Here is a 142,802-nt window from a genome sequence, read left to right on the forward strand (position 1 = left end):
TTGAATATCAGTAAAATTGTACAAATAAAGAAATTACACTTAAAAATTAACGGCCAGATAAAACGGTAACTTAACTTTTATTAATTTATTTGTTTAAGGTTCCCCATGCTGTTAAGAGTCAGTTAAGGTAGAATCAAAGCTCTGACCCGGAAAAAAGGCAGAATCAAAGTGAGAAAAGATCCTCTCAGACGTTGTGCTCAGCGCCGTGGGTCATCAGACCGCACGTGATGTGGAAGTTCTTGCACCGTATTCCAAGTTCACAGCTTTTGTCTGCTTCATTTTCAACCCAAAAAAATAAAGTTCCCAGCTTTTTGCAGTTCTTTCCTAAATCCCATCCTTATCAATTCCCCCCGTCAAAATCAAATCAATGCTCGTATATTTAATTTAAGTTTTTTAAATCTATTTATAAATTATCCTATTAAATTTTTTGTTTGAATGCATTTTTTCCTCCTTTATTTAGAGTATAGAGTATATATTAAATAAAAATAAAGTTAAATAATTATTAATTTTTTTTAAATTTAATAGTTTAAAATTTTTCTTGATTGATATAAAAATATGCAAGTGTCTTATAAATATTGATAAAAACAAATAATTTGTTTATTTTAAATTCTTTGTGCTATCCCAGAAATCAAGAATGCACTTTTTTTTTAACGCATAACGCATACATAAAAGAATATTGATTTTTAGTTTCACCGAATTACATTTTTTTAAATATTTATGAAATTCTAAAAATGAGTTATCCTACTCCTATGAAATACTTCGTTACAAATGTTACTTGATACACTGAATTTGATTGAGTATTAAATAATAAAAATATAACGTTAAAAAAAACTAAACATATTAATTATTTTGCTAAAATTCAATAACTTAAAAATAATTAAATCAAAAATAAATATAAACTAAAGATTATATAAAAATACATCAACAATTCAATCCAACTTGACAAAATTTTCTAAAACTCTGTTTAACTAAACTCTAATTAATTCAAATTGATGAGATTACATTGATGTAATAATTTTTTTTTTCAATAACAATTTTTTTAAAAAAGCAATACTCAAACTCAAGACTTTTTTTTAAAGAAAAAGTAACTATAAAAGCACTTCAATTAATCATTTTTTAATATAATTATATTCTTTATAAAAAATTCAAACTCATAGCTTCATGTTAATCTCAATCTCACCCTTGAGACTCATTATTTTTTTAACCAAAAAAAAAAATTGAATTCACAACCGCACACCTTAAAAAAAAAAAAGATTTGAGGAAGACATTTGGCATTATTTATGTACAAAGCTAACAATAATCATTTTCCTTTGGCAAGACAATAATTAATGATTGGTTTGTTGGTTGATATAATTGATCCGTATTTGATTATTTTAATTATTATTAGAAATACTAATGCTAATAAATACGGTATTATTGGAACCGTAAAAAGAAATAAAAAGAGAGAAGAAAGGAAAGGTACACAGAAGGCGAAGAATGAAATTCTGGGCCTCGGGGATAGCAACATCCCGTGCTCCTCCATCACACCACAAAAACCACTCACTCCATTGCTACTTCCTCACCAGCTCTTCTTTCCTCCTTCTCCTTTTTCTTCCTCTTCTAATTTACTCTTCAATGGGCAATTGTGGCACCAGAGAGGAATCGGCTGTTGTCTCCAATGCTCAAGGTTCTTCCTCTTCTTTCTTCTTTTGTCTTATTCTGCTTCCAGATCTGGGGCTCTAGTTTTCCTTGTAGGATCATCTGTTAACTTTTTAATTCTGAATTGCTTTAGTTTCTAATTATATCGACTGTTTTGACCTAATCTATCAAATTCAGCATCCTCATTTTCGGGTTTGTGCTGTGTTTTTGCTTCTGAATTGAATGCTTATATGCATTGTAAATTGAACTCGTGCAATTAAGGTGAATTAACTTACATTTTGAATAATGTGTGAATTTGGCAGTTCAGCAGCTGCACATGTCGTCCTTGACTGCTAAAAATGCTGCCAACGACAAGAAGCACAATCGGTCTGTGTCAGATCTGAGCGACATTTCTACTCCGCGCCACAACTTCGAGGATGTCAGGAAGAATACACTACTCTATACTCATGTCATTGCTTTTACATTGTATGAGCTCGAGACTATCACTAAGAGTTTTCGTTCCGATTACATCCTCGGAGAAGGGGGGTTCGGCACTGTCTATAAAGGTTACATTGACGAGAATGTGAGAGTTGGACTCAAATCCCTTCCTGTTGCTGTCAAGGTTCTAAACAAGGAGGGTCTTCAGGGACATCGCGAGTGGCTTGTATGTTCCGATTCCTTGTTTTACTTATGTGTTTCTTCATTAACTCAATTTAATTTAATTCTTCGTTGTCTTGTTTATCCGCCGCAACCACAGACAGAAATCAATTTCCTGGGGCAGCTCAGGCATCCGAATTTGGTTAAGTTGATCGGATACTGCTGTGAGGACGACCACAGGCTACTTGTATACGAGTTCATGTTTCGAGGAAGTTTAGAGAATCATCTATTCCGAAGTATGCAACATATTTAACCCTTCTTCCACCATTTGCACCTCCTTTTATACTTGTTTCTTTCACTTTTCTGTTTCACAATGGCATAGTTCAATATTTCCCGTAGCGAGTGAAACGTACGAGAGAGGGGAAATGTTGGGTTGTGCTCCAAGCCCATATCTCTTGCGAATCAGTGGATCTTTGACATGTTTGGTGTCTTCCTCGTGGTTGTTTCTTGTTTTTGTTTCCCTTCTTTTCTGTTGCATGTTTATCATATGCCCGGTAAGAAGTTTCAGTTCTATTTACAGGCCGGGTAGTTTCTTCAGCTCAATACTAGTGTCCAGAGAAAAAGGCGAGACTGAAAATTGCCTGAATATAGCATGCTCTGAATCCTTTATAAACAGTGGCTTCGTAGGCCATGCCAAAAAGGAATTTAACATATGTAAAGTTTCTAATTGATGGTTATTAGTGAGGCAGTTTAGTGTGCATATGTCCGTGTACCTCTAATCAGGATTTTTATGCTGCATAATATACATGCTTAGATTCCATGAATGAGATGAATTCATGTGGTAAATATTCCCTTTCTACGTTGAGAAAACTCTATCGGCAAATGAAAAACTCATTAGAATCTTTTGGATTCCTTTCAGATTATGTACCATTCACCGAAGAAAAATTGATGGGTTATACCTCTCAGATTAATTAAATTGGCATCTTATTCTACGTTGTGATTAATGATTACACGGATTTATTGTTATCGTGGCTCAAATCTTGAGTGATGAGAAATTGACAGCTTGAGAACTAGAACTGCTTTATTGATAGGGAGAGCATGTTAGAGTTGCGGATGCTTTATTGGAAGCATTACTGTTCTCTGTAACTGACATTAGTGTCTATACAATGCTTTCATCTGCCGAATTGTAGGCAATTCTATATGAGATGTATTCTGTGAGTCGCATATGATTCCCTTTGTTGATTGGTAATGTTGGCCTTTGCTCTGGGGCTCTTGGGATAGGATAAAAGTTTTATGTAAATTGAAGAATTTAATTGTTTTATCCTATTGTCTATTATGTAATAGTGAAATTTTACAAAATTATATTGAAATATTTTCTGTTTTGCTATGTTTGCCTTGTTTTGGTGCAAGACACTTGTTTCACTTCAAATATGTTGGGAAGGAAAAGCACAGGTCAACTTAATGAATATATGTCATGAAACTTTTTTTATGTTAACCATGGAAATGTTGATAGTCAGTACTGAAACTAGCGAAGTGGAGGTTCTGCTTAGATTCTTGTTGTATTTTGTTAACTCAAGTTGATATGACCTTTCCTGAGGTTTCCAGAGGCAACTGTTCCTTTATCATGGGCTACAAGAATGATGATTGCCCTTGGAGCTGCTAAGGGGCTTGCTTTTCTTCATAATGCTGAAAGGCCAGTAATCTATCGAGACTTCAAAACATCTAATATATTATTGGATTCCGTAAGTTTCTAGTATTTTAACCTTCATCTGGATATTTTTTAATGACTGCGGAAGAAGGGAATGATTATTCTATTCACTTGATGTTATCAATGACTTTACAGGATTATACTGCCAAGCTTTCTGATTTTGGACTAGCAAAAGCTGGACCACAAGGTGATGAAACCCATGTGTCCACCAGGGTTATGGGCACCTATGGATATGCTGCCCCCGAATATGTAATGACTGGTATGGCCTCCCACTCCCTTGGAAATGATTTTTGGTCCATAAACAGAGTAGTTGCAAGATAGAAAGGAAAATTATGCTTGAAATATTGGCTTCCCCTAAAAAATCATTTTCCTGTATATGTACAATGCCCCCCGGAGGGGGTTTACCTGTAAATTGTCATTAGACATAATTTCCAGAGTTAGCTGGGTTTATTTTAAAGAGGGCTGGGGTGGAAGACTCAATTTGGTGCTGTTCTCTAATCTCCTGGATAGGCTTGACGTAAGCATTATGCGTTATGCCTGATCCCATGTCATTTAGTATCAGGGCACAACTCAAACATATTTTTCTTGCATTCACCAGCAGGGGATATGAATGGCAAGGTGAGATTATTAAGGAAGTCCCAAAAGGTAATTTGGTTTATAAATGAAACGAGTGAGAGGAGGTTGGACGTCAAATTGTCAAATATCATTTGTTACTAAATCATAGTGAAACTTCATCTTCATTATCTTGGTCCATCATAGAATTGCCAATATCAATTATCAAATCTACCCTGCAATTTTGGCAGTTAACATGCCTAGAAACTTCCATAAAACGCTTTCCTCTTACCTTTTGGTGCTTTACCATCCTTATTTACCGTCCAAACTGTTTACAAGCTTGCATGTGCTCATGGTTCATGTTACATGCATTTTTAACTTTCATCGTGCATGGGCTCTTATGCATGCTTGTGTATGTTAGAGTGTCTACAAAGGCATGTCTAAACGCGCCCTATATGAAATTATCAGGTCACCTGACTGCAAGGAGTGATGTGTATAGCTTTGGAGTTGTTCTTTTGGAACTTTTAACCGGAAGGAAATCCGTTGACAAAACAAGACCGGGTAGGGAACAGAGCTTGGTGGATTGGGCTAGACCAAAGCTTAATGACAAGAGAAAGCTCCTGCAGATAATTGATCCTAGACTGGAAAACCAATACTCAGTGAAGGCAGCACAGAAAGCATGTAGCTTGGCTTACTACTGTTTGAGTCAAAATCCCAAAGCCAGGCCATTAATGAGTGATGTAGTCGAGACATTGGAACCTTTACAAAGTTGTAGTGATGGTGCTGAAGTCTCGTCATTAGGATCAACTGCTGGAGGTGGTGGTCCCTTTGCCATGAGTGGAATCTCCGACTATCGAATGCGCCAGAGGTTTTCAAACAATGTCGGCCCTGGTGCTAGTTGTTGGTCTCCCAACCCAAACTGCTCACCAGGTGCCCCTGCAGCATGCAGGGTCAGATGATAATCTCATCCAATGTAATTTCCTTCTGGTGTGCTTCTCAAATCTCAATTTTCTCCTGATCTCAAGAAGTAGTATAATTTGCTTGCTAGAATGGGGGGTCATGGGGGTATTTGCCGGATTGTACATGGTGTTATGGTTGACGAAAGCCCTTTGTGGATTGTTTTCTTTGTATCAATGGTTGGTCTCTGGGTCTAAGTGTGAATTAATTACGTGTGGAAGAGTAGTCTACTACTGTGTGTGTAGTTATAATCATCAACATCAAAACTAACATCACTGATTCCACACATCAGAGGCTCATCAGGTGGCTCTAACTCTGTGTGTAACCTCAGAATATTTTTATGACTCACCAGCTCATTCATACTGCAACTACTTTCTTTCCTGTGTAGTTCGTTTTTCCAGGAAACTGGGGAAGAGTGTCCCTTTGAGATGCTTGAAGATGTTGTTATGATTTTTCTTTTCTTGAAGCCTAAGAAGTTTGCTTGCGCCTCTTTTTTTTTTTATGTCTGATTGCTTTTTATGTATATTTTGCAAGGAAGGGCAATTGTAAAATGTCAACTATCGTTTATATAAAATAACATGTATTTTCTGAATTAAGGTGCACCTGCTGTTTGAATACTTGTCATTTTAATTTTCCCCCCATATTGTAGTGTAGAAAGCAAAGTACTCTTTTTCCCCCCTCTCTTCATACAACCATTTGACATCAAATATGATAGATTTAGATTTGAGTATGGTCTAATCTAAATCTGGGATGACTTTCTTAATGCGATATTTTTTGGCCATCCCTAAAATTTGAATAGTTAATCTTAACAACTAGTTAGGCTCAAGCACAGTTTCTCTCCCATAGTTATTTTTTTTATTTTGTTGGAAGTTTTGGTTCTTAATTAGTTATAATGGTCTGTTTAAGTTGATTTTAAATTTAAATGATTTATAATTATAATGTCAGTGTAATGTTTAGCATGTAAAAAAGGAAAATGTATTTTTATCCCATTTTCTTTTTCAAATTTATTTTTATTTTCTTTTCAAAAAACACTTTCTCACAATTAAAAAAAAAACCAGACTAGCCAGTTCCAGTTCAACTGAAAAACTGGTAAACAGGCATCTGGTCCGATCTGATTTGAATGATGGACAGGCTCCCAATCAGCTTGGAACAAATCAAGATGAACAGGAAAAGATCAGTGAAGTTGAAAAAACCATTGGGTGGGTTGTGGGGGGGCATTGGTTTTTCCCCCTCCGCTTCTTTCTCACTCTCACCATCTCACCGTTCACCCGTAGGAAAAGCCATGGACATTGCCAAGACAAGGGATAGAAGCAGAGAAAATCGCGGAAAGGAAGACTCATTTGGAAGTCTGTTGTGTACTGCTTTGAAGTTGTTATGCTCATAGAAGGGAAGGAGGAAGATAAGTAACAGTGTAGAATAGTTGTGCAAAGAGTAAAAATAATTAGTATTTCTAGTCCATGTTTGAGAAAGAAAGAGAAATGAGATCATGAGAGAGGGAAAAACCAATTTGATTGAGAAGGAGAAGGGACTGTGTGTTTGAAAAAGAAAGAGAGAGGAGACTATGAGAGAAGAGGAGCCAATTTGATTTAAAAAGAGAAGAGAGCATGCGCGTTTCAAGAATCAATATGCCACGTTCATTGTTCAAAAAGGATGGAGGAAGAAAAAGCTCACTTCGTGAATCGTGACGTGTCTTATAGAGAAGAAAATGGGTGATGGTAAAGAGAAGAAAGAGATAAAATAATATAGAAATAAAGATTTTATTGAGTCATGTGAGAAAAAAGAGGAAAAGAGAATTAGAAAAAATAAAAATAAGAGAAACATTTTACATAAATAAATATTTTGTAATATGAGTAGCCGTTCAAAAATAAATATTATAATTGTTACCGGTCTGATCTCAATCTAACCTTTATTTAACCTATTAATTTTTAAACTAATATTTCGACCGGTTTAGTGTCCGGTTTATTTTTTTTGTTTTTTCTTGCTTTTCCTACCAAACTTGCCAAGGCATAGTTGTTTGGTTAGCACAATACAATATATTAAAGAAAAGTGCCGTGGTGAATAGGCACGCTTAAGTGCCCCTGTTCCTAATAGAAAACGCTAGTTATGTACTCCATTTGTGCATATAACTATAAAGCGTTTGTGCTCATTCTCGCATATTAAAAAATATATTAAATTGATAAAATTTTTAATATTTGCTCTTATTTAAAAAGGTATTGAAAAAATATTGTATATTTTCTCTCATATTTTTTATTGTATTAAATAGAAGTAAAATTGAAAAAAAATCATTAATTAACTTACACATAACTTATACTTAAAAAAACAAAATTTTCACCTACGAGTGACTTATATATGAAAAGAGAGTGGTATACTTAAAATCTTTAAATTAATTAAATTAGATGCCAAAGACAAGCTATCCTAATGGCAGCACCATTCACCATGTCTGGATAAGAGTCTTGGCTGGAGTTGGTATTGTCCGCGTTTCAATTGTATAAACAAAATGAATTAATTAGATTAGGATAAGCATTTTTAAAAATTAATGATTTATCTTCCAATTTTTTTTATTATCAAATTTTTAGTGCTTTAAAATTTTAATTCTATTTGTCTTCATTTGATTGGAAGCAAGCGTATTAAGCATACAAGTCTCAGTACCTAAATTATTTGTTGTCCTGTTTCATTGTTGTGCTGCTGATTGGAATATTTTGTGGTTATTTCTATGATTTCATGTACTTTGAGATGATTTAAAAAAAAAAAAAAGGGGACAATGTGAGTTCTTTTGTTTAACTTAAATATAAGGAAATGTCGAGAAAAATAACTTTTTCAATTTTTTTTATAAGTTTAACTTTTAAATAACGCAATTGAACTTACAATTTGGAATGTTCATACGTTTAATTTTCATTTACTTATGGGACTTTAAATTTTAATCAAACGTGGACTTATCCAATTACAAATCAGGTCTAAATTAAAGATAAAAAATAATAAGTTTAATGATGAAAAATTGTCATGTACATTTTTATATCAAAAATTTGTTTTTTTTAATCATTAAAACTTATATTTATGCTCTCTTAATGCTTCTATTCTATATCTGGGGGCCTTTGAGCCTTCAAGGACAATGTTTATGTCTTCAAAATAATACGGATCATGTTATATTTTTTTCCCAACAAAGTCTAATCATTTTAATAAAATCACTTCCATGATTTCGTGTGTGCGTATGTACTCCTCCGCTCCTTAATATAGGATCTAATTGTTGAGTTGATTTTGATCCTAAATATAAGACCTATTTCTCATATTTATTAATTTTTCTTAAATCACCCCTATGGATCTCCCTTAACCATAATCAAGTAGAAAAAGGAGATAGGATATTAAGGAAGATGATTATGGTGTTTTAGGAAAAACATACCATATTTTTTATAATTAACTAATTAACCTAACTTTCTTCATCTAATCGAATTAGTTAAATAGGTCTTATATTAAAGACCGAGGCAATATATACCTTTTTTAGTGCCAAATTAGTTGATGCATCAATTCCAATTTAATAATATTTTGATCATTCCTATACTGTAAGTCTAATTCCACTTTCTTTTTCTTGTTCTTTCTTTTATGCTTTAAAATTGAAGGCCGTTTATCACATGCTCATAATGTTAAAACAGTATTCGTTCAAATTCTTTTTTGAATTTTGGTCCTTGAAATTTCAAAGTACTTATCTTATATTCATTTTTTAATACACCACAACCCTTGATTGATGCCTACACCCCGCCATACTCATATTATCTCTTTTTTTTTTTAATTTTTTTCTTTACTTGTCTTACATTAAGCATCGCCAATATTATATATTTTTTGATATAAGAGTTGTATAGTTAATTTGTAAATATTTAAAAATCAGATAAATTAGTTATTTAGAGTAAAACTGTATTGATTTTTTTAGAATGTCGTTTCTAATGATACTCTATGTATCCATCACTTGATGCTATTTTTTTTACTATATATAATCAACAGGGATATTATTAAAAATGATTATAAATTTAAGAGACGTGACAGATGAAAGTCTTGTATTTTGAGCCAAAGTAAACCCTTTACAATTCTTATGTTAAGAATTAGAGATAGTGTTATATTTTTTTTATCCATTTCAAGGTTTGTATAAATTGTAATCTCTTTGCTCCTAAATACAGGAGTTAGTTGGTATGCTTATTTTAATTTTAAATATAATATCTCATTTAATTTATTTTTAAATTTATAATTTTTTTAAATTATCTCTTTTGATAACACATGTTAAAGGAGATTTTATCAATGAGATAGTTTCAATAGAACTAATTGAAAGCAGCATATTAGAGAGACTCAGTAGCATATTAGAGAGACCAAGTCACATTTTCTATGAATAATTACTTTAAGTAAATTGTAAAATAGTTATTAAACTCCTACATTTAAAATGTGAAGGCTCCATAATACACAAAGACATCCCCCCCCCTTTTCATTGCCTGCTTGTGACGATAAATTCTCTTGCATCTTATTTTCATATAAAAAGTGACTTAAACACAAATACTAATACCTCTGCAGCATTTATTCACATATAAATAATTTTTCATCATGCCATCTTTAGGAGCAAAGTAACAAACTGATTAACGATATAAAACTATTCATATGAATTTTAAAATTAAAAATTGTACTTTTCAAATTTTAAGAAATAAAATAAATTATTTACACTTGATCTAAAAGTTAGAAAAAGGGGACAATTTAAAACCTTTTTTCTGAGGTCAAAGTGCAAAACTGGTCGGTAATGGATGATAATCAGTTAAGCATAAAAAATGTTTTTTTTTGGTGGAAATCGTACATCATATTTAGAATACATGTATACATATACATATTCACACATATATATATACACACACATAAAAAGATAATGACTTGTGAATTAATTAGAATAAAGAGGATGCTGTGGTGCGAGTGGATGATTGTGTGTAAGGCAGAGATATAATTTGAAAATGGAAGTTGGAAGAGAGACAAGAAGCTTTGGTACGTTGAAACAATCAGCAGAAAGCCAAATTGCTGAGTTACATGACAAACCGTAAAACCATATTATATATATAAAATAAATATTATTACCCGCTTTTTAATATAAAAGATACTTAATTAATTTGAATGAATTAAGAAAACTAGTTAAGTTAATTATTTGTAATAAATATAAGTTTTTTTTTTCAAGTACTTCTTTTAATCATAACTATCCCTAGATGAAAACTTCTTAACATGTACAATTAATATGGATACTTTAGGAAATGAATTACAAATTTAGAATATAAGGTGGATTTATGTCTTATATTTAGAATCTAATTCAATTTCCAAGAAGCTCTTATATTAAAAACCGGAGGTAGCATATAAGAATACAAATTCATATTATGGGAAGTGCATTCATTGAGAGAACTTTAACTTAAAATTTTTTAGCCCAATAGAGATTAGTTTCAGGTTCGAAGTGACTTGAAAATACTATGAATTACACCAAAAAATATTATATGAAAACAACATCAATGAATACATATATTTTATACAAATTAACATTCACATAAAATTGCACTAATGAGTTACAAAGAATGTCTAGTTTATTTCTCAAATTCCATGCAATGCATATGGAGTCTGCATTTCGTCAATACAATATAATACTCGAGTGATTATTATCATGCACTTTTAAAAAGAAACGAGTGATATCCTTATTATATATAAGCTACTAAGTGAGGTAGTATTAATTACATTTTTTTTTTGAAGATGGTCCCTACTCAAAATTTGATGTGATTTTCCCCTTTTTTCTTTTTTAATTTGTCAAATGTCATTCATGATTTAAAATATGGGTAAATTTAAAAATTTGCTTCATTATTAAACAAATTTAATAAATATTATATTGAGCATATTTTGATTTTCATGAGGTGGGTGGAGATGCCTCATCATAAAGAGCAGGAAGAATATCATTATCATGATTTGAAATTATAAGCGAGATTAAACTCACGACCCTCAACTTATGAGGAAGTATTCATACGTGATATCATTAGATTATAAGACAGAATAGAAATTCACTACAAGATCGAATAGAATAAGAAATCTTGTGGTTTATGATTAATGAGATCTATATATATATATAGAGAGAGAGAGAGAGGAGAGGGGGAGGAAGCATCTTTGAATTGAGGAAAAGAGACATTCACATTGAGGTAGTGGTTAAAGGGAATGAGAAGGGGACAAAGAAGAAAGAACAAGAAAGGGATGATGGTTTTGTACCAAAACTTGAGGCACAATGCCACTAATAAATCAAAACACTACTTGTTGCTATTTTCTTATTTCATGTCACGAGACAGATGTTTCCACTTTGAATACCCCATTTTCCATATCACGACAATAACACACACACGCATATATATATATATATATATATATATATATATAACCTACCTATATCTCACCCTCCACATGCAAATTTTATCACTATTTTATCACCACGCGTTAACTTCATTAAAAATAGTTATAAGTGTACTGAAGTTGAATTTTATGTGAATGCAAAAAAAATATTTTAAAAAAATTAATATTATTTAAGCCTGACAATACTCGAATTGATCAGAATTTATTGAGCATTAGATATTATTGCATCAAACACCTTGTTTAATGAGAATGGGATCTCTTCTATTTTGATCCAAACTGCTGCTATTGTGTTTTCTATGTATTTTGGCTACTTAAACATGCGAGCTTTAATTTGAGTTCATGTGAATATAGAAGACAGTTTTCAAAGAGTTATTTCTAGTTGGACCTAACAATCCTTGAATTAACTTAGTCATATAAATAATTATTTGTTTTTTAATCAAATAGATAAGATATCTTCTCCAACTACTTTTATTTTTAGTTGTCTTTAATTTTTCACAATTTCACATGACTTCGAAGTATAAAGAAAAACCAAATTTTAAGTGTCTTACGGTAGATGAGATCCATTCTAGTCATGCATTTTAAAGACAAAAAAGATACGTAAGAATTAATAATGTGATTCTATATGGAATTATGTATATTTTGTCATCACATCTCTCGACTTGTTTTTTTTTCTTCTTTAATACTTTTCTTTGAATACATTGTATAAAAAAAACTCAGGCTACTTTGTCTGCATTTATATTTCAAATCCATCGGATAAATAATTTGAAGAGAATTGAAAAAGAGAGAGAGAGAGAGAGAGGCAAGTGGGTTTTGAGTCTCCATTTTTGTCAATATATAAATTTTTTAAGTTAGGTAGTGCCAAATAATCTTTTGTCACATGAATATTAATAGAAGAAAATATATGTTCTTCTTTTGTTTGTATTTAGATTCTAAATCCACCAGATCAATTTGAAGACAACTTAAAATAAATAAATAAATAAATAAATAAACAAGAACAAGAGAAGAGATTGAATTGTTGGTCTCTCCTTTTATATATCCACTAAAATTAAAGATGATAACGTTTCACAAAACGTAAAAATATTATCAACTAGGGTGGGCTTAATTGTTTTTTTTTTTAAAAATAAAACAATATTACAATCACATGTAGTAGATCCAAATTTTTAGCCCAAAAACACACACACAAGTCTGTCTTTATGCATATATTATTTGATTTATGATATATCAGTTTTATTATATAGCATTTATCTCTACTTGTCTGTTATAATGTCAGTCAAAGAGTCAAAGATTAGACAAATATATACAAATTTTAAAATTGAGATATAGTGGGTCAATAATTCTTAAGAGATAATTAATTAACCCGTGTAGTTAGGAACAAAATTGACCGACCAAAATAGTCAATTGGAATATGTATTATTTTTAAAGAGATAAAAATATTTTCTATACATTAAATAGGCAGCAAGTTTGGTTCATTCCATGAGTCTGAGTTGTTTGTATGAATGGGGTCTTACAATTAGGATCGGAGATAGTATGTAATTATTGGTTGTGAATGGTGTAGGTTTTTATATATAATATTAAAATTTCATACTGATGATTTGTGCATAATCATGATGATCACAGTTAATGTAACATACGAACTTTTCAAATTCACCAAAATAATTATCCATAATGAAATTATTCAGAAAATTACAGACATAATTTGCATTAAATTAAAAAGCAGATTTGATATATGATGATTAAAATCATACCTCTCAGGGCCCTCTTAGAAAAACATTATTAAGAAATAAGGATTAATTGATTTTCTTACACATTATATTATCATTTCAATTATATATACAATTAATGTTAGAAAACAAAGAGACATTTGGCTCCCCTTGTCTAATTATGATGTTTTCACTTTTCTGGATAATGAGATTAGAGGAAAAGTAATTAATACTATCATTATTGTAGCCTTAATGACCTCATTATGTGAGCCTGAACCCCACAGTTAAAATAAATCAACTTTTGTTTGCATTAAGGAAACACAATAATAAGTAGAGATTGCTACTTGGCCCACAGGGGTTGGGATTGTCCTTCATTCAGGGTTAATTTGAGACAAGTTAGTACTTCTCTGATCATCTTAACATAGGACCTAATTGTGTGGTTGATGTTATTAGTCTTATATGTATAAGACTTATTTTATATGTTTATCAATTTTTGTTTTAAATTAACCATATTAATATTTCTTCAATAATAATCAAGTAAAAAAAGGATAAGAAGGAATTAAGGAAGGTATTTAAATGTTTTAGAAAAAAACATATCATATTAACTAATTTAATTAACATCCTTAAATTACTTAAATTAGTTAATCTTATATTAAGAATTGGAAGAGTATATTAAGAAGCATATGAGCTCTTATCACTTAAGAAGGTGATTTGAGTAGCTCTAATGTGCAGGATTAAGCATAACCAATGGTAGATTAAAAAATTATAACTATTAATCAAGGTGCAAGTATATTCTTTTAAGTTTTTTTTTAGAGGTTATGTTGTGCTAATTATCAATGTCATGTAGTGTTGAGATGTTAATCCTTCAAATTACAGAAGAGACGTTAGCTAAACTTTCTCCAGCAATCTTTTCCCAACGAGAGACTTGGGAGATTAATTGAAACCCATGACCTTCCTCTCCACATATGCACAAAGTATCTTGTCTATTTTATGTCTTTTCAATAATCTTTTGAAGTTGCTTAATTTAAGATGAGATAAAGTATAGGCAGAAGCAAAGGAGTTAAACCTCCTCTTTTTTTTTTTTTTGGCTGTGTATAGGTATCTTCTTATTAGAAACAATCTTACTTACGGTATTGTCGGCATTAAATGTGGGTACTTCTTCTAATAGGGATTCGAATTTTGATTTGTTATTGTGAAAGAAACTAGCTCATTCCGTTAATTAACCTCCTGCTGATTATGTAAAGAAAAAGTTTACTTTATGAGCATCTAACCAATAAAACTAAAACTGAATTAAAATGCAACAAATGAATTGATCCCTTGACATATGGCTCTTTTTCCTTACATCGGAAAAAATATATATATATATATAAATGATGGGGATGTAATTAAAAGAGAGACATTGTACTAATTACGAAGAGAAAAATAGTGAAAAGGAACAGCGCATAAACAGCAAAATCGATATTAGTGGCAGAAAGTAGGGACCCACTTGAGAATTTGATGTTTCCCACTATGTTCCATAATCCTCACACTCCTCTTTCGGCGTAATTAAACGCTTATAAGCTTTGATGATATCACAATCTATAATGCCAAAATTAAACAACAACTCTTTCATTTCTCAATAACCTGATCATCGGTCTTCTTCTTCTTCATCTTCTTCTTCTGCTAGAGCTGCCATGTCCAGAATTCATCCAAGCCATCATCAGCATCATCATCGTCAAGGGCATCAGGAGTCCATGTCCAAAGAGAAGACTCAGCCTTGTGTTCTCACCGTGTGGAAGAGATCCACCATGAGCTTCCAGGGTACCGATGGCTTCACCGTCTTCGATCACCATGGAAAGCTCGCTTTCCGAGTCGATGACTATTCCAGAAACAACTCCACCGCCATCCTCATGGACGGCGCCGGCAACGCCTTGCTCACCCTCAAGCCTCAGGTACCTTAATTATATACACATGTTTTCCCATGGCACAGATTCTATTATATATATATATATATATATGATTTATGAATGATGGAATGATCTTTTATGAATTTTATAATGAATACTGATATTGATGATCCCACACGTTTGTTCATGAAATCCAAGAGATGAGACATGCTGTGTATAGCTCTTGGAGGAAAACATGTGACAAGTTTAGGGAGTTTTGGCTCCTAATAAACTAGTCTTTTGGTATTGACATTTTCCTTTTGATGAATTTGTGTTCATAACAAAGATGCTTTCATTGAGAACTAGCTAACTTGAGAGAGCTACCTATGAAGGATTCTGACCGGCAGGAGGCTGAATGAAAGCTTGTATTATGGGATGGACAGCCTTTTTAGACTTGTGTATGTTGACAAGAGTTTCTCACAAAATCCAAGGAATAAGACAAATGCTGTTTATAATTTGTGAATATCATAGATGATTTTGACTTGATGATTATGTCTTGTAGTGCTGTATGCAGTGAATGGAAGGTAAATAAATATATGGGTATTTATGTGACAGATATTCAGCATGCAGTGGAATGCTTACAGAGGAGAAGGATATTGCAGTAGAAGAGATAATAAAAGCAGTAATAATAGTAAGAGTAGTGGGGCAAAGCCAAAAGCTTTATTCAGCATGAGATCAAGTGGGTCAATGGTGTTTAATGGAGGAGGGGATCAAAATCATGACGAAGCTCAGGTGTTCATGGGACCATCAGGCAGACAAGGTCAAGGATGTAAGGCTCATGATGACACACCAGATTTTAAGGTACAAGGATGTTTCAGAAGGAGAAACTGTGTCATCAGAAACAGCAGAGGACACATAGCTGCCAGGATTTCTAGGAAGAGAGTGAACAAGACGGTTCTTCTTGCTGATGATGTCTTCAACCTGGTGGTTCAACCTGGGTTTCAACCTGAACTCATGATGGCTTTTGTTGTTGTCTTGGATCGTATTCATTCTAAGCACTATTATACTCCCCTTTTGTGTTCCTAATTAACAATATACACACACATGTAAACCTTCATACAACCAAAGGGATGGATTATTAATTGCTTTGATCTTAATTCAGAATGATTTGGTTTCAGCCTGAACTCAAATTTAAACTGGGTTTCATTCTACTGTACTACCTGCTGCATATCTAAAAAACTTAACTGTTATTAATTAGGAACCTAAAACTTTGCATACATGCTCAAATTCTGTTATTCTATCGGATGTTCTGTAAATACTTCTGTAAGTGTTCTGTTAAGACTAGGAGTTGCCATAATTCTAATGGTTCCATGAATTCTAAAACCTGACTAACCCAAACTTTATTTCTCTCTGTTGAAAAAAACTTGCGATCTAGCTACATGCTCTTGTATGTTTTGAAGGGTTATGGTGTGTATGAGAGGTATCTGAAATAATCTCTGGAGAAACGAACCAAATACAAAAACCTTGGCATTAAAGCCAAGGAGAGAGAACAAGCCAGATATCATGGAGCAGAGCCAAAACCTAATAAGCAAGACAACTAGTGCGCTAAGTGAATTGAATCTTAGGATTTATAATATCAATATATCATATGAGGTTATGGGTAGAAAGATAAAAATTTCCAGGTTCTTGTTTTGCAAGATTCAAGATAGTATAGAATTTGGAATGGGTCTAAATTTACATATGTGCTTCATCAATCACGAGTTATATAATACTACCTCCGGTCCTTAATATAAGACCCCATTTGAATTTTTGTTTGGTCATAATTATAAGACCCCAATCCATTTTCTCTCTCATATTTATACATTTTTTTCCAAGATAGTCCTTTTAATAATGATAGTTCTAGCCAATACACTTAATTAGCAAGGATATTTTAGGAATGACAATACTTATTTATTACAAATAACTAACTTAACATACTTCCTTAATCTCCTCAAATAAGTCAACTGGGTCTTATAATTAGGACCGGAGGTAGTATTGGTTTAGAACATGGAATGGAAACAAAAGTCATAGCATAGGTAGGGATTAGCCCTTGGACTTTTTCACATACATAGTATAGGAATCTTCACAAGTTGTTTTTAGAAACTTCTTTAATTTTTGGACTAAGAACTCTAACTAACATACCTCTGACAATGAACAAGAAAGCTGTGAATGATGAGAACACAAATGTTTTATGACGGAATTAAAGGATCTTGAGGGAAAAAAAAAGGTGAGTTTTATTCAGAGTCCTGTATATAAGTAGAAATGAGACTCATTATTTTATTTGATCCATTTCTAATTTATCTCTCAAAAGTATCTCGGATGATTTAAATTTCATGATGAAATGAAAATCTTATAAATAAAATCAAATAATTCACACAAGGAAGCAAATGACTTTAATTATTATGTTGTGACATAATTAGTTTTACATAACGAATTTTCCACTTTGTTTCATTTGATTTGCATGTGAGGGCCTTGGTATCAGGCTTCCAAGCACAACAATCTAATTTTTGTCAATTTTAAGGATCTTCATACAGATTCTTTTTCACGGAAATGAAAATGGAGATTGGAAAATAGAAGAAGGGTATTTTGAACATTGTGTAAAACATTGTTGGAATGTCCAATATTTGGTATTTTATTAGGATGGAAAGCCCATGTATTCAAATGGATCCATAATAATTGTATGAAAAATAAGTATGGCTTGAGAATCCTGCATTCCATTATTTTCTGCACTGTAAACTTATTTTTTATGGTTATATAAAAAAATGTTTTATTTTTTAACCATTAATCCATTATTCACATTTCAGTCCATTTCTACCATTAACCTTGGTGCAAAGAAAGTTGAGGTCTCGCTGGCCCTAAAAAAGTTGGGGGAGAAAAGAGCTGAGGGTGCCAAAGTTTTTTTTTTAAAGGTTGCTAAATTAATAATTAAATATGCTTGATATACTATGCCTGGTGTTCTATACTCCCTCCGTTCCTTATTATAAGAGACATTTGATACTTATGGCATGTTTCTATATATAAGAGACATTTACAAGTTGTCTCTACTTTTTTGTGTTGATTTACTATTTTACCTATATTTATTATCTCCAACTCACACACTCTCTCCCTCCCATTTCTCTTTCTTTTAATAATTTAATTGTTCTCTCTCATGCTCTCTCTCCTTATTAATGAGGGCATTTTTGGAAAAAAATTATACTTTTATACATTAATTGTTCTCAACTAGTACTCCCTCCGTTCCTTATTATAAGAGACATTTGATGCTTATGGCATGTTCATATATATAAGAAACACTTACAAGTTGTCTCTACTTTTTTGTGTTGATTTACTATTTTACCCATATTTATTATCTCCAACTCACACTCTCCCTCCTTCCCACTTCTCTTTCTTTTAATAATTTAATTGTTCTCCCTCATGCTCTCTCTCCTTATTAATGAGGGCATTTTTGGAAAAAAATGATACTTTTTGCACATTAATTGTTCTTAACTAATTTTAACTATTTTTTTTATCAACGTACTTCGGTTATTTGTCTCTTATAATAAGGAACGGAGGGAGTAATATTTATCCCAGTTTGCGAACGCTCACATAACCACCTAATAAACACTTAAAATGTCAAATTAATGATTAAGATAATAATTTTAAATAGTTATATAATATTTGTATAATATGTAAATATTATAATTTCTAATTTTATTAAAAAATTATAAAAAAGACATTGTGCAAAATCAAAAAATCAATTAAATCAAATTGAATTTAGAATTTATCGTTTAACAAAATCTTTGAAACTTACTTCTTTTTTTTAATCTTAAATGTCATTTTAACCTAAAAATTTCCCTTTTTTAACAACATTTCGCTTGTCACACACACACTTACACACACACACACTCTCTCTCTCTGCATATATATATATATATATATATATGTATTTAAAAAGAGACATGAATAGAAATTCTCCTCAGAATAAAATCCACGATGCCATGTGTAAGGGTAGAAACAGGTCAGACTGCCTATCAGAAACCTTTAGCTTGGCCTGCTAAAAAACACACAAAAGCTCAAGCTTCTTTAAGAGTCTATTTTGCCTAACAGGTCAGGCTCAGACTCTATAAAAAGCCTATAAAACCTATCAGGTCTGCTAAAAATACACACAGGCTCATGTCTATTTGAGAGTCTATTTTGCCTAATAGGCCCGGCTTTATAAAAAGCCTATAAAACTTATTAGACAGTCTGAGCTTGTTATGAATTTACAATATTATGTATTTATGTTCAATTATACTAAAAATAAATCTTACCACTACACCAATGCATTATGTATTTATGTTCAATTATGCTAAAAATAAATCTTACCACTACACCAATGCATTTTTCTTATTACTTATAATGCACGATTTATAATTTTAAACCCAATTACTTAAGTTTGCCCCCCAAAAAAAAAAAATTGTTACTCTGACCTTACTCCTTGGGTTTTGTCCTTCGGTTCAATCTGGCCGCCACTTGCGCTCTCCAATCTCCATCTCCATCTCCATCTCCATCTCCAGTCTCCACTTTGTTCTCCATTCTCCAAGTCTCGTTGGTGCCGTTCACCATCTCCAGCTCCGACCTCGCACGGTCGGACCTCACAAGCCACAGTATAACCGTCGTTCACTCTCCAGCTCCGAGCTTGCACGGTCGGCCGTTCGCACATCATCCCAATCCCCGGATCTAACCTCTCATCCTCCTCAATCCTCATTTAGCCCGTGCGCCGTCAATAGGTAAGCTTTTTGTTACAAACTAAACTTTGATAACTAGAACACTACTTTCTCTCGTCCATCGTATTCAAATAACAAAAGCGGTCGACTGCTAATATGATTTCATTATTCATGACAGAAATCGCAGAAATTTGAATTCTGAATATGATTATATATATTCATTGCAGAAATCGCTGAAATCAGAAGTCACCGCCATGAATATATATATATATATACACACAAGGTCCCATATATATTTATATTCCTATACATATATGTATATATTCATGGCAAAAGTCGCAAAAATCTGAAGTCACCGCCATGAATATATATAAAATATATATGGAGAGCATCAGATTTTATCAAAATTTTAATCATACAACGCTGTGCTGTGCTTATGTTTTACAATTTTTCATTGTTCTTCTTCTTGTTCTTTTTGGCGTGCCTCGCGTTTATAGATTCTACAATCGCCTGTGTTGTGCCAATGGATCAAGATTTTATCATAATTTTCCTATAGCAAACTAGGAACTTTAGTGTCGTGGATATTTTTGGTAACTTTTGATTTATCAGATTTCTTACTCATTTTCCTAGAGGGTGGAAGCATTTTTTTAATCATTCAACTGTTATATGCTAAATTGCTAATATATGCTTTATGATTCATTTCTAGTCTATGATTCATCGCTAATATATTATAGATTTCATTTCTTCTTTTCAAGGTGTTCAAACAAGAAGAAATTATTCAAAATTTGATGATGTGCGGCAGATAGCTATACTTTTATTTGGTCAAAATTATTGTAATTGTAGTGAAACTTGTTCCGTTGCATTTGGTATTATCTTGTTAATTAATTAGATTGTATTAGATTGTGTTTTGTATTTTGGATAATTTTGGATTGGATTATTATAATTTTGAATTTGTTTATGCATATATGGCCTGTTTTCGGCCTGTTTAAAGGTTTAGGCCTATTTTATGTGGAAGCCTATTTTTGACCTATTTGAAGGTGTAGGCCTATTAGCTTGTTTATAGTTGTTTAAAAAAATACAGGCTTTTTAACAGGCTTTAGGCCAGGCTAGGCTTTTGTACAGGTCAGGCTTAGGTTGAAAAGAAAGCCTCTACCAGGTCACACGCCAGGCTCAGGCTAGTTTTTTACAAGACAAGCCTATCCTGTTAAGGGGAAAGCGTGGCCTGGCCTGTTTCCATCCCTTGTAATCTTGAATTGTTTTTGTAATTAAAATGAAAGGCGATTTAGAGCTTAGAGATGTAACTTCTTTTTTTTTGGGATATCAAATATACCTGTCCAATGCAGTCACAAAATTTATCCTGCAAGTGATTTTTGTGATAACAATGCTAACTTCAATTTTTTATCTGGCCCTTTTCGACTCTTTTTTTTTTTTTGGGTGGCCATTAACTCCATTTATTGAACTTTTATCAATATTTGTCTTTGCATTAATTCCTTGAGGTAAAAAGAATTCAAGCAGGGTTTTTTATTTGGATCACATTTTTGGGTTCTTGGTACTGAATGAATGAGTACATATGGGTGTATATTGAAAATTGAAGATTTTTCGCAGCGGTGGTATTGTTCAATCACTGAAAGAAGCAGCCTTTAATTCAAATTACAGTGTTAATTTCATTGGTTCTCATCCAAAGGCATCTGAACATTGGTTGGTTTAAATGAAAATGATGGATCATGGTTAAAAATATTCACCATGCTTCCAAATGAATTGGACAAGACATGTATTATTAAGTATGTGTACTTGGAAGTGGGAATTTTTACCCCACCCCTTTTATCATCTTGGGATGTTGTATAGGGTATTATGCTTGTGACTTTAACAATTTTGATTAATTAGATTATAAGTAAGAGACGTGATATTTTATGGGTTATTATTTCCAGCTATTTTCTGATGCTCCATGATGATACTCTCCTCTTCCCTATGAAAATATTTGGGTAGAATGTTGATATGATGTGAGCATCTGCACTTGTATGAATTATCATATATCTCATGACTTGTGGTTTACCATATGATCTTGTTGCTTCTCAAGTATTTGTTAAAGAAAGTGGTTTTGAAATTTGACAGGGGGTGAAGCAAATACTATGTTGGAAGAGAAACTTTCCCCTGCATTTTGATTCTGAGTCGCAATCTTAATTGAACGGAAACATGAGGTTTACTGTAATTTCCAGATTACTCCCTCGTCGCCACAATTTGCCCAGCACATGTGCACTTGGGAATTCTCGTGCATTCCAACCCGATTTTGTACCCAGAGATCCAAAAGCCAAACCAAAAAAGTACAAAATCCCTCAATTTTATGATCCATATGGCCCCAGACCTCCTCCCTCGGAGAAAGTTGTTCAGCTTGCAGAGCGAATAGCGGCATTGCCTGATGAAGAACGCCGTCAAATTATGCCTACTTTGGCAGAAAGACTAAGGCTTCCGAAGTTGCAGCCAATTTCAACTGAAGGCTTGGACTTGGCTCCACAAGGTGGTGCGGCTGGACCGAAGGCTGAGGAGAAAAAAGCAGAAAAAACAGCATTTGACGTCAAGTTGGAAAAGTTTGATGCTGCTGCAAAGATCAAGGTGATTAAGGAGGTCAGAACATTTACCAACCTGGGTTTGAAAGAGGCGAAAGATCTCGTTGAAAAAGTACCTGTTGTGCTCAAACAAGGGGTGACTAAAGAAGAGGCAAATGAGATGATAGAAAAGATTAAAGCTGCTGGAGGAGTAGCAGTTATGGAGTAGGATATTTTGAAGCAAAGAAAACTAAACTAAACGCTGTAGGTTGAGGCAAATGAATTACAATTTGATATTGTTTTGAGAATTTTGCTGTAGGTCAATCTTTTTAAATGGTTCTGTGATGAACTCAAAAATTATATCAGCCGGTTACCAGTTGTATTCTTATACTCCATGATTCTCCTCCGCATGACTATTCCATGGTAGTTGTTTGATCTTGTATTAGTTAATTTTTTTTACAAGTTTTATATGCTCATTTGATCTATCATAAGTCAAAACATGAGATAAGCCCTTGAGTATCATACTTGTTTGGACTACTAAACCTCTTTATCTTTTCCCCTGTAGGGAAAACAGGAAAAATATTTTGGAGGCAGGGGTTCGTTCATGCATGTCTGATTTTTTTGGTTCCCTGTATTTTCAGCAGGCTTGAGTTGAAATATTTGATTAATGCTAATTCATGTTCATTTCTGTTCATGGCTCTTATTCATTCTATCTCCTCAAGTATATAAGCTTGTTTCGCTGTTTTCCTTTTAGATGCCTTGCTAATATTTTATGAAGATATTCTTTATCGTTGATTTGTAGGGCAATTAGAGCACACGAAGCTTAAATATCAAGTTTTGCTCTCAATTTAATTTGCTATGCCGTTAATTCTTCTTAATTAGCTGCACAGCACCTAATTCACTCGCAACAACTATAACTTTTTGTAACTCCGTCTTTATACTTTTGATTTGTTTGTAATTTAGCCTCTAATCTTTTTATATTTAATAATTTAATCCTTACCATATATAATTTATTTTGACTCATTAAATAATTATCCTACATGTTAAAAAATTACTTTAACACCATTGAAAATTGCCAATATGTCTTCCAACTCAGCTCAGGCGTGAATAGAGAATAGAATCTAACTGGATTTCTTCACCGCCCAGCCCGAAGTTAAAAAGGCAACCCATGCGGGAGAATTTATATAGTAATTATAATTAATCTTGGGTCTGGAGAATTTCTCTGGCGGGATTTGAGCTTGAGATCATTTGTGTGAGATTGTATCCCAGCCCAATAGATTTTGTGGAAGCTACAGCGATTTTCTTTGCGTCCAAGGACTTTGCCGGCAATTTTCCATACCACACTTTCATCGCATCTGATCAAATTCAAAGCAGATACAAGAACAATCATGGGGCCTGGCACAATTAGCGTGAAGAAATCCGGCAAGACATAGGTGAAAAGAATAGGTGCATTGGAGTACACCCTCTAGCCATTGGCGTCAAGGCTCACATTTGTGACAACCACTATAAAGACATAGGCTTTCCGTGGGAGTGAAAAAAAGATAAGCAATGAACTTCACTTTGTTTCAGTCACCTCTACCATTACTAAACCCCTGCTGCCATTAAAAAAAAATGATAGAAAAATTTACTACCTTACCTCATTTTCTCTTATAAAGATTTTGCCTCTTTTCCTTCAATTTTTACTCTTCTATTTGTAGGCTATTGGTAGGCACCAAATTATCATTAATTATTATTTTTATTTTATTTTATTTTATTTATAATTATGACTCTAAAAGATATTTCAAATTGGGAGCCAATCATCTTACATGAGAGATTTTTTCTATTTCTTATTTTTCAATTTGTGAATTTTTGTTTAATGACTCCACATTCTATTTTCTAAACAGGAGCCAATCAACATTTAAACTCACTTTTTACTTTATTACCATTTATTACGGGGAGATTTTTTTTTCTTTTTTATTTACTACATGGTGGACCTTTCAAGCTTCGCCTCCAAGAGAGAATCAAGACTACTTTTTCTTTAATTATTATTTATTTATTTTATTTATTATTTCTTGTGGGCCGAACAAAATGGGGGTTCACCTTGTTCATTTCCAAATAACCTATAATTATCAATAAAAAAAATTAATGCACATGACTTTATTGGTTATCTCAATTTTGAATTAGATATAATTATAAGAGTTTATTACTATTAGTAAATTACTATTAAGATTATAAAGTGCATACAGTATTCTTAAATATTTTGTGATGCATACAAAATTCTAAAATATTTTTTTTTAGATGTGTCCAGTACCTTAAATTATATTTTAGTATATTTAGCACCTTAAAATTTTTTTTTTTAGTTGCATCCATTATCCTAAATTTTTTTTAATGAATCTAGCACCTTAAATTGCTTAGTGTAAAATTATACTAAAAAATATTTTAACATCCTATACGCATATAAAAAAGTATTTTGAAGTGCCCGATGCAATACATAATACTTTAAAATACTAGATCTACCTAAAAAACACTCCATGATGCTAGATATACTTTCACCCTGCAAATTATTGAAATTAAATCCACCGACCCCCATAGATTAACATACTCAATATAAAAATTTCTATGGAGTTTATACATGAGGTCACTGAACATCATCAAATAAAAAAATAATTATAAACTTAACAAAGATCATAAATATTAGATTAATTTTTTCCATGAAATATTAGATTAAAATAAAGCTTATGTTGACAACTAATAGATGCCGTAATCTTCTCTATACAAAATCACCAAAAAAAAAAAATCAAATGGGGGAAAACAGAATAAGAATGCATAGCGCCACCTTCCTATAATACAGTAGATGCCTTAATCTTCTCCATAAAAAATCACCAAAAAAAAAAAGGGACCCCTTAATAATTATAAATCATGATTAAATATTTTTATTTCTCTTTAATGGTTAAAATTTTTGAATTGATTTATAATTTTAGTTTGAAATTGATGAATATATTTTTTAAACTTAAACTTCACTCTTTCTTTACACTTATCTTAGCCTCTTATGTATTATTTAAATTTAAGATTTAAGAAATTTTAAAAACAATAACTTTTGAACCCATGATGAATTATTTATATTTGAATTCATTAGTTGAATATTTTAGATTTATTTTCCGCTATATATTCTATATTTTTTATTAAGAAGAAAGATTTTGAAATCTTTCACAGGCATGGGCATTTTGTTTGACGCTTTTTTAATTTTGACGATTATTAACCAAAAAAAAACTGTAAAATATTCTTGAAAAATTTGATGCGATCAGAGAATATTTGATTTGTTTTAATTTGAGGGTTCCGTTAAATATGAGTAAAAGTAACTATTAAATATTACTCTTCCTATCCTTAATATATAACTTAATTGTTGAGTTGATTTTTATTCTAAATATAAGACCTATTTCTTATTTTTATCAATTTTTTCTAAATTACCCTTATAGATACTTCCTTAACCATAATCAAATAGAAGAGGGAGGGATGATATTAAAGAAGATGATTATGGTGTTTTAAGAAAAACATGTTATATTTCTTATAATTAGCTAATTTACTTAACTTTTTTAATTTAATTAAATTAATTAAATAGATTTTATATTAAGGATCGGAGGAGTAATAATTATGTAGCATTGATTTTATCATTTAGTCGTTTAACGCCATCTTCGCCTCTACCTTCTTCCCTCTCCCCCCATGTTCTATAACCCAACTTCCCTCATTTTCCCTGCATATATAATTAATGAAATTAAAAAAGGTGTGGCACATATGTGTTTGACGTGCAAAAAATTAGAATTGATATTAGAGTCAATCACGCTTTAGGGAATTTTTGAGTCAATAGTCAATATATTAATAAATAAAAAAGTGAAAATTCTGAAAATTTACAAGATGAACCTATCAGAAATTCAGAGTAAAAATTGGATACTGATTTGTCATGATAGCAAACAGCTTAATTTGATATTTGGAAACAAAAATTAAATATAATCTGATTGGCTGTGATTTAAACATGTAAACACATGGTCATGATTTGGAAAATATAAAGGGCTAAGTTCCAATTAAACATAATCAGACTAGGCCTTATTTATTTGATTTTTTTTAATTAAAAGTGAATGTTTTTGGGAAAAAAATCAAGTTATTCAAATAAAGTAAAACGATACCAACATATTGGACTTTACATCAGTTTAAACCAAACAACACCCATAGGACCAAAGTAAATGAAAGAAAAAGTAGAAAATAAACCTAAGCCGGCAAGATGCATGATTAAATAGAAGGTGAATTTTACTTTTTATTTTTGGAGAATTGCAATCTGATCCTAAGGAAGAGATTTAATTACCCTATAATCCATTAACAATTGAGAAGCATGTAATAACAATTTCCTGTGTAGGAAATGATAACTGGTTTATACTGCTCAGTTATCACTAAAACTTTTAATAATTAAATTCTTTCCTTAAGATCTCATAGTAATTCTCTCTCTATTTTTTTTTGTTTTTTTGGGGTTATGGGAGGTCAATGATAGCATCAATGTAATAATAAGGTTGTCTGAAATAAGAAATTCACCAGTATAATATAGATCAGAACAAGCACAATGGAGGTAAAGTGTCTCATAAGTTCATAAGCAAAAAGAAATATCAGCCAAACGGTCTCATAAGTTCATAAGCAAAGAGAAATATCAGCCACAGTACTCTAGACAATCCCAGGAAATCATGGCAGCAACTGAAATCAAAGAGAGAAATTCGAAAAGCAAAGAGAAAGAGAGGGACCACAACATTCTCCAACACTGGTGACCCAAATGCGTTTGGCTGCTCTCACCCTCACTCAATTTCAATGGGGCACCTTGGTTCCTGTCGTGGTGCGTCATCTGCTAGCCTTTTGGGTTATGCGATGACTGTGTACAAACAACGAAGGAGATCGGTAATTTATTAGTGTGGGAGCTTGGGCACAGTAATATGCATTTAAATCATGCTGCTGGGAATTCCCAAGTGAAGAGGAGATTAAAAAGGAAAAGAAAAGAAAAGCAAAGGAAATATTGCGTAATTAATTTTTACTGTGAATTAGCATTGACATGACTCTAAGGCATGCCATGACTGTGTACAAAAAGCGAAGGAGATCAGTGATTTATTAGTGTGGGAGCTTGGGCACAGTAATATGCATTTAAATCATGCTGATGGGAATTCCGAAATGAAGAGGAGATTAAAAAAGAATAGAAAAGAAAAGAAAAAGCAATATCGTGTAATTAATTTTTACTGTGCATTCACATTGACATGACTCTAAATATTGAGCATGAACATTGTAGATGGTGGGTGTTTCAGAGGAGTACCCTTGGGTCCGCTATTTTCTCTTGCCTGCTGGAAGGCTTTTGAGTTTTGCCTCCTGGGACCTCGTCATGGGTGTTGCCTGGTTGTTGGCCAGAACTGTGTACAAACGGCAAAGGAGGTCGGTGATTTGTTAGTGTGAGAGCTTGGGCACAGTAATATGCATCTAAATCATATTGCTGGGAATTCCGAAATGAAGAGGAGATTAAAACAGAATAGAAAAGAGGGGGGGGGGGGAAGGCAATATTGTGCAATTAATTTCTACTGTGGATTAACGTTGACATGACTCTAAATATTGAGTATGAACACTGTAGATAATGGTGTTTCAGAGGAGTGCCTTTTCTTTCGCCTTTGTCGGAGTTCTGTTTCATTGATACGAGCGCCTGAGGAGGATTGCTGTAACAAAATGGAAACCATTAACATGAGTGAAAAATTTAATCAGCAAGATGAACATTAATATTGGATTTGATCTCCCACAGCCGTCAAGGACGAACGATCTTCTTCTTCTTCCATATTTTGCTGATTGTCTAAATCTAATATGTTTAAGAGGAGTACCTTTGGGTCCGCTATCTTCTTTTGCTCGCTTTTGCTTTTTCCAGCCACAATATCGGTTTCGACTGGATGTTCGCCAGAACTGTGTACAAACAGCGAAAAAGATCGGTGATTTATTTGTGTGGGAGCTTGGGCACAGTAATATAAATTTAAATCATGCTGGTGGGAATTCCAAAATGAAGAGGAGATTAAAAAAGAAAAGAAAAGGCAATATCTTGTAATTAATTTTTACTGCGCATTAGCATTGATATGACTTTAAGGCCCTGTTTGGCAAATATATGAAATCATGATGGGTTGGGTCAAAAATTTGTCAAACAGGAGAAAAATCAACAAACTATGGTTTTAGGTTCAAAACTATGGTTTCAGAAAAAGTGAATCTATTCTGTTTGTGACTCAAATTGGAGAGTATAATTATATCTATCAAGGTAGATTACAACGGTAATATGACTTTAACACCTCTCAATTATTTTTCTATAAACATATTTAATCTTATGTTTTATAAATGTATATACACATATTAATTATCTATTAATTACATTATTTTATATACTATTAATTATATTGGTAAAAAATATATAATAACAATTTTATTCCTTCAAATTAAAATATATTATAAAATCTATCTTTTATGTAATTATCATATTCACTTATACATTTTTTAGTAATTTGTACATATAAAAAATGCTTTTGATAACAACTATGTAAATACTTAATCACTTTTTTATAAAATCTATTTTTCACAAAATTTATTCTCTCAAAATTTATTTTTCAGAAGCTATTATCTAAATTATGGTTTGGTTTCATCCAAACACCTTCTAAATATTGAGCATGAACCTTATAGATGATGGTGTTTTAGAGGAGTACCTCTTGGTTTGCCTTTGTGGGAGGCTTGTTTCTAGGATACGATGGCCCGAAAATCGCTGCAACGAAATGGAAACCATTAACACGAGTGAAATATTTAATCAGCAAAATAAACATTGATATTGGATTGGATGTGCCACCGCTCCATTCTTATATCTTACTATAGAACAACTATTGCATACGTTCTGCAACAAAATGAAAACCATTAACATGAGTGAAAAATTTAATTAGCAAAATAAACATTGATATTGAATTTGATCTCCTACGCAGCTTGGGCAGGCCAGTCCTTCTTTTAAAGAATCCTGAGGGCTTAAGGATTCCTACAACAAAATGGAAACCATTAACATGAGAGTGAAATATTTAATTAGCAAAATAAACATTGGTATTAAATTTGATCTCCTACCATCATGTCGATCCGTGCTTCTTTTAAAGAACTATCATGGCTTGAGGGTTCCTACAACAACATGGAAACCATTAACATGAGAGTGGAATATTTAATCAGCAAAATAAACATTGATATTGGATTTGATGTCCCACCACCACCTTGGTCTGTTCTTCTTTTTCTGAAAAAATACGATCGCCTGAGGATTCCTATAACAAAATGAAAACCATTAACACGAGTAAAAAATTTAATTAGAAAAACAAACATTAAAATATTAATATTGGATTTGATCTCCCACCTCCACATTGGTACGTTCTTTATGATCGCCTGAGGATTGCTGCAACAAAATCGAAACCTTTAACATGAGTGAAAAATTTAATCAGCAAAATAAACATTGATATTGAATTTGATCTCCCACCTCCACATTGGTATGTCGTTTATGATCGCCCAAGGATTGCTGCAACAAAATGGAAACCATTAACACGAGAATGAAATATTCAATCAGCAAAATGAACATTGATATTGGATTTTGATCTCCCACAGCCGTCAAGGACGAACGATCTTCTTCTTCCTCCATATTTTGCTGATTGCCTAAATCTAATATGTCTCAGAGGAGTACCTTTGGTTCCGCCATCTTCACTTGCCCGATGGAATGCTCAAAGGTTTCGACTGAATATTTGCTAGAACTGTGTACAAACAGCGAAGGAGATCAGTGATTTATTTGTGTGGGAGCGTAGGCACAGTAATGTGCATTAAAACCATGCTGCTGGGAATTCCGAAATGAAGAGGAGATTAAAAAAGAATTAAAAAAGAAAAGAAAAGGCAATATTGCGTAATTAATTTTTACTGTGTGTTAACATTAACATGACTCTAAATGTTGAGCATGAACCTTGTAGATGGTAGTGTTCTAGAGAAGCGCGCCCTTCTAAATAGCTCTTGTCTGAGGTCTGTTTCAGGGATACGATCGCTCGATGATTGCTGCAACAAAATGGAACCATTAACACAAGAGTGAAAGATTTAATCAGCAAAATGAACATTAATAATAGATTTGATCTCCCGTAGCCGTCAAGGACGAACAATCTTCTTCTTCCTCCATATTTTGCGGATTGCCTGAATCTAATATGTTTAATATGCTTTCCCCGCAACTTGTCCGGTATTTTGGGGAAGATACATCTTTATGAAAGTGATAATAAATGTTAAGTTATTTAACCTGCTCTACGCCTCTTAAATGTGCATCGTTATTTGGATTGGTGGAATCATGCTGTCCTCCTCCTCTTTGTGTTGAGCGGAAAATATAAAAGGTGACCGAGCAGAGGACTATTGCAATCGGTGTGAGCAGCCGGTTGATTTTTGGAAATTGTGAGGCAAACAATGACAGGAAAAAAGAGGAGAAGCCAGTTTCGAATCCAAGCTCAGACTTCCTCGACACGGATAAGGACATCAAGGCAAATGAACCATACGAGATAATGCTAAACACATCTGCTTTTCCACTCCCAAGCATGTCAAGGATGGTGGAGGCTAAACATGTTAGACCAAACACCAGAGAGAGCACAGGAACTTGGAATCCTTCTTCAACTTTAATTTTCCGGGTTAGCCATATGAGCATACACACAATTAATCCGACAGACAGATAAATAACGAGACCGCCCATACCCAACTTTCCAAATGACTTTTTGTAGACGTCGCCGAGAGCAAAGCAAACCAGGCCATTTATGGCTGACACACTTGCCACAAAATCCCAAATCGTGCACTTAATTACACTATCTCTCTTGTCTCCATCCATGTATCAGCAACAGCCTGAGGTTATGGAGAAAAAATATGCAGGCCAAGCTCAGCTAAAACATAACAGAGAATCTAATATGGGAAAAAGATCAAATGTTTTTTATTCCACACGAAATGCAAGAACAGGGTGTAGCCAAGGTTGTACTAGGAGTTCTGCTACTGGCCAAAGAAAAAAAGGATCAAAGAAACGTACTGACCTCAACAAAATGCTCCCTTCCACAGTTCCCAGAATCGTGGCGACCACAAAAGGATCGTAACTCGTGATTAAGGTCTTCACAATTGGGATTGACGTGGAGAGGAACAGAGGAAGGAGGTAAAGGTCAACTTGTTGACTCTGAAAGCAGAAGGCCCAAAGTAGGGAATGTTAGGTGACATAAACGCATGTGAGGAATACTGACACAACATAAAATAAATTTCCGGTGACAAACTTTTACTGGGTGCTGCACAGTGACTCGGAGCACGCAAGAATTTCTCAAAAAGTAGTCCGTGGTCCCGCTTGACGCAGACATAGCCTGATCATTAATCAATAATAATTAACTTGATGCAACCGAAAGCAATGCAAGTGGGGGACTATATTACAAAACTGCATTGGCCAAAAGTTTTATACACAGTTGTCCAATTAACTGTATCATCTTTCAAAATTTCCTCATCTATAATATTCTTTCAGTCCTAAACATAAGATCTATTTTGTAGTGTAATTTAACTACAAAATGAGTTTTATATTTAGAACCGGAGAGAGTATTAATTTAATAATCTAACACCGAAAACAGGACATCAGAAAAAATAAAGCCAGGCATTCAAAACAGAGTTTATTGCAAAGTAATTAATATCCAAAGTATCAGACCCATGTCAAACTTACAATGCAAAATATTTAAAGTTCAAACTTGTCACAAAACAACCAAAAGAAATTACATATCCAACAAACCATACAGCTAACAGGGGGAAAAAAAAGATTCCACCCTTCGGTTCAACCTTCAACTAATTATGAAAACTTTCCACTGGACGCATCTCAGTCCCTCATCTTCACCTTCAAATGAAGAACCAGAAACTCACTCAAACTTTGTAATTTAGGAAGGAGGGCAAGCTGGCTCTCCAGTCACGGAAAGCTTCTTCATGTAACTGCTCACAAATTTACCATTACAGAATGTTCACAAACCCTATTATTTAGAGTCAAAATAAGGGGCGTTGTTTTAACTTGAATTTCAAAATCTCATTCTCGTGTTCTTTTCTTTGCAGGCATTATAAAGCTTATCTCTCTTTTTTGGTATTTATTAATCTCCACCTTGTCTTGTTCAGTCATTTTTCCCATGTGAAGCCGCTCAAGGGAGATTAAATAAAGAATGGGAGCTATAATAGCAACGTGGGCCCCAGTGAAATGAATTAAAGACAAGATCACACGCCCCAGATTTCTTTTCTTTTGTTTTTCGGCCTCATCCATATTCCGAACAAGGGAAAATGACACGCATATGTATGCATGGGCCCTGTGAATATAACACACACATACGTATGTATGGATTTAAAAGGGAAAATGACACTAAGGTTTTAAGGAATACAAAGTACTGTAAAAATGTCTCATGGAACTTACTAATCAAAAGTTCCAAAATGATTTAAATAAAACTTAGTGAAGCACTAAAAAAAAAAAAATGATTAGTGACAGAATTTAATAACGGAATTTTTATTTAACGATGAATTAGCGACAGAATTTGTTTTGTCACTAATTCTTTTGTCACTTATTACTGGTGCTAATTTTTGTCACAAATTTTATAATGTTTTATTCTTTTAAAAAAAATTTTAATATAATTTTAATTTTCAGTGACACTAATTTTGAATTTTAAATCATAAATTATTTTTCGTAAATATTCTTAAAATTTTTTTAATTAACATTGATAAGATATATAATTTAGTTATATATGTATTATATTACATTATATTATATTATCTATATGTGTTTTATATATTTAATGAAAACCATTTATAATTACAAATAAAATCTTGTTATTCATAAAATAGCTACCATAAGAAAATCTAATAAATTATTCTATATAAAAAATTAAATGATTTGAATAGATAATGATAAACAACATTCTTTTACTTAAATATGTATCTTATATAATTTATTTTCTTAAAATTTTTTATTTGTTTGTGCATTGAAGACCAAAATCAATTTGTATCATAGGTATTAATTATATCATGATTAAATTTTATTGTTTAATGATTGAAATTCAAAATTCACTTTAATATTAGTTTGATTTATAATCATAAATTGAGGTGTTCATATAAATTTATTTTTTAGTTTTAGATTTTTATTATATATTACGTCTTTCAATATATTGTATGAATGATAAAATTATTTTTTCTTATATTAGTTTGTACAAGAAAGTTATTAATATTTTCATTATATTTTTTAGTTATTATTAATAATCAAGAGAAATTAATTTTAATAAAATATAAACAAGTTTTCTAAAAAATTGCTTTCCTATTCTCAGTATGTATCTAATGATGATATGAATGATGATGATACCTTTACTAACACCAACTCCACAAATATATCAATTTATTTTACAATTAAAAATACATTTAAATCATTATATCCTTAATTACATAAATTGTTGTAAAATTATAATATAAAATAATGAAATTTCAAATTAGTAATGGATTAGCGATAGAGTTGCAACATAATAGAATTAGCGACGGAATTAGTTACGAAAACTTCTGTAACAAACAATTTAGCGATAGAATTTTTCTGTCACTGATTCCATCGCTAAATATTTACTTACAAATGTCTCGACAGATTAGCGACGGATAGAAATTTCACTGCTAATCCATCGCTAATATTAGCAGCGGAAAAATTCCGTCACTAATTTATCAAAAAATTCGCAAGTAAATTTGTTCCCAGATATTCAGTCTTACAACTTTATGAGATAGCATTTGAAATTGCTGTTGGTTCTGCTCCCTCATCTTCAGCTACTTATCAGAGCATGAATGTTCCTAAGAGGCACTTGCAAGAATTATTTGATATCAAAGGACTGATTTTGATGGTACACAAATATTTTGCTAAAGATAAGCTTCATGCATATTTTGAACGAATACCTAGGGAGCCAAGTGCAGAAAGTAAACAGGTAATAGAAACTATTGATCCAGACATCATTGTATTCACCTTTATAATTCTTGGAGACTTGTTTCCTGTTGCTTCATTGCATTTGATGAAGGAAGTTGGGGTTACCAGGAAAAACTATGCACCAGATTTTCACAACACTTCTTACATCCTATTTTGGAATTGCTAAAGTTTTTTATTCTTCTCAAGTTATGTTGTTATTTTCTGGGAATCATTTAGAGACCTTGAAGGCAGCAATTTAGTTATGCCTTTAGTTGTTCATGGCACTCAATCGTTTAGAGACCGCGAAGGCCACAATTTAGTTATACTTTTTTTGTTTTGGTGAAATTTTAGTTATACTTTTTATAGCACCTTAAACATATAATCCATATACGTAAGAAAATATTTCATAAATAGCCCTAAGTGTTTCTGATATCCAAATTATTTAAAAAAAAAAAAAGGTATTCAGCTCCAAACATAAATAACATCTCATAGTTCCAAAATAAATCTTTTTGAATAACTTAGTAAAATAAAATGCGAAAGTCTTATTGGCTTATTCCATTGCTGTCTTTCCTTGATTTGTACTAAATCCATCACATAAAAATATTAATGGAAAGGATAAGATCCAACGTCTTAGTCACAACTGAAATCTCTAACATATACAAACAAAATACACATATTTTATCAAAACTATATGTATATATTTATACACATCAAGTGTTTAAATTGTACCAAAATTTTATCATTAAATCAACAATAGAGCCAATCAATATTCATTTACAATATGCGTTTGACAACATTAAATGCATTATGCAACCACCTTTATATCACTATCCATTCTTATTTCGCTGATTGGAATCATAGGCTAACATATAGTTTAACAAAAACTTATCTGTTGAATTGGATTGTTTCAAGCTCATTAGTACTCGAGATATACCTGACTAAAGATATAGAGTTCAAGTCTGGACTATGGCTCCCGTCCTTAAAAGGAAAAAAAAAAAAAAGGGAGGTGTCACATGTTTCACAACTTCAATGGAATTTCGACTAAAGAAAAATATGAAAGAAGTGAGCTCTAACAAGTGTCATCCATCATGTATCGAGTGATGACATACTACATGTTAATTAAATCATACCAATCTCTTTCTTATCTCAACCCATCATAGAATGTATATGTCATGATAAATAATGTTATAACAAAATATATTAACAAATATACCATTATTCTTAATAAAAAATAATGAAAATCAACAGTGCAATTCAATATAATTCAATAATCATAACTATCGAGATATTTAATTATTGCAAATAGTATTTAATAGCATAAGTCATGGATGAAATAGAAATGTATATAAATTAAAGTTCTGTTTGTTTGAAAACTCAATATTTATCATACATAAACATATCTATACACACACATTTTATACTAAAATAATTATTTTATTAGAAAACTAACAACAATAACATTTGCAAATAATTAATATGCATATACAACCATTTCTAAGTTACCTATTATTTCTTAGATTACAGGTAATTATACAAAGTTACCCCAAAGCTTTCAAATGTGAGAGAGTCTAGAAAATCACACATAAATATCTATCAATATATAAATATATAACTTAAAAATATTCTATAGCCACTCTAAAATCGTACAACTACCCTATTCTTTTTCTCAACTCTATAAATGTTAAAACATGAGCCAGAAATATTAAGAATAGCGTTAGATCTAGGAACTTGTGCTTGCTGTTGTCAAATTTGGGTGCTTGTACTATCAGATGATGACGGAGCCACAGAGCAGCGGAGGGCAGAAGTGAAGGCAACCGAGAGCGGATGCTTCGGAGACAAAAGTGGACCTTATCCCTGTATAATATTACTTCTGATTCTAATGACAAAAGTTAGTTAATTAATTTAAAAAATTAAGAAAATAAGTTAAGTTAGTTATCTGTAATAAATAGGTATTGGCTTTCCTAAAATATCCTTACTAATCAAATGTATTGGCTAAAATTATTATTATTAGAAGAATTATTTTATTACAAAAACAAAGCTCATTACTGACAAAATTAGCGATGGAAAATTATTCCGTCGATAAAAATTCTGTCGCTATAGTTAGCAACAGATTAATGACAGAGTTTCTGTCCGTTGCTAAATTTCATCGCTAATCCATTGAAAAATCTATCAGTAAATATTTAGCGACGGAATTACCAGTGAAATTTTTTCCGTTAGAAATTTTTATTGCTAATTCCGTTGCTAAATTGTTTGTCACAGAAGTTTTTATCACTAATCTTGTCGCTAATTCTATTTCGTTGCAATTCCGTCACTAATTTTAAATTTCATTAATTTAGATTATAATCTTACAACAATCTATATAATAACATAATTAAAAATATAATGATTTAAATATATTTTTAATTGTAAAATAAATTGATATATTTGTGCTGTTAATGAAAGTATAATCATCATTCATGTTATCATTAGATACATACTGAGAATAGGAAGATAATTTCTTAGAAAAATTATTTGTATTTCGTTAAAATCAATTCCTCTTGATTATTAATAATAATTAAAAAAATATAATAAAAATATTAATAACTTTTTTATACAAATTGATATAAGAAAGAAATAATTTTATCATATGTACAATATATTGAAAGATATAATATATGGTAGAAATTCAAAACCAAAAAATGAATTTATATAAACACAATCTAATATTAAAGTGAATTTTGAATTTCAATCATTAAACAATAAAGTTTAATCATGATATAATTAATAACCATGATATAGATTGATTTTGGTCTTCAATGTAAAAAAAAAAAAAAGCATATATAAAGAATTTTAAAAAAATAAATTACATAGGATACATACACAAGTAGGAGAATAGTGTTTATCATAATCTATTCAAATCATTCAATTTTTTATATAGAATAATTTATTAGATTTTATTATAGTAGTTATTTTTTGAATAACAAGATTTTTTTTTACTAATTATAAATGGTTTTCATTAAATATATAAAACACATATAGATAATATAATATAATGTAATATAATACATATATAATTAAATTGCATATCTTATCAATATTAATTGAAAATAAATTTAAAAAATTATTTATACAAAAATTATTTATGATTTAAAATTCAAAATTAGTGTCATTGGAAATTAAAATTATATTAAAAATAAAACATCATAAAAGAAATAGTAAAATAAATATTTAAAAATTATTTTGCCATTAAAATAGTTATGATTAAAATTATGATATAGTTTATTTTTAGTTTTTAATAATATATATGTATATATAATTGTTTGTGTAAAAGAATATTATATATATTTATTTAATGTTGCATAGTAAGTCAACAAGTTCATTGCAACCTAACTGGTAAAGCCGCACAGGCGCACAGACGAGGTCCCAAGTTTGAGCCATGGAAAAGTCATTTTGATGATGAATTATGTGGTGATGACATGTGGCGTCATAAGGTGACATGTGAGATTGCAGCATACATGACAGGCATAGGTGAGGTGGTAGGGACATGTGGCAGTGGTCATCGGCGATGATGTGGTGACTAGTTGAGGTGCCACGTGACATTTAAAAATTTTTTTTAAAAAATCGGGTTAGAAATTTTGTCGCTAATTATTGACGGAAATTTTTCGTCGCTAATTCGATTTCGTTGCTAAATTCCGTCGATAATCCTATGTTTTTTTGTAATGCTTTGGGAAAAAATATATAAATATGAGAGATAAAATAGATTAGGATCTTATTGTTAGGACCAAAATAAAAGACGAGGTCTTATATTATTTTCTAAATTATATTTACAAAAATTCAGTAATCTCTGCACAATATATAAATAATATCCATTTTTTTTTGTTTGAGTATGATATGTAATCATTTTCTGATAACCCTCTGTCGAATCACGGTACAGGTGCGTCGCTTCGTTTGAATTTTCAATTGGATTTTAGTGCTTATGTGATTTTTCATCTGGTTAGATTCTTTTATTATAGTTTTCCTGAAGATATGAAATTTACCAGGTGGATGAGTGATGGAGGCTTCCAGATGGGATGCTTAGTTGCTAACAGGGGTTCTTAAATCTTCCCGGTGGGATGCTTCATTTATAGTTCCCAGGGAAATAATTTTCCTTTTCTAAAAGATCCATATTTTGAAGTGATGAGTTAACAATCTAAACGCGATCTTGGATTGTTAGGCAGGAAAAGTCATGGCTTGATTTTGTCCGAGGCGTGATTTTGATGGCGTAGCAGAAGTTACCGCATTCTTCATGCTATGTTTGTTAGCTGAATGAACTTTTACCGGTTGATTTTATCATATGATACATTTTAGTCTAATATCATTTGTCTCTTGCTCATAGCATTTTTGGACGATTGTGAAAGCCTTATTATATACTACCTCTGGTCCTTAATATAAAAGCTCGTTTAACTTTTATTTTGGTCCTAAAATCCACTTTGTGTTTCATATTTATTCGTTTTTTTCGAAGTAGTTATTGTAATAATAGTAGTTCTAGCCAATATACTTGATTAGTAATTTTATTTTAGAAAAAACAACATCTACTTATTACAACTAACTTAACTGGTTTTTTTAGTCTACTCAAATTAGTCAACTAGTTTTTATATTAAGGACCAGAGGTGGTATTTTCAAGTTCTTTCTGACCAAGAGTTTACTGATTAATGGAAGCTCTGCAATCAACTATCCCTTGGATTATTATTTTTCTGAATTGATGCATTATGTTTGCACTATATGTCTTATGTTCTTTTCAGAGTCTTTTGATTAAAGGCATATATATTGCTTTCATGGTTGAACGTGAATTATTTGGTTTGTTTTTAGACATCTTGGGTAATGGCATCTTCAGAGCAGTTAACCCCAGCTCAAAATCATCATGCAGCTCATATCCCATGTGTATTCTCCTGATGCTGCAGAATGCAGCGTATCTGAATATAGAAGGAAAATCAACTTGATATGCTACCTTTGGTCTTTAATATAAGAGCTAGTTGACTAATTTGAATGAATTAAGAAAACTAGTTAAGTTAGTTATTTGTAATAAATAAGTATTGTTTTTCCTAAAATATCCTTGCTAATCAATTGTATTGGTTAGAATTATCATTATTATAAAGACTACCTGAAAAAATTGAATAATTATGAGAGAAAAAGTGAATTAAGATTTTATATTTTGGACTAAAATAAAAATCAAATGAGATCTTATATTAAAGACCGGAGGTAGCATTACTCAAGTTGCGAAGCTAACTTGAGTCATATTTTTGTTGGTGTATGTATGATCAAGGAGCTTTATCATACGATAAATACAGAGGCGGCTAGAAAAATGACGCTTGCTCAATGAAGATTTCTTGCTCTTACAACTTGAAACTTTTTATATTTGTTTTCTTGAATTGAAATATGAAATGTTGAGGGGGGTTTTCCTTCGTGTTTCACTGGACTGCATGCAATTATATTTATTTTTCAACATATTTACTAAATATAGATGCTAGGAAAAAGTTTTCTTTAGCAATGAAAAAAGGAATATTTTTATTTTGTTACTTAAATTTCGAGAGGAAAAAAAACTAGTGAGATTGAAGTAAATATTGGTGAAGGTGGGAAGAGAATGAACAGTAGTAGTTGCTGGGCAAGGACACGTGGTTTTATAGGATATGTTAGTGATGATTGAGGAAGAAGTTGCTTTCTTCGTAAACTACCAATGATATAACTCGCTTTATACCTCATATAATGTATATATCTATTCGGAAAAAGAGTACAAATAGCTCTAGCAACATGAAAGTTTTCCATCTAATTCATTATATAATGATCTTAATGACGCGTTTTGGGTTAATTAAAGGTGAAAATGAAATTGAAGATAGGGATGCGTGTGAAGTGAACTCTAGCAACTCAAGTTTTCCATCTAAATCATAATGTTAATGATGCATAGGGTTGATTAAATTATGTGAACATGAAATTGAAGATAAAAATGAGTTTGGAATCAAAATAAGACATTCACAAGGGTCCGCTCCAAGTTAAAGATACATGTGAATGGAGCAATTATTAGATCAGTCTATTGGTCGTCCTGTGTCATTCTATATTGCCTTGAATGTGATGCAGATTGGAGGAATCTTTGACGGCTTGGGTGACCAGATTTTTTTTTCCTAGTAAAAAAGTATTTGGGTGAAAACCAAACCATAATTTTAAAAGTATTTTTATGATATATATAAACTAAATATGTGAAGAAGTTTGTCTCATTTTACGGAATAGTGTTTTTGAAAAGCACTTTTTCATATTACCAAATACCTCTAAATTAGTTATTTCAATGTGCCCATCGATTCAATTTTCTGTAGTGGTGTAGTGGTATTGATTGTTGATTTTTTGGGTTATGGGAATAGAGATTAATTTTGTTGCCAGGACACTAAGAAATTGTTTCGAATGGTAATTGAAGCATTTATGGATAATTTTTCAGTAAAAGGAGTTCCGGTTATGTGAATTTATATCCGACGCACAATAGACATAACTTCAGTTAATTTTCACAATAAACATAAAGATATTTGAGTAGATTTCACTACCCGCCTAACATCAAATGCCAAAAATTCTTTTATATATATAAAAGAATATCACATCACAAATTAACTTTTAAATTTTGTGACGAAGTTATATGAGAAAGCCGAATGATGATGGACTTTAGACTCCTCTGAGTTATGGAATCACCGCAAATTATTGGATGACCCATGCCTAACTCTCCACTAGAAGAACAAAGTTGAATCAAGAATTTCTTACAGTGGTTGTGGAAAATTGGAGAAGTACGCATTGAAATTCCAGAAATTCAGTTGGTTGAGCAAATAAAATAACCTCCATTGAAATTCCAGAAAATTTAGTTATAAAGGATAGTATAGACCCCTCTAAGCCGTTGTGAACTCCACATATCCAAATGACATATCCCTTATTATAAACTTCAAATAACTAATTTACAAATAACGAATATTAGTTAAAATTAGTTTAAAATAATAAATAGGTTAAAAATATACTTACGTTTCCAAATATATCTTTATAATAGATGAGAAAAAGGACGAAAGAGAATATATGGGTAAATGTTACAAGAGATTATGACAAAAAAGAGAGAATAAATAATTAACAGCAAAGTTTAAAAAAATACATTAAATATTAAAATAAACCCAAATTGAAGCTTATAGAATGGACTACATCTCTTCCTAAATTAGAAGCTTATAAATAAGATTGGAGGGAGTATTATTTAATAGAATCAGTCAATTGAATATTCAAATACTATCTTCTTTAGACTTGAAATGTCTCTAGATTTCACAATCTCTTCTCACTTATTCATCTAATCATTTTATTCATTAGTATGATAAATTCATTACTTCCAGAACTTACATCTAACTTAAAAGACAATCGAGAATGCATCACCTCCTGCATCGCACGGGTACGGCGTCTAGTTATAGCCAAAATAAAAGTAATTAAATAATCTTAAGGTTCTGACTTGTAAAGACAACATAATCATTTGGGCTAAAACTAAATGTAATCTAACTGCAAGAAGTCCTAAATATAAGGTTAAGAGGGAAAAGAAAGATTAAAAAAACCAAAAACATGTGTCCTTCACAGCGGATAAAGAACGATCCATAAAATCAGTCACCAGACACATATGACTTATCCTCGTAGTATCTGTTCTCACTCTCTCCCTTCTTTTCATTGCGCTTCTGCATGCATAATGGAAAATAATAATGACAACGGTACTAGGACGAAAATTGTAAGCAAATGACATGAGGAAACAATACATAATAAAAACATGATACATTGATGGAAAAAATAACTGCGATGATGAGATCCTGTGAGGTAAATAAGGGACAATAGGAAATGAACAAACTGAAAATCACTGAGATTCCAACAAAAATTAGAGGGAGAAGAGGAAAAAATTAGAATAAAAAGATTATTTGATTCGTCAGTCTCCCAATTAAAAAAGAGGAAATACCCGAGATAGATGGACAATTCATGGAAAGTTACAATCATCACTGTAGAAGTGCATCTAACATCTTTCCTTTTTAAACATGCAAGTGCTAGTTGTTGAGATCTGCGGTAATCTGGACAGATGCTTCCTGAATAAATGGGTTCCTATGAGTGCATGCATGACAGAAGGATGCATTAAATCCTTCTTTCTTTAGTAATTCTAAAGTCGCCTCTATATTGTGGTGCCAAGCAGCTTGGTAGTTTGCCAGGCTCAAAACTTCTTAAGGTCTCAAGTTCAAATCCTATTTCTGCAAGAATTCAATTCAAGAAAAAGAAGCACACACAAAAAAGGGACCAATGGTATCACAAATGCACAGAGAGATGCGCACCTTGATCAGAACCTAAGTAACAGAATAGCATAAAAAATAATATGCTTGAATGCAAAACGGACGGAAAAAGATAATTACCTGGTAAGCCTCATGATTTGCTACAATCCTTCCATTTATTGTTGTGATATCTAGAGGACTTTCAAGGATTTGGAAGATGCCCATGCTGATGGGAACAGCATATGGATTGCTATTTTCCTGTATGAAAACCAATCTCAGTGGCCACCTAAATGGTGTAATTCTATATCTGACAAAAGCAAGTTATTGCCTTCTGTTGGCACCAGGGTTGAAATCTATAAGGACCGGAGACTGATTTGGTTAAAAAATGAAGGGTGACCGAATCTGGAAAGCATTCCAGATCTGGCATGAATAATTACTGACCCAAATCTTCCTTTAATCCCCAGATTTCTTGCAACGGATACTTTTTCTTTTTCTCTTTTTTTCACTTTCTCACCTTCTTTCGTTTATAGTTAAGCTTTTATTACCCAAATTATTGTGTTTTATTTTCTTCTTTCTTCCCTTATCTGGAGCATGCCCTGCGTGCTATCCTCTTGCTCTGGTAACTATTTATTTTTCGGTTCTTGCCCTCTGTAATTCAGATTATTCACAATAAAATAAGAGTATTTTTCCCTGAAACTTTTCCTTCAACAGCAACAAAAGCAGAGAACTGTACATAGATCAGAATTTGGTATAAATTGTGCAACCTTGCCTTCTGAAAATCATTATTTTCTGCTATGGTACCATGGACAACTAATGAGATGTTAAATGTTGTGATCTGCACTCAACAGAAATTCAACAATCAGTGCATCACAATAATGGATGTATGAGTAATTACTTAACTACTACTTCTAAAAATATTATAGACAGAAAAGCATTAAAATCAAAATATTATAAAAAGAAAAGCATTAACACTTGATATTGAACCAGAGATCTCTTCAAACAAGGCCAAAATAGCAGCTGCATCTTTGCTACTGAACCTAGCAAGACCAACGCAACTCAGCATTTAGAAGACATGTTTTGCAGCTTTGCTGACAATAATCAAAACATGTCTATTGTCAAACATGCATAAAATAAGCTAACTCACGTGCTGGTTTCATCCCAAGAAAAGGGATATGTTATGAAAGAATGGAAGGACTGTAGTTCCCTCAGGCCCTCCTGCCATACTTATTTTCTCTGGCATTTAAAATAGCCTAACAGTGGCTCAAAACTCAAAAACATGGGAAAAGAAAGATGTCATGAACTAGGTGCCATTCAGTTTACAGTTTAATAGCTTACATAGATTCATAATAGATAGACATCAATTCAATTATTCTCTCCATTAAATGATCATTGATCAAAACAATATTACCCATATGAACAAAGAAAGATTCCAAAATAATTGAACTACGGAGTTTAAGAACTAACCATATCCTTTGAAATCTCCCATGGTGCTCCAATTATAACCTCGTCCACGTGGCGGCATGCTAAAACACTTAGACTTCTCTCATGCAGATTCCTGATTGGGCGATGTGCTCCTCTAGTTGCACTATAAAGCCATTAGCAAAATATGTCAAAATTGTCTAATAATTACTGTATACATGTTTTGACGACGAGAAATCACTTTAAAGAGACAAGGTCCTGGGATAAGACACCAAGGAGGTAAATGACTGACGTTGTTTCTGAATGCCAGGTTGCCACGTATTCAGGTTAAAAATTTGGATGACCGAATGCCATAAAGTAGGCTCCATTGATGACCTAATGCCAGATTGCCAACTATTCAGGGAATTAGATATAATTGTAAGAGTTTATTACTATTAATAAATAGCTATTAAAATTATAAAGTGCATCCATCATCCTGAAGTGCATTCAGTATTCTTAAGTATTTTGTGGTGCATTCGACATCCTAAAGGATGTGGTTAGTACCTTAAATTATATTTTAGTATTTTCAGCACCTTAAAATATTTTTTTAAGTGCACCCATTACCCTAAATTATTTTTTAATGAATCTAGCACCTTAAATTGCTTAGTGTAAAATTGTATTAAAAATATTTTAGAATGCTAAATACATCTTAAAAAATGCTTTAAAGTGTCAGATGCAATACATAATAATTTAAAATACTAGATCCATCTAAAAAAATACTTCATGATGTTAGATGTACTTTCACCATTGAAGTTGTTGAAATTAAATCTCCCAACCCTCTTAGATTAACATACTCATTATAAAAATTCTATCAAGTTTATACATGAAGTCATTAAACATCATCAAATAAAAAAATAATTATAAACTTAACAAAGATCATAAATATTAGATTAATTTTTTGCCGTGAAATATTAGATTAAAATAAAGCTTATGTTGACAACTAAAATAATAATATTATTAGATGCCTTGATCTTCTCTGCAAAAAAATCAAAAAAAAGAAAAAGATAAAATGGGGAAAACAAATGAGAATGTATGTGGTAGTGCAACCTTCCAATAATATAGTACTCTTTTCGTCCCTTATTATAAGATCTAATTTTTTGAATAGATTTGTTTCTTTTTATAAGATCTTTTTTGAATTTGTCTGAACATTTAATGTATTATTACCTATTTTAACCATAGTTTAATGCATTTAATACATTCTCTCTTTTTATTTATCTCACTATTATTCACTCATATCTACCCATTTATATATAGGAATATATTTGGAAAAAAATTACATTTGCTACATATTAATTACTTTTAACTAATTTTAACTATTTTTTTAAATTACACAATTTAGTTAAAAAGATTTTATAATAAGAGACGGAGTAGTACATTTGAAGAGTCAAACTGAACGGTTATTTTCGAGGAATGAGAAAGTAACAATAACGAAAGAGAGAAAATGGCGTTTCGTCAGAAAACGATGAAAAAGCAACAATATGTTTTTGGCTTTTGTGGTGACTATGCATTTATGCTTTGAGTCTTCTTGGTTGGGTCTTATGAGGCTGAATTGGAAAACCAGAATAATGAGTTACCTTGACAAAATTGGAAATGGAAAAAATAAATCTATGTACTATTATTTAGGCACATAATATCATATTTATTATTTAAATTTAAAATTTGGATTGCTTAAAAACTTTAACTCATGATTGATTATTTTTATTTCTATTTAATGGTTAAATTTTTTGAATCTATTTATAATTTTACCCTTGGATTTGATCTATATATTTTTTAAGCTTAAACTTCACTCTTTCTTTACACTGATCTTTAAAAGTTAAGAAATTTTAAAAACAATAACCTTTGAACCTATGATGAATTAGTTATATTTGAATTCATTAGTTGACTATTTTAGATTTATTTTCTACTATATATTCTATATTTTTATTAAGAAGAAAGATTTTAAAATGTTTCACTGGCATGGGCACTCTATTTGACACTTTTTTTAAACTCATTTGACGGTTATTAATAAAGTAAGGTTTAATTGTTAATAAAAAAGCATTCAAATCAGATGATTTTATTTGACAATTATTAAGAAAGAACTGTCAAATAAAATCACATCATTTGACAGTTATTAATCAATAATTGTAAAATATTCTTGAAATATTTGATGCGATCAGAGAATATTTGATGTGTTCTAATTTGACGGTTCGGTTAAATATGATTAAAAGTAACTGCTAAATATTAATAATTAGGAAAATTAGTGAGAAGGACCCAGAAAATATAATATTTAATTTAAAGGATCATAAAAATTATAATTATTTAAAAGAACCAGATAATAACATATAAATTTAAAATTGCTCAATTGCCTCTAACCAAACCTCCTAAATTTCTCTCCCACATTCTGGTTAAAAATTAAAACGACTATGAATTTATAAACTTTATTAAATTAAACAGTATTTCTGTCAAATTTTGTAACTTACTTAAATATCTATTGTATTATTCAGTTACAAAAAAATTAGAATTTTATTTTTAGAATCAGCACAAATTTCGATTGAAATCAAAAGTTAGCCAGTTTTAGTAAAACTTGCGATTCTTTTATAACTTATTATATATGTTAAAAAAAAGGTGACATATGTCTACAAAGTTAAATGAAAAATTGAGTAACTTTAAATAAATAAACAAGAACGCTTGTATAGTTTATTTTTATTTTAGAAGAAATTATGTAATTTTTAAAAAAATAAAAAATACATATAATTTCAATAAAATAGAAAGCAAATAATATATATATCTTTCATGTGAAATTTTGATTACCTCCGCTAGAATTTAGAAAATACTTGTGTATAAGAAAAAAAAAATTGTCAATAAACATTTCCCTGTAATTAAAAATTTTTATGATAAATCACAATAAAAAAAAGTAATAATGAGGTTTTTTTGGGGGGATAATGCATTTTGAACATTTTGATGCACCAATTATTAAGATATATATATATTAAGTAGAAAATTTAATATCTGCTACATTAGTCTATTCTTTGCTTACAGGCTAAACTTTTTTGGGGCGTGCTCCCTTGTTATTTTTGTAAGTGAAATATAATTTTTTTCATCTGCATTAAATCTTTTAATATTTCCTCTTATATTTATCACTTAAGTTTACATAGATAACTAGAAATTTCTCCCCCGTGCGATGCACGGACTAAAATATTTGATTAAATTTTAAATTCTAATAAATTGTATTATTTAAGATAGCTCAAGATTTATTTTTTATAGAAGTATGTTTTTTTTATTCCTTCAGATTGTATTTGAATTCAAGATGTAGAATTTAGGAGAAACATATGAAAACGTAAAATTAATTATTTATCTCTCCATTTAAACCCCAATTGACATATTATTTTATGATACTTCTCATTTAATTTAATATATTCAAATCCCAATTAAGATATTATTAAAATTCAAAATTAATTATTAATTTCTTCATTTGAGCCTCTATTAAAATCTCATTTAATAATGATGCTCCTCATTTAATTCAATATACCCAAATTCCAATCAAAATATTATTCAGATTTTATTATTAATTGAATATATTTAGATCTTATAATATCATACCCGACCCGTTTTAAGGGAATCAGATATTACAAGTTTTCAAGAATATAATTGATTGATGATTGATTGATGATTCTAACAAGATATAAAATAAGTTTGGTTTTTGTTTTGGTGAAAAGACGTTAGCAGACATTAATGTTGATAATATGAATTTAGGCAAAGAAACGTAATGATGAATAAAAAATTGATAAATACTCATGTTAATAATTAAATGAAATATTGATGATATAAATACCAATCTGGATGAGAGAAATGTTGAATTAATAAAGGATATATAAGGACATGGGGATGACGGGTGGTTTTGGTATTAGGTTTAGTTTTTTAAGAAAAACTACAAAGGTAGGACGTAATTTAGGAGGTTTTGTTAGGGGTAATTTATTATTTTTGAATTTATATTTTAGTATTTCGTCCTTCTAAATAATTGTGATTTTTTTGATTCCCTCTAGAAATACTATTTTTTAGGTCCTTCTTCCTAATTTTTCCTAATAATTATGTAGCATTGATTTTATCATTTTGTCGTTTAACGCCTTCCATTTCATGTCCCATCTTCGCCTCTGCCTTTTTCCTTCTCCCTCTCTATATTCTATAACCCAACATCCCTCATTTTCCCTGTATATATAATTAATGAAATTAAAAAAGGATTTTTTTCAACAAAAAAAAAAAAAGTGTGGCACATGGGTGTTTGATATTTAGTAATTAAATTCTTTCCTAATTTTTCAATCACTAATCAATATATTAATAAACCAGAAATCCACAATAAAAATTGGGTACTGATTTGTCATGATAGCAAACAGCTTAATTTGATATTTAGTAATTAAATTCTTTCCTTGAGACTTTATAGTAATTAGGGTTAAGGTGCGCCCAGCACCCCGAACTATTTACCCAGGTGCGTTTAGCTCAAGTAATTTTGGGTACATCCAGCGTCCTAAACTAATTAAAATGGTGCGTTCATATCCCAGGCTAACAGAAATGTTATGTTTAACTGTTATTTTCCTGACTGAGCTTAAAGTTGACCCCAGATATTCTATATGGTAGACACATGGGCACCCGATGTGTATTATTCTTACTCAAAAGTCAATTTATTTAGAAGAAGATGAAGGAAATAAATTCAATTTTGAGTAAGAATAATACATATTAAATGTCTATATGTCTGCCATTTAGAATATCTGAGGTCAACTTTAAGCTGAGTCAGGAAAGTAACAGTTAAACATAACATTTCTGTTAGACTGAGATATGGACGCATCATTTTAATTAGTTTAGGACACTGGATGCACCCAAAATTACTTGAGGCCACTGGACGCACCTGGGTAAATAGTTCAGGGTGCTAGGCGCATCTTAGCCCTAGTAATTATCTCTCTATTTTCTTTTTGGGGTTAGGGGAGGTCAATGATAGCACCAACGTCATAATAGTGTTGCCCTGAAATAAAAAATTCACCAGTATAATATACTCTAGATCAGAACAAGCACAATGGAGGTAAGGTGTCTCAGAAGTTCATAAGCAAAAAGAAATATCAGCCAAGGGGTCTCTCATAAGTTCATAAGCAAAGAGAAATATCAGCCACAGTACCCTAGACAATCCCAGGAAATCATAGCAATAACGGGAATCAAAGAGAGAAATTCCGAAAGCAAAAGGGGGGGGGGGGGGAGAGGGGGACCACAACTTGCTCCAGCACTGGTGACTCAAATGTGTTTGGTTCCTGTCGTGAGGCGTCGTCTTATAGTCTCTAAGGTATGCCATGACTGTGTACAAACAGCGAAGGAGACCGGTGATTTATTAGTGGGGGAGCTTGGGCACAATAATATGCATTTAAATCATGCTGCTGGGAATTCCGAAATGAAGAGGAGATCAAAAAAGAATAGAAAAGAAAAGAAAAGGCAATAGCGTGTAATTAGTTTTTACTGTGAATTAACATTGACATGACTCTAAATATTGAGCATGAACATTGTAGATGATGGGTGTTTCAGAGGAGTACCTTTGGGTCTGGTATCTTCTTTTGCCCGCTGGAAGGCTTATAGGTTTTGCCCTTTTCTTTTGGGAACACATCATGGGTTTCGCCTGGTTGTTGGCCAGAACTGTGTACAAACGGCGAAGGAGATCGGTGATTTGTTAGTTTGGGGGCTTGGGCACAGTGATATAATCGGCATTTTGTTTGTAAATTTTGCTGAAATGAAAGAGAAAAAGACGAGGCAGTGGTGACAGTGGTAGTATGTGCTCTGACAGGCTAAAGTGGTTCATGTCTTGAATGAGTTTTTAATTTGTTAAAAAAAATTATCAGACATAAAACTCATTCTCCTCCTAAATAACTTTTTTAAAAACTCAAACTCGTTCTTGTGACGAATGAGTTAGAGAGTATTTAGATAGAAACCAAACTATGGTTTCAGAAGTGTTTTTACGGTTTACGAAATAATTATATACAAGAATTTGTCTCGTTTTATGAAAAAGTGCTTCTGAAATCATGATTTAGAGATTGTCAAACACCCCATGAGTATAGCATTTAGGAAAATACTTTTCACAATAGAGCATCATGATAATTTATTTTGCTGGGTGTAGCATTTTGATAACAATCCCGAAAATCTTGACCGCTCCACTTGCATCAGGCGTTGGCAAACATTAACCGAAACTTTCAGCTTCCAAGCCAACTTCTCTGATTTTTTGAGACTATGCCGCGCCAAAAAAAAAAAAGAAGTTCTTATGGGTCGCCAAGTCCAAGCGTTGACGACGTGCATTGTAGAACACGCGTGGACGCACCCATCCTGACCGGAACCCCGCTTATTGCAACATAACCCCCAAAAAAAAAAAAAAAAAAGAATTGCAAGCTCATGGGATGTCCCTCTGAGCCCTTTTTAAGTAAGAAAATGTGTTAACCAGGGATCTAAAAAATGATTCTTAGTTCTTACTGCACAGCTTAGCTCCGAGAACAGAGAAAGTTGTCCAAATCCAATCGAAGAATTTGAAAACAACAGAGGGCAAAGCAAAGAAACAAGAAGAATACCTGGTCATAGATCTGAATAGGAAACAGGAGTTGCCGAGAATGTGATACAAAAGGAAGAAGAAAGACGGCCTCAAGATTTTGATCAGACTTGGGGCGAAAAGTCAGGTCAGCTAGCCACTGAGGAGCATGGTACTTTGGCGAATAAGGGTGCACTTTATGGTCATTTTATGGGCGGAGCAACTGGGTCGGGTTCACGTACGGACAGGTTCGAAGGCGACAGTTCTACTGGCCATGCATTGACGATAAGGGCGGTAACAAAGCGGGGCAGAGGACCACATGGAGCCACATGTATGGCAGGAGGTCTTCGCATTAACGCCGAAACCAAAGCACCAGATTTTATCCCGTGCTAAAATCAGGGATTTAAGTACAACTTAGTAAAGTGTGAATATACGTCTTTGCGTCTAATGAGATACACTTAAAACAACTGAAAGTCGCCCTATTTTCATTTGCAAACTCAGCTATTATTCGTACAAGGCAGCAAGAAAGCTGAACGTCTGAATGAAAATCTCGGCTACTCCACTTGCATCAGGCGTTGGCAAACATTGACCGAAACTTCCAGTTTGTTCCTTCCCGTTTACTCCTAATTTCGTATTCATAAGCTGTCGTCGACCACCTTCCGCGTTCAATTTTTGGTGTGATTCTACTTTTTCCGTTAACTTGATACTCTGTTGCTTTTTGTGTTCCATTGATGCTATTTGTGTGATTTGGGTGGTTACCATATGTTGTTTAATGGGTGGCCAAGAAAGACGAGTCTTTCCACAACAATAAGTGTATTTGTGTGCGTGTGGGTTTCCAGTTTTGATGACGGAAGAAGGATGAGCAAGTAGATTGTGTTAGTTGGTGTTTAAAACTAGGCATTCGGGAAAATGTAGTGACCGTGTTCCTCTCTTCTGCTTGCTGAGAAATTTTTTCCCATATATTGAGGGCCTGTTTGGATGTATCTTCAAACCATGGTTTGGAGACCCAAACCATGGTTTGGAGAAAATACCATCCAAACAACATCAGAAAATATAAAACCATAGATTGAGGTCAAACCATGATTTGGAACCCCAAAACCATGGTTTCACCGAAAGTAGTTGGGAGTTGCTTCTGACTTAAATTATTGGAACGTTTGGCATGAGTCCATGGCAGATGACAGAACAATCCCCAATAATTGATGCCTTCAGCTCTTCATTCCTCGGTCCTTCACTCTTCACTCTTCAGAACGCCTTCCTGCTGTGCTCTTTCTCCATCACAAGGATAATTTAATATTATGTTTTATAAATATATATATACACATATTAATTAATTATTAATTATATTATCTTATATATTATTAATTATGTTAGTAAAAATTATTTTATTAACAATTTTATTTCTTCAAATCAAAATATATTATAAAATATATTCCTTATATAATTATCATATTAACTTATGTTCCTTTTAGTAATTTGCATATGTAAAAAGTGTTTCTGGTAACAACTATCCAAACACTCCCACTTCTCAGAATCACTTTTTCACAGAATTTATTCTTTCCAAAATCTATTTTCCAGAAATTATTCTTCAAACTATGGTTTGGTTTCATCCAAACACCCCTTGAGTCTTACAACTTCATGGCTAGCATTTGAAATTGCCGTTGGTTCTGCTTCCTCATCTTCAGCTACTTATCGGAGCCGAATTTTTCTAAGAGGCACTTGCAAGAATCATTTGATATCAAAGGACTGGTTTTGATGGGTAATAAAAACCGTTGATCTAGACATCATTGCATTCACCTTTATAATTCGTGGAGACTTATTTCCTGTTGCTTGATTGCTTTCGATGAAGGAAGTTGGTGTTACCGGGAAAGCCCATGCATTCAAATGGATCCATAATAATTGTATGAAACATAACTATGGCTTGAGAATCCCACATTCCATTATTTTCTGGACTGTAGACTTATTTGTTATGATTATATAAAAAATGTTTTATTTTTTAACCATAAATCCATTATTCACACTTCAGTTCATTTCTACCATAATAATTATATATGATTGATATATTATGCCTGGCGTTCTATAATATTTATCCAAGCTTGCGAACTCTCACATAACCACCTAATAAAAAATTAAAATATCAAATTACTGATTAAGATAATAATTTTAAATAGTTATATAATTTTTGCATAATATGTAAATATAATAATTTCTAATTTTCTTAAAAACATATAAAAAAAGATATTGTGCAAAATAAAAAAATCAATTTAAAATCAAATTGAATTTAGAATTTATCTTTTAACGAAATTTTTGAAACTTGCTTATTATTACATTCATGCTTTGTCTGTAGAATTTTGCACGGGTTGACTTTTATAAATGAATGCTGAGGACCTTTTCAAAGTTGGCTTGCGAAGGCCATTTCAGTTGCTTGGTATTGACCTAATGGTCAGCATCATAATTTTTTCAGTCGTACATTCCTATGGGAACTGAAAGATTGCATTGCATATCATGGTAGCCTTTTTAATGTCCCGTGTTCTGCCATGCGACTGTGTAGCTATCTGTTTTATCCGTCTCAATCTCCCTGTGGGTGAACTCTTAACATGCATGTGTCTTTTGGGATGCAGGCTTTTACGAGACTCGAACCGCATATTATGCATGGAGGGGTGCCAAAGGATACAGTTTTTCTGCCATTCCTGCTTATTAGGGCTGTACAATGCAACTCTCTTTCTTTTGATATCTGTTTGCTAGACTTGTCTTAAATTATGGATGGTAAAACACCTTATAGAAATGCAGTTTTCTTTCTCACGTGGTTCAATAACGCAGCATCCAGCTGTAAAATCCTATGCATAGCTTTCCAATTCCACTGGATTGGTCATAATTCCGCTCATCAAAATAAAACTGGCGGCATGAGAAATCCACAGAAATGTAAAATTCATATAATTGCTTTCCAAGACCAAAGGTGTTTTTTAACTGCTTCCCCCTGTATTACGCGAGAAAAGTCTTAAACCATATCCGGAGTGTTGATCTGCTTAATATGTTGACCAAGAAAATATGTGTTTAATATGGGATTAACTTTTCCTTATGACCAGTGCAACAGTAGGAGGAGCCAGGTCCATTGAATTTAGCAGTAGCCAGCCACCACAGCTCAAACGTCATTTCCACTCAAATACAGACAAAATAATAAGGGAAAATGACATTGAGGTCCCATGGAGAACAAAATACATCAAATTGGTCCCCTGAAATCTGATAATTTTTTTCAAGTCCCAAAGGGACTTGGATGCAATTTTAGAATCTTCAAATGACTTATTTGCCCTTACTCATGATTTCCCATTCGAAATTTTTTTGGATGGACCATTCGAAATTGCTGAGACTGAATTTGAAACCCCGACCGAAGAAATCGTCTGGCGCCTTCATCTTGTCCGAAATCCTTCGTGCTGAGAATTCGGCCACAACCCACCGTGCTGCTTCAAATCTACTCACAACCCACCGGAAATCGTGACCGAAGTCCTTGAAAGCCTGCCGTGGTGGCTCTGTTTTGGCGGAGCGAAGTCTCGGTTTTGGAAGTGAAGCGGAGCAAAGTGCTGGCGTCTCCGTTCATCAGTGTTTGAAGCAAAGTGGAGGTCGTCCTGGTGTTTGAAGTGAAGTGCTGGCGTCTCCCTGTAGTGAAGACCGAAACCGAGGTTGGAATCATCCTCGTCGTCGGAGGTTGGAATCATTGTAGTGAAGACCGAAACGGAAGTCTGAAAGCATCGTCGGAGGTTGGAATCATTGTTGTCACGGTAAGCAATAAAGCAATGGATTTTTGTGTTTGAGTTTGGTGTGTTTGAGTTTGGTATTTGGTCATTGTTCGTTGTTGTAGCTCTGTTCGGCAATGTTCAAACTTTCAGGAGCCATAATGATTGAAAAAGAGAATTACTTCAAATTGGATAACTGATTATTTGAACCTTTGTGATGGCTTCATATGTGGAACTTTGTTTGGTTTTTGATGGCTTCATATGTGGAACTTTGTTGTTCGGTAACCTTACGATACAAATTACAGGGCACATGCATTAGCTTGTATGATGAAATACCAGGGAAAATCCAGCCGTGATTCACCCACCCGCCTTTATGTCTGTGTTTTTAGATCCTTGTATTAAACAAATATTACCCTCCACTTTGAACAACAACAATCAATATGCAGGGCATGGACACAATAAATTTGTATACCATTTAATTAGTGAATTGATAGTATTGAAAAAAGGAAGACATTACCTTTCAGCAAGCATAGCTGATCCTTCTTCGAACAGTTCCTCCACTATATTTATAGTCGAAAGCTTTGTGCTTTTATGTAGTTTGTATATGATTTAAAACAAGTAGCAAAATAGGAAACTAGGAAAATAATTGCTTGATTTTTATATGATGATATCTTTGAACGTAGCCTCTTAAAAGAAATAATTTTGGCATGATTGATGGTTTTATTTACAGAAATGGATTTAGTGTTGTTTGATCCATCACCTTTAATTTGATTCATCATTTGTTATCATGCCACATCATCAAATAAGTGTCAGAATTTTTTTTCTTTGTTTCGTAGTGTTTTTAAATCAATTTTCTTTTCTATATCTAGGAAGCTCTGCATCTCTGTAAAAGTTTACTAGGAATTCAAAAAGAATTGAAATTCAATGCATTGGTCTTGTTTTGTAGGTTAAGAAGATGAGGAAGGATGGAACCAACAAAAGTGCACAACAAAGAAGCTGTAATTTTTCTGGGTATGCCTTATTCACAGAGGAATTCCATGTTGTGTTACTTGAATTCATGTTGTTGACAACTTACATCAACAAATTCATTGACAAGTCGTAGTGCAATGATTGACAAGTCATTACAGGTCTAGTGACAACTCAGGGTGCAGGTAATGACAACTAAAATGACAGTACAATGTAACATGCCAATTCATAGCCAACTTTCATTTACACCTTCATATACATGAAACTACACTTATTTCACATCCCATCCCAAAAAAAACATAAGGGTTGCATGTCATAATGAAACTAACCAGTGGTGTGTATCTATTTACAAAAAATTTCCTTCACACCCATTTACAAAATATTCTCTTCACATCCATATACAAAAAATAGCTGACTTTAATATGTTCTCAGTTGGGATTTGGGTTCTTGCATGTCTTGGCAGTGTGTCCAGGCTCTTTGCATCTTCCACAATGATAAACCTTCTTATTTTGGAACTGAGATTCTATCCTATTAATCCTTGGCCTTCATGGAGGCCTTTTGGTTATCGGTGGATGCAAGAATGTTTGGGTCAGCATATGACTCACAGTAGGTGCATCAGGCTGTGGGCAATCATGTGTTGCAATTGGCTTCATGCTATTTGCATATATTTTCTCCTGTGTGGACAATTTGTAACAATCATCTACATAATCATACATACTATGGTGAACTAGTTTGATTACTGCACAAGCATGTGGACAAGGTATTCCACTCATTTGCCATGCCAAACATGTGCATCTGTGAGAAATCAGATCAACAGCAACATAGATGATGCGTCCCTCACATATTGTCTGCACCGAAATATGGTCATCACCATAATATGTTGCCTCCATATACGCACCTCTTGCTATTTGTTCCGACAACTTTGATTCAATATTGGGTCCTACACCATTTTTCCAGCTTTTCATCCCCATTTTGCTAGCAACCATCTTCTTGGCCAACTTCTCTTGATGCTCTTGTATCAAAACCGGCAAGGCGTGCTTCCTTTCTTTCAACATCCATGCATTAAAAGACTCAGTAAGATTATTGGTGATGTTATCCCATCTCTTAAAAGGAAATTTACTTTGCGCCCATCTATCCACATTCCCATGAGATTCAGCGCATTGTGCCAATTGAGGACTAAACAATCTTAAATTTCCCATTGCAACATTAAACTCATTATCATGCCTTGCATATGCAATTCCATCAAGTAAATTAAGTGCATTCTCCTTGTTATTTCCTGAGGTCCGTCTCACACCTCTATTGATTTTCACATACTGCACACTATAATTTTCTTTCACATGTCGATAGCAAAAAGCATGTCTATCACCATCAAATACTGTCTTGACAGCACCAATAATAGCATTACTCCGATCTGAGACAATTGTCACTTGTGCTGATCTGGTTATCTCTTTCAGATTCTGTAGATACCAAGTCCATTCATCATTTGTTTCCCCACTAACAGTACCATATGCTAAAGGAAACAACTCATTGTCTGCATCAAATGCACAAGCTGATAATAAAGTTCCTTTGTAAGGACCACTCAAATGACATCCATCTATATAAATAATTGGTCTGCAACCTTCCACAAAGCCTTTAATTGAGCATCCATATGCAATGAATAGCCTCTCAAATCGGTTGCTATCTGAGCCTTCACATCTTGCAACTGTGTCAGGATCAGTTTCCATGAGTCTCTCACACATCCAATGGATTACCTTATAAGAATCTTCTACTCGACCATGTAATTCCATTAGTGCTCTCTTCCTAACCCTATATGCTTGAGTATAGTTCAATTGCACTCCATATTCTTTATACAAGTCCTTTTTGATTTCATTAGGACTCTTGTCAACATTGCACCTCAAGTTATCAATCACAATTGAAGCAGCTAAATTTGACCTTCCTGAGTGAGGTACAATTAAGTTGTCCTGTGCATGATGAATGTGTTCACTTTTGTACGTTCTGATAGTTAAAAACTCAGTATCTTGATGTGCTCCCATTGAATATACACCCATATACCATGGACAACCATCAACCTTGCACTTCACAATGATCTTTTGCTGATTATTCTTAATGAAAACGTACGAAAACTTCTGCCATAAGCTGTACTTGTATAATGTTTTTCAGAGAGTAGTGGCATTTGAAAATATTTGTCCTTCTCCAATAATCAAATCCTTCCATTTTGTGGAATTCATTTGTGGTGTAGGTGTTGGGATCATTTCAACAGCACAAGGAATTGATTGTGGCTCTCCAATCACATCAAATAAGGTAGGTGGAGACATAGATAATTCATTGACACCTCCAAATGATTGATCAATCCTGTAAAAAATGACAAGTCAGGGTGTATGTATTGACAAGTTGGTAGCAATACAGTAACAACTGACATACTAAGAAATCACAATAACAGTTTTCTTAAACTATATTTACACATCTTGCTCCTCCATTGTATTATCTCTTGTTGCTTCTATGTGGTCCTCATTTTCATTTTCTTCAACATACACATGACCACTTTCTTCATTGAACTTTATCAAATGTTCCACCCCATCATCATCTACCAACTCCACAAAAGTTTTTTTTATCAAATACAACAGAGAATTTCAGAAGAAATGAGTTGCTTTTTTTCCAGCAATTGATGATATAATTTCTTTCAATTCTTCATAACTTGTGCCCTCCTTTACATTGGTTGTTCTTACACTACCTCTCACATATCTCATATTATCTTCTCCATCATTTATAAACTTTCCCCCTATGTGAACAAAGCAAAATAGATGTTTTCCAGACGTAGTCGCCATCAGTAACTTAAACCTGCATCAACCAGTACGCAACTGTCATTGACAACTTAAGGAGCTACATTGACAAGTGTAGCGGCACACATTGACAACAATCGCGGCCTGATTGACAACACAATCCCATTTCGTGCTAAGAGTTTCTACCCTCACTAACCTTCATCTTTTTCTTCCTTTGCCACTAAACTAACGTCAGAACAGAGGAAAACCACCCAAAAACAAAGCACCCATTATCATTCTACACACCCAACTTAAATCACAACACACACCAACCAAAAACACAGCTTTTCCATTCATTAACTTCTGAATCCTAAACCAAAAACAAAAGCTTTGAAATACCATCAGTAACTTAAACCTGCATCAACCAGCACGCAACTGTCATTGACAACTTAAGGAGCTACATTGACAAGTGTAGCAGCACACATTGACAACAATCGCGGCCTGATTGACAACACAATCCCATTTCGTGCTAAGAGTTTCTACCCTTACTAACCTTTATCTTTTTCTTCCTTTGCCACTAAACTAACGTCAGAACAGAGGAAAACCACCTAAAAACAGAGCACCCATTATCATTCTACACACCCAACTTAAATCACAACACACACCAACCAAAAACACAGCTTTTCCATTCATTAACTTCTGAATCCTAAACCAAAAACAAAAGCTTTGAAATACCATCAGTAACTTAAACCTGCATCAACCAGCACGCAACTGTCATTGACAACTTAAGGAGCTACATTGACAAGTGTAGCAGCACACATTGACAACAATCGCGGCCTGATTGACAACACAATCCCATTTCGTGCTAAGAGTTTCTACCCTCACTAACCTTCATCTTTTTCTTCCTTTGCCACTAAACTAACGTCAGAACAGAGGAAAACCACCTAAAAACAGAGCACCCATTATCATTCTACACACCCAACTTAAATCACAACACACACCAACCAAAAACATAGCTTTTCCATTCATTAACTTCTGAATCCTAAACCAAAAACAAAAGCTTTGAAATACCATCAGTAACTTAAACCTGCATCAACCAGCACGCAACTGTCATTGACAACTTAAGGAGCTACATTGACAAGTGTAGCGGCACACATTGACAACAATCGCGGCCTGATTGACAACACAATCCCATTTCGTGCTAAGAGTTTCTACCCTCACTAACCTTCATCTTTTTCTTCCTTTGCCACTAAACTAACGTCAGAACAGAGGAAAACCACCTAAAAACAGAGCACCCATTATCATTCTACACACCCAACTTAAATCACAACACACACCAACCAAAAACACAGCTTTTCCATTCATTAACTTCTGAATCCTAAACCAAAAACAAAAGCTTTGAAATACCATCAGTAACTTAAACCTGCATCAACCAGCACGCAACTGTCATTGACAACTTAAGGAGCTACATTGACAAGTGTAGCGGCACACATTGACAACAATCGCGGCCTGATTGACAACACAATCCCATTTCGTGCTAAGGGTTTCTACCCTCACCAACGTTCATCTTTTTCTTCCTTTGCCACTAAACTAACGTTAGAACAGAGGAAAACCACCCAAAAACAGAGCACCCATTATCATTCTACACACCCAACTTAAATCACAACACACACCAACCAAAAACACAGCTTTTCCATTCATTAACTTCTGAATCCTAAACCAAAAACAAAAGCTTTGAAATACCATCAGTAACTTAAACCTGCATCAACTAGCACGCAACTGTCATTGACAACTTAAGGAGCTACATTGACAAGTGTAGCGGCACACATTGACAACAATCGCGGCCTGATTGACAACACAATCCCATTTCATGCTAAGGGTTTCTACCCTCACTAACCTTCATCTTTTTCTTCCTTTGCCACTAAACTAACGTCAGAACAGAGGAAAACCACCCAAAAACAACCCAAAAACAGAGCACCCATTATCATTCTACACACCCAACTTAAATCACAACATACACCAACCAAAAACACAGATTTTCTATTGATTAACTTGTGAATCCCATCTCCAAAACCACCCACAAGCAACCCAAAAACACAAAAACGATTTTTTGATTTCCCATTTCCAAACAAAAGCACAATCTGTCAAGAAAGCTAGGAGAGAAGAGGAAAGAAAGTTTCACACCTGAAAGTTTGTGGAGATTCACATGGAAGCTCTTTGGAGTTCACTAATGGTAATAGAGAGGATATTTCATCATCAATGGCTCCTTCCCTCTTTCCCAATGTCTTCTTTCTCAAGCATATTGCGCGGGAACTCTCAACCAAATGAAATGCTGCTTCTTCGTTTCTGATGGCTTAGGGCAGGGCAAGAGAGTAATTTACAGATTCTAAAAATTGCATCTAAGTCCCTTTGGGACTTCAGAAAAATTATGACATTTCAGGGGACCTTTTTGCTGTATTTTGGCTTCTGTGGGACCTCAATGTCATTCTCCCAAATAATAATCATCATGATAAATTATGCTTCCATATGCTTCCGTACCAACCTTGTATTTTGAATACTCACTAGTGTCAGCAGGGGTATGTGAGATAGATATTATCGAATAGCATCTTTCAAAAAGAGATATGAACATGAGGCTTTCGATAAAACAGTGTTTTCTGAATTACCTAAGGCCAATAAGCAAATAGAAAATGACAAATCCATGGATATTTAAACTCGAGTTCGGAGGAAAAGCAGTGTTTTCTTTTATGGAACAATAGGGGATCCTTTCGAACGGCTTGTTACAGTAGGAAGGTCTTGTATGTTGAATTTAAGTTATCAAGTGTATGATAAAATACATGGACGCTCTGGTGGACATTATGCTCTTGTTTAGGAAAGAACTCCTTACTGTGCGTGATGATGTCCTCTCCCATTTGATGTCACTGAACAAAATGAACTTATCAATTACAAGCGTAGGATGCTACCCTTCACAAAGTTAGAACATTACTTGTAATCTTGAATTGTTTATGTAATTAAAACGAAAGGCGATTCAGAGCTTAGAAATGTAACTTCGTCTTGTTTTCCGGATATCAAATATACCTGTCCAATGCAGTCACAAATTTACCCTGCAAGTGATTGTTGTAATAACAATGCTAACTTCAATTTTTCATCTGGCCTTTTTTAACTCTTTTTTTTATTTGTGGCCATTAACTCCATTTACTGAACATTTATCAATATTTGTCTATGCATTGATTCCTTGTGGTAAAAAGAATTCAAGCAGGGTTTTTTATTTGGATCACATTTTTGGGTTCTTGGTACTGAATGAATGAGTACATATGGGTGTATATTGAAAAATTGAAGATTTTTTGCAGTAGTGGTATTGTTCAATCACTGAAAGAAGCAGCCTTTAATCCAAGTTACAGTGTGAAATTTCATTGGGTCTCATCCAAAGGCATCTGAGCATTGCTTGGTTTAAATGAAGATGATGGATCATGGTTAAAAATATTCACCATGCTTCCAAATGAATTGGACAAGACATGTATTATTAAGTATGTGTACTTGGAAGCGGGAATTTTTACCCCACCCCTTTTATCATCTTTGGATGTTGTATAGGGTATTATGCTTGTGACTTTAACAATTTTGATTAATTAGATTATAAGTAAGAGACGTGATATTTTATGGGTTATTATTTCCAGCTATTTTCTGACACTCCATGATGGTACTCTCCTCTTCTCTATGAAAATATTTGGCTAGAATGTTGATGTGATGTGAGCATCTGCACTTTTATGAACTATCATGTATCTCATGACTTGTGGTTTACCATATGATCTTGTTGCTTCTCAAGTATTTGTTAAAGAAAGTGGTTTTGAAATTTGACAGGGGGTGAAGCAAATACTATGTCGGAAGAGAAACTTTCCCCTGCATTTTGATTCTGAGTCACAATCTTGCTTGAATGAAAACATGAGGTTTACTGTAATTTCCAGATTACTCCCTTGTCGCCACAATCTGCCCAGTACATGTGCACTTGGGAATTCTCGTGCATTCCAACCTAATTTTGTACCCAGAGATCCAAAAGCCAAACCAAAAAAGTACAAAATTCCTCAATTTTATGATCCATATGGTCCCAGACCTCCCCCCTCAGAGAAAGTTGTTCAGCTTGCAGAGCGAATAGCAGCACTGCCTTATGAAGAACGCCGTCAAATTATGCCTGTTTTGGGAGAAAGACTAAGGCTTCCGAAGTTGCAGCCAATTTCAACTAAAGGCTTGGACTTGGCTCCACAAAATGGTGCTGCTGGACCGAAGGCTGAGAATTTTCCTGTAGGTAGATATTGTTAGAGCTTACTGTTTGTATTGTTGACAGTTAAAATTGCAGTTTGTCCTGGAGGTCAATCTTTTTAAATGGTTCTGTGATGAACTCAAAAATTATATCAGCTGGTTACCAGCTGTATTCTTACACTCCATGATTCTCCTGCGCATGACTATTCCATGGTAGTTATTTGATCTTGTATTAGTTAATTTTTTTTCAAGTTCTAGATCTATAATGGGTCTATTTGGATTGACAGTGGAAAAAGCAGCTCATTTGCAATCTGATTTTTTAAAAAATAAGATTGGGTAAAAGTTAAATTGGATAAGGTGAATTATATTTGTATTGGAGTTTAAAAAAGTTCGTTTGTAAAAATGAGATTGGTAAAAAGTTGTTTGGATTATAATTGAGTAAAAGTAAGTTTGTTTGAGTAAAAGAAATAAGACCCACATTTTGTCTTTCTCTCTCCACTTTTCCAACTCTATAAGGTGCAATTTTTAACTTTTGACTTAAATATGTGCTTTTGACATAAGTTCTTAATTTTTTAAGGTCTTCCAAACATATTCAAACATATTAAAAGCCACTCAAACGTGACTCCAAAGAGGCACAATAAGTCAAAACATGAGATAAGCCCTTGAGTATCATAATTGTTTGGACTACTAAACCTCTTTCTCTTTTCCCCTGTAGGGAAAACAGGAAAAATATTTTGGAGGTAGGGATTGGTTCATCCATGTCTGATTTTTTTTTGGTTCCCTGCATGTTCAGCAGGCTTGGGTTGAAATATTTGATTAATGCTAATTCATGTTCATTTCTGTTCATGGCTCTTATTTATTTTATTTCCCCAAGTCTACAAGCTTGTTTCGTTGTTTTCCTTTTAGATGCCTTGCTACTATTTTATGGAGATATTCTTTATCGTTTATTTGTAGGGCAATTAGAGCACACGAAGCTTAAATATCAAGTTTTGCTCTCAATTTAATTTTCTATACCGTTAATTCTTCTTAATTAGCTGGGCAGCACCTAACTCACTTACAACTTAATCCATCAACTATGACTCGCTGTAACTCAACTCTTATACTTTTGACTCGTTTGTAACTTAACGTCTAATCTTTTCATATTTAATAATTTAATCCTCATCATATATAATTTTTTTTGACTCATTAAATAATTATCCTACATGTTAAAAAATTACTTTAACACCATTGAAAATTGGAAATATGTCGTCCAAATCAGCTCAGGTGTGAATAGAAAATAGAATCTTGCCGGATTTCTTCTCCGCCCAACTCGAAGTTGAAAAGGCAACCCATGCGGGAGAATTTATATAGTAATGAATTAATCTTGGGTCTGGAGAATTTCTCTTGTGGGATTTGAGCTTGAGATCATTTGTGTGAAATTGTATCCCAGCCCAATGGATTTTGTGGAAGCCACAGCGATTTTCTTTGTGTCCAAGGACTTTGCTGGCAATTTTCCTTACCCCACTCTCATCATTTGATCAAATTCAAAGCAGATACAAGAACAATCACGAGGCCTGGCGCAATTATATTAGCGCTTAGCTGTGTTCTTTAAGTATTTAGAGGGTATTAGTCATTGTTACTAAGAAACAAGAACGTGGACCGGACACCAAACCAGTTAAGGTAGTGATCCAAGGATCAGTTGATCGGGATCAACTCAAGATCCAACAGGTCATATTAAAATAGTATAATTTAATTAAAAATAACAAAATATAACAACGTTAATAATCACTAATAATGAAATATAAGGAAATATAACAATAGTTTTATTGTAACAATAACAAAGTATAACAATATTGGAAATTTTGATATTTATGGTTCATCATTAACTCAAATTAACAATCATTGATACCAAAATTATCATTAAATTCTTTTAAATCTATAAAGGCTGAGATATTAGGAGTTGAATGAAGAAAAATAAGACCAATAACAACATAATCATCTAAACCGGTTCATTATCGGTTCACATCGGTTTTTACCAGTTTGACCGGTTTGCTTCCGGTTCAACTCTCTCCCAGTTTAACATCCAAACCAAACCAAACCAGGTCGGTTCACAGGTTTTCTGGTTGAACTGGCCGGTTTGATCTGGTTTTTTGTTATCTGATTGTTACCGGATAGCCTTAAAAAAACAGATACAAGAGCAGGCTCAGAAGCACAATCTTTCTTGGAAATTTTCCTAGAAAATCTACAGAACAAACACGAATGTGATGGGTTTTCTGTGAAAATCGAGATTTGTTGAGAATCTACCATACTAGAGGAGAAATATTATTTTCGCTTTTTGGTGAAGAAGCAGAGGATGAAGACGCTGCTGGAGGTAATGGAGTCGGAGCACGATTACTAAACCCCTACTGCCATTAAAAAAAAAATGATAGAAAAATTTTCTACCATATCTCTTTTTTTCTTATAAAGATTTTGCCTCTTTTCCTTCAACTTTTACTCTTCTATTTGTAAGCTATTTTCTTTGATTTTTGTTTTTTAATTTTTAGCAATAATGATTCCCATTTAAGTACCAAATTATCATTAATTATGATTTTTTATTTTATTTATTTTATTCATAATTATGACTCTAAAAGATATTTTAAGGGAAAATTCCAAAAAAGTGATAGCTGAATTTCAAAATTCCAAATCAGTATTCGTTACTACACTCATAAAGAAAATGACTACATTCAAAGAGCAAATGACAACTCATTTTTGTAGTAATTCCTGATTTGGCATTTTGAAATTCAGTAGTCACTTTTTTGGGATTTTCCCATATTTTAAATTCGGAGCCAATCATCTTAAATGAGAGATTTTTTATATTTCTTATTTTTCAATTTGTGAGTTTTTGTTTAATGACCCCGCATCCTATTTCCTAAACAGGAGCCAATCAACATTTAATCTCACATTTTACTTTATTACCATTTATTATGGGGAGAATTTTTTAAATTTTTATTTATTTATTACATGATGGACCTTTCAAACTTGGCTTCCAAGAAAGAATCAAGAATAATTTTTCATTAATTTTTTCTTTCATTTTTTTTTTATTTTATTTATTATTCTTGTGGGTCCGGACAAAATGGGGGTTCACCCTGATCATTTCCAAACAACCTATAATTATCAACCAAAAAAATTAATGCACATAACTTTATAGGTTATCTCAATTTTGAAGTAGATATAATTATGAGTTTATTACTATTAATAAATAGCTATTAAAATTATAAAGTCCATCCAGTATTTTTAAGTATCTTGTGGTGTATCCAACACTCTAAGATATTTTTTTTAGATGTGTCCAGTACCTTAAATTATATTTTAGTATATTCAGCACCTTAAAATATATTTTTTTAGTTGCATCAATTACCCTAAATTATTTTTTAATGAACCTGGCACCTTAAATTGCTTAGTGTAAAATTATACTAAAAAATATTTTAGAATGCTAGATACATCTTAAAAAGTACTTTAAAAAGGCAGATACAATATATAATATTTTTAAATACTAGATCAGATTCACCTAAAAAAATATTTAATGGTGTTGGACATACTTGCACCCTTGAAATTGTTGAAATTAAATCCCCCAACCCTCATATGTTAACATACTCAATATAAAAATTTCTATCAAGTTTATACATAAAGTCCCTGAACATCATCAAATAAAAAAATAATTATAAATTTTTTTTCCATGAAATATTAGATTAAAATAAAGCTTATGTTGACAACTAAAATAATAATATTATTAGATGCCTTAATCTTCTCTATACAAAATCACCAAAAAAAAAAAAACAAATGGGGGAAAACAGAATAAGAATGCATAGCGCCACCTTCCTATAATATAGTAGATGCCTTAATCTTCTCTATAAAAAAAATCACCAAAAAAAAAAAAAAAATTGGACCGCTTTATAATTATCAATCATGATTAATTATTTTCAGTTCTATTTAATGGTTAAAATTTTTTGAATTTATTTATAATTTTAGCTTTGGAATTGATGTATATATTTTTTAAACTTAAACTTCACTCTTTCTTTGCACTTATCTTGGCCTCTTATGTATTACTTAAATTTAAAAGTTAACAAAATTTTAAAAACAATAACTTTTGAATCCATGATGAATTATTTATATTTGAATTCATTAGTTGAATATTTTAGATTTATTTTCTACTATATATTCTATATTTTTTATTAAGAAGAAAGATGTTGAAATCTTTCACAGACATGGGTATTTTATTTGACACTTTTTTAATCCTATTTGATGATTATTAACAAAAGAAAACTGTAAAATATTCTTGAAAAAGTTGATGCGATCAGAGAATTTTTTTTTTAATACAAGGACAAGCTACGCTTGACAAATTTAGTTATATATTTATATCCCCTCCCCTATTTTCTATGTCTATCAAAGCTAGTCTCCTGCAGCAGTCGGTGACATCTGGATAAAATTCCATCTGATCTTCAATTGAGTGAGCATGCTTTGCTAACGCATCTGCACATTGTAGTGACTCTCGGGCAGCATATGTGAGCTTCATATTCCAATCTTCATAGATGAGCTTCCTCGTCTCCTCGATCTCTTGTCTGAATGGATGATTGATGCCACTATCTCTCATCAGAGTGCCAATTGCTTCCAATGAATCTGAGTGTATCTGAAAATCACTTATATTAAGGTTCTTGCATACCTCCATCCCAGCTTTCATAGCTAGGATTTCAGCGGCAACAACTGGGTAATTTCCAAGCTTCTTTGCAAATCCTATAATCCACTTTCCTTGGTAATCACGAACTACGCCTCTACAGGTTGCCTGTTTATTTTCTCAGACCAATGCATCTACGTCCACTTTGAGTTCACCCATCGGTGGTCTAGTCCAGTGTCTAGATAGGCTTTGACGATCCTTGAAGATTTGATGGCGGAGTTTTGCTCCAGATATATCTTCCATGATGTGAAACAAACTTTGGTGGTAGATTTCCGAGCATGTGCTATTGTCTCCTCCAAATAATTGGTTACACCGTGCTTTCCAAATGAGCCAGCATACATGACCAAAGATCTTCGTCCATGGCCATCGTTGAAATCGTTCTTTTGCTGGATTGTTCTTCATATTCCATTTGAGCCAGTCCTGCAAATTATGAGAAAAAAAGACAGCAGAATAGTTAGAGTGAATAAATTTCTTCCACACATCTAACACTCTTTTACAGTCCCTCAAGGTATGTGTGATACTCTCCTCGCATAAACAGCCTAAGGGGCATAGATTAGAATCCGCTATCCCTTTTTGAGCTCTAAGTGAGTTGGTCATTAGTCTCTCATGAGCTGTCTACCAAAGGAAGAACTTGATTTTTTCAGGCACTTGCCAACGCTATATGTTCCTCTACACTGATCTTCCAGTGTTGGTAGTCGACTCAGATAAAAATTTATGTGCTGCTTTAACTATAAACTGGCCATTCGGGGCATTATGCCAGCATACCACATCTTCCTCATCAGTACTTGGTGGTTTGATTTGTTGAAGGACTTGTGTTATGTTATTTGGAAAAAAACTCATTCCATTACCCAACATCCCATTGACCACTTGGCAAGACAAAATTCGCAACCAGGCTATTGGGGTCAATTCTGTCTAAGTTTTTTGAAGCATATTGAATCAGAGGTCCTTCAAGAGGTGTCCATAAGTCCAGCCAGAATTTGGTCTATCTTCCACTATTTAGCTTCCTACCTAGTCTTTGAGTGAATTTCTCCCAGACCCCAGAGATGGCTTTCCAAGTCAGTGAGTTTTGCTTATGTTTGACAACTCTAGGAATAGTCTCCTTTCCACAATCATATCAGGCTCTAAGGCATTGCACCCACAAAGCTTCAGGTTTCGTCACCAGGCCCCAACACAGCTTCATTACAAAAGCTTGGTTTTGCTTCTCAAGATTCCTTATACCAAGCCCACCCATTCCTTTGTTTTGCATAATTTTTTCCCACAAAATAAGGTGCATTTTTTGTGCATGTTCATCTTGACTCCAAAAAAAGTTTCGGCTGATCTTCTCAATTTCCTTCAGAACTCCTTTAGGTATGAGAGTATGTTGCATCTGATAAGATGGAAGAGCTACTATGACTGCTTTGATGAGTACAGTACGTCCTGCTTTCCTTTCCAGCATGAAAGCTTGGCTTTGACTTTCCTTGTGATGTGCCCAAATGTCTCCTTGGTTACCTTCTTGTGGATGAGAGGTACTCTAAGGTATTTACCAAGGTCAGGTGTTATTCCGATGCCAAGTTTTTGACATAGACTAGAAGCCCGATGGAAGTTGACGTTCCTAGAGAAAAAAGCTTTGGACTTGCTTAGATTAATCCTGTGTTCTGAGTCTATATAGAATTTTTCCATGACCTGCTTAATGACTTTGATTTGGTTCTGTGAAGCTTCAGCAAACAATATAAGATCATTCGCGAAAAAAAGATGGGATAGGTGGGGCCCCTCACTATGGAAATGGAGAGGTTTCCATTATTGGTTAGCGCATTCGGCCTTTATAAGTTGCCCCAGTCTTTCCATGCACAGAACGAAAAGATATGGACTTAGAAGATCTCCCTGGCATACACCTCTTGAGGGGGTGAAAGCAGTGCCTTCTTTACCATTCCATAGGACTCTCATTGTAGCTGATCTTGTGCATTCCATGATTACCCTTACCATGTTCTCATTAATTCCAATACTTCTGAGTGTATCCTCAAGAAATGGCCATTCTAATCTGTCATAGGCCGTTTCCATATCCACCTTGATTGCAACATATGCTTTCCGTCCAGGCTTGGTTCTCATTAGGTAGATGGCTTCCTGTGCAACCACAATGTATTCACAACTGGATCTGCCCCTGATAAAGCTACATTGTTATGATCCTATTAAATAATTCATCACTGGCTGCAACCGTGTCGCAATGATCTTGGTCACAATCTTGAAGCTCACATTGCATAACGAGATTAGCCTCATTTCTTTTAGAGTTGTTGGATGTTCCACTTTAGGAATGAGAACTATATTTGTTGAATTAATTTCTTTGATTTTTGAAGGATTCCTAAAAACTTCTTTTATCAGCCTGTAAATTGGTTCCCCAATTCTGTCCTATTGTGTCTGAAAGAAGTGGGCCGGAAGTCTATCTGGTCCTGGGGCTTTAAAGGCTCCCATTGCAAAAGCTGCATTTTTTATTTCTATATTGCTCACTTCCTTGTGTATCAGGTCTAAGTGTTGCGGTTGAATTGCTGGGAAGGCATTGGGCCAACTTATCGCTCTGTTTGGATCTGTTTCACTTGTATATAGGCTTTTGAAATAATTGCTTGCCATTTGTTTTAGCTGTTCATTGTCTTTAACCCATTCCCCTGCATCATTTTGGAGCTCTACAATCACACTTCTCTTTTTTTTTTAATCATAACTGTAGCATGGAAGTACTTTGTGTTTTTATCCCCCCACTGAAGCCATTGACAACTAGCTCTCTGGAACAACATTAGTTCTTCTTGCAAGATCAGTTTATTATATTCACTCCACAGTCTTTCTTCCAGACGTCTAAGCCCAGTATGCCACTATGTAGTTTTTCTTTTCTCAATCCCACTGAGTCGTTGAAGAACTTTCTTTTTTCGACCTGGGATGCTACCAATCTTTTCCATATTCCATTTAACAGCTTCAGTTTGGAACTTTTTAGCTCTGTGTACCCAATCCTCATCTTGCCATGCTTACCTCACTAGATCTTGGAATCCTTCTTCTAATAACCAGGCAGCTTGGTAATGGAAGTGAGACTTGCGCCTTCTGTGAGTGCTGTGATTAGACCAGGTCACTACAAGAACCTTATGATCAGATTTATACTTCAGATCAAGGTGTATCGAAGTATGGGGAAACCTCTCCTTCAAAGTTGCACAAGGACAAATCTATTTTTTCCCGCAGTCCCCTCTTTCCCAAGTGAAATCAGATTGGTTATTATCTACCACCATGAGTCCTGCTTGTGTTATACAATCATTAAAGTCCACCATTGCTTGAAGATTAGGACTTGCCCCTCCCATTTTGTTGGATGGGAATCTGTAGGCATTGAAGTTGTCGGCTAGTAGCCAGGGCTCCTCTGTGACATCTGTAATTGCTTGTATGGACTGCCAGAGGGGAGCTCTTTTTCAATAGTCAGGTTCACCATAGACAAAAGAAGCATAGAATCTATTGGTTGAGTTTACATTCTTGATGAGGCAGTGAAGGATCTGCTCATTTGAGGAAATATAATGTACATTCACATCATTTTGATTCCAGAGCAACCAGATTCCTCCTGCAAAACCAGAGGCTTCAACTCGGATCCAATTTGTGAAATTAAGTTTTCGAATTACTTTTTCAGCTCTTTCCCAGCTTACTCGTGGCTCAATTAAGCACAGAATATCAACTTTGTTCTTGTAAACAATATCCTGGATCAGGATAGGGAATGCATGCCTTCCGGCACCCTTACAATTCCAACTAGCGATAATCATAATTAAAATTAAAATTGAGATATGGAACAGACAAGGGTACTTAACTATTGCCATATGTATTTGGCACGACTTCCGTTTCCTCTGTTCCTTCCTCTATTGACCCAATTGGTGAATTTATCATCTCTTCGGATTCTCCGCCACTGTCTTCCTTCTTCAGATCCAGAGGCTTCGGGTTGCCCAACATGTGTGTTTCTACCATTTCACACAGTGTGGGTTCTGGTCCATTTCCTTGTTCCCCCATCTTGAGTTCTGTACTGTTCATTGCCTTTCCACGTTCCTGGTCTATATGAGAGGTTTTCCTAGCCCCTTTTGTCTCCACTAGCCGGTCCATTTGGCCTTGGACTACTCTATGCACTCTCTTACTAGTCACCTTGGGCTTCTTCAAAAATGGCTCTACTTGGGCCTCTCTTTTTTTTCCTTTCCCAAATGCATGACCTCTGCCTTTTATTTTATCGCTGCCCTCTGGCTTTGGTGCTTCATTTTCTTTGCCTTGGACTTGACTATTTCCCTTACCTTTGTTTCTGGGCTTAACCGGCCCACCCTTTTGCACTGTACATGGAGGACTTTGAGTTAAGGTCAAGACTTGTTTCCTTTGTCTTGTTGTGTTTGTGGTTCCTTCATTGTCAGTGTTTTCCTTCTCTTTATCCTCGCATGCCACCCATATTTGGTTATCTGCTTCTTCTTCCTCGAGGTTGCTGAGCGTTGCATACCTCGATTGTGAGGTCTGTAGCTCCCTTTGTTTGACCGGTTTAGGTGAGGCGCCTAACCCATTATGTCCTTCCTTCTGATATCCTCTACTCAATATTCGAGCTTTCCTTGGGCCTGATGCAAACATCCATGGACCAAAGGTTTCAGTCGTTCCTTTTGATTCCGTCACATGTGTTTTTCCCGGCGAGCCACGTTGTTCCTGTTTCGTGTCTTTGTACCCTTGTTGTTGCTTGGTACTTTGCAAGTTAGTGCTTTGTTTCCATGGACAGACTTCACCACGGTGACCGTATCTCCCGCATTCAAAACAAATGAGGTTTAATCCTTCATACTCAACATTGAATATGTCTCCTGCTGCAATGATCCTAGGGACCAGTTGGCGTTGGAGGTCTAGTTCCACACATATGCAAGCATATCTTCCCCTTTCCACCTTCGATCCATTGAGTGCCAGTGTATTCAAATCAACCTTAAGGGGTCGTCCAATCCGTTCCCCAACACGAGCCATGCAGTGATGGTTGTAGCAGTGTATGGGTATATGTGGGACACGAACCCAAGTTATGTAGCAATGGAGTGGGTTCCTAAAAGGATCAAAATATGGTGTCCATCTCTGCACTAAGACACAGTGCTGCTCTATTACCCATGGACCGTCATACAACACTTTCCGGTGGTGCACTTTCCAATTATCCGAGCTAGTGAACTTAATTACGAAATAGTTATTAGGTAGGTCTACTAGTTCAAATTCTGATATCCCCTAGATCCTGACAAGATGGCTTTTAAGCATATACAGATTGAATCTGCACCCCAAAACAGTATCAATAAGTGAATAGTTCCATGGTTTACACCACTCATTGTATTCTTCCGGCGAGATAGGGACTACCGGATATATTTACATTAGCCTTTTAATTTCCTCAGTTGGTTCTGGCATTTTCCAGGTAATTTCTTCCTCATCAAAGAGAAGGTCCTTTGATTCCATGCACCCTCCTCCATTAGCTACTCCATTATAGCCAAGTAGTGACTGTTTGTATGACAGAGCTGGTGTCTTTCGTGTGTTTGTTCCTGTAGCATCCAGTGTTTTTCCTTCAAGCTGTCTTTCTTCATATTCTGTTCTAGTATCCAGTTTCTTATCTTCCATGGCATCATCCATTATTTCAGTGACCAGTTCACCCAATTTCTTCTTCTTCTTCCAATCTTCGCCAGTCGCCTCCACTGGCCGATCAGGTGGTGTTTTGTGTTGACCTGTGTCTTCCATACACGCAAGCCCTTGGCACAAAACCCAAGAGAGAGAAAACACAACTCACCTAGAGCTTTTCTTAGTGTTGATCAGAGAATATTTGATGTGTTTTGATTTGAGGGTACCGTTAAATATAAGTAAAAGTAACTGTTAAATATTAATAAATATGTAGCATTGATTTTACGAAAAATAACAATAAAATACCTTCTGAATTTCAAAATGACAAATAAGGCATCCGAATAAACAAAATGACAAAGAAGGCATCAAGAACCAATATGAAATTTTGATTTTGAATTTTACAAAACACATAGTGGGATTCACAGCTTTCATAGTGAGAGTTACTACTTCGTCAATGGGTTTTGTAGCCTATTTTGAAGGGCTGGGTAAGTTTTCTGTAAAAAAATATAATTTCACGCCAAATTATTCAAACACATAGTGAGATTTACAACTTTCATAGTGAGATTTACTACTTGGTCAATGGGTTTTGCAACCTATTTTGAGGGGTTGGGCAACTTTTCTGTAAAAAACAATACAATTCCATACTGAATTTTACAAAACATATAGTGGGATTTACAACTTTCATAATGAGAGTTACTACTTTGTCAATGGGTTTTGCAATATGTTTTGAGGCCAAAAATCAAAATTCTAAATTGATACCTGATGTCTTCTTTATCATTTTATTTATTCGGATGCCTTATTTGTTATTTTGAAATTTGAAAGGTATTTTATTGTTGTTTTCCCTTGATTTTATCATTTTGTCGTTTAACGCCATCTTCGCCTCTGCCTTCTTCCCTCTCCGCCTATATTCTATAGCCCAACTTCCCTCATTTTCCCTGTATATATAATTAATGAAATTAAAAAAGGATCTTTTTTTAAAAAAAAAACCAGTGTGGCACATATGTGTTTGACATGCACAAAATTAGAATTGATATTAGAATCAATCAAGCTTTAGGGAATTTTTCAATCAATAATCAATATATTAATAAATAAATAAATAAAAATTCTCAAAATTTACAAGATGAACCAACCAGAAACCCATAATAAAAACGGGATACTGATTTGTCGTGATAGCAAACAGCTTAATTTGATATTTGGAAACAAAGTTTAAATATAATCTGATTGGCTGTGATTTAAACATGTAATCACGTGGTCATGATTTGAAAAATATAAAGGGCTAAGTTGCAACTAAACATAATCAGCCTCGGCCTTATTTACTTGCTTTTTTTAATTAAAAGTCAACTTTTTTTGGTACAAAAAATCAATTTACTCAAATAAAGTAAAATGATACAAACATATTGGACTTTACATCAGTTTAAACCAAACAACACCCATAGGCCCAAAGTAAATGAAAGAAAAAGTAGAAAATAAACCTAAGCCAGGCAAGATGCATGCTTAAATAGAATATAAAATTTACATTTTGGGGGGGGGGGGGATTGTAATCCAGCCTCAAAAAAGAGATTTAATTACTTTAAATCTGTTGACAACTGAAGAACATGTAATAATAAGTTTCTGTGTAAGAAATGACAACTAGGTTATGCTATTTAGTTATCATTGGGACTTTTTAGTAATTAAATTCTTTTATTGAGATCTTATAGTAATCCTTTCTCTGTTTTTATTTTTTATTTTTGTTATGGGAGGCCAATGATAGCACCAATGTATTAATAGTGTTGCCTGAAATAAAAAAGTCACCAGTACAATATAGATCAGAACAAGCACAATGGAGGTAAAGTGTCTCATAAGTTATTCACAAAAAAAAAAAAAGTGTCTCATAAGTTCATAAGGAAAAAGAAATATCAGCCAAAGGGTCTCATAAGTTCATAAGCAAAGAGAAATATCAGCCACAGTACTCTAGACAATCGTAGGAAATCATAGCAATAACAGAAATCAAAGAGAGAAATTCGGAAAGCAAAGAGAGAGAGAGAGAGGGACCACAACATTCTCCAACACCGGTGACCCAAACTGCGTTTGGCTGCTCTCACCCACACCCAATTTTGATCTCTAGTCTTTTGGGGTTGGCCGGGACGCAATGACTGTGTACAAACAGCGAAGGAGATCGGTGATTTATTAGTGTGGGATCTTGGGCACGGTAATATACATTTAAATCATGCTGCTAGGAATCCCGAAATGAAGAGGAGATTAAAAAAGAATAGAAAAGAAAAGAAGAGGCAATATCGTTTGATTAATTTTTAGTGTGAATTAACATTGACATGACTCTAGATATTGAGCATGAACCTTGTAGATGATGGTGTTTCAGAGGACTGCCTTATGTTTCGCCTTCGTCGGAGGCCTGTTTCAAGGATACGATGGTACCAACATTGCTGCAACAAAATGGAAACCATTAAAACAAGAGTGAAAGATTTAATCAGCAAATTGAATATTAATATTGGATTTCATCTCTCAGCACCACCTTGGTCTGTTCTTTTTCTTTCAAAGAAATACGATCGTTTGAGGATTCCTGCAACAAAATGGAAACCATTAACATGAGTGAAAATTTTAATCAGCAAAATGAACATTAATATTGGATTTGATCTCCCACAGTCGTCAAGGACGAACGATCTTTTTCTTCCTCCATATTTTGCTGATTGTCTGAAACTAATATGTTTAATATGCTTTCCCATGAAACCTGTCCAGTATTTTGGGGATGATACATCAACATGAAAGTGATAATAAGTGTTGAGTTATTTATAGGAGACTAGAGAAGTATATCAGTAAACTAAATATTTATATTCCGTTTTGGTCACTTACATTTATTGGCCAATTGTTCCCAGGCGAGGGGTCGTGCCGTAAAGGTTCCAGCATCCTTGGGGGATCTTGTCCCTGCAAAAAAGAAAATCCACGAGGATAAAATACATGTTAGTTCAAGTAACAGGTTTGATTGCTTGATTATGTTGCTGCAAAACTCAAATAAAACCTGCTCTACGTCTGTTAAATGTGCATCGCCATTTTGATTGGTGGAATGATGCAGTCCTCCTCCTCTTTGTGTTGAGCGGAAAAGATAAAAGATGACCGAGCAGAGGACTATTGCAATCGGTGAGAGCGGCGGGTTGATTTTTGGAAATTGTGAGGCAAACAATGACAGGAAAAAAGAGGAGAAGCCAGTTTCGAATCCAAGCTTAGACTCCCTTGACATGGATAGGGACATCAAGGCAAATGAACCATACGAGATAATGCTAAATACATCTGCTTTTTCAGTCTGAAGCATTTCAAGGGTGGTGGAAACAAAACATGTTAGACCAAACGTCAGAGCTAGCACAAGAGCATGGAATTCTTCTCCAACCTTAATTTTCTGGGTTCGCCGTATGAGCATCCACACAATTAATCCGACAGACAGATAAATAACGAGACCGCCCTTACCCAACTTTCCGAGTGAGTTTTTGTAGTTGTCGCCGAGAGCAAAGCAAACCAGGCCATTTACGGCTGACACACTTGCCACAAAATCCCAAATCGTGCAATTAATACAATGCCGTGCAATTAATACAATCTCTCTGGTCTCCCCATCCATGTATCAGCAACAGCGTGAAGTTATGGGGAAAAAGTATGCAGGCTAAGCTCGGCTAAAACATAACACAGAATCTAATATGGGAAAAGGATCAAATGTGTTTTATTCCACACGAATCCAAGAACTGGGTATAGCCAAGATTGCAGTAGGAGTTCTGTTACCGGCCAAACAAAAAAGTATCGAAGAAACATACTGACCTCAACAAAATGCTCCCTCCCACAGTTCCCAAAATCATGGCGACCACAAATCAAACTCAAACGAACAAAATGTTCAAGTGAATCGTACCAGTCTCCACTGGGGGTCATTACTCATTTTTGTACTTGCTATTTTATTTTTCGATCATTGTGGGATTCCCGCGGAGAGAAACAGAGGAAGGAGCGGCAAAGGTCCACTGTTAACTCCGAGCAGAAGGTAGTCCGTGACATAAATGCCTTGGATTCTTCGTGCCCCGTTGTACTCGGGTAAGCTTGTGATGTTAATATGTCCGGAATGTTTTATTCTGTAGTAATTATGTCCTGCTTGTTATTCAATTTAAAAAAATTTAAATGAATATTGAAAAAAATCCCTTTTTCTTTGTAGCAGTCGTTTCATAAATGAATTGCTACAAATGAATAAAATTTTTTTAATAAAAAAAGCTTTACATCAGTAGCTTTTAAAAAAAAAAAAAAAACGCCCCACCATCTCTCATCTGTATTCCCCTTCTTTTTCCACTCTGTTTCTGTAACTCCCCCAGATTCTCCTCTGTTTGAATCAATAGCATCGTGTGTTACATGACATGTATCTTCTATTAAATGACTGAACATGTTTTGTTAGTTTCATAGAGACGCAAGTCAAGATCATGTTCCATTAGGAAATTAAACAATAAAATAATTATGCAGCCGCCTTATAACATTCTTGTATGTAAATTTTTTTTACAGAAAGTATGTACATTTATGGAACAATTTATGAAAAATAACAGAATATGCGCATGTTTGGTTTAAAATTTGCAGGTTTAAATTTAACCAAACATAAGTTTATTGAAATATAATTTGTATTTGAATATTTTCTTTTAAAAAAAGTCGGTTTAATTTAGCATATTGCAACTTGTTTAGATATATGATAAGTTCTAATTATTTTAGTGTTTAATTTTAATAAGTTTTAACACCAGTCATTCCTTCAAATCTCTGACCTTGGATCCGTCCATTGAGTATATTAAATAGATGTAAATTTTGCATATATCATATCATATTGATAAATAATTTATATTCAATAAACTTATTTTATATATTTTTAAAATTTAATTATTAGGATATAAAGTAAAATTCATTCATATTTTTTTTATATCTTGTAAAATATAAAATCTAATAGTATTGTTTCTTTTTGTTGGAAATATAGAACGATGGGGAAAGGAAAAAAATGAGAGAGGTGATTGGGAAGGAGCGGGGTCATTAATTTCAATTCTCTGTGAAGTCTAAAGAAAAAGAAAAAAGGTGTTGATGTAATGGGCATTTGTTTGTAAATTTCGCTGAAATGAAAGAGGAAAAGTAGAGGTGGTGGTGACAGTGGTAATATGTGATTTGACAGGCTAAGATGGTTCATGTCTTGAATGAGTTTTCAATTTTGTTATAAAAAAAATTGTTAGACATGAGACTCATTCTCCTCGTAAATAACTTTTTTGAAAACTCAAACTCGTTATTGTGGTGAACGAGTTTAATTATAACATTTAGGAAAATATTTTTCATAATACAGTACTCTTCCGGTCTTAAATATAAGACATATCTTATAATATAATTTACACTATAAAATAGATCTTATATTTAGAATTGGAAGAGTATTGTAGTAATTTATTTTACTGTATGTAGCATTTTGATAAAAGTTGTGAAAATCTTGCCTACTCCACTTGCATCAGGGGTTGGCAAAATTGTCCGAAACTTCCAGCATGTTCCTTCCCATTTAGGGCCTGTTTCGAAAATCTTTAAAACCATGACTTTGAGATCCAAACCATGGTTTGGGTCTCAAATTTGCCAAACAAGGGGAAAAATCAATAAACCATGATTTTGGACCTAAAACCAAGGTTTAAGAAGAAGTAAATTTATTCTGCTTCTGGCTCAAATTGGAAAATATGATTGTGCCTGTCAGAATAGATCCCAATGATAATATGTGTTTAACATCCCTCAATTATTTTTCTATAAACATATTTAATCTTATATTTTATAAATATATATACACATATTAATTATTTATTAATTACATTATCTTATATATTATTAATTATGTTGGTAAAAAATATATTATTAACAATTTTATTCCTTCAAATTAAAAATATTATAAAATCTATCTTCTATATAATTATCATATTAACTTATGTCTACATATAAAAAGTGCTTCTGATAACAACTATTCAAACACTTTCACTTTATCAGAATCCCTTTTTTACAAAATCTATTTTACCAAAATCTATTCTTTACAAAATCTATTTTCCCAAAATCTATTCTCCAGAAGCTATTCTCCAAACTATAGTTTGGTTTCATCCAAACACCACTTTGCTCCTAATTTTGAATTCAAAAACTGTCGTCAAACACCTTTCGTGTTCAATTTTTGGTGTGATTCTACTTTTTTTGTTAACTAGATACTTTGTTGCTTTTTGTGTTCCATTGATGCGATATGTTGTAATGGGTAGCCAAGAAAGACGAGTCTTTCTACAACAACAAGTGTATTTGCGTGTGTGTGGATTTCCAGTTTTGATGACGGAAGAAGGATGAGCAAGTAGATTGTGTTGGCGTTTAAAACAAGGCATTCGGGAAAATGTGGTGACCGTGTTCCTCTCTCCTCCTTGCTGAGGAATTTGTTCCCAGATATTACAGCTTCATGAGATAGCATTTGAAATTGCTGTTGGTTCTGCTTCCTCATCTTCAGCTCCTTACCACAGCATGAATGTTTCTCAAAAAGTAGTCCGTGATCACATGCATGGCTGAGAATTGTGTGGCAGCTTTAGCACGTGACTGAGCCAAAAGGTTTGGTTTTTGGGGGGGCCATGCAATAGGAAGAAAAGTGATGGAGATTGCAAAAGAAAGGGGATGCATATTTGTCTGATTCACATGAATCCGAAAAGTGATCGATGTGACTTAATTTTTATGTCATCACCATCAACATCATGATGGTATTAAAATTTGACCAACTCCCCCCAAACTCCTAATTCAGGTGCTCCTCTTAAAGCCCCCATATCCTACGCTGTTTGTGCTCAATATTTAAAGCCCCCAAACTCCTAATATGAATCATCAAACTTTCTCCAGGAAAAAAAGATGAAATATATTGATTAAAAGACAAATAAAATTTCACTTGATAGCAGTTTTATCATGCCGACATAAAGAAACTCGCACGTTTAAAAAAAGATAAATAAATGATTGGAATCTTCAAAATGAAAGCTTTCCACTGGACGCAACTCACACTCTCATCCTCACCTCTAAATGAAGAACTAGAAACTCACTCGACCTTCGTAATTTAGGAAGGAGGGCAAGCTGATTCTCTAGTTATGACAAGCTTCTTCATATAACTGCTGACAAATTTACTACTCCTCCAATCTTAAATATAAAACTTTTATATACACCAGTATAAGGATTTTATATTTAGAACTGAAGGAGTATTACAGAAGTCAATCAACAAAATAAATCAACATTTTACCCTTTCATGCCTTAACTCTCAGGCTACATCATAAATTCATACCGGGGGTTTGCAAAAATTCAACCAAGCCAAGGAAAAGATTGTGTTAAAAAGACATTACCCCTTATTTTTCAAAAGAAGAATGTTCACAAACCCTATTCAGAGTCAAAATAAGGGGCGTTGTTTTAACTTGAATTTCAAAATCTCATTCTAGTATTCTTTTCTTTGTAGGTATTGTAAAATGTTACTACCTTCGTTTTTTAATATAAGAATTCATTTGAATTTTATTTTGATTTTAAATATAAAATCCGAATACATTTTGTTTTTTATATTTGTTTATTTTTTTTAAAATAGTTCTAATAATGTAGTTTTAGTACTTAATTAGTAAAAATATTTTAGAAAAGACAATAGATATTTATTATAAATAACTAACTCAACTTATTTTTTTAATCTATTTAAATTAGTTAACTAATCTTTATATTTAGGATAGGAGATGGTTTTTTTTTTTTGGTATTTATTAATCTCCAGCTTCTCTTGTTCAGTCATTTTTCCGATGGGAAGACGCTCAGGGAAGATTAAACAAAAAATGGGAAATATAATAGCAACGTGGGGCCCAGTGGAATGATTAAAGAAAAGATCACATGCCCCAGATTTCTTTTCTTTTACTTTTTTGGCCTCATCCATATTCCAAACAAACGTGCAGCAATAAGTGAATAACACACACACATATATAGATGTATGCACTAAAAAGGACAACGACGCTAGCGACGGAATGTTCCGTCCAAACAAACATCCTCCTCAATCTGACTTCTTCGTGATCCGAGCCGAAACCTTGTTAGCGTGCACGTACGGCTTATTAGTTAAGCCGTAATGAAGATATTAACTTATTATATAAAATTAAATATATACTCCTCCGATCCTTAATATAAGACCCATTTAACTAATTTGATTATATTAAGGAAGTTAGATAAGTTAGTTAATTATAAGAAAAGTGACACATTTTTCCTAAAACACCATAATCATCTTTCTTAATACCCCATCTTCCTCTTCTACTTGATTATGGTTGAGAGAATATCTATAGGGGTAATTTAGAGAAAATTAATAAGTATGAGAAATGAGTCTTATATTTAGGACCAAAATCAACTCAAGAATTGGGTCCTATATTAAGGACCGGAGGAGTAATATTTTTTACACAAATAATTATATATATTATTAAAAATTAAAAATAAACTATATGATAATTTTAATCATAATTATTTGAATGACAAAATAATTTGTAAACATTTGTTTTACTATTTATTTTTAAAAAATATTTTAAATATAATTTTAATTTTTAATGATACTAATTTTGAATTTTAAATCATAAATAATTTTTTCATAAATATTTTTTTAAATTAATATCAATAAGATATATAATTTAGTCATATACATATTACACTACATTATATTATATTATTTATATGTGTTTTATATATTTAAGAAAAGGACAAAACTTAGACCTGGTGCTTTAGGTCCATTATGTCCAGTGGGCCAATCACATGCAGCCACATAGATTATTTTTACACAGCGCTTGACTCTGTTGAAGACTCCGTTAGCCTGCAAAAATTTCTAGAAAAAAAAATTGCAAAAAAGAGAGAGGAACTGCAAGAGAGGGGCTGCATGAATTCTACATAAACATAGCGGCCAAGGAGATGCATTAGCCATTGTGAAGACAGGACAGTGGCCAAGGAGAATCAGCGAGAAAATCGACAGTGACGATATCACAAATCATACCAACAGAGTTCCACACAATTCATCAATATTTGAGACCATATTAGGGTTCGTTCTGCTAAAAGATCAGACTGAAAAACCCACAAAACTCCAATCAAATTTCACCATTCACAGGATGATCAGACTAACGAAGGGAGAAAGTAAAAAGAGATCAATATACAGAATCTTCATATGTAAAGCCTATCATCACCACGTCCAAGGCGTGGGCTATGGGAGCTGCCCAGGGAGAGGGGGAGAGGGGGAGAGGAGAATGGTAGAAGCAAGATAGTGAAAATTCATAGCGAAAGTTACTGAATAGAGAGCATTGGGATCCTCTTAGATTTATTTTTCCACCAGTTCCCATGGGGTGTGACGATGAGCTCATCTTCGTCGATGAAATTACCACAGCTCCTCTGTGTTTCCTTTTACAATTTTTTTTTGAATGAAAAAGGACAACAGGAAGGAAATACAGAAAAACAACGCAAAAACAAAAACAACCCCTACAAACTACTCCCCATCCGTCTCAGATAAGTAGGGAAGGGGGTGATCAAACAGGTAGAAGTTTCTGTCAATCCTATGGGCGTACTTAGCTAAAGAATCAGTTAGAGGGATCGATTCCCTTCCTACATGACAAAAGACAACACACCAGTCTCTATTAATAGTAAACCTGACATCATCAACTAAATCTTTAAAAGGGTAACTTCCTTCACATCCCCAAGTCGCCAAGTTGATAGCCTCCATGCTGTCTGAGTAAATAATAATATTTCGATGACCTCTAGTCCAACCTAAATTCAAGCCGTGCAATATCCCCATCAGTTCCGCAATGGTTGGAGGTACATTTGTGAGCTTAGCACAAAAACCACATATCCAGTTATCTGAATAGTCTTTGAGTATTCCTCCACAGCCGCTAAGCCCATTCCTGAGAACCGAACCATCCACTTCTAGCTTAACAAAAGAAACATCGGTAGCCTCCATAACTTGCCTCGGAGTAGGCTCCACCCTGTAAACTTCACAATTGCTTGCTAAATTGTAATCCAAACAAGCTCTAAAGAAGCTGTCATTTGCATCTCTCCTGTTACTGAATTCCCGGTCACTAAACATTCTACCACATCGAGATGTCCAGATGTCCCAACATATGTATCCAAAGAGTGTCTTCCAAGGTACTCGCTTAGTAAACTGGTGTCCTACCTCATGGGTGAGGTTCCATCTGATCCAGTCCACACCTGTTAGAGAGAAGAAAGTTTACCATTTGGTTGGTTCTACTACTACTCTCCAACGATCCTCTGCATTCAAGCAGTCTCGTAACAAGTGCATCTGATCTTTTACAATTTTTTTAAAAACATTTTTGCAGCCTAACGGAGTGTTGACCAGAGTTAAGTGCGTATGGGTAAGAATAATCAAAGTGGCAGCATGAGATCAGCTCACTGGATATAATGGACCTAAAGCACTGGACCTAGGTTTTGTCCTTAATGAAAACCATTTATAATTAGTAATAAAATCTTGTTATTCAAAAAATAGTTATTATAATAAAATTGAATAAATTATTCTATATAAAAAAATTAAATGACTTGAATAGATAATGATAAACACCATTCTCTTACTTATATATGTATCCTATATAATTTATTTTTTTAAAATTCTTTGTATATAATCTTTGTTTTTTTGCATTGAAGACTAAAATCAATCTATATCATAGGTATTAATTATGTCATGATTAAATTTTATTTTTTAATGATTGAAACTCAAAATTCACTTCAATATTAGTTTGATTTATAATCATAAATTGAGGTGTTCAAATAAATTTATGTTGGCTAAAGTATACTTTTAGTCTTTTAAATTTAGACAAGGATTTATTTTAATCTCTTAACTTTAAAAAGTATGTTTTTAGTCTTTTAATTCTAAAATTGTCAACAAAAAACAATGATATGGAGATCTTGGATGTTAATAAAATATTTTCAAGTGCTGACATATTAAGCTTAATTTTCATAAGAACTATGATTATTACAAAACATCATCATTTAATATTAGCAATTTTAGTGCTAAAGGACTAAAAATATACTCTTTAAAATTAATGGACCAAATTGAAATTTTGTTTAAAGACAAAGGACTAAAATTATATTTTAGCTATTCATTTTTCAGTTTTAAATTTTTATCATATATTACAACTTTCAATATATTGTACATATGATAAAATTATTTTTTTTCTTATATCAATTTGTACAAGAAAGTTATTAATATTCTTATTATATTTTTTAATTATTATTAATAATCAAGAGGAATTGATTTTAATAAAATATAAACAAGTTTTCTAAGAAATTGACTTCTTATTCTCAGTATATATCTAATAATGATATGAATGATGATGATACCTTTATTAACACCAACTCCACAAATATATCAATTTATTTTACAATTAAAAATATATTTAAATCATTTTACATAAATTGTTGTAAGATTATATTCTAAAATAATAAAATTTAAAATTAGTGACAACAGAATAGAATTAGCGACGAAATTAGTGATAAAAATTTTTATTACAAACAATTTAGCTATGAAATTAGTGACAAAATAATTTTGTTGCTAAAAATTTTATAATTAAAATTAGCGACAAAAATTTCCAAGGGAAAAAATTCCATTACTAAATATTTAGTGACAAATTTTTTGACGGATTAGCGACGAATAGAAATTCCATCATTAATCCCTCACTAATATTAGCGATGAAAAAATTCAGTCACTAAATTTAGCGACGAAATCTTTGTCTGTAATCCGTCAGAAATTAGCGATGGAATAATGTTTTGTCGCTAATTTCATCTGTAATAAGCTTTTTTTTTTTTGTAGTGAAGTGTGAATAGACGTTCCACCCTTCGAAAAGGAACATTGGTTCTAACAATTCCATCTCCATCTACTAAAACAACCAGAAATGTTTCAAAAAAAAAAAAAGTAGGCATACGACGTACAAAAAGTTCACGCCCCTCTTTATCTCCAAAGATAGGATGTCCTAACCACCCAGCAGCTATTCCATCTCCATTGTCCATTGAGCCCGCTCTAAACAATACCCTTTTTGCCAGATTATTGCCAATGTAATCATAAAAGGATACTTTTGGTGTTTGTGAGAACCCCTTGAATCACTTCATTACTTGATTTAAAGGGTTCTTGACTGTTTGGTTTATGCGAAGTTTTCTTATACTTTTACTTATACTTAATATTATATATTCTATTTTATTTATTTTATTATCTATTGTATTTTTTATTAAATTAAAAATGAATTAAATTGAAATTTTAAATTAATAAGTAACTATTAAATTTGAAATTGAAATTAATAAATACTAAGATTAATATAGTAAAATTAAAATAATATAGCATTCAAAGGATATTCCTGAATAATCTTATTTTTTAGTTATTGAACCTTTTCATTTTACCAAGTTCAATGTTAGTCAGATTAGTCAACATTTATATGTTTTGATGCAACAACTAATTTTTATTTCTAACAAGTAGTTTTGTTGGTTGGTTACGTCTTTGCCTCTAATAAGATACACCTAAAACAATTGAAAGTTTGCCTATTTTCATTTGTAAATTCAGCTGCTATTCGTACAAGGCAACAGGAAAGCCGAATGTCTGAAAGAAAATCTTGGCTACTCCACTTGCATCATGTGTTGGCAAACATTGACCGAAATTTAGTTATACCTTTTTGGGGTGAAATTTTAATTATACCTTTTATAACACCTCAAACATATAATCCATATACTTAACAAAATATTTCATATATAGCCCATAAGTGTTTCTAGCATCCAAATCATCAAGAAAAAACATATTCAACTCCAAAAATAAATAACATCTCATAGTTTCAAAACAAATCCTTTTAAATAACTCAGTAAAATAAAATGCGAAAGTCTCAGGGTCATGACAAATAAATATGATATAAGATGTGCTTGAGGACCACAGAAAAGCCTTAATGACTCGATCCATTGGTATTTTCCTTTGATTCGTACTAGATCCATCACATGAAAATGTTAATGAAAAGGATGAGATCAAACGTCTTAGTAACAACTAAAATCTCTAACATATGCAAACAAAACACATGTATATTTTATCAAAACTATATGTATATATTTATATACATCAAGTGTTTAAATTGTACCAAAATTTTATCATTAAATCAACAACAGAAAAATCAATATTCATTTACAACATGAATTTCATGACATTAAATGCATTATGCAACCACCCTTATATCACCATCCATTCTTATTTTGCTTATAAGAGCCATAGACTAATATATAGCTTAACCAAAACTAATCCATTTAATTAGATTGTCTCAAGCTCACCAGTACTCGAGATATCCCCAATTAAAGGTGTAGAGTTCAAGTCTGGACTATGACTCTCCTTCTTAAAGGAAAAAAAAGAAAGAAAGAAAATGTCACAGCATCACAACTCCAATGCAATTTCGACTAGTGTAATTAAATCATGCTAATCTCCTTCTAACTTCAGCCCATCAAAAAATACATATCTCATGACAAATAATGTTATAACAAATATACCATTGTTCTTAATCAGAAAAATAATAAAAATCCAATACAGATAATCAACAGTACAATTTATTATAATTCAATAATCATAACTATTTGGATATTTAATTATTACAAACAGTATTTAATAGCATAGGTCATGGATGAAATAGAAATGTATATAAATCAAAGCTCTATTTGTTTGAAAACTCAATATTTATCATACATAAACATATCTATACACACACATTTCATACTAAAATAATTATTTTACTAGAAAAATAACAACAATAACATTTACAAATAATTAATATGTATATACAAGTAATTTCTAAGTTACCTATTATTTCTTAACTTACAAGGGAATTATACAAAGTTACTCGAAAACGCTCAGTGTGAAAGAGTCTAGAAAATCACACATAAATATCTATCCATATATATCCATAACTTAAAAATATTCTAGAGCCGCTCTAAAATCTTACAACTACCCTATTCTTTTTCTCAACTCTAAAAATCTTAAAACATGAGCTAGAAATATTAAAAGTAGTGTTAGATCTAGGAACTGGTGCCTGCTGTTGTCAAATTTGGGCGCTTATATTATCAGGTGATGACGGAGCCCGCGGAGGGCACAACGAAGGCAACCGAGAGCGAGGAGGCTAGCTAGAGTATGGAGACTGCAAGGATGCGAGCGGCTACGGGGCGAGAGAATTGGAGACTGCGATGCGTGCGATAGTTGGAAGGAGAAGAACAATGAGAATGAGAAAAACCGAACGGTTTGTTCAGATATATATATATATATATATATCTAATATCTTTCATATTAAAAAGATATCAAAGATATTTCTAATATCTATATAAAAAAAATATAAAACATGATTCATAAAATAATATAACAAAAAATTTTTAAAAAAACAAATAAATATCTCAGGATGGGACGACCCATCCTACATCCCGTCCAGTCTCCATTTTGTCCTATCCCATTCTAAATTGATTTAGATAGGGATGGGCTGACCAGGACGGAACTGGATTGAACAGCCCTACATATATTAACTATTAACTTAAATTTTCATTACAACAATCATTCCAATACAAAGACACTATCGCTCCAACACTTATAGTGACTTCATCAAAATGACACCAAAAGTAAAGCTTCGTTTAAACAATAAAATGACATCAAAATTAAAGTTTCATTTAAATTAGACTTCCCTTCCACATGAGCCACTATCCCACTTAAACTATCTACTACCCCAAAATGTTAAGGGGGGAAAAAAATCCATGTCAGCATCAAAGCACAAAATGCAAGCCTCAATCTACTTTCGGTCTTTTTCATCTCCACATTTGCAACTCCTTCTTTCTCATCATCTGTTGTTCTCTATTTCATATTCTCATCATACAGCCTATCACCATGACAAAGCAACTCATTGATCACCTCTGTCGCCCTTTGACTCATTTCATCATCATGCCATTCAAAAAAATCACAACCTCATCTCTATACGTTGGTCGATCTCACTCAGACACAACATCAAGGTCCACCAATTGAATCGCTTGATCACTAAATGAAAAAAAAAACACACATACCCGTTGATAATTTTGACAGCCATAGAATTTTCTCCTTGGGTTCAACTGTGCCCACGACGTGGACAAAGGAGCTACGAGGCCATAGTGACATATCCTGGACGGACCTTCACATTGCAGCTCTCGTCCATGACGTCTGAGAAGTGTAACCCTCCTCCTGCTTCCAGTCACTGACAATGCCGTCAAGTCGCCCATCGCCTCTCTTCTTCACTCCACTACTTGGTCTTAATGAGTCGAAGATGGATTTCGTGGGATAGTTGCTCGATTTCAATGCCTCTGAACGACCACAGACCTAGGGCACTCCATTAACGACAGAGTAATTACTCTCCAATGTCTCTCTAGCCACATTTGACCTTCGCTTATCGCTAGCGTGTAACTTCAGACTCCAGCGTGTAAAGTTAATGGCAGAACGTTAGGTATCCGTTGGATGAGGTTGACACTTGACATTGCTATGCTTTGTTCGGGGCGACAGTGCTCTAAAACATATTTCCGGATAACCATTGCTCCCAAGTGAATACTTAAGACCAAAATGGACCTTATCCCTATATAATATAATGTTTCTGTGGGTAAAATTATAAAATTATGTTTGTTTGATCACCATTTGATTTTCTTATCTATAATCGAATCGATGGATTATAAGCAAAGATTTTCATTTATTGGATTATCTGTCCTAATTATTCATTGCTATTGATTTTTATTTTTTTTATAAATATTATTTTTTAAATTATATTTACAAAAATTCATTAATCTCTGCACAATATATAATTAATATCCATTTTTTCGTTTGATTATGATATGTAATTATTTTCTGATGACCCCCTGTCGAATCATGTCATAGGTGCGTCACTTCGTTTGAATTTTTAATTGGATTTTAGTGCTTAAGTGATTTTTCATGTGGTTAGATTCCTTTATTAAACACAGGGATAGTTTTCCTAAAGATATGAAATGTCGGCAACACCTACAAAAATAATAAAAATATAGTTCGACTCATGTCTAAAAATATTGTCCTTAAGAGTTATTCCATCACACAAGTTAGAATAAAAATAGCACTCTTCAGGATTAAACAAACTCTTCTTATGTAGAATAAGGTGATAGAACAACAGAAATTTAAAACTCAGGAGAAGAGAGAAAGGATGTGAGCTCGGGGATAGAACTTGACTCATGTTGACCATGCACCGCACATTGCCTTTTATAGGCAAATAGTATATGACCGTTAGGCTGTCATAATGGTAATTAAATATGATTTTAATGAGAACTAAAAGAGCGATTTTTAAACAATTAATTGAGGTGAATTAAATCATTTTAAGGCCATTGAATATGGTTTATAAAAGAACAAAACCGACTAATTAAGGCACATAAATGCTTCAACGGTCATCTCTAATAACCAATTCTAAAGAGTCCTCTTCTCAGCCACTTTATTAGCTCAAGCTTACATCTCAGTAAACACTAAGGTTTTCTTAATCTTGAGTAATATGAGACTTCTTTTAGTATACTCATACATTGAAACTCTAACAATCCCCCACATGTGTCAAAAGAAGCATTATCATCTGAGTTACACACACGAGTATAACCATTTCAAATCTAGTGTCTTTCGAACTATGAACCAGACCCAAACCAATAACACTTAGTACAAAGATGTCAGGGAAGCCTACTTCTATGAACCAACAATTCTTGGGTGTGTACTAGAGGCATTAAGAGTCAAATTATACCCTCACAATTTTCGCTATTAACAACGGTTTTGTCCATTATAACGACCATATACAAGTGCCTGGTTCTTAATGAATGTTCCAGAGATTTCACCATGATCTCATGGGAGCGGTCCCACTCCACATTCATAGAGGTGATTTCATTAAGTTTACCTACAATGCACACACCATCTCGTAGGATTATGAAATCATTAAGAGTTTTCACTTAGCCTTACTAAGAAATGCATTCCAGTACTTTCTCACATCATAGGGAGGAACTATGAATTTATAATGTTGCTAGTAAAATTAACAGATGACTTGTTTTTTCGATTTAAACCTTCTTCATGGGGTCTCGAATCAGAAAGGTTGGGTTTCCATTGTTGTTAATTTCATGTTAGCTTAAGTTGTATTCTCCTTGATGTTTTTATAATCTGTTTCTTCCCTAGGGGTTTCCTTAACAGATATGCTAGATCTACTTTCGAGCTCACAAAATCGATTGAGATAACTCTATAATTCTTAAGCTAGCTTATTCACATAGTATCTCAAATGATGTGTACTTGCACCCTTGGTTTCTCTACAATGGTTATTGCCATTTGGCAATCACAACTCATCAACACTAAGTGTCAGTTTTCTGCCAAAATATTTACTAAGAGGTTTTCAACAAATTAGCCTCCAATCACCACTAAAGGTGAATAATCACTAGTAGATTTTCCCATACAACTTGAAATTCAATTAACATACATGTATCTTAATACACTGAGAATCCACCGCATAAGATACCAACATTTCTAGTACCCCTCAAATATTTCATTTTTCTCGTAGGACTTCATTTAAACATATACTCAACCTTACAATATAAGTTTTATGACAGGAACTAGTTTAATTTAATGTAACAAATTCTCAAAAATTTGTGGATATACAGATTGAGTTGTATAACTATTTTAAACAAAATATCATAGAAACACATATTGGTCCTTGGGAACCAAACTCTAGAAACACTTGTCAAGTTGAGAGATTTTGTCACTACCTTTATAATTTCAACACTCAAAGCCACATTGTTTCATCTATGCTTCTAACTCAAATCTTGAAACAGCAGAACATTACCAACGATATCATTAAAAGCTGATTATGCATATACTTATACCAAGATAAATATGTAACCCCCACTGCAAATTAAAACACATTTATCTCTATACTGGATAAATAATTAAATTTTCATGTCACCAATATAATGCTTGTTCTAAGCCGCACAGAAAAATTTGATAATTCATAAAATTTGTTCCCTTGTAGCAAATAACAAGGTCTCCATTTTTTTAAGAAAAAAACACAGCACACATATTGGGATTTGTAAAATGAGGCTCAAACAAGTTTAAAATAAAAGTTAAAAAAATATTTCTCTCTACCAATATTATTTCTGTAAGGTAGCCCACATTTTAGGCACCTCCACATTTTCAAATATCTCATTTATATGTGAAAATCCTTTCACACCTTAACAATATTCTAATTAAATTAGAATCTTACACCATATAATCTCTTCTATTTTAATTAAATTAGAATTCTCCAAGTTCAAATAATATCAAGGAATATGTCCATATTCAAAACCTTTTTTTTGTTGTTGTTGAGATTTACTCAAAACCCCCAAGACCGACGGCACTGTAAATATATATTCTTGAAAAATGGGGTTCACGGTGTAGTCAAAGTTAAAGTATGACTTTCACACATGTAATAACATAGCAACAACCAATTAAGATAACATTGAAGAGTTTATAACGAAGAGGTTATAAATTATTAACGTCAATTTAATATATTAATTGACAGGAAATACCGAAACCTCAAACGGAAATAAATCTACCAACGGCTAAACAACACTCATATATTTTACATTTAAGATCATTCCGCATTTCTGCCAATAACAATCCCAATAACATTTCGTTTGTAAAACATATATAGTGTACTTCCGTTTCTCAATGCCGTCAAGAAATCACCAAATATTTATATTTGTAATGCTGCACATATATTATCAGATTTCATAATCATTGTATAACTCTAAACCAAAATACGTGTATTTTTTTTCCTCAACCCAAAACCCGTCTATTGCATCAACGCAAGCAAATAAGCAATTCGTGCCATAAAAGCAAAAACCCAATAAGGACACATGGAAATGTGAACAAAAGCTCATAGATAATTAACCTGGCCATAATCAAACAAAAACTGATTATCTTAGGACGCGAGATTGAAAGCCGCATAAACACTGCTAACTGTAACCATTATTGTGACATCATAATAAACTCCAAAACGGTTGACATAGGTGGAGTTAAACTCCTTAAAGAAACCAATGATAAATCCTTTTATCGCAAATCAATAACCGAAAATTATGTCATGATGTATAATTAATAAATGGTAGAAAATTTAATATTCAAAATGCAATGAAGAATAACGCCAAAACTACGATCTTGTTTTTTTTTTTTTAAACACGTGTACCAATCCCTATGAATTTAAATTTGTTCTTATAGGACCACAAGAACCTATCAAATAGAGATTATAATCCAAATAGTGATTATATTACCAGCACCAAAACTGAACTTTCGATCCCGTATAGAAAAATTATTTCTCGATGCTTTAGGAGTTACCTTCTCAACCAGATGCTTCAATTAACACATCTGATGACAATTTTAATCACCACTTTTCAGTAAGAGTACCACTTAAATTAGAATTGTCATTGATAATAATCATTCACTTCACAAATAATTTAATCCACATTTGATATAAATATACTTCAGCATAAAATTCAATCTCCCAGGTATGTATTTTAACAACAACTAGGTACACTTGAAGTCTCCAAGTTGAGGTATCACAAATTCACGATATAATTATTGCCACAAAACTCATGTTATGACAGATGTTGAAAGTAGTTTTGCAACCTTTCACATTTAGGTTTGAATTATCAAGTTACCAAAACTTTGACTTTCACCAATATATATTATTATAGACCCATAGTCGCACACTATCACAATTCATACGTATATGTTCAAGCATTCCATTGCTATATTTGTCCGTTTATATGATCAATGCCTCATCAATATCATAAGACATAGAGCTGCAAGTTTTACGGTTTTTAACCTTGTTTGAGAGCATCAAACCATCTAGTTTGACTTCTTGGAATAACCACCACACGATAAGGTAGTAGATGGTGGAGGCACCCAGCTCATAAATTACTCAGGATTGAATCTGAGACTTACATTGCACTTGGAAACACGCCCCAACAAAAGATTAGTAGGAATCATCTCCTAAGATCGGAATTTAAAACTTACCTCTTTTGTAATCAACCCAACGAATTGAAGAATACACATCATGAAGCGCTTCCAAAATCAGCAAAGAATAACTCTTAACATTGTTGGCAACACCCAAAAATAATAAAAATATGGTTCGAGTCATGTCCAAAGACACTATCCTTAAGAGTTATTTTGCCACACAGGTTAGAATAAAAGACAGCACTCCTCAGGATTAAACATACCCTTCTTGCGTACGTAGAGCAAGGTGACTGAACAGCAGAAATTTAAAACTCAGGAGAAGAGAAAAAGGAGAAGAGCTCGGGGATAGAACTCGACGCATGTTGACCATGCACACACATTGCTTTTTATAGGCAGATAGTATGTGACCGTTGGGCTGTCATAATGGTAATTAAATACGGGTTTAATGACACTAAAAGAGCAGTTTTTAAACAATTAATTAAAGTGAATTAAATCATTTTAAGGCCACTGAATATAGTTTATGAAAGAATAAAAGCGACTAATTAATTCTTGATCCTAAATATAATACCTTAATTCACTTTGTCTCTCATATTTATTTATTTATTTCCAAAATAATCCTTGTAATAATGGTAGTTCTAGCCAATACACTTGATTAGTAAGGATATTTTAGAAAAGACAACACCTACTTATTATAAATAACTAACTTAACTAATTTTCTTAATCTACTTAAATTAGTCAACTAACTCTTATATTAATGACCGGAGGTAGTATTTTCAAGTTCTTTCTGACCAATAGTTTACTGATTAATGGAAGCTCTACAATCAACTATCCCTTGGATTGTTATTTTTCTGAATATATTAATACATTATGTTTGCACTATATATCTTATGTTCTTTTCAGAGTCTTTTGATCAAAGGCATATATATTGCTTTCATGGTTGAACGTGAGTTATTTGGTTTGTTTTCAGACATCTTGGGTAATGGAATCTTCAGAGCAGTTAACCCCAGCTCAAAACCATCCTGCAGCTCATATCTATGTATTCTCCTGATACGGCAGAATGTAGCGTATCTGAAGATAGAAGGAAAATCAACTTGATATACTATCTCTGATTCTTAATATAAGAGCTGGTTGACTAATTTGAGTAAATTAAAGAAACTAGTTAAGTTAGTTATTTATAATAAACAAGTATTGTTTTTTCTAAAATGTCCTTGCTAATTAAGTGTATTGGTTAGAACTATCATTATTATAAATATCATCTTAGGAAAAAATTGATAAATATGAGAGATAAAGTGGATTAAGATCTTATATTTAGAACCAAAATAAAAATCAAATAAAGTCTTATATTAAGAATCCGAGGTAGTATTACTCAAGTTGTGAGGTTCACTTGAGTCATACTTCTGTTGGTATGTGTGTGATCTAGGAGCTTTACCGCGATAAATACAGAGGCGGTTAGAAAAATGACTCTTGCTTTATACTGCATATAATATAATGTATATATCTATTCGGAAAAAGAGTATAAATGACTCTACCAACATGAAAGTTTTCCATGTAATTCATTATAATAATCTTAATGACGCGTTTCGGGTTAATTAAATGTGAAGGTGAAATTGAAGATAGGGATGCCTGTGAAGTGAACTCTAGCAACTCAAGCTTTCCATGTAAATCATAATGTTAATAATGCATAGGGTTGATTAAATTATGTGAACATGAAATTGAAGATAAAAATGAGTTTGGAATGAAAATAAGACATTTACAAGGGTCCGCTCCAAGTTAAAGATAGGGAGAATTGCAATGATGTTCAAGGAAGAAGAAAAAAATTACAAAACAAGTCTTAGATGTTATTATTCTTCATTCTAAAACTTATCATTATAAGCTGTTCAAATTGTTATTAGGACATTTTAGTAATTTTTTTTTTTTTGAGACTTGATTGTAATTCTCCCATAAAGATACATGTGAATGGAGCAATTATTAGATCAGCCTATTGGTTGTCCTCTGTCATTCTATATTGCCTTGAATGTGATGCGGATTGGAGGAATCTGTGATGGCTTGGGTCACGTAGGTTGTTTTTCCTAGTAAAAAAATATTTAGATAGAAACCCAACTATAGTTGTAAAATACTTTTACGGTATGCAAAATAAATATGTAGAAAAGTTTGTCTTGTTTTACAAAAAAATGTTTTTGAAAAACACTTTTTCATGTTATCAAACACCCCCTAAGTTAGTTATTTCAATGTGTCCATAATGATTGTTGATTTTTTGGGTCATGGGAATAATAGAGATTAATTAATTTTGTTGCCAGGATACTAAGAAATTGTTTGGAATGGTAATTGAAGCATTTAAAGATAATTTTTCAGTAAAAGGAGTTCCGTCTTACGGCTCCAAACAAACGATAAATGCCGTGGTTATAAGTCTCTTAGCCTTCTAACCCCCGGAATTTACATCCGAAGCACAATAGACATAACTTCAATTAACAGCCTAACATCAAATGCCAAAAATTCTTCTACATATTTGAGTAGATTTCACTACCAGCCTAACATCAAATGCCAAAAATTCTTGGGAGAATTATAATCAAATCCCAAGAAAGAGAAATAATTACTAAAAAGTCTCAATAACAATCTGAGCAGCCTGTAATGATAAGTTCTAAAATAGAGAATAACAACATCTGGGACTTGTTTTATAATTATTTTACTTCCCTAAGACCTCATTGTAATTCTTTCAAAATTCTTTTATATATATATATAAAAGAATATCACAATTTTGTGAAGAAATTACATGATAAAGCCAAATGATGATGGACTTCAGACTCCTCTGAGTTATGGAATCACCGCAAATTATTGGATGACTCATGCGTAGTTCTCCACTAGAAGAACAAAGTGGGATCAAGAATTTCTTACATTGGTTGTTGAAAATTGGAGAAGTACGCATTGGACATGATCAAAATAGAATAACCTCCATTGAAATTCCAGAAAATTTAGTTATAAAACCTCCATTGAAATTCCAGAAAATTTAGTTATAAAGGATAGCATAGACCCCTCTAAGCCATTGTGAACTCCACATATCCAAATGACATGTCCTCCCTCTGATACTTATTATAAGTTTCAAATAATTAATTTGCAAATAATGAATAATTAGCTAAAATTAGTTAAAAGCAATAAATAGGCTAGAAATATACTTATGTTTCCAAATACACCTTTATAACAAACCAGAAAAAAGATAAAATAGAATATGTGGGTAAATGTGATAAGAGAGATCATGACAAAAGAGAAAGAATAAATAATTAAGAGCAAAATTTAAAAACATACATTAAATATTAACATAATCCCAAATTGAGGTTTATAAAACGGACCATATCCCTTCCTAAATTTGAAGTTTATAAATAAGATTGGAGGGAGTATTATTTAATAGAATCAGTCAATTGAATATCCAAGTACTATCTTCTTTGGACTTGAAATGTCTCTAGATTTCACAATCTCTGCTCACTTATTCATCTAATTATTTTATTCGTAAGTATCATAAATTCATTACTTCCAGAACTTACATCTAACTTAAAAGACAATCGAGAATGTACCACCTCTTGCATCGCACGGGTACAGCGTCTAGTTATAGCCAAAACAAAAGTAATTAAATAATCTTAAGGTTCTGACTTGTAAAGACAACAAAATCACTTGGGCGAAAACTAAGTGTAATCTAACTGCAAGAAATCCTAAATATAAGGTTAAAAGGGAAGGGAAAGGAAAGATAGAAAAAGTACTTTTTTTTTAAAAGTGCTTTTTATTTTTCCAAACATCCCTATAAGGCCCAGAAAGAAAACCAGCCCAAATCAAAGACTGGAGTCTAAATAGAAAACAGAGAGCAACGAAACAAGATGATCACAAGCATCCCTTCCATCAGAAGTAATGTAGAGCAAAAAAAACATCAAAAGTTACCACTAATAATCGCTAAGGTTAGGACACGGGTACCCCGTGGGGTATTGAAAATAATGTCTGGTGAAACAAACCAAATACAAAATGCTTGGCATTAAATTATGGAGCAGAGCCAAAACTAAGCAAGACAACTAGTGCGCTAAGTGAACTGAATCTTAGGATCTATAAACTATAATATCATCTGAGGTTATGGGTAGAAAAATAATAAATTTCCAGGTTCTTGTTTTGCAAGATTCAAGATAGTATAGAAGTTGGAATGGATCTAAATTTACACATGTGCTTCATCAATCACGAGTTATGTAATATTGGTTTAATAACATGGAATGGAAACAAAAGTCATAACATAGGTAGGGATTAGCCCTTGCACTTTTTCACATACATAGTATAGGATTTTTCACAAGTTGTTTTTAAAAACTTCTTTAATTTTTGCCTAAGAACTCTAACTAACATACCTGTGACAATGAATAAGGAAGCTATGAATGATGAGAACGCAAATGCTTTATGAACAAATTAAAAGACGTTAAGAGGAAAAAAAGGTAAGCCTTATTCTAAGTCCTTTATATAAGCAAAAATGAGACTCATTATTTTATTTTATCCATTTCTAACTTCTCTCTCGAAAGTATTTCGGATGATTTAAAGTTCATGATGAAATGCAAATCTTATAAATAAAATCAAATAATTCACACAAGGAAGCAAATGACTTTAATTATTCCGTTGTGAAATAATTAAATAGTTTTACATAATAAATTTTCTGCTTTATTTCATTTGATTTGCATGTGATTGCTTTGGTTCATCAGGCTTCCAAGCACAACAATCTAATTTTGTCAATTTTAAGGACCTTCATACAAATTCTTTTTCACGAAAATGAAAATAGAAATTGGAAAATAGAAGAAGGGTATTTTGAACTTTTTTGTGTGTGCTAAAGTATAGATATCTTCCTATTAGAGGTTATCCTATTTGAGGCATTGTCGGATACTAAATATAGACACTTCTTCTAGTAAGGATTCGAACCTTAGTTCGTCACGTTGTGAGGGACTAGTCCATTTTGCTAGCCCCAACTCTCGTTGCTAGGGGTATTTTGAACATTGTGTAAAACATTGTTCAGGATTTGGTATTTTAGAAGGATGGAAGGCCCATGCATTCCAATGGATCCATAATAATTGTATTGAAAATAGCTATGGCTTGAGAATCCTACATGTACATTCCATTATTTTCTGTACTGTAAACTTATTTTTTATGATTATATAAAAAAATGTTTTATTTTTTAACCATTAATCCATTATTCACATTTCAGTCCACTTCTACCATAAACCTTGGTGCAAAGAAAGTGGAGATCTCGCTGGCCCTAAAAAAGTTTGGGGGGAAAAGAGTTGAGGATGCCAAAGTTTTTTGTTTTTGTTTTGTTTTGTGCTTTTAAAGGTTGCTAAATTAATAATTACATGTGATTGATATACTATGCCTGGTGTTCTATAATATTTATCCACGCTTGCGAACTCTCACATAGCCACCTAATGAACACTTAAAATATCAAATTAATGATTAAGATAATAATTTTAAATAGTTATATAATATTTGTATAATATGTAAATATAAAAATTTCTAATTTTATTAAAAAATTATAAAAAAGATATTGTGCAAAATCAAAAAATCAATTTAAAATCAAATTGAATTTTGAATTTATCTTTTAAAAATTTTTTGAAATTATTACATTTATAAATTTATTTATTTTATCTTCAGTGTCATTTTAACCTAAGAATTTCGCTTTTTTAACGACATTTCGCTTTTATATATATATATATATATTTATTTATTTATTTATATATATATCAAAAGAGACCCCCAAAATAAAATTCAAGATGGGGTGCGTTTCGGTGTCGTGGTTGCAACCTAAACGTAGCTTCTCCTCCCCCCATCCTTCTCCCTCTCCGTCTTATTAGTCGCACATCACACTCCGTTAGCTTTTCATTCAGGAGGGACTTATGGGAGTCATCGCTTCGGATCAGACATCGTCAGCGTCGCTCTCTCGTCGGCCATACAAGTAAAGATTTGGTATGATCTGTTTATGCTTTCATATGCTTCCGTACGAACGTTGTCTTTTGAAATTTGAATGCTCACTAGTGTCAACAGGGGATTATGCTGGATAGACATTATCGAATAGTGTCTTTCGAAAAGAGATATGAACATGAGGCTTCGATAAAACTAGTGTTTTCTGAATTACGTAGGGCCAATAAGCAAACAGAGAATGACAAATCCGTGGATATTTAAAGTCGAGTCCGGAGGAAAAGCATTGTTTTTTTTTTATCGAACAAGAGGGGATCCTTTTGAACGGCCTGTTATAAGAGGAAGGTCTTGTATGTTGAATTACATTTATCAAGTGTATGATAAAATACATGGAGTTCCGGAGGACATTATGCTGGTTAGGCAAGAACTCCTTACTGTGTGTGATGATGTCCTCTCCCATTTGAAGTTGTTGAACAACATGAACTTATGAATTGCCAGTTGTTACAAAGTTAGGATGCTACCCTCACAAAGTTAGAACATTACTCGTAACCTTGAATTGTTTCTGTAATTAAAAAGAAAGGCCATTCCGAGCTGAGAAAGGTAACTTCTTCTTTAGTTCCAGATATCAAATGTCCAATGCAGTCACAAATTTATCCTGCAAGTGATTTTTGTAATAACAATGTTTAACTTCAATTTTTTATCTGGCCCTTTTCGACTCTTTTTTTCGTTTTAGTGGCGATTAACTCCATTTATTGAACTTTTATCTATATTTGTCTATGCATTGATTCCTTGTGGTAAAAAGACTTCAAGCAAGGTTTTTTATTTGAATCACAATTTTGGGTTCTTGGTACTGAATGAATGAGTACATATGGGTGTGTATTGAAAATTGAAGATCTTTTCCAGCAGTGGTATTGTTCAATTACTGAAAGAAGCAACCTTTAATTCGAATTACAGTGTTTAGTTTCATTGGTTCTCATCTAAAGGCATCTAAACATTGGTTGGTTTAAATGAAGATGACGGATCGTGGTTAAAAGTATTCACCATGCTTCCAAATGAATTGGACAAGACATGTATTATTAAGTATGAGTACTTGGAAGTGGGACTTTTACCCCACCCCCTCCCATAGTGGGAATATCGGTGTTCCATGTAATTTTTTGACAATTTTATCATCTTAGAATGTTGTATTGGGTATTATGCTTGTGACTTTAACAATTTTGATCAATTAGATTATGAGTAAGAGATGTGACATTTTATGGGTTATCATTTCCAGCTATTTTCTGATGCACTCTGATGATACTTTCCTCTTCTCTATGAAAATATTTGGGTAGAATGTTGATATGACATGAACATCTGCACTTGTAGGAATTATCATGTAACTCATGACTTGTGCTTTACCATATGATCTCGTTGCTTCTCAAGTGTGTGTTAAAAGAGAGTAATTTTGAACTTTGACAGGGGGTGAAGCAAATACTATGTCGGAACAGAAACTTTCCCCTGCATTTTGATTCTGAGTCACAATCTTGATTGAACGAAGACATGAGGTTTACTGTAATTTCCAGATTGCTTCCTCGTAGCTGCACTTGGCCCAGTACGTATGCAGTTGGGAATTGTCGTGCATTCCAACCTGATTTTGTACCCAGATATACAAAGGCCAAGCGAAAAAAGTGCAAAATTCCTCAATTTTATGATCCATATGGCCCCAGACCTACTTCCTCAGAGAAAGCTCTTCAGCTTGCGGAGCGAATTGCGGCACTGCTTGAGAAAGCACGCCGTCAGATTAGGCCTACTTTGGCAGAGAGACCAAGGCTTCCAAAGTTGCAGCCAATTTCAACAGAAGGCATGGACTTGGCTCCACAAGATGGTGCGGCTGGACCGAAGGGTGAGGAGAAAAAGGCAGAAAAAACAGCATTTGACGTCAAGTTTGAAAAGTTTGATGCTGCTGCAAAGATCAAGGTGATTAAGGAGGTCAGAACATTTACCAACCTGGGTTTGAAAGAGGCCAAAGATCTCGTTGAAAAATTACCTGTTGTGCTCAAACAAGGGGTCACTAAAGAAGAGGCAAATGACATGATAGAAAAGATTAAAGCTGCTGGAGGAGTAGCAGTTATGGAGTAGGATTTTTTGAAGCAAAGAAAACTGAACTAAACTCTGTAGGTTGAGGCAAATAAATTACAATTTGATATTGTTTTGAGAATTTTCCTGTAGGTAGATATTGTTAGAGCTTACTGCTTGTATTTTTGACAGTTAAAATTGCAGTTTGTCCTGGAGGTCAATCTTTTTAAAGGGTTCTGTGATGAACTCAAAAATTATATCAGCCGGTTACCAGTTGTATTCTTACGCTCCATGATTCTCCTGCGCCTGACTATTCCATGGTAGTTATTTGATCTTGTATTAGTTTTTTTTTTTTTTCAAATTTTATATGCTCATTTGATCCATAACAAGTCAAAACATGAGATAAGCCCTTGAGTATCATAATTGTTTGGACTACTAAACCTCTTTCTCTTTTCCCCTGTAGGGAAAACAGGAAAAATATTTTGGAGGTAGGGGTTAGTTCATGCATGTCTGATTTTTTTGGTTCCCTGTATTTTCAGCAGGCTGGGGTTGAAATATTTGATTAATGCTAATTCATGTTCATTTCTGTTCATGGCTCTTATTTATTTTATTTCCTCAAGTCTATAAGCTTGTTTCGTTGTTTTCCTTTTAGATGCCTTGTTAATATTTTATGAAGATATTCTTTATCGTTGATTTGTAGGGAAATTAGAGCACACGAAGCTTACATATCAAGTTTTGCTCTCAATTTAATTTCCTATGCTGTTAATTCTTGTTAATTAGCTGGGCAGCATGTAACTCACTCGCAACTCAATCCATCAACTATGGCGCGTTATAACTCAATCCTTATACTTTTGACTGGCTTGTAACTTAAGCTTATAATCTTTTCATATTTAACAATTTAATCCTTATCATATATAATTTATTTTGACTGATTAAATAATTATCCTACATGTTAAAAAAAATTACTTTAACACCATTGAAAATTGCAAATATGTCTTCCAAATCAGCTCAGGTGTGAATAGACAAAAGAATCTTGCTGGATTTCTTCACCGCCCAGCCCGAAGTTAAAAGGTAAAATTACTGTAGAGTCCCAAGCAAGAGATTTTATCACTCTAAGGTCCCTGGAAATGCTAAAATGAATATGAGGTCCCAAGGGACTTAATTGTGAAAAATTTCAATTATGCAATTACAAAATTACCCTCATTCATTTGAAAGAAAACGCTGAAGAAAAATATGAGGGTTCTTTCATTCGCACAGCTCCGTCGCATCTCGCCTCTCTTCCTATCGCGTCTCGCCTCTTTGACTGTGATATTCTGCTATGCTCCTCGCCTCTCTGACTCCGTCTCTACCTCACACCTATTGCTTCTCATTGTCACTACCAACTTTCTTGTTTTTCGCTTCTCATTCTGTGAAGTATAAAATTGATGCTCTGTTTTTCGCTGGTTCATGCTCTGTTTCTGCTGAAAATAAATGAATATGACAGTGTTTTTTTTTTGTTATAATCCCTGTAATGCGATGGTTCAATGTATTGTTAATGGATACATCAAAGGTTCTCAATCTAACTATATGACTTGTCAATGACAAGTGATTGTGACAGGTTGATATGAAGAATGGCAAGTTCAAGTGGGAAGAATTTGTTCTGCTATATCCATCCAGGGAGACAATTTATTAATGATGTAGAAGATGAAATGCAATATGTTAGAGATGGTAGCATATATAGCGTTTTGTTTTTTCATTTGACAATATAATGACATCTAAATGTAAAGTTAAGTTAATGTGTATTGATATTATTTAATGGTTAAAAAGTTTTTTTAATGCCATTTATGTGTATTGATTAGCATGAAATTCTTCATTAATATCCTTATCATGTCTAGAAATGATAAGGGTATTAATACTAAAAAAACGAATGCTAACTATGATGACATGATAGGTACATATCACAGTCTTCTCTGTCAGATCTATTGACAACCTCAACAGTGACTGTTGACAACCTGAGGAGAATTCATTGACAACCTCAACAGTGTCGCTAACAACTGACTCTGTGGGATAACTCTGAGATAGGACCAAAAAATATCTTCTCTCTCTACCCTATAAATAGGACCAGAGGATTATCTCTGAAAAAATTTCTTACTCTAAAAAAAATTCCAAGAGCCGAAGAGAGCATTTACTGAACAGAGAAAACAAAGCAGTGGCAAACAAAAAAAAATTCCACATTACCTACTTATTAGACATGCCAGGTCAGATTATTTTGGTCAAACTTGTGCTGACTCATCAATTTCACAGTCAAAGTAACAGATCTGTTAGCATAGGATACCGGTGCACCATTTTAATTACTTTGAGGGTAAAATTGCACCATAAATTACTTTAGGCCACTGGGTGCATCTGGAGAAATACTTGGGAGTGCTGGATGCATCTTAACCCCAAAAAAATTCCACATCACCTGCTTATTAGACATGCCACGTCAGATTATTTTGGTCAAACTTGTGATGACTCATCAATTTAACGATCAAAGTAACAGATCTGTTAGCATGGGATACCGGTGCACCATTTTAATTACCTTGAGGGCAAAATTGCACCATAAATTACTTTAGGCCACTGGGTGCACCTGACAAAATAATTGGGAGTGCTAGATGCACCTTAACCCTTAAATAAAAAATGAGAACTATAATAGCAACGTGGGGCCCAGTGGAATGAATTAGAGACCGATTTCTTTTCTTTTGTTTTTTTTTTGGCCTCATCCATATTCCAAACAAACGCACAGCAAGAGGTGAATAACTAAGGGAAAAAAAATCAGACCAGATCAGCCGGTTCAACCGGAAAACCGACAAACCGGCTTGAGATCTGGTCTGGTGTAGCTTAAAAACCGGCTCGCAATCAATCCGGAATGAACTGAGATGAACCAGAATAAACCGGTCAAAACCGGAAAAACCGTTGGGTAGACTAGGTTGGCCCTTTCCCCCCCCCAAAACTGCTCTCATCGTTCATGACGTCTTATTGTTTGCCAGAAAACATGAACACTGTAAAGACGGGCAGTAGAAGTAGAGGAGATCATGGAGGCTGAGGAAAAGAAATTTTTGTTTCTGCCGCTTTGAAATATACCCATAGATGACTGTAAGAGAAGGAGAAAGATAAGAGAGAGCGCAGGATGGGTGAATAAAGATGGATGAATGCGGATAAAGAAGAAACAAAAGTGAGGCGGCAAGAAGTAATTTGAGAGAGAGGAGGGAGAAATGGCGTTGTGTGTTGAAGGAGGCAAGATAAGCTGCTACCCCCTAGTCTACCTGCTTGTTCAATATCCAAGGAGAGAGACATTGCTTCGTGGTGTGTGATATATGGAGAAAAGCAGGCATGGCACATGGGAGAGAGAAGATAGAGAAAAAAAATAAAAAAAATAAAAAAAATTTTATATACATAAATATTTTATAACATGATTATCCATTTAAAAATTAAATATTATTTTCTATAATTAGAATATGAATATTTTTATAATATTTTTACTTATTTTAATTATTACCGGTCTGACCCGGTCTAATCTTGATCTAACACATTAACCTTTGAACCAATGTCTTGACCGGTTCAGTATCTAATCTGGTTTTTTGTTCCTTGTAAATAACACACACATGTATGGATTTAAAAGGGAAAATGACACTAAAGTTTTAAGGAATACAAAATACTGTAAAAATGTTTCATGGAACTTGCTAATCAAAAGTTCCAAAATGATTTAAATACAACTTAGTGAAGCACTACAAAAAAATATGTGATTAGTAACAGAATTTAGTAATAAAATTTTTATTTAGCGATGGATTAGCGACGGAATTTGTTTCATCACTAATTCTTTTGTCACTAATTAGATTAGTGACATAATTAAAATTCTGCTGCTAATTAGATGCGGATTAGGTAATTATCAACACAAAATTTTTTAACTCTAATTTGTCACTAATTGCTGACACTAATTTTCATCACAAATTTTATAATGTTTTATTTTTAGAGAAATATTTTTAATATAATTTTAATTTTCAATGACACTAATTTTGAATTTTAAATCATAAATAATTTTTTCATAAATATGTTTTTTAAATTTATTTTTTTAATTAACATTGATAAGATATATAATTTAGTTATATATTTATTATATTACATTATATTATATCATCTATATGTGTTTTATATATTTAATGAAAACCATTTATAATTAGTAATAAAATCTTGTTATTCAAAAAATCGCTACTATAATAAAATATAATAAGTTATTCTATATAAAAAATTAAATGATTTGAATAGATAATGATAAACAACATTCTCCTACTTATATATGTATCCTATATAATTTATTTTCTTAAAATTCTTTGCATATATTATTTGTTTTTGCATTGACTACCAAAATCAATCTATATTATAGGTATTAATTATATCATGATTAAATTTTACTGTTTAATGATTGAAATTCAAAATTCACTTCAATATTAGTTTGATTTATAAGCATAAATTGAGATGTTTATATAAATATATTTTTCGGTTTTATATTTCTATCATATATTACATCTTTCAATATATTGTACGGATAATAAATTAATTTTCTTCTTATATCAATTTGTACAATAAAGTTATCAATATTCTTATTATATTTTTCGTTATTATTAATAATCAAGAGGAATTTATTTTAATGAAATATAAATAAGTTTTCTACGAAATTGTTTTCCTATTCTCAATATATATCTAATGATGACATGAATAATGACAATACTTTCATTAACACCAACTCTACAAATATATCAATTCATTTTATAATTAAAAATATATCTAAATCATCGTATCCTTAATTATGTTATTATATAAATTGTTGTAAGATTATAATTTAAAATAATAAAATTTAGAATTAGTGATAGATTAGTAACAGAATTGCGATAGAGTAGAATTAGCGACATAATTAATGACAAGAACTTTTGTGACAAATAATTTAGCAAAGAAATATTTTTGTCGCTAATCTTGTCACTAAAAATTTTATAATTAAAATTAGCAGCTGAAATTTCAAATAGAAAAAATTCCGTCGCTAAATATTTGCTTACGAATTTTTTGACAGATTAGCAACGAATAGAAATTCTGTCACTAATTGGTCACTAATATTGGCAACAAAATTTTTTTGTCACTAATCCGTCAAAATATTCATAAGTAAATATGTTCCCACATATTCAGTCTTACGACTTTATGAGATAGCATTTGAAATTGCCGTTGGTTCTGCTTCCTCATCTTCAGCTACTTATCAGAGCATGAATGTTTCTAAGAGGCACTTGCAAGAATTATTTGGTATCAAAGGACTGATTTTGATGGTACACAAATATTTTGCTAAAGATGCCTAGGGAGCTAAGTACAGAGGATAAATGGGTAATAGAAACTATTGATCTATACATCATTGAATTCACCTTTATAATTCCTGTTGCTTCGTTGCATATGACGAAGGAAGTTGGCGTTACCAGGAAAAATTATGCACCAGATTTGCATAACACTTCTTACATCCTAAAAATTTTATTCTTCTCAAATTATGTTATTATTTTCTGGTAATCATTTAGAGACCTTGAAGGCAGCAATTTAGTCACGTATTTAGTTGGTCATGGCACTCCATCGTTTAGAGACTGCAAAGGCAACAATTTAGTTATACCTTTTTTTTTGTGAAATTTTAGTTATACCTTTTATAACACCTTAAACATACAGTCTATATACTTAACAAAATATCTCATAAATAGCCCATAAGTGTTTTTAGTATCCAAATCATTAAAAAAAAAAAAACGTATTCAGTTCCAAACATAAATAACATCTCATAATTCCAAAATAAATCTTTTTTTAATAACTTAGTAAAACAAAATGCGGACGTCTTGGGGTCATGTATATTCAGTTCCTAAGTGAATACTTCCGAGACAAAAAATGGACTTTATCTGTATATAATACTACCTCTGATTCTAATTATAAGAATTAGTTGACTAATTGAAAGAAATTAAGAAAATTAGTTAAATTAATTATTTGTAATAAATAAATGTTATCTTTTCTAAAATATCCATATAAATCAAATATATTGGTTAGAACTATTATTATTAGAATGACTATTTCACTACAAAAAAAAACAGCTCATTCCTGATAGAATTAGTGATAAAAAATTATTCCATCACTAATTTCTAACGGATTACCAATGAAAATTTTCTCGCTAATTTTAACAACAGATTATCGACCGAGTTTTTGTCTGTCAATAAATTCTGTGGCTAATCAATCAAAAAATCTATCAATAAATATTTAGCAACAGAATTTTTTCAGTCAGGAATTTCTGTCGCAAAATTGCTTGTCACAAAAGTTTTCGTCACTAATTCTATCACTAATTTTATTCCGTTGCAATTCCATCACTAATCCGTTATTAATTTTAAATTTCATTAATTTAAATTATAATCTTACAACAATTTATATAATAGCATAATTAAGAATATAATAATATAAATATATTTTGTATTGTAAAATAAATTGATATATTTGTGGAATTAATGTTAACAAAGGTATCATCATCATTCATGTCATCATTAAGTACATACTGAGAATAGGAAGACAATTTTTTAGAAAACTTACTTATATTTCGTTAAAATCATTTCCTCTTGATTATTAATAATAATTAAAAAATATAATAAGAATATTAATGACTTTCTTTCACAAACTGATAGAAGAAAGAAATAATTTTATCATTTGTACAATATATTAAAAGATATAATATATGATAGAGATTCAAAACCAAAAAAATAAATTTATATGAACACAAACTAATATGGAAGTAAATTTTGAATTTCAATCATTAAATAATAAAATTTAGAGTAAAATATTTTGACTACCATTGTATTTTATTTAAATTACAGAAATCTCCCTTCTATTTTGAAAACTTATATAAACTTCTCTTCAAATTAAAATGTATATTACACAAACCTCCCTTACATTTTTAAGATTAAATTTCCATCCATCTAACCGTTAATTAAACGTTAAGTTTGACTTTTAAATTTTTTTTTTGACCAAAATATCCCTCTTTAAACATTTATATCTATAAAAAAAATAATTTTTGATGCAACAAAAAATAATTATAGTACATACATTTTCAAAATTTATAATACGTTATAAAATTTTTAATTTCAATTATATTATAGAATTATATAATTTTAATTCCTCCTGAAATATTGAAACTTAAGATTTTTTTTAGATGGTTAGAAAATATTTTGAATGCTTGTTTTCTTATCACATAATATAAATTATGCAAGTTTAGAAACTTATATAAATTATTTAAATTTATGTTTTCATTAACTAAATTACTTAATTTTTTTAGCCCAATACGATAAAAATATTAAACCAACAACAATTTTTAAAAATAAAAAAATAAAATTAAGGCAAAGGAGAAAATCTTGAATTCTTTGATATAGTTTTAACCAAGATTTTGGGATTTAGTCTTATGAATGGAAATTTAAAAAATAAAAAGTATTTCAATATAAATTTGAATTAAAAAATGTTTTTTGAAATATTCCTAATGGAGTTAATAGTTTAAATTTAAGTGTATGTTTTCAAAATAGAGAAGAAGTTTGTGTAATTAAAACAAAATACAAGGAAGGTTAGAGTATTTTACTCTAAAATTTAATCATGATATAATTAATAAAATTATATACGATACAGATACAAGTATAAGAATATTATTTATTATAATCTATTCAAATCATTTAATTTTTTTATATAGAATAATTTATTAAATTTTATTATAGTAGCTATTTTTCGAATAACTAGATTTTTTTTTACCAATTATAAATGGTTTTCATCAAACATATAAAACACATATAGATAATATAATATAGTGTACTATAATACATATATAATTAAATTGTATATCTTATCAATGTTAATTAAAAAATAATTTTTTTTAAATTTTATTTTTTTGTATTAATTTTTAAATTTATTTATGATTTAAAATTCAAGATTAGGGTCATTGTAAAGTAAAATTATATAAAAAATATTTTTTAAAATAAAACATCATAAAATAAATAATAAAATAAATATTTAAAAATTATTTTGTCATTAAAATAGTTATGATTAAAATTATCACATAATTTATTTTTAGTTTTTAATAATATATATCCATATATAATTGTTTGTGTAAAAGAATATTATACATATTTAATTTTGTATAGTAAGTCAACAGGTTCCTTGTAGCTTAACCGGTAAAGCCACATGCGCCCACAGACGAAGTTCTCAAGTTTGAGCCATGGAAAAGTCACTTTGAAGAGGAATTATGCGGTGGCGACACATGATGACACAAGGTGGCATGTGAGGTTACAGCACACATGGTAAGCAGAGGTGAGGTGGTGGGGACAAGTGGCAGTTGTCATTGAAGTGGTAGGAACATGTGGAGGTGGTCAACAGTTGTCGTTGGCAGTGATGTGGTGACTGGTAAAAGTGTCACATGGCATTTAAATTTTTTTTTTTTTGTCAAAAATCAGGTTAGCGATGGAAATTTGTGATGAACATTTCTATCAGTAATTAGCGATAAATTAGAAATAGAAATTTTCTTTTGGTAAGTAGCGACGGAAAATTCCGTCACTAATCTAATTAGCCACATAGGAATTAGCAATAAAACAAATTCTATCGCTAATTCGATTCCGTCACTAATCCATCGCTAAATAAAAAATTCGATCACTAATCCCACATTTTTTGTAGTACTTTGGGAAAGAAATATATAAATATAAGAGATAAGGTGAATTAAGATCTTATACTTAGAACTAAAATAAAAATCAAACAAAGCCTTATATTATTTTTTAAATTATATTTACAAATATTTTCATTTATTGGATTATCTGTCCAAATTATTCATTGCTATTGATTTTTATATTTTATAAATATTATTTTTAAATTATATTTACAAAAATTCAGTAATCTCTCCACAATATATAAATGATATCCTTTTTTCCGTTTGAGTATGCTATATAATTATTTTTTGATGACCTTCTGTCGAATCATGGTATAGGTGCGTCACTTCATTTGAATTTTTAATCGGATTTTAGGGGGTGTTTGAATAAAATCAAATTATGGTTTGGAGAATAGCTTCTGGAAAATAGATTTTTGAAAGAATAAATTTTGTGAAAAATAGATTTTATGAAAAAATGATCCTGATAAAATGAGAATATTTGGAAAGTTGTTATTAGAAACACTTTTTATATGTATAAATTACTAAAAAAATATAAATTAATATGATAATTACATAAAAAATAGATTTTATAATATATTTTAATTTGGAGGAAATAATTTTCCTTTAAGATAGTTTCCAAGGGAATAATTTTCCTTTTCTAAAAGATTCATATTTTGAAGTGATGACTTGACAATCTAGACTAGACGCGATCTGGGATTGTCAGGCGGGAAATGTCATGGCTTGATTTTGTCTGAGGCGTGATTTTAATGGCCAGCAGAACTTGCCGCATTTGTTATGCTATGTTTGTTTGCTGAATGAACTTTTGGCGGTTGATTTTATCATATGATACATTTTAGTCCAATATCATTCGTCTCTTGGTCATAGCATGTTTGGCCGATTGTGAAAGCCTTATTATATATTACCTTTTATATTTAATATTAGAGTTTGTTTGATTTTTATTTTGGTTTTAAATATAAAATCCTAATCCATTTTGTCTTTTATATTTATTTATTTTTTTAAAATAGTCTTTATAATAAAGGTAGTTCTAACCAGTATACTTGATTAGCAATGATATTTTGGAAAAGACAACACATAATTATTACAAATAATTAACTTAATGAGCCAACTAGTTCTTATATTAAGGATCGGAACTAGTATTTTCAAGTTCTTTCTAACCAAGAGTTTACTGACTAATGGAAGCTCTGCAATCGACTATCCCTTGGGTTATTATTTTTCTGAATTGATACATTATGTTTGCACTATATACCCTGTGATGTTCTTTTCATAGTCTTTTGATTAAAGGCATATATGTTACTTTCATGGTTGAACGTGAATTATTTGATTTGTTTTTCGACATCTTGGGTGATGGCATCTTCAGAGCAGTTAACCCCAGCGCAAAATCATCCAGCAGCTCATATCCTATGTGTATTCTCTTGATGCTGCGTAATGCAGCGTATGTGAAGATAGAAGGAAAAACAACTTGATATACTACTCCTCCAATCCTTAATATAAGACCCAATTATTGAGTTAGTTTTGATCCTAAATATAAGACCCATTTTTCATATTTATCAATTTTTTCTAAATTATCCCTATGAATACTCCCTCCACCATAATCAAGTAGAAGAGGAAAAGGGGACATTAAGAAAGATGATTATAGTATTTTAGGAAAAACGTGTCATATTTCTTATAATTAACTAACTTATCTAACTTCCTTAACATAATCAAATTAGTTAAATGGGTCTCATATTAAGGACCGGAGGAGTATCTCCTGTCTTTAATGTAAGAGCTAATTGACTAATTTAAGTAGCTTAAGAAAACTAGTTAAGTTAATTATTTGTAATAAATAAATTGTAATAAATAAGTATTGTCTTTTCTAAAATATTCTTGCTAATTAAATGTATTAGCTAAAATTACTATTATTATAAGGATTACCTTAGAAAAAAATAGATAAATATGATAGACAAATATATTAAAATCTTATATTTAGAACCAAAATAAAAATCAAATAAAATCTTATATTAAGGATTGGAGGTAGTATTACTCAAGTTGTGAAGTTCACTTGAGTCATACTTTTGTTGGTGTGTGTATGATCTAGGAGCTTTACCATGCGATAAATACAGAGGCGGTTAGAAAAATGACTCTTGCTCAGTGAAGATTCCTTGCTTCTTATATTTATATTTGTTTTCTTGAATTGAAATATGAAACGTCTGAGGTGGGTTTTCATTCGTGTTTCATTGGACTCCATGCAATTATATTTATTTGCAACATATTTACTAAATTTACTTAATATAGATGCTAGGAATATGTTTTCTTTAGCAATGAAAAAAGGAATATTTTTATTTTGTTACTTAAATTTCGAGAGGAAAAAAAAACTAGTAAGATTGAAGCAAACATTGGTGAAGGTGGGAAAATAATGAGTAGGAGCAGCAGTGATGAGAGGACGTGCTTCCATGGGATATGTTAGTGATGATTTGATTGGGAAGAAGTTGCTCTCTTTGTAAACTACTAATTTATAACTCGCTTTATACTTCATATAATGTATATATCTATTCGGAAAAAGAGCATAAGTAACTCTGGCAACATGAAAGTTTTCCATCTAATTCATTGTAATAATCTTAATGACGCGTTTCGGGTTAATTAAAAGAAAAATGACATATAAAAAAGCTTGAAAATAAATGTGAAATGCCAATTTGAAAAGTTAAAAAAATGTAATGATAGAGAGAGAAGTCCTTCTCAAATTAGAATTTCAAAATTCAGTAAAATAACAAAAATATCCTTTTTTTTAAATAAAAAAAAACTCAACCCCTTACTGGTGGCCGGCAGCCACTGCCAGCCACTGGCTGCTGGTGCCGGCCACCAATGTGGTGGCTGCCTGTCAAGCTTTTTGGTCATGGTGTGTGTGTGTGTATTTTGCATGGGAGAATATTGGTTCAAAGTGGAGGGAATGGGATTTGATCCCATAAACCCTTGGCCATTTGGGCCAACAAAAGAGAAGATGACTGTTAGGCTATCAAAAGCTTTTTAACCTTATAATGCAAACAAATATATAAATTAACTTTTTTGTTGTGACTCCAACCCGGAACAACAATTTACCTGAAGATGATAAGTTTTAATTGAAAAATAATAAGTCTAAATTTGAGATTAACAAAACAACTTTTCTGGATACATAATAAGAAGTAATATTTACATTAATTAAAAATGACCATAATTTATTTGAAAATGACACCTATTTACTGAAAAATAACATGTGGCAAGCAAAGGTGACATGTGACGTCGCAGGTAGAAGTGAGGTGGCAGCAACACGTGGTAGTCATCATCGAGGTGGTAGGGACATGTGAAGGTGGTTGCCGGTGATGATGTGTCCACTGAACAAATTCTGTCACTAATCTGTTTCTGTCGCTACTAACATTTTTGTTTTTTTTTTGTAGTGTATATGGGTAAATGTGATGAGAGATTATGGCAAAAGAGATAGAATAAATAATTAAGAGTAAAATTTTAAAAATAAATTAAATATTAAGATAAATCCAAATTGAAGTTTATAAAATAGATCATGTCCCTCCCTAAATTTGATGCTTATAAATAAGATTGGAAGGAGCATTATTTAATAAAATCAGTCAATTGAATATTCAAGTACTATCTTCTTTGGACTTGAAATGTGTCTAGATTTCACAATCTCTACTCGCTTATTCATCTAATCATTTTATTCATAAACATGATAAATTCATTACTTCCAGAACTTACATCTAACTAAAAAGACAATCGAGAGTGTATCACCCCTTGCATCACACGGGTACAGCGTCTAGTTATAGCCAAAACAAAAGTAATTAAATAATCTTAAGGTTCTGACTTGTAAAGACAATATAATCATTTGGGCGAAAACTAGGTGTAATCTAACTGCAGGAAATCCTAAATGTAAGGTTAAGAGGGAAAGGAAAGATTTTCTTAAAGTGCTTTTGATTATTCCCCAAACATCCTTGTAAGGCCTAGAAAGAAAACTAGCCCAAATTAAAGACCAGGCTCTAAATAGAAAACAGAGAGCATCGAAACAAGATGATCACAAGCATCCCTTCCATCAGAAGTACTGTAGAGCAAAAAAATCAAGAGTTACCACTAATAATCGCTAAAGTTAGGACACGGGTACCCCTTGGGGTATTGAAAATAATGTCTGGAGAAACAAACCAAATACAAAATTATGCAGCAGAGGCAAAACCTAAGCAAGACAACTAGTGCGCTAAGTGAACTGAATCTTAGGATTTATAATATCATTTGAGGTTGTGGGTAGAAAAATAATAAATTTCCAGGTTCTTGTTTTGCAAGATTCAAGACATTATAGAAGTTGGAATGGATCTAAATTTATATATGTGGTTCATCAATCACCAGTTGTATAATATAATGTTGGTTAACAAAAGTCAAAACATAGGTAGGGATTAGCCCTTGGACTTTTTCACACACATAGTATAAGATTTTCCACAAGTTGTTTTTAGAAAGTTCTTTAATTTTAGCCTAAGAATTCTAACTAACATACCTGTGACAATGAACAAGGAAGCTGTGAATGACAAGAACACAGCTGCTTTATGACGAAATTAAAGGATGTTAAGAAAAAAGAAATGTGAGTCTTATTCTAAGTCATGTGTATAAGTAGAAATGAAACTCATTATTTTATTCTATCCATTTCTAATTTATCTTTGGAAAGTATTTCGGATGATTTAAATTTCATGATGAAATGAAAATCTTATAAATAAAATCAAATAATTCACACAAGGAAGCAAACGACTTTAATTATTCTGTTGTGAAATAATTAAATAGTTTTACATAATGAAATTTTCACTTTATTTTATTTGATTTGCATGCAAGTACTTTGGTTCATTAGGTTTCCACGTAAGGGTGGAAACAGGCCAGGTCAAACTAGGCTTCACCTTTAACAAGCCAAGCTTATATGGAGGCTTTTTAGCCTGAGCTTGGCTTGCGACCTGTCATAAACCTTTTATTAAACCTGGGCCTGGCCTGTAACTAAACATGATCGAGCCTGAAACCTATTAAAAAGTCCGTATTTTTTTAAAATTTTAAACATATATAAATTAATTCAAAATTATAACAACTCAATCCAAATTATCTAAAATGCAAACATAAAATATGAAACCAAATAAATGCTTCAATTAATTTTTCATTCAATTTAGAATGATATTCATATATCCCTCTACCTTTGGTATGGGCTCAGAGTGCACTAAATTTGCATATTTCCATGTTTATATATGTGAGGTTCGTCTGGGAAAAGGAAAAAAAAAAAAACAGTTATGTTGGGCAATGAGCAAGACAACTAGTGCGCTAAGTGAACTGAATCTTAGGATTTACAATATCATTCGAGGTTGTGGGTAGAAAAATAATAAATTTCCAGGTTCTTGTTTTGCAAGATTCAAGATAGTATAGAAGTTGGAAACTTGGAATGGATCTAAATTTACAGATGTACTTCATCAATCACGAGTTATATAATATAATAATATTAGTTTAATAACATGGAATGGAAACAAAAATCATAACATAGGTAGGGATTAGCCCTTTGACTTTTTCACATTCACAAAAATCATAATATTGGTTTAATTTTTGCCTAGGAACTCTAACTAACATACCTGTGACAATGAATAAGGAAGCGATGAATGATGAGAACACAAATGCTTTATGAAGAAATTAAAATACGTTAAGACAAAAAAGGTAAGCCTTAGCCCTGTATATAAGCAGCAATGATACTCATTATTTTATTTTATCCATTTCTAACTTATCTCTCGAAAGTATTTCGGATGATTTAAATTTCATGATGAAATGAAAATCTTATAAATAAAATCTAATAATTCACACAAGGGAGCAAATGACTTTAATTATTCTGTTGTGAAATAACTAAATAGTTTTACATAATGAATTTTCCACTTTATTTCATTTGATTTGCATGTGACTGCTTTGGTTCATCAGGCTTCCAAGCACAACAATATAATTTTGTCAATTTTAAGGACCTTCATACAAATTCTTTTTCACGAAAATGAAAAGGGAAATTGGAAAATAGAAGAAGGGTATTTTGAACATTGTATAAAACATTGTTGGAATGTCCAGGATCTGGTATTTTAAAAGGATGGAAGGCCCATGCATTCCAATGGATCCATAATAATTGTATGAAAAATAACTATGGCTTGGGAATCCGACAAATACATTCCATTATTTTCTGTACTGTAAACTTATTTTTTAACCAGTAATCCATTATTCACATTTCAGTCCATTCCTACCATAAACCTTGGTGCAAAGAAAGTGGAGATCTCGCTGGCCCTAAAAAAGCTGGGGAAAAAAGAGCTGAGGATGCCAAAGTTTTTTGTTTTTTTTTTTTAAAGGTTGCTAAATTAATAATTAAATATGATTGATATACTACGCCTGGTGTTGTATAATATTTATCCAAACTTGAGAACTCTCACATAGCCACCTAATAAACACTAAAAATATCAAATTAATGACTAGGATAATAATTTTAAATAGTTATATAATATTTGTATAATATGTAAATATAAAAATTTCTAATTTTATTAAAAAATTATTAAAAAAAGATATTGTGCAAAATAAAAAAATCAATTTAAAATCAAATTGAATTTATAATTATCTTTTAATAAAGATCTTTGAAACTTACTTTTATTTTTTTTTTAATCTTAAATGTCATTTTAACCTAAAAATTTCCCTTTCTTAACAACATATACACACACACACACACATATATATATATAAAGAGACATGAATAGAAATTCTACCCAAAATAAAATCCCGATGCGGTGCGTTTCAGTGTGCCGGCACCCTAAGCCTACCTTCTTCCTCTGAATCTTCCCCTTCTTCCCCCCCCCCCCAAAAAAAAAAAAAAAAACCTATCGGCCTCACGTCACGCTCCATTGGCTTTTCATTCAGAAGGGACTTATCGGAGTCATCGCTTCGGATCAGATATCGTCGGCGTCGCTCTCTTGTGGGCCATACAAGTAAAGACTTGGTATGATCTGTTTATGCTTCCATATACTTCCGTACGAACCTTGTATTTTGAATGCTCACTAGTGTCAGCAGGGGATTATGCTAGATAGACATTATCGAATAGTATCTTTCAAAAAGAGATATGAACATGAGGTTAGATAAAACTAGTGTCTTCTGAATTACCTAAGGCCAATAAGCAAACAGAGAATAACAAATCCATGGATATTTAGACTCGAGTCGAGAGGAAAAGCAGTGTTTTCTTTTATGGAACAATAGGGGATCCTTTTGAACGGCCCGTTATAATGGGAAGGTCTTGTATGTTGAATTTAATTTATCAAGTGTATGATAAAATACATGGACGTTCTGGAGGACATTATGCTCGTTAGGCAATAACTCCTTACTACGTGTGATGATGTCCTCTCCCATTTGAAGTTTTTGAACAACATGAACTTATGAATTGCCAGCTGTTACAAAGTTATGATGCTACCCTTCACAAAGTTAGAACATTACTTGTAACCTTGAATTGCTTCTGTAATTAAAAAGAGAGGCCATTCAGAGCTTAGAAATGTAACTTCTTCTTTTGTTCCGGATATCAAATGTCCAATGCAGTCACAAATTTATCCTGCAAGTGCTTTTTGTAATAACAATGTTAACTTTAATTTTTTATCTGGCCCTTTTCGACTCTTTTTTTTGGGTGGCCATTAACTCCATTTATTGAACTTTTATCTATATTTGTCTATGCATTGATTCCTTGTGGTAAAAAGAATTCAAGCAGGGTTTTTTATTTGAATCACAATTTTGGGTTCTTGGTACTGAATGAATGAGTACATATGGGTGTATATTGAAAATTGAAGATCTTTTGCAGCATTGGTATTGTTCAATTACTGAAAGAAGCAGCCATTAATTCGAATTACAGTGTTTAGTTTCATTGGTTCTCATCTAAAGGCATCTGAACAGTGGCTGGTTTAAATGAAGATGATGGATCATGGTTAAAAGTATTCACCATTCTTCCAAATGAATTGGACAAGACATGTATTGTTATGTGTACTTGGAAGTGGGACTTTCACCCCACCCCCTCCCCTCGTGGGAATGTCGGTGTTCCATGTAATTTTTTGACAATTTTATCATCTCAGAATGTCGTATTGGGTATTATGCTTGTGACTTTAACAATTTTGATCAATTAGATTATGAGTAAGAGACGTGATATTTTATGGGTTATCATTTCCAGCTATCTTCTGATGCACTCTGATGATACTTTCCTCTTCTCTATGAAAATATTTGGGTAGAATGTTGATATGATATGAGCATCTGCACTTGTATGAATTATCATGTAACTCATGACTTGTGCTTTACCATATGATCTCGTTGCTTCTCAAGTGTTTGTTAAAGAGAGTGATTTTGAACTTTGACGGGGGTGAAGCAAATATTGTGTCGGGAGAGAAACTTTCCCCTGCATTTTGATTCCGAGTCACAATCTTGATTGAACGAAAACATGAGGTTTACTGTAATTTCCAGATTGCTTCCTCGTCGCTGCACTTGGCCCTGTACATACGCAGTTGGGAATTGTCGTGCATTCCAACCTGATTTTGTACCCAGAGATCCAAAGGCCAGGCGAAAAAAGTACAAAATTCATCAATTTTATGATCCATATGGCCCCAGACCTACTCCCCCGGAGAAAGCTCTTCAGCTTGCAGAGCGAATTGCGGCACTGCTTGATAAAGCACGCCGTCAGATGATGCCTACTTTGGCAGAGAGACCAAGGCTCCCGAAGTTGCAGCCAATTTCAACAGAAGGCATGGACTTGGCTCCACAAGGTGGTGGGGCTGGACTGAAGGGTGAGGAGAGAAAAACAGAAAAAACAGCATTTGACGTCAAGTTGGTTAAGTTTGATACTGCAGCAAAGATCAAGGTGATTAAGGAGGTCAGAACATTTACCAACCTGGGTTTGAAAGAGGCCAAATATTGAAAAAGTACCCGGTGTGCTCAAACAATTAGGGGTCACTAAAGAAGAGGCAAATGACATGATAGAAAAAATTAAAGCTGCTGCAGGAGTAGCAGTTTTGGAGTAGAAGGGTTGTTTGAGGCAAAGAAAACTAAACTAAGCTCTGTAGGTTGAGGCAAATAAATTACAATTTGATATTGTTTTGAGAATTTTCCCGTAGGTAGATATTGCTAGAGCTTACTGTTTGTATTTTTTACGGTTGAAATTTCAGTTTGTCCTGGAGGTCAATCTTTTTAAATGGTTCGGTGATGAACTCAAATTTATATCAGCCGCTTGCCAACTGTATTCTTACACTCCATGATTCTTCTGCGCATGACTAATCCATGGTAATTGGTTGATCTTGTATTGGTTAATTTTTTTTCCTTTTAAGTTTTATATGCTCATTTGATCTTTAACAAGTCAAAACATGAGATAAGCCCTTGAGTATCATATTTGCTGGAACAACTGAACCTCTTTCTCTTTTCCCCTGTAGGGAAAACATGAAAATGTTTTGGAGGTAGCGGTTCATTCATGCCAAGTCTGATTTTTTTTGGTTCCCTGCAGTAGGAGTGAGTTGAAATATTTGATTAATGCTAATTCATGTCCATTTCGGTTCATGGCTCTTATTTATTTTATTTCCCTTGACTCTATAAATACTTGTTCATTTTTTTTTCAAGTAAAAGGACAAAATGATATTAAAATTAAAAGGATTACAAAGTCCCAAACGATAAAACATGAGTTTCATAAGAAGATTTTAAAAATAAAGGAAGAAAAACTACTCTAAATTTATAACTCTTAAGATTAGAGGGGGGGGGGGGGGAGATCTCCTTCCAAACTGAATCAGCAGAAGGAGGAGACTTGAGTGGAATCCTGATGAAGCATTTTTACATGCAGCTCACAGTTAATGATTGCAGTTCTTGATGCACTAACAACCCAAAATTTTGCATCCAAAGAAAGGAAGCTCTTAAGCATAGCCAAAGAATGATCTTACCTTTGTAATTTCTGCTTCTCCATAAAAGCTCTTGTAATGATAGTGAGTGATCCTCTGTGCCTTCTGATTTTACTGCAATAAGATTTCTGATTTATGTCGAAAGTTATGAACGTTTTATTAGCACAGAATATTAAATACATCTTAACCTTTTTTTTTTTTGCCAACGTTTTGTGTTTATTCTCTTAACCCATGTAAATTGTGGGGAAAACCATTTAATTTAAATATTTAATACATGAATACGTTTTATAATATATTTTTAGAAGTATTTTCTGAAATATCTCATACAACGCTATGAAAACATATAAAGTAATACGTCAACTATAATATTATAAGATCAAAAAATATAATATATCAATATGTTAACATATAATGAGATACATAACCAACCATACTATTACTATTCATAAATCATTAATGATTCAGCTAAGTTTTTTTTTTTTTTTGGGACTTCATTCATTACGCAAAGAAACATGCATAGTGTTAACTTAACGTCCTAAAATCTTCCACGTTGCGCGGGGAGGGATTCATGAATATCTGAAATTTGTGCACATTTTCACAAGCACCAACCTTGTTAGTCCAAAAAGATCAATTATGGTTCCTCCAAGGTGGGAAAAAGGAAACACGAAAAAAAGAAAGAGTATAAGTACCTAAACAAAATTTCCTAATCATGTTCTCCCCTTACAGTAATACAATAATCACATCATAGTCTAAAACAAGCAATACAGGAATAACATTATAGCCAAAACAAAAGTAATTAAATAACCCTAAGGTTCTGATTTGTAAAGACCACATAATCATTTGGGCGACAACTAAGTGTAATCTAACTGCAAGAAGTCCTAAATATATGGTTAAGAGAGAAAAGAGAGACAGAAAAACCAAAAACATGTATCCTTCACAGCAGATGAACGATCCATAAAATCAGTCACCAGACACGTATGACTTATCCTCGTAGTATCTCTTCTCACTCTCTCCCTTCTTTTCATTGCGTTTCTGCATGCATAATGGAAAACATTAATGACAATGATACTAGAACGAAAATTGTAAGCCCGTGACATGGGGTAACACTACATAACAAAAACATGATATACTGATAAAAAAAAAACACTATGGCGTTGAGATCCTGTGAGGTAAATAAGGGGCAATAGGACATGAATAAACTGAAAATCACTGAGATTCCAACAAAAATTAGAGGGAGAAGAGGCAAAAATTAGAATAAAAAGATTATTTGATCCGTCACCCCCCCTCCAAAAAAAAAGGGAAGAAATACCCAAGATCGATGGAAAATTAATGGAAAGTTACAATCATCACTGTAAAAGTGCATCTAACATCTTCATCTTCGTTTTTAAACATGTGACTAGGTGCTAGTTATTGAGATAAGGAGTAATCTGGACAGATGCTTCCTGAAATAGTTTATCCATGTTAGTTGTACAAAGCACCAAAATCAAGTTGTTATGAATGAAAATTTCTCTCCATTTTTCTATATTCTTCTATGATAATCAACTGCAATAGGTTTTCCGCCATCATTTTGAATACATGGGTTCCTATTAGTGCATGCATGATAAAAGGATCCATTAAATCCTTCTTTCTTTAGTAATTCTAAAGTCACCTCCATATCGTGGTGCAAAGCAGCTTGGTAGCTTGCAAGGCTCAAAATTTTGTAGGATCTCAAGTTCAAATCCCATCTTTGCAAAAGTTCAATTCAAGAAAAAGAAGCGCACACAAAAAAGGGACCAACGGTATCACAAAGGCAGAGAGAGATGCGCACCATGAGCAGAACCTAAGTAACAGAATAGCATAAAAAAATAATACACTTGAATGCAAAACGCATGGAAAAAGATAATTACCTGGTAAGCCTCATGATTTGCTACAATCCTTCTAATTATTGTAGTTGTTGTGATATCTAGAGGACTGTCTAGGATTTGGAATATGCCCATGCTGATGGGAACAGCATATGGATTGCTATTTTCCTGTATGAAAACCAATGTCAGTAGCCGCCTAAATAGTGTGGTTCTATATCTAACAAAAGCAGGTTAGTGCCTTCTGTGGGCACCAGCGCTGAAATCTATAAGGATCGGAGACTGATTTGGTTAAATAATTAAGGGTGACCGGATCTGGAAAACATTCCAGATCTGGCATGAATAATTACTGACCCAAATCCTCTTTTAATCCCCAGATTTCTTGCAACAGATACTTCTTCTTTTTCTTTGTTTCACTTTCTCACCTTTAGTTTATAGTTACGCTTTTATTACCCAAATTATTGTGTTTTATTTTCTTCTTTCTTCCCTTATCTGGAGCATGGCCTGCGTGCTATCTTCTTGCTCTGGTAACTATTTATTTTTTGGTTCTTGCCCTTTGTAATTCAGATTATTCACAGTAAAATAAGAGTATTTTTCCATGAAATTTTACCTTCATCGGTAACATAAGTAGAGATAACTGTACATATATCAGAATTTGGTATAAGTTATGCAAACTTGCCTTCTGAAAATCGTTATTTTCTGCTACGGTACCATGGACGACTAATGAGATGTTAAATGTAGTGATCTGCACTCAACAGAAATTCAACTATCAGTACATCACACCAATGGATGCATGCGTAAGTACTTAACTACAACTTTTTAAAATATTATAAACAGAAAAGCATCAAAATTAAAATATTATAAAAAGAAAAGCATCAACACTTCATATTAAACTAAAGATCTCTTCAAACATATTAGCTAAATAGCAGCTACATCTTTGCCACTGAACCTAGCAAGACACCTTAACCAACGCAGCATTTAGAAGACATGTTTTGCAGCTGTGCTGACAAACATGTCTACTGACAAACAAACATAAAATAAGCTAATTCACGTGCTAGTTTCATCTCATGAAAAGGGATATGTTATGAAAGAATGGAAGGATTCTAGTTCCCTCAAGCTCTCCTCCCACACTTATTTTCTCTAGCATTTAAAATAACCTAACAATGGCTCAAAACTCAAAACATGGAAAAAGAAAGATGTCATGTACTGGTTGTCATTCAGTTTAAAGTTTAATACTTCTAAATAGATTCATAACAGATAGACCAATTCAATTATTCCCTCTATTAAATGATCATTGATCAAAACAACATTACCCATATGAACAAAGAAAGATTCCAAAATAAGTGAACTGCTGAATTTAAGAACTAACCATATCCTTTGAAATCTCCCATGGTGCTCCAATTATAACCTCATCCACGTAGCGGCATGCTAAAACGCTTAGACTTCTCTCGTGCAGATTCATGATTGGACGATGTGCTCCTCTAGTTGCACTATAAAGCCATTAGCAAAATATGTCAAAATTGTCTAACATTAACAATCCCAAGCATAATGGAAACACGTACATTAATAGAAGCTTTACTTATGACAAGTCTAATGTGCATACATGTTTTGAGCGACGAGAAGTCACTTTAAACAAACAAGGTCCTGGGATAAGTCACCAAGGAGGTAAATGACTGACGTTTTTGAATGCCAGATTGCCATCTATTCAGGGAAAAAATTTGGATGACCTAATGCCATAAAGTAGTCTCCAATGATGCAGTGTTTTTGAATATGAAGTTTTCTTTTCACCTTTAAGGTCTAAAACAAATCCCCCCAGCCAATAAGATTCAATCTCAACTCAACAACATCAAACCAAGGACATCCTCCATTATCTTCTTCAGCATATGGAACATACAGTGTGTGATTAGAAAGAGATAAACTACAATGCTGGAACATACAGTGTGTGATTATCTTCTTCAGCATATGGAACATAGTGTGTGATTAGAAAGAGATAAACTACAATGCTGGACACAAGTAGGAGCAATACAGCCTTTCCAAAGATAAAAGGCTTCAATCTACAAGGTACGCAACCTCTTAGAAGTCTTTTAAACAAGAGGGTCTCAAAAAAGAAATATCCCCTGGTTACTTTCCAAAGGAACTTCTAAATTATAAAGGCTGCTGAAGAGTCTGTCAGCTAACAGAGAAAACAGGAATATGAGAGAATGTCTATCCAAAGCAAAAGCTGCTAAGATGGTTGTGAATAAATTAGTCTTGAAGAAAAAAGAAGAACAGCATTACTATGGAGTTCATGATGTTTCATATCCAGTAAAAGAGGTGCATCATCCACAAATTGTAGAGAAAAGTTAACACCTCTGAACTAACAAGAATATCCTTAGGAAGAGGCTAAGATCCATTCCAACAGTCTTAAAATTATCCAACGAACTGCCCGCATGAATGTCTTAACTGATTATTTGTCAGAATGAGGAGAAAGTGCACAAGGTGACATGATGAATGCTGAAAAGGACTAGAAAGAAACATGACTTTCATCTGACATCCATAATGTTTAACCAAGGATGTGCTATACAATAGGGTAAAATCCTAATTCCTATTTATGATAATTTAACATCCGTAGAGTTTTTCCTCCCTTGTTTTGGGAGATAATAAGACAACTTGAAAAAGCATATAGAAATAGTGACACGGCGCACAAGCACAAAACATCTGGTTAGAGTCAATGAGCAAAGAGAGGGAGGAAAAAAAAACAACAATCAAAGGAAAAGATGCACTAATTGAGAAAGATTAAAAATAAAAGCAAAGCTTGCCAATCCCATAGCATGGAGATACCATCTTGACAAACACTGACTAATTGCCATGCAAGATCCAAAAAGACCACATTATCTTGGTACTTTTTTATAACAAACGGAAGTTTGCATCAGGACTTTATGTATATCAGAATTTACAATCTCTGCTGTGTTCAAGTGGAAGAATTTGTGCCTAGGGTGACTGTAATAGTGTAAGAATTTCTGGAGGATAAAATTAGTCGTATAAAAGGGTAGCAATACAATGATTTAAACTGCCTAAAAGAGTAAAAATTAATCAAATAAGAAGCACAATATAAAATAACAAGCAGTCGGGAAATAAAGAGTTTAAATAACCTGACAGTCTGATCAGTGTGAATTCCAACAAGAAGAAAGTCCCCAAGCTTCCGAGCAAGCCTCAAGATCTGAGCAACATGAAAGCCAATAATCAAAAGGTATAATTTCTTTGCACTATTGCTAGATCAGAATTTCATGTCCACATATATAAAAGTAATTATACTATCAAGGGGGAGAATTGTCAACGAAATCTGCTCTAATAAGAGATAATAAGTAAAAGGCATCGATGAAAGATAAATCTCAAGACGAGAAATTTTCCATAACGATTCATTTGCACAATGAAAAATGTCCAAATGTAAGAAATTTTACCTAAAACCAAATATCCCAAATTTCAAATATTTATTAACTACAGAATGACAAGTAGAAGTACAGAATGTCCTGCTATTCATGAAACCTCTCTTCAGCCAGTAACCCACATCTTCAGTCAAACTAAACCTGATTTGGGGTTACTGACCTGGCACCGATTACCATACCCACCTTGTTAATTTTATTTATCAACTACAGTGCCTTATTATATAATTTAATACGTTGAACTTCAAAGTGCTAAGAAATTAGCACTGCCAACGCAATATTCTCATCACTATGAAGTCCAGCAACATGCCAAATAACAGCAGTCAAGAAAGTAAAGAAGGCAATTGAGTATGAAAAATGCAAGACTGCATGCATAGCAGCATACCTCCACATGTCCAGCGTGGAAGAGATCAAAAGCACCATCCATATAAATGATGCGAGCATTAGGACCTGGACCCTGGAACAAGAGGCACGAGAGCAAGCTAAATCAGGAGTAGCAGATGTGCCAAGCATGCTGTTTTTTCCCATAAATGTTGTTAAATGAGAATTTGGAAAGGAAGGGAGGGACAGGACATCATTTGAAAACAGCCAGATGTGGGAAGAAATAAGCAAATTGATGAAAAACTTGAGTAAGAGCATGTACATAAACATACCCTTCCATTTGAGAACTGGACAATTCTGCGAGATGTGGGAAGAAAATGAGATATACGAGTTGCACTCGCAGATGCACCATCTTCCACCTTATGGCTATGACCATGGCTGAACTGTCTTTGTAAAGAAGAGTGATTATGACTATCACTAACAGACCTTTCTCTCACGCAGAGAAGCATTCGACCTGCACAAAAAATTGTTGAATTACCGCTAAATGCGTATCAATGTAGTATTATGAACAATAGCCAAACAAAATTTTGATTGGAAAAAAGTCAAATACTCGAAACGAAAAATATAAAGAAACAAAAGCTTGATGATATGTTTCACAACCAGCCAACATTGAACCAAACTATGTGCAAAACCAGAAAGAAATAATGAGGTGTGCCGCAGGCTTCAGTTTAATTCCCAATTTTGGGCCAAAAAACTACAATTTCAATGCAAAATGCAAGAGATAATTCAACGCAGCGATAAGTTGAGAGTCCTTTTCTCCATTAGAAATTTCACCTTTTGCTAAAATTGGAAATTGGAAATTGTAACATACTAGAATTCTAACAAATAAGAAAATCCAAGAAGGAACACTATCCAATGCTCTAAATTGGATTGAAAACGGAGCAAAGAAATGGCTTTGTTCTTTTCTTTCCCTCTGAAATCTAGTATTAATACCAAAATGATCATTTTTGTCAACTAAATTATCACTTATTGAAGATGAGGCAGTATTATTGTGGAAGTCGCATATAAATTTTATGCCCTTTGGGCAATGTATTGGGGTCACTCAATTATTTCATATTTTATGATAACCAAGTACTTCTCTGATTTTAAAGTAGATAGTCTTGTACTCCGTAGACCTGAGATCAATTCCATTGGAAAGATAATATCAAAATATCACGTTCATCTCACTGAGACGGGTTTTATTTCCTTGCCATTTAGCAATTTACTTTTTCAATTTTAAATTTTTCTTTTCAGTTTTCACGACATACTGATCTATGATTCAACTTCACTACAATTCTTCAGTTGGAATGCTGATGAAGTTGATCCTCTCTCCACATAAAATTTCAGTCAGTACATAGATAAAAGATTGACCCTCAAATTACAACCACATACCAATTGCATAGCCTCCACGGTATTTCAGTGATATCAGATCAACAGAGGCAACGAATAACCATAACTCTTACCAACTATATCTGTACTTGAGACTCCTTCCGTGCGCTTTATTTGTTTATATCGACCAGCCTTTTTTGCAACGGCGTAAGCATCAGTTCCATCAGGCAGGACACAAGGATCGTCTCCATGGATAATGTAATCTATCTTGTATTCATCAAAAAGCTTTTTCATGAATTCTTCAGTTATAGCATAAGGTGCCTCAGTAATAACCTCGTCAACCCATTTAACAGCATTAACCATAGTTAACCTACAACAGCGTACATATTTCTACCTGTTAGGAAACTGTTGATAAACCATACAAATTTTCAACAACAAATGAAGTAAGTTGCTCCAAATAAGCGCAGATTGAGAATAAGATGAAAGACATCAAACATCAAAGATTCCTTCCAGGAAATGCTGGATCCCCACAAGCATAGCAGTTTAAGCAAGTTTATAAAAATAATTAACATAAATTTGCCAGGCAATATCAAAGCAAGCTACAAATCCAGTTATACAAATTGTCAGATATAGAAAATTATTTCATGACAGTCAATAGAAGTTAGATAAATTGTTAGCCCTGTCATAAGTTATAAATATCCAGCTAACAGACCCGTCAAAGATTATAAGTCGGAGTGAAATTAGGCAATAAAGAGTTTCGATTGAATAGAAGTACGATTGCTTCTGTAATCGGTACACCTCCTACCGAAAATGGCAGGAACAAGCAAATTATGAGTAGGAAGGACAACAAACCTCTCATTCAGAGGAGTCACAGGAGGACCTTTGTTAGCGATAATTTCGGCGTCGCTGACAACACCAACAACCAACTGGTCACCGAGGGCACGAGCTTGACGCAAGGCGTTACAATGGCCATAATGCATCATATCAAAACAACCATCCATGTAGACACGAATAGGTTTTTTCCTCCTCCTCTTCCATCCTTCCAGAGGCAAAAGATTCTGCGGCGGCAATACTCCGCCTGAGTACAACCCATACAGTGACACTCCCACCAATACGCCTCCGATCAAGCACGACGCTAAGATCTTCGCAGCCAAGCGCTTCTCTTCCGGTTCAACACCCATCGTCGGTCCCTCTTTCGCAGCAGCACCAACGAAGGTAAAGTAATTTCTATATCCTATATATCAAAGAATAAAGTTAGCTCCAGAAAATTACCGAAAGTGATACCTTACAGATCATGATTCGATAATTTCGATTTCCAGAATTCCCTTTCAGTCTGGAGAATAATCATCCTTTTCCATTCCCGCCTAGCCAGGGACCTACTAGGGTTGAGATTCTTTTGGTTCTCTCTCTGTTTTTTTTCCTTTTATTCGGGGGAACATAATGCCCTTTCGGCAACATGGAGTGAAAGTGAAATGGTGATAGGGACTTTTAGATTAACTTTTTAAAAATAATTTTATAAAATTAAAAATCACTGTATGAGATTCTGCATGAAAACATTCTTAAGTATTTAAATAGGGCCGTCAAGCTTTATTTTTTTAATTTTAAATATCATAAAATTACTTTTAAAAGTTAATTTTCAAATGCCTATAAGTGTGACATTTGAAAGTGAGATATAATTTTTTTGGTAAAAAAAAGTGAGATATAATTTTAAAAAATATATGCATTTTTTAATTAAGAAAATAAAAACAAAAAATCACATTATATAATTATTTTTTGCCAAAAAAAATTATCTGATGTAATCAAGCCATTACAATTAGTCATTAATTATAAGTCATTAAATTAGGGGTAAAATTGGATTAATCTTAACATTACATTAAGTCAGCAAAAAATTGTATTAAAGGGCATTTTCACCCCTCAACTATTCTTAAAAGAGCTATTTACATGACTAAACATTTGTAGTGTAATGTTTGATTTATGGTTATAGAAATGTTGCAATGTTAGCTATATCATTAAGACTTAAAAGGAGCATACATGCACATCAGCTAAGGGAGTGTTTGGATAAAAACAAAACCATAGTTTCAGAAGTGCTTTTACGGATTACGAAGTAAATATGTGGAAGAGGTTACCTCGTTTTGCGGAAAAGTGCTTCTGAAACCACGGTTTCAGAGCATCCAAACAGGCCCTAAGTAAAGGACACAACTGTCTTTTGGTTAAAAAAAAAAAAAAAAGGACACAACTGTCAACAAAAACGAAAAGTTGGCCACAGATTTGACCACAGAATGAACCTTGTTGGCAAATGGCAACATAACAAAATTACTACTTGAATATTTAATATAAGATTTTGTTTGATTTTTATTTTGATCCTAATTATAATATTTCAATCCACTTTGTCTCTATGTATTTTTTTTCAAGTTAATTCCTCTAACAATAGTAGTTCTAACCAATAAACTTGATTAGTAAAGATATTTTAGGAAAGACAACATCTATTTATTGCAAATAATTAACTTAACTTATTTTTTAATTTTCTCAAATTATTCAAATAGCTCTTATAATTAGAGCAGGAGGTAGTATTCTTTTACGTTCATTTTTTGAAGATCTTTTGATGGAATTTAAAAGTTAAAACATCCCATGACATTGGGTAAACTAAATAAGTTGAGTTAATTTGATTGCTTAGAAATCATGTTGAAAATGCTTTGATCGTGATATGAAAAATGCTTTTGTGAAGCTTATTAAGGAATAGCAAGAATCAAAATTTTTAATATCTTTTATAGAAATATTTGCATACTCTAGATTCTGTTCGATAGGAAGCATTAAAAATTAGAAATAAGAATAGTGATTGGTATTAAAAAAATTTATCAAAAAAGTATTTAGCATAAGAGATTGCTTGTTACATGGGATTAGTCAAATCTATGTCCCACATATATACTAAACAATTAAGAGTGCCATATTGTCTAAACATTGTTTAATGAAAATACAACAATTAAGAACATGTTCATCCTAGTTGGCCGATAACTCATTTACAATTTAATTTTATTTTTAAGAAAAATAAACCTTTTAAAATGAGTGGTTGTGTTTTCATTGGATAGAATTCAAATGATATGACACTTCTAGCGCATCTAAATATTTCTCATGTCTTTTGCACCGAAAAATATAAAATGGAGAATCAAAATAAATATAGAATTAAATTTACCCATGAATGATAAAAATAGAAAATATTTTTTGAACGAACTTTAAGTATATAGTATGAGGAATGTGACATTACTAACAATATAATAACACAAGAAAAGGAAATAACACTTGTGAAAGCGATTGGTGTGTCTTGATTAAATGCGTTAGTGACAATAAATTTATGAAAAGTTCATTGTCACGTTCCCTGGAAAGGCTGTTTTCTTCTTCTTCTTGCCATAAAAATATATGGAAGGAATTACCCTCTGATTTCCCAATTTGGCTTGGCACTTATGCTGTCTTTTACGTTTTCTGGGTGGGCCTTATTTTTTCTACCTTTTTCTTGCATGTGCAAGAAAGTTCTCTTATGTGCTTTAAAAAGGAAAATTTTTAATCTTTTAAGGTGCAGGATATTTTTCAAGTACATTTAACACTATAAAATATTTTTTTAAATGTTTTCAGCAACTTAAAATATTTTTTAATATATCCGGTGTCCCAAAATATTTATTAATATGTTTAGCACATAAAAATACTATTTTATACATCCAACACCGTTATAAAAATAATATCTTAGGATGTTGGATACATTTAAAAAATATTTCAGGATACTGAATACATCACAAACTATTTAGGATGCTAGATTCACCTTAACCCATCTTATTTCAAGCGTTAAATTATTTCAATTAAAAAAAACACATTAAGTATGAAAAGAGCAAGATATCATCTCCAACTTAGCTGATAAATTTGTTTTTATTTTAAATATAATAGTTTAATTTATTTTGTCTCATAAATTTATAATCATTTTTTCAAACAACTCCATTAATTGCACATGCTAAATAAGGTTTTTATCAAAGATAATTTTCAACGCAAACAATTGAAGGGGAGTTTAAAAACATAATACTGTCTTTACTACAGATAAATGGCTAAACTCATTTTTTTAATCTTTTAAATTAATTATTTAGTTTATACATTTAAAATTGAAGGAAGTGCTTAATTATCTAAAAACCAACTTTTACAATTAGCGTGAATGGCATAATCAACAAACTTATAATAGCCGATTCAACCTGATCATAAATCCAATCAACCTAAATACATAGGCAGCATTTCTCAAAAAGTCAAATAAATAAAGATTTTTTTTTTTACTATTGTAAGTTTTTAAAACTGCAACACAATTGTTTGTTTTTGTTTGCATGTCAAGATTTGCAGTCATTTTATTTGTATTGGAGTTTTTATTCACCATTGTTTTCTCCAGTAAATTAAACTTCATCTAATTAGCAAAAAAGAGTCACCAAAGAAAAAAAAAATTAAGTCCAAATATCTTAGTCACTAAATATCTTGACTTATGGATATATCTCCACACTTTTCCGTAACTCATTCATTTAAATCAACAGCCACTTACATTGCTTGTATTTTTTTCGCGCGTTATAAAAAATTTGAAGGATCCCACTCATGATTTACAGATTGTACAAATCAAAGTGTAGATTTTATGGCTGCATAATATTTATAATTTATACAATCTTCAATTCCAAATATAAGAGGTAGTAAATGAATTTACTCTGATTATAAATATAACACCTTAATATATCTTATTTCATGAATTTTAAATTTTTTTCCTGAACCTGTCATGTTCACTACGGTGATTATCAAGGATCCAGTTTCCAATGCCAAAAAACTAGAAATTGCATTTTAACAATATTAACACAGACCTTTTTTTTTGTTTTACAAATTAGTTTCCTAAGTTCTATATTTATGATGGAAGAGATTATAATATGATTTTTCTATGTTTTATACAGAAATATTAATGTCAAATATTATTATAAATTTTACATTTTATGGTTTCAGTCATTTCAAAGATCCCATGTGGAGAATAGACGGAATTGAGTTTAGTAAGAAAGATTAGTCCCTTATAAGATAATGAATCAAATATTTTGAAAAGTACCCATATTTAGTACTATCTCTTGTTCTAATTATAAGAGCTAATTGACTAATTTGAGAATATTAAGGAAATAAGTTAAGTTAGTTATTTGTAATAAATAGATGTTGCATTTCCTAAAATATCTTCACTAATTAAGTATAATGGCTAAAACTATTATTAGAAGAACTATTTGGAAAAAAGATATAAATATGAGAGACAAAATGAATTTGGGTCTTATATTTATGATCAAAATAAAAATCAAACAAGATTTTATATTAAAGATCGAAGGTAGTATTAGGTTATACCAGTAAAAAAAACAAAGAACACTAACTGCTTGGATATAGAACTTTCGAAAATCACTTAAAGCAATTTTAGCCCATTAGTCCATTAATTTAATACAAAAAGAGTGAAAGATAGTAAATGTAATGGAGTAGTCAACTAATTTGAGAAAATTAAGAAAATAAGTTAAGTTAGTTATTTGTAATAAATAGGTATTATCTTTTCTAAAATATTTTCACTAATCAAGTGTATTGGTTAAAACTATTATTATTAGAAGGATTATTTAAAAAAATACATAAATATGAGAGACAAAGTGAGTTAGAATCTTATATTTAAAATCAAAATAAAAATCAAACGAGATCTTATATTAAGAATCGAAAGTAGTATCAGGTTATGCCAGTAAAAAAACAAAGGACACCGACTGCTTGGACTTATAACTTTCGAAGATCTCTTAGGCAATTTTAGCCCATTAGTCCATTAATTTAATACAAAAAGAGTGAAAGATAGTAAATGTAATGGAGTAGTCAAATTAAAAAAATAAATTAAATTACTTATTTGTAACAAATATGTATTGTCTTTTCTAAAATATTTTTATTAATCAAATATATTGTTTAAAACTATTATTATTAAAAGGATTATTTGAGAAAAGATATATAAACATGAGAGACAAAAAAAATTCAGTTCTTATATTTAAAATAAAAAAATTAAATAAAATATTATATTAAAAATTAGAGATAGTATCAGGTTATATCAGTACAAAGAATACTAACTACTTGGATTGGATTTAGAACTCTCGAAAATATCTTCAAGCAATTTTAGCCCATTAGTCCATTAATTTAACACAAAAAGAGTTTTAGATGGTAAATGTAACGGAGAAGTCGGTGGGGGTCGTCATGTAGTAACTCGTCTAATCTTCCACTGTTATACGCTACTACTTTCTTTTTGTATGAAAGAATATGCCCAAAGAATAAAGCACTCAAAACCGTGTCTCTGAAAGTTTTCAGACCCAAGGAGGACGAGAAGGAGAAAGAGAGAGACCGAAGTCTGAAGGAAGGTTGATTTGATCATACCATCCGATGGCTTCTACGGAGGGTCTAGTACCTATAACCAGGAGTTTCCTGGCGTCTTACTATGACAAGTACCCTTTTGAGCCTCTCTCCGATGATGTGTCTCGTCTTACTTCGGAAATTCGTTCTATGGCCAATGATTTGCTCAATGATTATCCTCCTACTGAAGGTTTCATTTTTCTCACGCAATCTTTTTTTATGTTTCTTGTAATTTTTACCCTCTCTGCTCTCGCCTGCGAAGCTGCTGAGCTCGCAGCTGGGAGTTTCTCCGATGGCGCATGAGTTTGAATTTGTGCCAGGAAGTTGAGATTTTTTTTTCAGTGGGTTTAGCTGTTGACCTCGGCATCTTACTGCCTTCAAAGAAAGTGCTTATTATCCTAAGAGCACGAAATGGGAGATAGATTGAATTTTGGTGCTTGCATAGAGTGATCGAATCTAAGATCTCTGCATTCTCGGGCATACATTGAAATGCACAATATTCAGATATATTGGGTATCTAAATATATCCTAGATAATAGATTTGCTCTTGAGTATGTAAGATTATCTTGTGTAACCTTGCATAGGCGTCATATATGAATCCTGACTATCTTTTAGATCACACCAATCATTCTCATATATTGCATTGCATCTGTATGTCGCGTCCAAGATGCCGAAAATTTACAACCCTGCATGACTATCAAGGTAAATATATGTTGTATGGGCATCTTTGTTTTCAAATCTTTTGTGCCCTTGTGTAGGTATTTTATTTTTTTTACATAAATAATTTTGGGAGTTGATGTCATTCCAGGAGAAAGAATTTTAATAGATGAAGCTGACCATCAACCTCCGCATAAAATCGACGAGAATATGTGGAAGAATCGAGAGTGTATGGAAGAGACAGTCTTTTTATTACAAGGGTCCAATTGGCCAGAAGGGGTAATCTCTTATTTATATTTCTTTCCCTCCCGTTCAACTCAATTTTGTTAAGGTGAATTTTTTAACTCGTAAAACAAAGTGAATTCATTTTTGAGTTTTCCTTCAACAGAATAGCCATAATTTTAACATCCTGCTTGGTATAAGTTTTTTCCCTCCTCCCAAGTTTGTCTAGAACTGAAAAAATGGCACCCATTCTTAGATAGCTTTTATGCTGTGAATTCAGCTTAAGCAGCAGTCAACACCTGACGATGTAGAATTTACTATAGTACTTGACCGGCTTAAAGACAAAGTTCATAACAATCTGAAGCTATTGCAGTCTTTCCAAGCTAAAAATGCTGACCATGTTTTCAACACAGGTACCTTCTTGCCTTTGACTTGATCTAATTACTTTCAATAGATAACGAACTTATAATTGCTTGTGTTTCAATTATTATTGGATGTGAACAAGTTAATTTATGCTTGCTTATATATTAGCTTGTGTCATTTCTATGCTGATGTAGAAAAGAACTTTAGTCAAAAGTGCAAAATAATGCGGAATAGTCTTTGCCAATCAAAGATTATAACCCTTCCAAAAAAAAAAAAAAAAAAAGGCCATGGGCAGAACACCACATTAATGACATGAATACTCCTTTCCCTACATTAGCGCTAATGAAACATCCCTAAAAATCTAAGTTTTTGTCCCACACTACATGCACCTTATGACAGCATGTAGTGTGCGATGGTGCAGTACTTTTAGATTATTTTTTCCTTCCAAACTCTGCACCCTATCAATAGACAGCCTTCCGATAATTGAGGGCATAAACTAACCAGATGGGCTTTATAAACTTAAAAGCAAGGAGGTGGGAAAAAAAAAAAAAAAAGGAACTCCTTATGGGTTTATCTATAACTAACTTTTCTATAATTGGATGAGATAGAAATTGAAAGAAAGATTCACAAGAGTAAACACCAAAAGAGTCAAAGTTTCCCGATTCTTCTATCTGGATTGAGAGAAATGGACTCTCAATGTACTAAGAGGAATTCTAGCTCGTGGGCATTCCAATTATTGAGGTTTCTAAGATTTTAGTAATGCTTTTCACAGCTCTGCTTTTCATTGTGGATCATTTGGTAGTTCAGGTCTTGCCTTTTCATTCCTTTCCCTTCGTGGTTTGCAATTATCCAAGTACTTTTCCGATGCCCCTCAAACTAGCTTGTTATTACCTTTTAGTGTATCAGAGCCATTTTCAGCAATATGTACCTTATCCAGGGCCATTTTGTGGCTGCCTGTCCAAGTCAGCATGATGCTCATGGGATTTTGTGACAATAGTTAGTTTGTAGGTTATGGTTTGTCTGCAATGGACACATCTGTAAGGGCGTATCTTATCCTTTACATTTTTCATCGAACAGAGTTGTACTGTTGGCTTCGCTTTGGTGTTGTGTTTGATGAGATTGGTCAGCTGTTATTGATAGATTAGGTCCTTTTGTTAGGGCTTTTATCATTTTGTTCTGTTATTCACAAGCTCATTCCTGGAGCTAATTTACCTGGTACAGATAATTTTCACAAGCTCAATCGAATGATTTGCCCTTGTATTGAAGTCCAGTTGAGGGATTTCTTGTCTATATACATATTAACTTTCTTAAAAATTAGTTATTAGTAAATTTGTATACTTAAAGCTTGATATATCTTGTCAGTCTAAGCTTTTTTTCAAACTATCATTGAAGGTATCAACGTTTAATGTCCCAGATTATTAATAGTATAGTTATGATAATCGATGAAGAACTTCAATTTTAACTAGACTGGAGCAGTAAATTCACTTACCACAAAAGCAGCTAGTCATATAAGGTCAAGAAAGTCCATCAACTTACAACTTTGGGCCTAACATCATGTTATATCACGTATCCATGCATGATCTTAGTTATACGTGAACAATTTAAGTAAGTAATGACCCTGAAAATTCATTATTTTATTAATGGTGGGAAATGAATTTATGTTAGGAAGCATATGGTAACAAATCTGTCATTCAGCCTTGAAATAAGGTGAACATTTATGCAGCCAAATCCTAGGTTCTAAAAAGATTTCCCCCTTTTTTGTTAAAAAAAAATAAAAAAATAAAACTGCTGCCTATCCACACTAAATGGCCAGATCAGATGACAAATATATGACAACAATAATACAATAAAACAGAGAAACGAGTGCATAACAAAGGACCCCATTAAGTTCTGCTTACAATCACATAAAAAAGGAAATAAAATGGGAAATAAATAAGCTGACTCTGATTATAAACTTCCGATTATGGGATTTTAAAAACATGCATACGTGACGTACTGTCTTGCACTTGAAAGTCCAAACCTACAAAAAGTGCCATCCACCCAAGATCTTATGAGACGATTCCAATATTAACTAACATTTGCCAGATTTATTGTAGAGAAACTGATGTTGTTTAATGAGTTCACGAAGTGTAGTGTCAGTTGAATTTTTCTTTTTTGGTTACATGTGCTGATTCTTTTATTTACCATTTATATTACTCAATATTGGTAACTCAAGGATGCAAACAATGAGAATTCAGAGATGTCAAATTAACCCTCATGTGATCCTTGGTTTATACATTCAGACCCTGCTAGCTTTCTAACTACATTTTCTCTCCTAGTATTTCCACATTACTTCATGTTTTCAGTTTATTGTTCATATGTTTCTCAGATTATAGGACATGTTCATTGTAATATTATTCAAAAAATGTTACGTGCAAGAATTTTACGCATCTAATTTGCTGTTGTAGCCATTTGAGTTATCTTTCTTTGGTGCATAAAATTGCCTTGCTCTGGTTCTTTTTTATTGTTTTTTCATAGTGGAGAATCCAGCAGAACTTTTGGCATTCCATAGAATGAATCATAATATGCTATAAGAAACTATTGTCATAGAATATTTTAAGTAAGGGCAAGGTTGCTGTTTAAAGAATGCAAAGGTGTCCTATATGCTGAAGGCCTGCGAGATTTCATTTGCTGTACGGTATTGGATTTTCAAACAGTCATAAGTGAAGGAACTTGATGCTACTGATTTTTTTTCCAAGCTGCATAATTAACTGCCTGACAGTGTGTCTTTGATAATTCCTCTGTTAACTTCCTAAGTCTGAGTTTAAGAAACTAAAAATTATTTGCAGTTATGACATATTTGCCTCAAGATTTTCGAGGAACTCTCCTCAGACAGCAACGTGAACGGTCTGAAAGGAATAAGCAAGCTGAGGTTGACGCTCTAGTGAATGCTGGAGGAAGTATACGGGATCGATATGCGTTGCTGTGGAGACAACAAATGGACAGGTTAGGCCCATGTCTCTTGTCTGCCCTGTTGTGTATAACTGTTACATAATAATATGTTTAGCTATCTATGGTTTGCAGGAGACGGCAGTTAGCTCAGCTTGGTTCTGCGACAGGTGTCTATAAAACACTCGTGAAGTATCTGGTTGGAGTTCCACAAGTATGCCTCTGGATGCATTTGGATAATTGTTGGATTTTTTTCCTTCAATTTTCCCCTCATTAATTTATGTAATGATTCATCTTTTCTTTTTAAATTTTTTATTTTCTGTTTGAGTTGCAGGTATTGCTTGATTTTATTCGGCAGATAAATGATGATGATGGGTATGACGTCACTGTTTTCATTTTTTAATAGAATTTCTTTGGCTTGATATCTGAACATGATAATGTTTGAAAAAAACAATAATGCAAGCTCTTTTAACTGTCAGACCCATGGAAGAGCAACGACATCGCTATGGACCGCCATTATACAGCCTCACGATGATGATTCTTGTTATTCGACTATTCCTTTCATTATCATGGGAGCGGCTTGGGACTAATAAATTGTGAGATAACATGCATTTTTGGTAGTTTGTGAAGTCTTATTCTTAATTTCCACTACCAAATATCAAAGTTTATGGTTGGTTTCATTAAGCTACTGTTACTTTTGAAGCTCGAAAGTCTTGTAGCCTGCAGTCAGTCCAGTTAAATTATATAATGTTTCTATTGTAACTTGTAAATATTAAATAATGGGCCAGGAGACTTTGTAAGCTTCATAACATTTGAAGTGAGGGAGAGAGATATAAATTGTGGTTGATGGGGCTTGGAGAGGGTAAGCATTCAGTGAGTACTGTATGGGAGATTCTGTCCTCTTGAACAACTGGAGTATATAGTGTTCTCATGTATTTTATCCATTTTCTTCACTAACTGTAGCTTAATCCATTAGACTTGCACTTTGTGGTTTATTTTTAATACTTGAATCATGGTTCTGGAATCAGGTTCCGTCAGATTTCTGAAATCTCATAAATCCCTGTAAAATTACAATTTTCTTTTAAAAAACTAAAAGTTTGTATAGCCCTGGTTTTCCCTTTATTTTTCCCAAAAAACCTAACTGAGCCATGCATGGTCAGAGGGCCAGCCCAGTTGGTTGGCTGGGCCTGAGATGGCCAGGTGGACCTGTCCAGTTTGCTGAGCCATGCATGCACCCCCAGCTACAGGTTCAAACTGCACAGTGGCTGCTGTAATCGGTGATGAGTGGCTACTGAGTGATGATAATATGCATCTTGATTGTTTATTCTCTTTGGTCTCAGCTCGTAGGTTGGATGTGGTATTCTGCTGTTAGTCTGATTCTATTACAGATGGAGCATTATTGTCATTTTAACTGTTTCCTTCATTAATTTTGAGGATTGGTCTTTGTTTTTATTTAAAAATCTTTTTTTCATAATAAATTCTCCATTTCCTATGAAAAAAGGTGTGTTGGAGTTGAGAGTAAATTTTAGGCCTTGATGTTCTTCGGTCCCACATTGCTTGTATTACATGTTCTATAGGTTAGCTTATTTAAAGCTTGTTCTGTATAAGCCTATTTATGTAAGCTTTTCAGAGTATTCTCCCTATTGTTTAGTTATTATAGGTAAAACTTACCTAAGAAGATTATTGATGCCCCTATATTTGGTGTTTAACCTTTTATAATGGCTGCTAGGAGTTTTGTCATGTTCTTTTGTCCGTATGTTTGATTTTGGCTTTAATGCAGATGTAATTTGGCGGACTATAGTAATTCCTCTATTATTCAATTTTTCTGGGTAACCTGATAGGAAAAAGGAACAAATTACTGTCTTGGAACAAGCTGTTGATGTCTACACAGCAGAATTTGAAAGGTTCATTAGGTTTCTCAGGTACTGTAATGCTCTTCTATTCATATTGTTCATGCTATGGTAGTCAATTATAATAAACTATTAATAATATTACAGGAGGTACATACATCATATGCAGGAAGAATTTATGAAAATTAGTTGCTGCCTATTATGTATCAATCGGTATCTTGGTATAGTGGGTTTCCATATAGTAGCGGCTTTTAAGTCCTAAAATTTGTGGCAATTAGAAGAGGAGTGAGTGGCGCAATTAAGCTTTTAAGTTGTTCGCATAATTGATAATAAGTTACTGTTCAATTAGGCACAAGAGGGACATTTTCAGAATCAAATCTTCTGACAATTGTCATTGGCAAATTCCTTTTCATGGAGTAAAATTTTGAACAAAATAATTACTAGTCGTGGAATCTGTAGCTCCAGATTCAACCACCCAAATATTAGCTTTTGATTCGGGAATTAAAAGCTGTGGAAGTGTTACTTAGTCTTCTTGGGACAGCTCTGCAACTTATGCGATTTGCTTGTAGCAAACAAATTAAGCTTTTAGCTTGAATTTTCCAAATTAATTAGCCTCCTTGGACATGTTTATATCTTCCCTTTACTCATTAAATTTTTAGTTCATTTTGTATCAACTAACATTTCATTTTGTTCAGTGAGGTCTTTTCAAATGCACCTTTCTTCATTTCTGCAGAAGTTGCTGGGGCATTAGAAGGGTAATTTTGGAATATTATCTTGTTATTGTTGGAATAAAAGTTTTGATTTAGCATTTCTTAAGTCACGTTGTCAAATTTTAGGAAAAATGATGACTACAAGGAGATAAGTGTACCTGCTGGAAAAAGTTATGAGGTATGATTATAGTTCTTGCAAAAAGTATGAATGAATTTTGATTGAGGGCAACCTATTTTTATTTTCTTTTTGTATCTGTGTAATACTCTTGACAAGTTCAAGCGTAAATTATGTTTGCATGGTATGGTTAACGGTGGGAAAGAGTATATTGTTCTGAAATGATCATAGACCATTGTGAACGGGTGACATTTTTCATCTAACAAAGAATTTGTTGATGGAAAGAGAAGCCAATACATCATGGGAGGACAGGTGGTCCTTAAACATGAGGAAAACAATTTAAAACAATAATGAAGATTAACTTAATAGAGCTTGCCAATTATTTTGGTGCACTCAAACAGAAGTTCACGTCCTGCTATATATATGTATAGTATAAAATTCTATGATGATGTTCTTTGGTTAGGTTTTACTCACAGTGGACTCAGTAAACTCATACATCGCTTGGGATTTTTCATTAGTGCAAGGCAAGATAAATATGGTATTTCTGCTCAACCTTTTCTTGAAGAGGTCAATGTATATTTTTCCCTGCATTATGATATTGACTTTTATGTTGTTTTTTGTCAGGATATTGGGTTTAGTTTGGAGTTTATTAGTCCATCTGGTGAAAAAACTGTAAGTTGCAATGCCATTATGCATTAATATCTCAGTCTTATTTTGTTAAATTTCTGATAGCATTTTATTTTTGGTGGGTTAAAGAAGTATTTCTGAAGAAGAACGGAAGAAAAAGGGATTTCTATATTTCCTTCAAAGCACTAGACATTATATTCCAAGTAAGAGTGGATGTCATGCCGTGGAGAAATAATTGGACTGTTGAGATTTTTTAGTCCATTAGAGTTGATCTTATTACCAAGGGCCACTGTCTAAGCAATACTCGAACTTCAAGGGGATTTTTGGATTTTCATAATGGTTTATAAGTAAATGAATTTTTTACACAGTCATAGATTGGTTAGAAAAGTACAGAAAATACCTACAGGATATGCACCAGAAAATCAAGCATACGCACTTGGCATTCAAGTTCAGAAGTTTCTCTTTTATTTAGGTTCTAATTGAAATGTCAGTTTCATGTAGTTGAACCTTTAATGCTAATGAAAAGCATTTGCTCTGTTAGTTTCAGTTAGCTTGTCTCATCAATCCTTTAGGCTCTATGCACTGCAGAAATTAGTATTGCGCATCATATTCTCTATTTGTGTGTTTATTTCTGATATTCATGCTGGTTGACTGGATATGATGCAGCTGATGTTACCTTACCGGCGTTATGACTCTGACCAAGTGAGTTTGGCAAGTTTATTGCAGATTTTATGTTTCATCAAGCTCTTGAAGAGTTTCTTATCTTTGAATTTGTGAAAAAAATTTTAGGGTAACTTCTGCACATTAGAGGCTGGGAGCTATAAACTGATTTGGGACAATACATACTCCACTTTTTTCAAGAAGGTAAATAATTGTTGACTGATTAAATTGAATGGAAAGCGGGAATTGTGTTATTATTCCAATTGGAATCATGCTGTCACCTACCAACGGAATTTTATGGGACAAGGGAATCGGAAGACACTGCAATCTCCTATACAAAATCCTTGTCTTATTAGACCCTTTGTCCACTAGGCTAATTCTCTGTTTACTTTCCTGTGATTGATTTGTGATGCATTGACAGGGCCTTTCTTTTGTTTTTTTTTCTTTCGCTTTTTCAATTGATGCATGAATAACTGAGAGCACTACGGTTTTCTGACGTGTATCCATATTACATGGATCGTAGGTGCTCCGGTATAAGGTGGATTGCATACCTCCAGTTGCAGAAACAGTGCAATCTGACTGAAGCAGGAATGAGATATCTCGAGGGGGGATAACTGATGGATTATAGTCTGATTCAATTTATTTTCTGTTTTCCTTTTTAACTGCACCTGTGCTCTCGAGGTTGATAGTAACCTCTGGTTTTCTTCACCTCGAGATTGATACAGATGACTCAATTCATTTGGGAGCGGGGGAAGGAGAACCGAACTGGGAAATGCATTAATCATTTGTATGTTGCTAGAAATCTCAATTATATTTAATGATCGCAAAAGTTGCCAGAGTGCACAAAATCGCTGGGACATTGCAGAATAACATTGCTATTCTTCCTAGATTGATCTATGGGGTGTTATATACTTGTAGACTTCCCATACTGGTAATTCAAAAGTGCAAATGTGAGACTTTGATTTTTTTTTTTTTTTCCTTCCAAATGACAACTCACTGCAAATATAAAAGATACGCCTGCTACTTTTGCTTAGGTTGTTAATTTAGACTTTTTTTGGCTTAATACTCGTTAACTTAGATTAGAACCTAGGCTAGATTACATAAAACTTTTTGAATTTTGAATCATTTGCTTATGATCTTATCACCTTAATGCACCTTGGTCTTTAAATATTTTGATGTGGCTTCTTGTTAATCCCTAAATATTAAATCATGCGCAACTAATCCTTATTAAATTTACATTTTAGTAACAATCTCTCCCATATCATATTTACTTGATGAAAAGTTCTGTGACAACAAAAACAATTAATTGTATAAACTAAAAATCTAAAGATTCATTGACAATTATTTACGATCCAACATTTAAGTCTTTAGAATCCATATATAATGTGTGTGTATGTATATATAAACAAAACTCTGTCATTTTAGAGTAAAAATATTATATTTACAACACATTTTTCTTTCCTTTCCAATGCTTATTAGGGGTGTACATGTGCATGCATTGTAATTTAGAAGTATGGACTGAAATTTGAAAAAATAAAAATAAAAAGTGATCAGTTCAACCAGCGGTTCAAGACCAGTTTGGCCAATTCTTGACTGGTTCTCAAGCCCTTTGATTTTCTACCATCTCCAGACCAGACACTGAACCAATTTCCAGTTCAGCCAATCCAATCTGGTTTTCAATCAAAACTATGATTCTAAGATAAAAAATCACGTACGACTATTTCAGGATTTCGGTGGGGGTAACTACCCCATTGAGGTAACATACCTCTCCCTATGCGCCTATTACATGATTCAAAATAACATCCTATCCAAAGAAGAAAACATCCGATATCTTTCCACCAAGTTAGCATCCATA

General features: G+C 32.8%; 9 protein-coding genes, 1 long non-coding RNA gene and 1 pseudogene across 12 annotated transcripts; 7 read left to right on the forward strand and 4 right to left on the reverse strand.

Annotated features, from left to right (window-relative positions):
- Window positions 1-1,613: 1,613 nt before the first annotated feature.
- LOC114737452 (probable serine/threonine-protein kinase PBL8) lies at window positions 1,614-6,027 on the forward strand. The gene is made up of 6 exons (XM_028925375.1): window positions 1,614-1,666; window positions 1,941-2,281; window positions 2,375-2,510; window positions 3,820-3,956; window positions 4,058-4,181; window positions 4,943-6,027. Exons 1-6 carry the CDS (start codon window positions 1,615-1,617, stop codon window positions 5,431-5,433), a joined length of 1,281 nt encoding a protein of 426 aa, XP_028781208.1. The 5' UTR covers window position 1,614; the 3' UTR covers window positions 5,434-6,027.
- Window positions 6,028-15,073: 9,046 nt separating this feature from the next.
- LOC114737483 (protein LURP-one-related 5-like) lies at window positions 15,074-16,566 on the forward strand. The gene is made up of 2 exons (XM_028925414.1): window positions 15,074-15,455; window positions 16,005-16,566. Exons 1-2 carry the CDS (start codon window positions 15,198-15,200, stop codon window positions 16,473-16,475), a joined length of 729 nt encoding a protein of 242 aa, XP_028781247.1. The 5' UTR covers window positions 15,074-15,197; the 3' UTR covers window positions 16,476-16,566.
- A 3,364-nt stretch (window positions 16,567-19,930) lies between these two features.
- LOC114737492 (50S ribosomal protein L7/L12-like) lies at window positions 19,931-23,048 on the forward strand. The gene is made up of 2 exons (XM_028925427.1): window positions 19,931-20,173; window positions 22,223-23,048. Exon 2 carries the CDS (start codon window positions 22,304-22,306, stop codon window positions 22,880-22,882), a length of 579 nt encoding a protein of 192 aa, XP_028781260.1. The 5' UTR covers window positions 19,931-20,173; window positions 22,223-22,303; the 3' UTR covers window positions 22,883-23,048.
- Window positions 23,049-27,195: 4,147 nt separating this feature from the next.
- On the reverse strand, window positions 27,196-28,063 carry LOC114737523 (uncharacterized). Its single transcript, XR_003739440.1, has 2 exons — window positions 27,974-28,063; window positions 27,196-27,541 (listed from the first exon to the last, which is right to left on the reverse strand). It is a non-coding gene; the product is annotated as an uncharacterized LOC114737523 (long non-coding RNA).
- A 1,703-nt stretch (window positions 28,064-29,766) lies between these two features.
- LOC114737527 (uncharacterized) lies at window positions 29,767-31,546 on the reverse strand. Its single transcript, XM_028925477.1, has 7 exons — window positions 30,974-31,546; window positions 30,653-30,741; window positions 30,383-30,449; window positions 30,182-30,220; window positions 30,062-30,100; window positions 29,925-29,972; window positions 29,767-29,835 (listed from the first exon to the last, which is right to left on the reverse strand). Exons 1-7 carry the CDS (start codon window positions 31,544-31,546, stop codon window positions 29,767-29,769), a joined length of 924 nt encoding a protein of 307 aa, XP_028781310.1.
- A 10,671-nt stretch (window positions 31,547-42,217) lies between these two features.
- On the reverse strand, window positions 42,218-44,693 carry LOC114737536 (ethanolamine-phosphate cytidylyltransferase-like). Its single transcript, XM_028925489.1, has 5 exons — window positions 44,578-44,693; window positions 44,371-44,491; window positions 43,676-43,741; window positions 43,048-43,164; window positions 42,218-42,333 (listed from the first exon to the last, which is right to left on the reverse strand). Exons 1-5 carry the CDS (start codon window positions 44,691-44,693, stop codon window positions 42,262-42,264), a joined length of 492 nt encoding a protein of 163 aa, XP_028781322.1. The 3' UTR covers window positions 42,218-42,261.
- A 17,586-nt stretch (window positions 44,694-62,279) lies between these two features.
- On the forward strand, window positions 62,280-62,654 carry LOC114737546 (uncharacterized). Its single transcript, XM_028925498.1, has one exon. It carries the CDS (start codon window positions 62,280-62,282, stop codon window positions 62,652-62,654), a length of 375 nt encoding a protein of 124 aa, XP_028781331.1.
- A 29,676-nt stretch (window positions 62,655-92,330) lies between these two features.
- On the forward strand, window positions 92,331-101,131 carry LOC114737500 (50S ribosomal protein L7/L12-like). 2 transcript variants are annotated; one of them, XM_028925444.1, is made up of 2 exons: window positions 92,331-92,342; window positions 100,256-101,131. In XM_028925444.1, the coding sequence occupies exon 2, from the start codon at window positions 100,337-100,339 to the stop codon at window positions 100,913-100,915; it is 579 nt and encodes a 192-aa protein (XP_028781277.1). In that variant the 5' UTR covers window positions 92,331-92,342; window positions 100,256-100,336; the 3' UTR covers window positions 100,916-101,131. The 2 variants fall into 2 exon arrangements, with proteins under 2 accessions (XP_028781277.1, XP_028781272.1); XM_028925439.1 differs by lacking the exon at window positions 92,331-92,342 and adding an exon at window positions 98,792-98,848.
- Window positions 101,132-117,971: 16,840 nt separating this feature from the next.
- Window positions 117,972-118,860, forward strand: LOC114737514 (50S ribosomal protein L7/L12-like; annotated as a pseudogene).
- A 1,193-nt stretch (window positions 118,861-120,053) lies between these two features.
- Window positions 120,054-127,821, reverse strand: LOC114737468 (ethanolamine-phosphate cytidylyltransferase-like). Of its 2 annotated transcripts, XM_028925397.1 has the most exons (10): window positions 127,695-127,821; window positions 127,263-127,600; window positions 126,545-126,780; window positions 125,375-125,556; window positions 125,107-125,178; window positions 124,431-124,498; window positions 122,669-122,789; window positions 121,979-122,044; window positions 121,348-121,470; window positions 120,054-120,493 (listed from the first exon to the last, which is right to left on the reverse strand). In XM_028925397.1, exons 1-10 carry the CDS (start codon window positions 127,704-127,706, stop codon window positions 120,422-120,424), a joined length of 1,290 nt encoding a protein of 429 aa, XP_028781230.1. In that variant the 5' UTR covers window positions 127,707-127,821; the 3' UTR covers window positions 120,054-120,421. The 2 variants fall into 2 exon arrangements, with proteins under 2 accessions (XP_028781230.1, XP_028781236.1); XM_028925403.1 differs by having other exon boundaries at window positions 127,263-127,821.
- Window positions 127,822-132,653: 4,832 nt separating this feature from the next.
- Window positions 132,654-141,882, forward strand: LOC114737461 (uncharacterized). The gene is made up of 15 exons (XM_028925386.1): window positions 132,654-133,005; window positions 133,624-133,751; window positions 133,975-134,107; window positions 136,886-137,042; window positions 137,121-137,199; window positions 137,320-137,360; window positions 137,465-137,581; window positions 138,827-138,907; window positions 139,531-139,590; window positions 139,672-139,723; window positions 140,124-140,198; window positions 140,285-140,332; window positions 140,954-140,989; window positions 141,077-141,151; window positions 141,471-141,882. The coding sequence occupies exons 1-15, from the start codon at window positions 132,846-132,848 to the stop codon at window positions 141,528-141,530; spliced, it is 1,302 nt and encodes a 433-aa protein (XP_028781219.1). The 5' UTR covers window positions 132,654-132,845; the 3' UTR covers window positions 141,531-141,882.
- The last annotated feature ends 920 nt before the right edge of the window (window positions 141,883-142,802 follow it).

This window comes from Neltuma alba, unplaced genomic scaffold (genome assembly GCF_004799145.2).
Source record: "Neltuma alba isolate B1F8T4 unplaced genomic scaffold, ASM479914v2 tig00002777_pilon, whole genome shotgun sequence".
Lineage (NCBI taxonomy): Eukaryota > Viridiplantae > Streptophyta > Magnoliopsida > Fabales > Fabaceae > Neltuma > Neltuma alba.

Bases quoted from the DNA above. Each gene is read 5' to 3' on its own strand.
- LOC114737452 (XM_028925375.1), top strand. From the start codon at position 1,615: ATGGGCAATTGTGGCACCAGAGAGGAATCGGCTGTTGTCTCCAATGCT. The intron at 3,957-4,057 runs GTAAGTTTCTAG...ATGACTTTACAG, and splicing joins CTAATATATTATTGGATTCC to GATTATACTGCCAAGCTTTC. The intron at 4,182-4,942 runs GTATGGCCTCCC...TGAAATTATCAG, and splicing joins CCCCGAATATGTAATGACTG to GTCACCTGACTGCAAGGAGT.
- LOC114737492 (XM_028925427.1), top strand. From the start codon at position 22,304: ATGAGGTTTACTGTAATTTCCAGATTACTCCCTCGTCGCCACAATTTG.
- LOC114737500 (XM_028925444.1), top strand. From the start codon at position 100,337: ATGAGGTTTACTGTAATTTCCAGATTGCTTCCTCGTAGCTGCACTTGG.
- LOC114737546 (XM_028925498.1), top strand. From the start codon at position 62,280: ATGAGGTTTACTGTAATTTCCAGATTACTCCCTTGTCGCCACAATCTG.
- LOC114737468 (XM_028925397.1), bottom strand. The intron at 125,179-125,374 runs GTATGTTTATGT...CTCTTGTTCCAG, and splicing joins TCCAGTTCTCAAATGGAAGG to GGTCCAGGTCCTAATGCTCG. The intron at 120,494-121,347 runs GTAATTATCTTT...TTATGCATGCAG, and splicing joins CAAATCATGAGGCTTACCAG to AAACGCAATGAAAAGAAGGG.
- LOC114737536 (XM_028925489.1), bottom strand. From the start codon at position 44,693: ATGGAGCCTACTTTATGGCATTCGGTCATCCAAATTTTTAACCTGAAT. The intron at 44,492-44,577 runs GTCTCTTTAAAG...ATGGCTTTATAG, and splicing joins GTGTCTTATCCCAGGACCTT to TGCAACTAGAGGAGCACATC. The intron at 43,165-43,675 runs GCAAGGTTGCAC...GTTTTCATACAG, and splicing joins AAAATAATGATTTTCAGAAG to GAAAATAGCAATCCATATGC.
- LOC114737483 (XM_028925414.1), top strand. From the start codon at position 15,198: ATGTCCAGAATTCATCCAAGCCATCATCAGCATCATCATCGTCAAGGG. The intron at 15,456-16,004 runs GTACCTTAATTA...TTTATGTGACAG, and splicing joins TGCTCACCCTCAAGCCTCAG to ATATTCAGCATGCAGTGGAA.
- LOC114737461 (XM_028925386.1), top strand. From the start codon at position 132,846: ATGGCTTCTACGGAGGGTCTAGTACCTATAACCAGGAGTTTCCTGGCG. The intron at 137,200-137,319 runs GTATGCCTCTGG...TTTGAGTTGCAG, and splicing joins ATCTGGTTGGAGTTCCACAA to GTATTGCTTGATTTTATTCG. The intron at 137,582-138,826 runs GTGAGATAACAT...GTAACCTGATAG, and splicing joins CGGCTTGGGACTAATAAATT to GAAAAAGGAACAAATTACTG.
- LOC114737527 (XM_028925477.1), bottom strand. From the start codon at position 31,546: ATGGATGGAGACAAGAGAGATAGTGTAATTAAGTGCACGATTTGGGAT. The intron at 29,973-30,061 runs GTGGGAGATCAA...ATTTTGTTATAG, and splicing joins AAGAACGTACCAATGTGGAG to GAATCCTCAGGCGATCGTAT. The intron at 29,836-29,924 runs GTGGTGGTGGGA...ATGTTGTTGTAG, and splicing joins AAAAAGAAGAACAGACCAAG to GAACCCTCAAGCCATGATAG.